This window comes from Salmo salar, chromosome 01 (assembly GCF_965601325.2).
Source record: "Salmo salar chromosome 01, fSalSal1, whole genome shotgun sequence".
Lineage (NCBI taxonomy): Eukaryota > Metazoa > Chordata > Actinopteri > Salmoniformes > Salmonidae > Salmo > Salmo salar.
In genome coordinates, this window is record NC_138291.1 from 155,122,749 (window position 1) to 155,266,927 (window position 144,179).

Consider the following 144,179-nt stretch of genomic DNA (forward strand, 5'->3'; position numbering starts at 1 on the left):
TAAAGAATGATCCACCACCCAAAGGACATCCAGCCAACTTGACAAAACTGTGGGAAGCATTGTAGTCAACATTGGCCAGCATCCTTGTGGTGTCACAGGCGTCGTAAGGATTGGACCAAGGCGCAGCGGGTAAAGTGCTGATCTTCTTAATTTATTAGAAATAACACTTAAACAAAAGAAACAAACAACGAAACAGTCCCATAAGGTGTGACTATACAGAAAATAACCACCCACAAAACACAAGTGAAACAAACCTCAACTAAATATGGCCTCCAATTAGAGACAACGACAACCGGCTGTCTCTAATTGGAGGTCCTACCAAAAACCCAACATAGAAATAGAAAACTAGATTTAAACATAGAAATAGAAAACATAGAACCCAAACCAAAAACACCAAAACACACAAAACAAACACCCCCTGCCACGCCCTGACCAAACTACAATGACAAATAACCCCTTTTACTGGTCAGGACATGACGTGTGGAATGCTTTTGACACTTTATAGAATCCATGCCCCAATAAAATGAGGCTGTTCTGAGGGCAAAAGAAGGCAATATTAGGAAGGTATTCCTAATGTTTTGTATACTCAGTGTTTATCTCAATAGAAACCCTCCCACCTCTGCAATGCCAGAAGATACTGTAGCTATCTCTTCATGTATCTGAGAAAACGAGCGACCAGCACTGTGAGGCTCTGTTGGATGACTGTCTGTCCATACAAGAAACAATGTGTCAGAACTCTGGTATGCAGCAGCAGCTGGCAGACACTTAACCTTTCTTTCGCTGACAGACCCACCAGCTTCCTCTTCCTAAGCCTACACGGCCGCCATCGTTAATGTGCAACGGCGGAAATTGAAGGTTGATCTGGACATGCCGTGCATCTTTGAAGTAATTTGTCAAAAGGCGTTCCGCAAGTCAAGCCTCAAACACCTGAACGTGTTGTTCTGTTCTCAATGAGATGGCTTTAGACAACAAGAACATAATGATACAGTTCCACAGGGAGGCCAAACACCCTCATGTACCACTGATCGCACTGATCAGCCATGCAGAATATTAATGACAAACCATTAGCATTTCGTTAGAAGGGAGTAAGCAATTGCTAGCCAATTAGTATTGGGGAAATGGAAGGGTAGTGCTGCCCTTCATGGCTCAACCTATGTGACCTTTCTCTCACAGAGAGGGTCAAATAAAATCACATATTCATTTCCAAGGATAAACCGGGTTTGTGGAGGGTCAAAATGTGAAATTGTGCACAAAGCAAATATTAATGCTTCTTGACTTTCTAATCTCTCTACAGGCTACACCTGCACAAGTAGATGGATGCGAAGGCACAGTCACTCAGACACAGACACACACCAAACAGCAGTCTGAAATGGTTATCAACAGAAGACAGACAGCTTGGCCTCATCTTCTATAATGCAGGACAGGTTATCTCCAAACAAACACAGTGGCTGTTTCCTGACATCCAGCCTCTTTCTCTGATGATGATTTCCACGCTTGCATCACATCATCTGGCCAAACTGCCCCCAAAACACACACGTCTAATGAACAAATCATGCCTGCAACTGCCCCCACCACATGTGACTGTACTTGCACCACCCCATATTTGCTGGACTGCTTGGTGAAAGAGTGGTACTGTCCACACAAGGGGGTTCAAGTACACTGATTACAATCTGCTAAATTACTCAAATGTAAATGTAAATGCTAAGGTTTTAGTGTAGGATCTTAATTTGAACCAGTTTGCTACAGCAGGAAAAGAATCCTACAGCAACAGGAAATGTTCATTATTATGTGAATTATAATTAATGGACATTTTTTGTAGGGTTGGTACATTTTTCGTAAGGGAAAATCAAGTCGGAAATTTCACAGTGGAAATTACAAACTTCTGAAGCCTTTTTAAACAACAAATACACTAAAAGTCTTCCATTTCCTGCATTGCAGGAAAGTTGTCCTGCAACAGGGGGATCAAATGAAGATCCTACATCTGTATGCACAACATTAATCTATTACCTGATGTTACCTGAGAGGTTTCTGTTGACCCATCATTCCTCAGGTGATTTTCATTAGTACAAATATCACAGAGGGTATACAGTAGTTGTCATATTTTTAGGGAGATCTCAAATGTATAACGCTCATGAAAACTAAAGATTACAAGTTTACTAGACTCTTTAACTCTGTAATGCATGGGAAAATATGAATGAATGAATAAACAGTAGTCATGCCAGAATACTTTCGAGCAAACATAGGCCTATGGAATCTTAAAGCATTAACTCATTATATCATGCATGCTCTTTTCGGATCATCACAAGGTGAAAAGCATGTTTTTTTTTGTTTAGATATATTTTTTTATGTAGTATGTAAATAGGAAAGGCCATGTATTCAATAAATGAATGCCTCTAGTCTACATCAATGTATGGGCCTACTGTAATAAAATAAGCTATTCCTTTAAATGTGTTTCCAACTGTCAAGCTGTATTTTTTATCTGTTGATCAATTGGGAGAATCAAAATAAGTTACAATGGACAAAATGAAAAAAGTATTGACCTCAAACCATTTCATTATCACCATCTATCACAGCAAAGTGGATCCTTACCTGTTAGAAGTTTGAAAACTAATACTGGGACAATTGGCAACATCCAAAAGAGAGGCAAATATAGCATCTTGGCAAGTTGGACAGTCCTGATTATCTACAGGAGCGCTCTAACAACGTACCAAGAGAACAGCGTCTGACTTGGTTCTGCTCTCAATTGACACACATCTATGGTAATTTACATTTTTTCAGTCCCCAACAAAGTAAAGAGCTGTAATGAAAATATATAACTCTATGTTAATAACAGATGCAACGGTAGATTCCTGTTCCAAGTAATAACTGAAGTGTTGTTTAGGTCCACCAGTTTGGGTATCCACATTACGCTACTTTCTACACCTTGCCTCCGTCTATTTTTTCTGCGTAAAATTGACTTTCGCTTGTGGATCGCCAAATTGTAGAACAAAGGTCCAAGTTGTGGTATTCTTTTACATTCACCGTTTATTGTGAACTCAACTAATAGCAAACTTCACTGAGTAGACTGCGGATATGTTATATCCTGTCCTGGCCTGCATATAGAATGAGTAAAAATCAGGCTGAGCGCTGTGCCCATATTTCGTCAGATTAACGACTCTCGTGCGTAATCGCCGTGGGGGAAAGGGCTGCGAGGAAATTAAACGCACGAGAGGTCAATGGGATCTAATGATTTCTCCATCCACGATTTATTAAAGGCTGTCCCATTTGGAATATGTTGCGCTACTAGTATATAGGCTACAATTCACAAAAGACCAATAAATACTTTGTAGGCCTACATGTCTATATATTTTATTTGACGTAATAACTATGCTATTTTTAATCTATTGTTATTTTGTACTTGTTTTTGTAGCCATTTGACAGTGGTGTAGTGGGGGCTATATAAAGGTAGACGCCGTATACCCACCTTTTCAGTGGGCATTGCGTATACACTCTTAGAAAAAAGGGTTCCAAAAGGGTTCTTAGCAGATGGATAGATAGGGTTCTACCAAGAACCATTTTCACCCGAAGACCCCTTTTTGGAAGATGAGGGTTCTTTGTAGGGCAAAGGGTTCTACCTAGAACCTTTTTCATTCTAAGAACCGTTTTTGGAAGAAAGTGTTCTTTGATGATTGTTTGGAAGGCAAAGGACATTCTAAAGAGAACCGTTCTGAATCTGAATAAGATGTATTTTTTTCTCATTTTTTAAAATAGTGCCTTGACCATTCGTGTTTACCTCAGTGTTTAAACTTAATCATTTAACATTTTAAAAAGATTGATGTGAGAATGTTTTAAACTGTACCTATATGAGAATATTTGTACCCAGCAAACTGTGTTACCTAGTGTTGATTTTTCAGTGTAACTTTCAGTGTAAAAAATAGGTAAATTAACACTCAGTGGTGTAAAAGTGTCATAAGCGAGTGAGTGGTGAGTGGTGAGTGGACCAAAACGCAGCGGTGAGTGGACCAAAACGCAGCGGTATATGTATGCTCATCTTCTTTTATTGAAGAAAACAAAACAAAAACACTTATACTTATACTAAACAAACAACAAAAACAGTCCTGTAATGTACACTGACAATACATGGAAACAACTACCCACAAAACCCATGGAAAAACACCCCTACTAAATAGGACCTTCAATTAGAAGCTTCGAGGAACAGCTGCCTCCAATTGAAGGTCAACCCAAGAAACTTAAACATAGAAATAGACACACTAGAACAAACATATACATATACTAACATAGAACATAAACCAAAAACCCCGAAACACATAAAACAAACACCCCCTGCCACGCTCTGACCAAACTACAATAACAAATAACCCCCTTTACTGGTCAGGACGTGACAAAAAGAACCCCGGCCAGTGCTGGTGAATAGAGGTAAGTGTGATTGTGTCATCTTTACTCTATGTAGAGTAGAACCCTCACAACCACACCCATCATTATCATATTTCCCAGAATGCTCTATAGCAGGTTGATTTTTAGAATTGATTGTTTCAATATCTGTGTTTGATTGCACTGATGCTAAACAAAGATAAATAACATCAATTTTTCTCAACTAATTGAATGTGTTAGCAGTTGGATTTATTGCACCCATAACAGAGATAGTTGTTCCAGTTTACATGGTTTAGGTATTCTCAATCATCTATCATTCCTATTCTGGCAGTCCTTTTAAATTAAGGTTGTAGGTGATTAAAAAAATTATATTTTGGGATATCCTACCTCTGTCTGGATTCCAATAGGAATTACACATTTCTTTAAACACCAACATTATCTGACTTACAGGCCTAATGTGGCTTGTAAACCAGGTGTTAGGGTATAACTCTCAAAGAAAGGCCTTAGGATATACACTGAGTGGCTAGTTTATTAGGTATACCACCCATTCACGAAAAAGGTTCAGTACTACAGACAGTGAGTCAACTGGCTGTGGCTTGCTATATAAAGCAGGCAGACAGTAGTGATGTTGATACCGGAGCTCCAAGGCATGCGTCAAAATCGCTAGGCAGCTAACTTCAAAGCAGTGTGCCGTTGCGTATTTCACTTAATCAGAAGTACGTCAACAATGACGTCCGAAGCTTCTTTTGATCACATGCTTTTTCAAACATTGACCGCTACTTGGCACTGTACTTAAAATATAGTTAGGATTTTGTATAAAACTTTCATCTGACCGGTAGCATAGCAGCAAGAGGAGGGCATTATGGAACATTCAGGGATGTGAAGGTATGAGGTCATATCCCTTTGAAGGCACACTCATTTGAAAATTGTTCTTTCTGCACTGGTTCAAATGATTTGTTTGATATAGTATACGCTTCTATCTTAAGCATCCTAAATAATGCCATTGATTCAGTTTTTGAAAAATAGTAAACTTGAAGGCAAAAGGACTGTTTTGATTCTTCGGGCTAGGGGGCAGTATTCGGAAGTTTGGATGAATGAGGTGCCCAAAGTAAACTACCTGTTTCTCAGGCCCAGAAGCTAGGATGTGCATATAATTGGTAGTATTGGATAGAACACACTCCAAAGTTTCCAAACCTGTTAAAACAATGTCTGTGAGTATAACAGAACTGATATAGTAGGTGAAAACCTGAGGAGAATCCATACGGGAATTTTTTGTTGTTGGGCTCACCACTAATTATAATGGCTGTCTATGGGAATATCTCCCAGATTGCAGTTCCTAGGGCTTCCAGTAGATGTCAACAGTCTTTAGAAAGAGTTTCAGGCTTGTCTTTTGAAAAATGAGTTAGAATTTGTAAGTGGCTCCCATTTTGGCTGTAGTGTTTGTAGCGCGCTCCGGTGAGGGCGCACACTTCGTTATTTATCTCCAGTAATGAACATACTATTCTCCGTCTTAAATTTTATAGTTTATTTACATATTAGGGTACCTGAGGATTGATTAGAAACGTTGTTTGACTTGTTTGGACGAAGTTTATTGGTAACTTTCGGGATTCATTTGTATGCATTTTGAACAAGGGAAACTGGTGGATTACTGAGTCAAGCGTGCCAACTAAACTGACCTTTTTGGGATATAAAGGACTTTATTGAACAAAAGGACCATTTGTTATGTAGCTGGGACCCTTGTGATTGCAACCAAATGAAGATCTTCAAAGGTAAGTGATTTATTTTATCGCTATTTCTGACTTTCGTGACACCTCTGGTTGGTTGGAAAATAAAAGTAATGCTTTTGTGTGCGGGGCGCTGTCCTCAGATAATCGCATGGTGTGCTTTTGCCGTAAAGCCTTTTTGAAATCTGACAAAGCGGCTGGATTAACAAGAAGTTAAGCTTTTAAACGATGTAAGACACTTGTATTTTCATGAATGTTTAATATTACGAATTTTGTATTTTGAATTCGCGCTCTGCAATTTCACCAGATGTTGTCGAGGCCGGGCGCTAGCGGTACGCCTATCCCAAAGAGGCTAGCACAGACTGGAATATGTTCAGGGATTCATCCAATGGCATTGAGGAATACACCACCTCAGTCATCGGCTTCATCAATAAGTGCATCGATGACGTCGTCCCCAGAGTGACTGTACGTACATATCCCAACCAGAAGCCATGGATTACAGGCAACATCCGCATTGAGCTAAAGGCTAGAGCTGCCGCTTTCAAGGAGTGGGAGACTAATCCGGACGCTTATAAGAAATCCCGCTATGCCCTCAGACGAACCATCAAACAAGCAAATCGTCAATACCGGATTAACATTAAATCCTACTACACCGGCTCTGACGCTTGTTGGATGTGGCAGGGCTTGAAAACTATTACGGACGACAAAGGGAAACCCAGACGCGAGCTGCCCAGTGTCGTGTCTTTGGCATCATTAAAGTGAAGACTGTTATTTTATCAAATCAATTCTCTGTAATTATTATTATGTGATTAAACTCATCATGTAAATGTAATTAACTAGGAAGTCAGGGCACAAAGGAAAATCTTCAGATTACAAAGTTATAATTTTCCTAATATAACTCTAAAGATATTTTTAATCAATTAGTCTTCTAATTAATAAATTATACTTTACGTCACGTTAGTCTCATTCCAAACGTCGTAAGTTGTTGGTTATCTGCACGAACCCAGCCTTTACTATGAATCATCCATACACCAATTGTCTTAATCATTTATTTACTAACTAACTAAATAATCACAGAAATGCATAAACATACAAACAGTAGATATGGTTACAAGGAAATAATAGGGGAGGTTACCTAGTGGACAAAGATATGACGGCTTGGTGGACAAAGGGAAGTGGGTGTGGACTGAAAAGGCGGGAAAGAACAGGAGTCACTACACTGTTGATAATTATATCCATTGAAATGCTAACCCTTTGCACATGAACGCTCACTCGTTCGGGAATAATTGCAATCAATATATATTTACGCGCAGTGTGTCGTCGTGATCTCAGAATCATCAGTCCTTCTGTTGGAGAGTTCTTCCGAGTCTCTCTCTCTCTCTGTTTCCCTGAAGATCAAGTCTTTCGTGTTTAAAATGGATAATTCAGAGTACCATTCAGAAATGTTCTCATAGAATAGATGTTTCGGCGGTTGTCGGTCTTCGCATCCCAGGTTGACATAATTTCTAGCTGCAGACTAGTAATTAGTATCTAAGATTTCCTCTTATTCTGTAGGGATCGATAGTCTCAGAGTTTAACCATTTCCAGCTGTGTTGCCAATGCTCCACGTGGTATGGTTAGGAATTCAATAACTATTCGCAATCACGGCTCACGCTGTGGGTTTGCTTAGTCTAAACTCAAACCTTTGCCCCCTCAGCTGACCGAGGTACGCGTGGTCTGAAGAGGATTTCCTCAGGAGGGGGTTTCATTCGTAACAGTAGAAAAGGGCTGTTCCATGACGCCTGATCATGTCTGTGCTCACGGGGGCGGGCTAATGACTTGGTTAAACGTTAAAGGGAATACAATTCTCTTTCAATAAAGGTTTAACATCACCTTACATCATTTCACAAATGGTTTCATCTTTACTCATTCATTTTATACAAGAATTAGATGCAAACTTCATAATTGAGAAATCTACATATTCAGAGATATAGTTACAGTTGAAGTCGGAAGTTTACATACTTTAGCCAAATACATTTAAACTCAGTTTTTCACAATTCCTGTAATTTAGTCATTGTAAAAATTCCCTGTATTAAGTCAGTTAGGATCACCACTTTATTTTAAGAATGTGAAATGTCAGAATAATAGTAGAGAGAATGATTTATTTCAGATTTTATTTCTTTCATCACATTCCCAGTGGGTCAGAAGTTTACATACACTCAATTAGTATTTGGTAGCATTGCCTTTAAATTGTTTAACTTGGGTCAAACGTTTCAGGTAGCCTTCCACAAGCTTCCCACAATAAGTTGGGTGAATTTTGGCCCATTTGTCCTGACAGAGCTGATGTAATTGAGTCAGGTGTGTAGGCCTCCTTGCTCACACACGCTTTTTCAGTTCTGCCCACAAATTTTCTATGCGATTGAGGTCAGGGCTTTGTGATGGCCACTCCAATACCTTGACTTTGTTGTCCTTAAGCCATTTTGCCACAAATTCCCTCCAGCATCTTCACAAGGTCCTTTGCTGTTGTTCTGGGATTGATTTGCACTATTCACACCAAAGTACATTGTCCATGGACCATTCCCACAAGTGGACCTTTTGTATCAAATCCCCATTTTGGGGATTTAGGAGTTTGTCATGTGAAATCCTTTATTGTCTCTGTGTCTCTTTCTGCATGGCCAGGGGGAGAGAGTCTCCTCCAGGAATTTACGACCTGAGATAACAGAACCTGGGTGTAGGAGAGAGAGAGGGGGGATGCCACGATCTATATCCAGAAAAGGCCACGTCATGACACTAGTGACGCGAGCCTACCAGATGAGCTAAATGCCTTTTATGCTCGCTTCGAGACAAGCAACACTGAAGCATGCACGAGAGCACCAGCTGTTCTGCATGACTGTGTGATAACGCTCTTGGTAGCCAATGTGAACAAAACCTTTAAACAGGTCAACATTCACAAAGCCGCTGGGCCAGACGGATTACCAGGACGTGTACTCAAAGCATGCGCGGACCAGCTGTCAAGTGTCTTCACTGACATTTTCAACCTCTCCCTGACCGAATTTGTAATACCTACATGTTTCAAGCAGACCACCATAGTCCCTGTGCCCAAGGAAGCAAAGGTAACCTGCCTAAATGATTACTGCCCCGTGGCACTCACGTCGATAGCCATGAAGTGCTTTGAAAGGCTGGTCATGGCTCACATCAACAGCAACATCCTGGACACCCTAGACCCACTCCAATTCGCATACCACCCCAACAGATCCAGAGATGACACAATCTCAATCGCACTCCACACTGGCCTTTCTCACCTGGACAAAAGGAACACCTATGTGAGAATGCTGTTCATTGACTTCATTGTATCCATCAAATCTGAGTTGAGAGAATTAGTGTAAATCAAATATACCCGGTACAGTGATGTAGGCTATAGGAAATCTCATGACTTATCATTAGCTCATACAAGTTGTTAAGACAGTAAGAACCATTATATAATTTCTGAAGCCCTGTACGTTGTTGTTATCATGGCCTCCAGGCAACCTCTAGAGAAATCTGGACCATACTCTTGAGCTGCCTATATGGACTGACTGACAATAATGCAGGTTCAGTCCAGCAGTCAGTCCTTATAGGCAGCTCAAGAATATGGTCCAGAGAGTTTGTGAGGTAGCTCTGGGAGCTCTTCAGAGCCGCAGTGATGGGAGGCATTGCCCCGTGGCTAGCCCACTGTGAACAGCACAGACAAAGATGAATGGCTGGGGCCAGGCTGAGCTTCCTTCTCTCAGTGTCACAGGATGACAAATGAAAGTGGCTCTCAGAGCATGGCCACCATACACATCACTCCGCAAGAGACTGGGATGAGTTACAGGCCAAGTGGATTTTTTTTTTGTCATTTAGCTGACGCTCTTATCCAGAGCAACTTACAGGAGCAATTAGGTTTATGTGCATTGCTCAAGGGCACATCAAGTTATTTTTTACCTAGTCAGCTCGGGGATTCGAACCAGCAACCTTTTGGGTACTGGCCCAACACTCTGAACCGCTAGAGTACGTGTCCTCCAACCGGTATCTGCTCTCACAGACTAATGAAGGGGAGGCCACAGTCCTGACTCTTGCTACATCCTGCAAGGTTGAAATGGTAAGGATGGTCTTCTATGTGATCTCACTTTTTATTTGACTATTTCCCACCTGCGCTGACTTAGGGATATGTGCTTTTTTATAGCATCACTTGTAATGACATCAACTCAGGACTCTAACACACATACGAACACACACAAACGCAAACACACGGTATATACTCAGGAGCAGGTTAATTAGGTACATTAACTGTCACCAAAATTGGAGTGGAAAAACATTGTCTGGTCCGATGAATCCCAGTTTCTATTGCGTCAAGCTGATGGCAGAGTCAGGATTTGGCGTAAGCAGCATGAGTCCATGGCCCAAACCTGCCTGGTGTCTATGTTACAGGGTGGTGGCAGGGGTGTAATGGTGTGGGGAAAGTTGTCCTGGCACATGTTAGGTCCCTCGATACCAATTGAGCAACGTTTAAATGCCCTGAAGAATTCAATGTGTTCTGAAGGCAAAGGGGAGTCTGACCGGGTACCAGATGGGTATACCTAATAAACTGGCGACTGACTATGTTGGTAAAGCTTCTTTAAACAGGAACACATTCTCAAGACAAAAGTAAGCAGTCAAAATAACTGAGGGATTTAAACACATCTACCTGATCTGTATAATCTTTATCGTTTGTAGTGATCTCTGCTGTCTGTTGAGGGGTCAGCACTATTAGGACCTGTGAAATATAATTATCTGAAAAGGCCACCCGAAGATGGATGCTTGGATGGAGAGGTCAGTCGTTGAGAATTTTAAACATCCGATGGCCCCAGGGCCCTAGGGAGCGTTACAGCTCACTCAGGATCTGGAGAAGGCGGCGGGGTGGGACCAGGATGCTGTGATGTATGAGTGTAATCTCCACTCTCTCACTTTTTCGTCTTCTGGTTCAGAACATACACAGGGCCCCTGTGCCAAATGTACTGAAGCATTGGCTCAATGAACCAAAGCAGTGAATCGCAGCAGTTCTTTCCACTCAATCAATAACTCTTTACTGTAACTAGCTACTGTATTGAACAATATTTGTATAAATGAAGGCTTGGAAATGTTTTTGCCATTTGGAGTCACTATGTAGAAATAATAATATTGATGCTTAGACAGTTGGCATCAGCAGTTGTCCTGATTAGGTTCGAACAGTGAGGCAGTATACACAATAAGTCTTCACTTGGCTTAGAAAAAAAAAAGCAATCATGGCCAGGGCTGTGAGGGAGCACTTGTGTTTTGCTGGGACTGAAAATAGTGCTATTGGGGATAAAGATCACTGCTGCCATCCTGAGAATGTAAAGTGTAATACAGTAGAACACAGGCTGATCCCTCCAGTTTCACTTAGCTTTTAAAGAATGCACTATGGCGGAGTAAAAAATAACACTGAAATATATAAATCAGAATATTTATCTAGAATCAGATAGTCCATCTGTAACAGAAAGCTTACAAAACCAAAATAGTTCAACTCTGTTAACACATTTCACACGTGGTATGCTCTTTATAATATGGCGAGACATACTTCAAAAAAGTAGGATTACATTTTACCAATGTGTACTAATGATTCACAAAACAATGCATAAAACTATATAAATATACAGAAATAATGAAAACTTGCCGGGGCAAACCCTCAAACTTGAACTACTTCAAACTTACTCAGAACAAAACACAACTAAACTACATCATCAAATGACATAGTGTATACAGGCTCAACACTTTACTTCAAGCTTCTATCATAAGGCCTACATTATACCGCATAATAACAACATAACAGGTGTCATAAACAGTTGTCAGCTGTCATGACTGTTTATGTCACCACTTTGTCATCATTATGAAGGCCTTAGGATAGAGGCTTGTAGTACAGCGCCACCTCTACATGCAGCGTCAGTAGGCTCTCCCAAAGTGCTTGTTGACTTTGGCCGTGGTGATGAAGACTACCAGATTGATCAGGAAGTACTGTCTCTGCTCTTCCAGCCACACAAGGTCCATCCTCACCTACAATAATAAAGAACTCATACATTACTGTTATTGTAAAGAAAAAAAAATCAGATGTCCACTCACTAGTTGCTGCTCCCCATATGTGATCATTTACTTACATTAAAAGTTATGGGTGATAATGTAACATGTAAATATATACAGTACAGATACAATGTTTCCACTGACATGGTCCTTGTCAAATAAACTAACCCAACAAAAAACAAGTAGGCACAGCTCTGCTCAAAGGTAATCTATCCTCTGACGTGTGAGTCATGTGGGGTTGGTTTACCTTGCCTTCTGCATCCTGGTACTTGATCAGGAAGTGCTGACCCTCGTAGTCATTGGAGGGCTCCTTATTGTTCAGCGCCATAGACACGGGTGTGCTGACACACCAGAAGGGGTTCTGGTACTCATCCATCAGGGTCAGGCTCATCATGCAGCAGTTCTACACACACACACACACACACACACACACACACACACACACACACACACACACACACACACACACACACACACACACACACACACACACACACACACACACACACAGAGACAGACAGACAGACAGACATGTTTTCAAATCAAATCCATTTTTATTCGTCACATGCTTCCAAATAACAGGTGTAGCCTAACAGTGAAACGCTTACTTACGGGCCCTTTCCGACAATGCAAAGACAAAAAACAGCTGTGATGGAAACATAAAGTTTCGAAACAATTTTATAAATGCAGACAGATAATTTGTTCGTTCGACATGGTGGGTAATCTTGGGCCTACACATACTGTATCTGTGAGCTGTTGACTAGAGCGCACATGCCAAGACCAGAGTAGGCACATTGACAAAAAACTTGTCTGCACTATGTCATCACACTCATTTTTATCCACAAGTCAGTTTGGTGGAAACCCCACTGCTGGGAAAATGCACATATTTTCTTTATGCAGATTTTACAATATTCGCATGAAAATCTGTTGCCAATTGAATGGAAAGCTAGCGAGAGAGAGAGAGAAATAGAGATAAATAGACAGAGAGAGAGGGAGCGCCAAAGTCTATATGTCAGCTGTTCTGTTATTACAATGACCCCATCATGTAGCGCTGGTGGTTCCAGTAAAGTGTAACCTAAACCAGTCGGAGTCAGTGTTCCCCTACAGTACCTCCACGGTGCCCTCTAGAGCCTCACACTTCCAGGGCAGGCTGATCCTGCCAGAGAGAGGGGTGTGCTGGGACAGGCTTCCCCTGTTGATGACATTCAGCTGGATGAAACCACCATGGACCTGACCTGGACAACCACAACACACAACCAAAGTCAACTACAGACTGCGGTATCGTACAGCGGCCCAACGTGGTTCTGAAAGAGAAACCTCCTGGGTACTGGTTTCATTACTTTTGCTACAGTAGAGTTGAGAGAAGTGGCCGGCCATGATCTGGGTCACAGTGTTGTGTAGTATAATGCGGAGCGTGTAGCCATGGAGGCCGGAGTCAGGGTCTGCGTCGTCGAAAGGAGGCTTGTTCTCTGGTATGGAATAGGGGCTGGGAATGGAGAGAGAGAGAGAGAGAGAGAGAGAGAGAGAGAGAGAGAGAGAGAATGAATGACTGAATGATTTAGTTATTTAATTGAACATGCATGCAACATCCTTTTCTGCTGAAATATACTGCTCAAAAAAATAAAGGGAACACTTAAACAACACAATGTAACTCCAAGTCAATCACACTTCTGTGAAATCAAACTGTCCACTTAGGAAGCAACACTGATTGACAATAAATTTCACATGCTGTTGTGCAAATGGAATAGACAACAGGTGGAAATTACACATCAATGCGAGTTGTGCGAGTTGCGGCAAGAAGGTTTGCTGTGTCTGTCAGTGTAGTGTCCAGAGCATGGAGGCGATACCAGGAGACAGGCCAGTACATCAGGAGACGTGGAGGAGGCCATAGGAGGGCAACAACCCAGCAGCAGGACCGCTACCTCCACCTTTGGGCAAGGAGGAGCAGGAGGAGCACTGCCAGAGCCCTGCAAAATGACATCCAGCAGGTCACAAATGTGCATGTGTCTGCTCAAACGGTCAGAAACAGACTCCATGAGGGTGGTATGAGGGCCCGATGTCCACAGGTGGGGGTTGTGCTTACAGCCCAACACCGTGCAGGACGTTTGGCATTTGCCAGAGAACACAAAGATTGGCAAATTCGCCACTGGCGCCCTGTGCTCTTCACAGATGAAAGCAGGTTCACACTGAGCACGTGACAGACGTGACAGTCTGGAGACGCCGTGGAGAACGTTCTGCTGCCTGCAACATCCTCCAGCATGACCGGTTTGGCGGTGGGTCAGTCATGGTGTGGGGTGGCATTTCTTTGGGGGGCCACACAGCCCTCCATGTGCTCGCCAGAGGTAGCCTGACTGCCATTAGGTACCGAGATGAGATCCTCAGACCCCTTGTGAGACCATATGCTGGTGCGGTTGGCCCTGGGTTCCTCCTAATGCAAGACAATGCTAGACCTCATGTGGCTGGAGTGTGTCAGCAGTTCCTGCAAGAGGAAGGCATTGATGCTATGGACTGGCCCACCCGTTCCCCAGACCTGAATAAATTGAGCACATCTGGGACATCATGTCTCGCTCCATCCACCAACGCCACGTTGCACCACAGACTGTCCAGGAGTTGGCAGATGCTTTAGTCCAGGTCTGGGAGGAGATCCCTCAGGAGACCATCCGCCACCTCATCGGGAGCATGCCCAGGCATTGTAGGGAGGTCATAGAGGCACGTGGAGGCCACACACACTACTGAGCCTCATTTTGACTTGTTTTAAGGACATTACATCAAAGTTGGATCAGCCTGTAGTGTGGTTTTCCACTTTAATTTTGTGTTTGACTCCAAATCCAGACCTCCATGGGTTGATAAATTGGATTTCCATTGATTATTTTTGTGTGATTTTGTTGTCAGCACATTCAACTATGTATAGAAAAAAGTATAAGATTATTTCATTCATTCAGATCTAGGATGTGTTATTTTAGTGTTCTCTTAATTCTTTTGAGCAGTGTATAAAAAACAGAATCCAGTCAAACCAATTTGTTCAACCCTAGCCCGTTCCGGAGTCAGGGGCGCTGCATACCACATCGAGGTGCCCAAGAGACTCCTCTCCACCAGCCTGTGGTAGTGGAAGCTGGCCATCACAAAGGCAATGGACCACCGGCCCTGTGGATTGACACAGGGAAATCCCAAACATTAAACCATTTTTATCAGGAAACAAACTAACTCATCAGCACACTGTGGGTTAGCCCATCAATTTTCTAATGATGTGATTTAGATGACATACCCTCCAGACGCCAATGACGATGCTAGGCGAAAAGAGTACCAGGGTGACTAGTTGGTCTCTACCGATGACCTGGCCACTCTTAGAGATGGTGTCCCTGTCAAACTTAGCCATCAGAGACCGCCAGCCAGGCCTGAGGGGAGAAGAGGGGAGCAGGCATTTCACTCAGAGGCAAGAAGAGACAAGAGAGAAAGAGAGGCACTCACTTATTGATGTTAGGGGAGCTGAGAGCTTGTCTTTTGACACCATCTAGCTGTAAGGTAGAGAGCTGGTGGAAGGAGGGCCAGCGGCCGCTGCTCCAGCACACCGTCACGGACGAGTCAGAGAAGTAGGCACGGCTCTGCTCAAACGTCCCCTCCAACCCCCACTTGTCAGACACTGTGATCTCCCAGGTCACACGCTGGCTCCTGAGGCAGGGGAGAGGAGAACAAAATGCATTAAAGTAACTATGTAAATATAGTTGCGGACAATTTAATTGACTCTGGCCCAGTGAGTAGGTTTTGACAATATTACAGTAGCATTGGAGCCTCTGTATGTGTGCACTTTATAAATGGTATGTTTTATACATGGGCCTGAACAACAGAGGCAGTACAACTTTAGCACTAACTGCAGAAACTGTCTAACCTGAGGATTCTTTCAGTCTGACTGGGCAAGCCTGTGAAAGGGTTGATGTCTTTCAACTCCTTCCTCCACTTGGTCTCATTGAAGCCAGCCATGGTCCTGAAGTACAGTCTTCTCCAGTAGCCCTCTGGTCTCTCCTGGACCACCACCGTACTCAGCTTATCCAGCACCTGGTGGAGGAAAACACCAATAATAATAATAATAATAATAATAATAATAATAATAATAATACAAAAAGTACTGTGCATGCAAGCACATAACGCTCATAAAAAATGTCCCTGGTGTGATAAGTAAAAAGGAGTGTTATGAAATATGAATTGCACTGAACCTCGTCCAAACGCTTGGGCCTCCACTTCATACTGTGTCCATACTCTGCAGAATACATCTTGTGCCACATTCCACTGCAAGAAAATACTGTGGGTCAAAAATGATCATGTAAAACCAGAGGAGAGGAGAACAAAATGCATTAAAGTAACTATGTAAATATAGTTGCGGACAATTGAATTGACTCTGGCCCAGTGAGTAGGTTTTGACAATATTACAGTAGCATTGGAGCCTCTGTATGCTACTGAGGGAGGAAGAATAGCCTACAATGTGACCAGTACTTCACTCCTTACTTGCTGTGGGCCATCTCATAGAATCGCTTGTTGATGAAGCCGATGGAGAAGAGAGAGAGGGCATCCAGGTACGACAGGATCTTCAGAAGGATCTCCGGTGGCATCCTAATAAAACACCAATTAGACATGATTAAAACGTTTATTGGAATGCTTGATCTTTCCCATCTAGTGCAAACACAATCGAGTAATCAGATTGCAGGACATAGAACCAATAACATATGCAACCCTTTTATCAGTGTCAAGTGGGTTCCACAGCAACCCACTTTTACCTCTCTATGTGATTCGGAGTGCACTCAGCTGGCTTGCCAGCATGTCCAATAGACTTTGTAGGTACCCTTGGCAGTGGTACAACTGGCTGACAGGGTACAGTAGCCTTTGCCGCCTTCTTTTTCCTCTTCTTCTTTTGTGGCAGTGTTTGTGGTTCCACACTTGTAGTCGAGCATAGAGAAAGACAGAGATGCAACACAATTGTGCAGTCAACAAAAGTCAGTGGCTAGCTGAAGTTAGTCAGCTACAAACCAGCTTATTGGTGCTCAGTGCACACTATGCAACAGGAGTTGATGACATCCCACAACTCATACCTTTGAGTGCCCGGGGAAAATCCTGTCATTTTCTCGCAGAGTCTGCTATTCTCTTTGCCTGTCGGTCCTCGACCCTCTGTTGGCGGGGCATTCTTCAACAAACCCTCTCTGAAACTGCGGAAAAGTTGTCCGCGGCCAATAGCCATAGCTAGCTAGCTAGCTAGTTAGTTACCTACAACAGGAGAAGCTACAGATGCTGTCAAGTTTAAGTTGTGAGAAAGCTCTGTCTAACTAGGCACACTTTGCAAACCTGTAATGACACTATTGAAACAAACCCTCTGCCTTCAAGTCTGCAAAAGCACGCAGAATTGCCATTTCTACGTTCTCCTAACACGTGAGTGTTTGTTATTGTTGTTATCAAATTTAAATGGTCCTTTTTCACGTTTGATAAGGTCTGCAAATGGTGAAGTAAAGATCACTGCTGCCATCCAGAGGATATAAAGTGTAATAGCACGGATTGAAGGAGACCCTTTCATCTGTGGTAGCAAGGCTATGCTGCAAAATCCATATTCAGTTATGTTATTATTAGTAGTAGTTTTAGTTCATGCAATATGGCTTAGAAATCATTTATTAGTCAGGTCATTGAGATATAAAAGGGAAATCACGAACATGCCTAAAAAGTCCACTGGTCCCACTCACACAGAAGTACCCTACGCCTTGACCTCTTTCTCCCCTCTCTCTTCAGATAAAATCCTGTTACTAGTGAGGTCTGGCTGCCCGACAAGCTGCCCGCTCGACCCCATCCCCTCCTCCCTTTTCCAGACCATCTCTGGAGACCTTCTCCCATTCCTCACTTCCCTTATCAACTCATCCCTGACCACTGGCTGCGTCGCTTCTGACTTTAATATGGCCAAAGTTTCTCCCCTCCTCAAGAAACCAACACTCAAACCCTCTGATGTCAAAAACTAGAAACCGGTATCTCTTCTTTCTTTTCATTCCAAAATATACTGCTCAAAAAATAAAGGGAACACTAAAATAACACATCCTAGATCTGAATGAAAGAAATAATCTTATTAAATACTTTTTTCTTTACATAGTTGAATGTGCTGACAACAAAATCACACAAAAATAATCAATGGAAATCCAATTTATCAACCCATGGAGGTCTGGATTTGGAGTCACACTCAAAATTAAAGTGGAAAACCACACTACAGGCTGATCCAACTTTGATGTAATGTCCTTAAAACAAGTCAAAATGAGGCTCAGTAGTGTGTGTGGCCTCCACGTGCCTGTATGACCTCCCTACAATGCCTGGGCATGCTCCTCATGAAGTGGCGGATGGTCTCCTGAGGGATCTCCTCCCAGACCTGGACTAAAGCATCCGCCAACTCCTGGACAGTCTGTGGTGCAACGTGGCGTTGGTGGATGGAGCGAGACATGATGTCCCAGATGTGCTCAATTGGATTCAGGTCTGGGGAACGGGCGGGCCAGTCCATAGCATCAATGCCTTCCTCTTGCAGGAACTGCTGACACACTCCAGCCACATGAGGTCTAGCATTGTCTTGCATTAGGAGGAACCCAGGGCCAACCGCACCAGCATATGGTCTCACAAGGGGTCTGAGGATCTCATCTCGGTACCTAATGGCAGTCAGGCTACCTCTGACGAGCACATGGAGGGCTGTGCGGCCCCCCAAAGAAATGCCACCCCACACCATGACTGACCCACCGCCAAACCGGTCATGCTGGAGGATGTTGCAGGCAGCAGAACGTTCTCCACGGCGTCTCCAGACTCTGTCACGTCTGTCACATGTGCTCAGTGTGAACATGCTTTCATCTGTGAAGAGCACAGGGCGCCAGTGGCGAATTTGCCAATCTTGGTGTTCTCTGGCAAATGCCAAACGTCCTGCACAGTGATGGGCTGTAAGCACAACCCCCACCTGTGGACATCGGGCCCTCATACCACCCTCATGGAGTCTGTTTCTGACCATTTGAGCAGACACATGCACATTTGTGGCCTGCTGGAGGTCATTTTGCAGGGCTCTGGCAGTGCTTCTCCTGCTCCTCCTTGCACAAAGGCGGAGGTAGCGGTCCTGCTGCTGGGTTGTTGCCCTCCTACGGCCTCCTCCACGTCTCCTGATGTACTGGCCTGTCTCCTGGTAGCGCCTCCATGCTCTGGACACTACGCTGACAGACACAGCAAACCTTCTTGCCACAGCTCGCATTGATGTGCCATCCTGGATGAGCTGCACTACCTGAGCCACTTGTGTGGGTTGTAGACTCCGTCTCATGCTGCCACTAGAGTGAAAGCACCGCCAGCATTCAAAAGTGACCAAAACATCAGCCAGGAAGCATAGGAACTGAGAAGTGGTCTGTGGTCCCCACCTGCAGAACCACTCCTTTATTGGGGGTGTCTTGCTAATTGCCTATAATTTCCACCTGTTGTCTATTCCATTTGCACAACAGCATGTGAAATTAATTGTCAATCAGTGTTGCTTCCTAAGTGGACAGTTTGATTTCACAGAAGTGTGATTGACTTGGAGTTACATTGTGTTGTTTAAGTGTTCCCTTTATTTTTTTGAGCAGTGTACTTAAATGTGCTGTCTCTGAGCAACTCTCTCGCATTCTCTCTCAGAACGATCGTCTTGACCCTAACCAGTCAGGCTTCAAGATGGGTCACTCAACTGAGACTGCTCTCCTCTGTGTCACGGAGGCTCTCCGCACTGTCATAGCTGACTCTCTCTCTTCTGTTCTCATCCTCCTTGATCTATCCGCCGCTTTTGACACGTGAACCATCAGATCCTCCTCTCTACCCTCTCAGGGCTGGGTGTCTCAGGCTCTGCACACTCTTGGATTGCATCCTACCTGGCAGGACACTCCTACTAAGTGATGTGGGCAGGATCTGTATCTGCACCATATACTGTAACTACTGGTGTCCCCCAGGGTTCAGTTCTAGACCCTCTCCTCTTCTCACTATACACCAAGTCACTCAGCTCTGTCATATCCTCACATGGTCTCTCCTGTCATTGCTATGCGGATGACACTCAATTACTTTTCTCCTTGCCCCCTTCTGACACCCAGGTGGCGACACGCATTTCTGTGTGCCTGGCAGATATCTGTGCTTGGATGTTGGCTCTCCACCTCAAGCTCAACCTCGACAAGACAGAGCTGCTCTTTCTCCACTTGGTGTTCAATCTTCCCAACTTCTCCCATGTCACCCCACTCCTCCACACACTCCACTGGCTTCCAGTCAAAGCTCAGATCCACTACAAGACCATGGTACTTGCCTATGGAGCAGCCAGAGGAACTGCCCCTCCCTACCTTCAGGCTATACTCAAACCTTATACCCCAACTCGAGTACTCCGTTCTGCCACCTCTGGTCTCTTGGCCCTCCCAACCCTGCTGGAGGGCAGCTTCCTCTCAGCCCAGTCAAAATGCCTCTTTGTCCTGGCACCCCAGTGGTGGAACCAGCTTCCCCCTGGAGCTAGGACAGCAGAGTCCCTGCCCATCTTCCGAAAACATCTTAAACCCTACCTCTTTAAACTAACACTCGCACATTACATTTTCCCCATTACTAGCACTAACTTTGCTGATAGCTACTTTATTGACTGAGATATGTGGTTGTCCCACCTGGCTATCATTTACATTTTAGTCATTTAGCAGACACTCTTATCCAGAGCAACTTACAGTAGTGAATGCATACATTTCATACAATTTCATACATTTTTTTTTCCTGTGCTGGCCCCCCGTGGGAATCAAACCCACAACCCTGGCGTTGCAAACACCATGCTCTACCAACTGAGCTACAGGGAAGGCTATCTTAAGATGAATGCACTAACTGTAAATCGCTCTGTATAAGAGCGTCTGCTAAATGACTAAAATGTAAATATACACCAAAGTAATCCAAACACAATATTCTACAAAATATCAAATTTATTTTTGATTAAAAAATGTATTTTTTTTGCACATGCACACACACACCATAAATAATGATTTATATATTTGTTTTGTATCTTTGATTCACAGAGCAAGCACATAACCGCAGACTTAAACATCTTATCTTGAGGACACCATGGAGAATGCTTGCACTGTTTACAGTAAGAATAAATCTCAATACACTAAAAAAGGCAGTCTGAAAATCAAGTATAAACATTTAGAAATGATCTATAAATGGAGGAAAGTACAAAAGAGCAACAGTATAGACACTACACCCATTTACAAATAAAGGATTTGGTATTATGACTAACATCTTTTGACAAATGGATGCATAACATAATGCATAATGTTGGACAAATAATAAAATGTGTACTATATTGCCCGCTGAACATTTCGTACATTCCTTTTTGGCAATCCATCATTTGATTTTCTCTCTTTTTTAATAAACATAAAAGAACCCTGTAATCATTATACAGCAGGGTACTACGCTTGACTCAGATATCTTAGCTGATGGGAATTAGAGGACCCTGTCAGAATAAAACACTGTCATTTTGAGTCATGGATTGACATATTGTCCATTATGATTATGTCCATCAAACTGTGGCTGTACAGCAACGGAAGTGATGTTAAACTATTACAGAATAGGATCATGGTTTATGAAAATGGGTTAATATAGGGTTCTGAAAGGTGTCAAAATACAGGACAATGTTTGTCTAAAGGCTATGACAGCCTCTCCAATCAATGGATCAGCTGGATGCATCCTAGCACTCATTTATCTCATAAGCCATATGACTACTGGTTTAGAGGTTGTAGGTACAGTATGTAGGTCATCCCTCCCTTTCCCTTGACTTCAAAAATAGGTTGTCACGAGGTCTATAAGAGTGTAAACAAGTAAACGGTGCAGAATCTTGAGCACACCTAGACATCTTTACTGAAATGGCTGAGTGGAGAAAATGGCCCTCTTCGACAGACAACAGAACTGAATATTAGTTAGCAGCACACCACTAAGATCACATGACTCAACTACTTGTCCTCTTTTAAAAAAAGGATGCACAGACATGAATGCACACTGAGCACACAAACTCACACACATAGCCTACACCCTCAACACATCCATACACACCGAGAACGACTTATTTTCGATTCATCAGACAAAACACACCTTTGTGCAATTGGAAGGCAAACACAGAAGGTTGTCTTTAACTAGGCGTTTCATGACAGTTGGACAGCAATATCAAACAAAGCTGCAGAGATGCACTAGGGGTTCTTGGCAAAGACTTGTGTAAGTCTAAAAACAACCTTGTTCAACCATAGAAAATGAGGAAAGTCATGCTAGAATTGCTTTCATAAAGGCCACTGAGATGGTTCAAATGTATTATCCAATGCAGCTCCTTCTCCTGTCTGTAATGCCCTGTGTCCAACTACCCTATAGACTTCTAGGTTCTGTGAGTGATTCAACCCTTTGTCACCATCCTGTCTGTGATATATTGCACTGAATAAAGCCTCTGTATTAGCAGCCAGCATTACTGACAGAATGCCATCAATAGTTGAGTTGTTGCTCCAGTGTTCCAGGAGTATGGTCTCTCTCCTAGTATCAACATCTCACTGTCACAACATTGATGTTTTTTGCCACGTCATGTCTGTTAGAGACCTTATAATTGCACAATTGCTATGGAAACCATCTGGAAATGTTAGATTTGTAACAAAAAAGAATAGACTACTCTGTTGTTACCCTGCTTGAAACAAATGCACACAAATGGTTTAGCAGCATCGTCCTGATCTCCATTTGATTAAAGATAACAGTGGAAATTAAAATCCATGTCATGAAAATCCTAGTTTGTACTCCTTTTTTCCCTCTACCTCAAATACATCACAGTTATACAGTATGTGTGAGCAAAGGTCTCATTGAATTTGGCACGAAGTACATGTAAGTATGTGTATTAATCATTAGAACATGTATCACTGAAAATATTAGATTAGGCTCACATATATTGTCCTGTAATACATACACACATATGTTGCAATTGTAGTTGTGTGCGTACGATCAGCTGATTTGATTGCATGTGCTGTATGTGATGTGCAGTACTGGGCCCAGTATCTGTTCTGGGCTCAGCTGGGAACAGTTTATTTAACCGGAGAGAGTCTCTTGAGCAGTTTCTTCCCCTTGGAGAGCAGTCCTTTTTTCTTTTTGTTGTCTCGGAGGTCCCTGGGGCCCCTGGTGGGGCTGATGGGCCGCATGGTGCCTGGGGGACACACGGGACGCACCATGGGGGATGCTGCTCGGACAGGCGGGGTCGTGCTCTCTGTGGTATCCGTAGTTACCTGAAGAGAGATGCCATGGAGGGTGGTGGGGGTAGGGGCAGTGCATTACAAAGAAATCAGTAGTCCACTGTGGCCTACCCTTTCTCTGTCTGAGGTAGGGCTACAATAGTACACACAGTCTACAGTCAGCATTGTGTCCCTCAACACTTTATCACCCCACTGTCACCTGAGTAGCCCTATCCATCTACAGTAAAGCTATATATCCAATGGGACTTTAAAATACGTTGTGTTAAATAGAGTGAAGGGTTGGGTATGCCAAATATTTCTACAGTCTAATTCAATTTCCAACAATATTTGAATTTGATGTTATGTGTGCTGACCTTGAGACTTCTCAGCATTAGCTGTCAATATAGACAAGTATGAAAACATAACTCTGTATAAAGTCCTAGGAAAAAGAGAACAGTGTCAATGCAGACCATTATACTTACTGTAGGTTTTCCACTAAATGTGTGTCAAATACCTATGTAACGTTTATCTTTCAAATAGGGCTGGTTTCCCGGACAAAGATTTAGCCTCAAATGCTTGCTCAATAAAAATTTGCCATTGGAATAGGTTTTTAGTTCAGGACTAGTGTCCGGGAAACAAGCCCATAATGTTTATAAAAGTGGTTCAGAATAAGGATGAGGTATTGCCTTTTGGGCTATTATTGAAATCATTCCTTAATACCTCCCTCTCCTTCTGTTGATGGGGACTGAAGACATTGGTGGGGCTGCTGAGGTTTCACACATACAAACACTGAGGAGGAAGCCATCAAACATAGAGCACGACATCGCAACACCACAGATTCTGATAGGTCCATCGATCATGAGGGACACCAACAGTAATATACAACACTCAGGGACACAACTGTAGATACCATCCCTCTTGCCTAATGTACTGGACTGGCAACCGATCAAAGTATGGTATGCTATCATACAGTTAATCTAGGACCTTTAAAATGGTCTCTCAAAGATAAAGAGGAATAATTGTTGAATCAAATGGGGATTTGCAGCTCTCATTAGTAATGGTTTTTCAACAACTACAGATATAGGGAACTTTTAAGTTAGCAAAATAGAGCACTATCTCACAGATAATTAGTAGTCCACTACTTTGCAGGCATTAAATCACTCCAATAAATTGTTACAAAAAATGTATTTGTAACAATTTTTCTAATTTATGCTGAAAATTAGCATTCTGGTTACACTAAAAAGTAAGGGGAAACACTTTCCTAATTACGTGGATTAGTATATAAAACTTTAATGTGCACGCATGAATAACCATGTTGCTATAAACTTATGACTGTGTAAGAAGAATGTTTACTGGCTACAAATGAACCATTTAACATAAGTGTAATCACAATACCCAGCATTAGATCTGTCAGTCTGGTATCTCTAGTTGCTCACATACTGTACAAGGCAGACAGAGCCATTTATGACGTGAAATGAACAATCTTCTTCTGTTTGTATTTGCCAAGCAGGTGAGGAAAAAACGTAAATCAGATGTGGTGACGTTTCATTTTCAGTACAACCCACACACGACTATGAGAACAGAAAAGAAAAACAACAAGAATACGCACATGAACACAGGTCGCAAATGAAAATTATTGCTGCTTTTATTGTTCCATTGTACCATTACAGTATGGATGTATCACTGTGGCTGTTATTTCTTCTGGTTAGATTAAACATGGCATATCTATCAACTTTCATCAGGCCTGAAAAATATATATATTTTTTGAAGTGTGTGCAGTATACAAAAAGAAACAAAGCCTCTCCCAGGAAATACAGCAGTTGGGCCAAAGTCTACTATTATATAAAAGGTATCGAGTTTGTTTTTGAAAAAGGCATGCTTTGCTATATTACCAACCCTACAGTTTACTCAAATCCTTTCTGTCCATTTGGGTACAACTGGTAGAAATCAGGAAAGTTTCAGAGGTGTTCCTAAAGCACTTATTAATAGACACAAGATCCAGAGTTGGGTTTGGTGTTTCGGTGCAAAGAGGTTACCTAATGATCCTTCTATATTCCTGTGTAGGAATGACTTTAGCCTATTTCAAATCTGCACTCCCTTATGTCACTGGTCTGTGAATATCACCCACCCCGTACGGGCACAGTTCAAGTGTTCAATCTCTCTGTCCACATCAGGCTTTGCTTCTTCCTTTCTAACTCTCAGAAAGGTTTGACTGCGTTTGTCCCTTTCGCCGGCCGGGGCTAAGGTTTGTATAGTCACCACTGTCACTGTCACACACGGACAACACACACACACACAGAACACAGACGGCAAGTGGAGGAAGCGAGGCGTAAATCAAGAGAGACGGAGGATGGATGGACAGAGGGACTAGCGCTGAGAGCGGCGATGTACCCTTTTAGCCTCGGCCCGGTTGGCATGTTCATCCTGGGCGTAGCGGGATGGAGTGTCCGTCAGGTACACCTCCACATCGTCAGGCACTTCTTCCAGAAAGTTGGAGGGGACGAGGCCACGGTGGCCATTGATTTCACCCTGCAGAGAGAGGAGAGGAGTGTGCAGTGGGGATGAGAACCATGGCTAGACCCATTGAACTCTGATGGTCAAACCTGAGGGAAAGAGCCCTCTCCTGTGCAAAAGGACATACTATGTGTATGAGCAGGCTGTTGAGCCAATGGTATTTCTTAAAAATGCATAACTAAAACATCTGACTTTTACAACCTTTGAATTGCCCTATATAATAATAATAATAATGCTACTAGTAACATCACGGAACCCAGAAAAGAGGCATACTCACATAGTAGAACCCGTCTTCATCAATCTCTCCAAATACAGCGAGTATGTCACCAGCACAGAAAGTCAACTCAGCCTATCAGGAAACAGAGATGTCATTAATACCCTTACAATGTCTGTCTATCTGGTTACATGTATGTACAGTGTGTGTGTATGTACAGGTGTGTGTGTGTGTGTGTGTGTGTGTGTGTGTGTGTGTGTGTGTGTGTGTGTGTCAATACCTCCACGTCCACGTTGGGGGAGCTCTCTCTGGGGTCATAATCATAGAGGGCCACCATCCTCCTGGTGGCCTGGTGCTGGCAGAGGCCTCGTCTGTCCTGCCCTGTGAGAGGAAACAAGAGGACACGCCAGGACAGGAGGTGATATAGTGACAGATGTATATGTGGTGTCATAGAGAGATTCGTGTGCCCTGCCCAGTATGTTACCTAGAAAAATATGAAATGGGTACAGTCAAAATGGCTACCAGTCCACCCGTTATGGAATCATTGACTTGAATGAGGATGTCTGTTCTTGTCACGCCCTGACCCGAGAGAGAGGGTTTGTTTCTCTATGTGGTTAGGTCAGGGTGTGGGGTGGGCATTCTATGTTTTGTATTTCTTTGTGTTGGGCCGATTATGGTTCCTAACCAGAGGCAGCTGTCTATCGTTGTCTCTGATTAGGAACCATACTTAGGCAGCCTTTTTTCCACCTGTGTTTGTGGGATCTTATTTTTGTATTGCTTTGTGTGCCTACAGAACGTGACGGTCGTATTTTCTTTGTTCATTACTTTTATCGTGTTCTGAGTAAATAAATCACAAGATGAACATATTCCACGCTGCACCTTGGTCGACTTCTCTTTACGAACGTTACAGTTCTACTCCTTATAGTTCTGTGGTTACCTATTCCAACTTTATCCACTGGTGTGTTGAGTGGGAGGAAGCCCTGCTTGATGAGCTGGTCCATGGTCTCCTCATCCTCAGCCCTGATCTCTGACACCATGTTGCAGGGCAGGAGCCCCATCCTGCCTCCCCTGATCTCCCCTCGGTAGAAACCATCAGTGTCCTTATCACCATATACCTGGAAAGAGAGAGCGAGAGTGAGCGAGCGAGAGAGAGAAAGCAAGGGAGAGTGAGAGGGGAGGGAGAGAGAGAAAAATGGAACAAGAGTGATTGGAAGCAAAACGAAACAAATGGCAGAAGGAAAAGTCTATTTTCAATGATGTTTCATATTGTACCTCATTGTTTTAAAACACAAGCACAATATATCTCCTCGTATGGCCTAGCCCTGTGTGTGACACCCACCCTGATGATCTGGCCCTCTTTAAAGGGCAGTTCCTCATCTGCTGCGTCCGGGTTGGGAGACATGGACAGGGGGTCGTAGTCAAACAGAGCCACAAAGATCCGGAATGATTCTTCAGGTTCTGACTCATCGTAGTTAGGAGGGGAGCGGCGTTCCCTGTCCCTGTATCCCTCTTAAACACGGGCGAGAAAGAGATCACATCCACCTGCATCTCAATATACAGTTGAAGTCGGAAGATTACATACACTTAGGTTGTAGTCATTAAAACTTGTTTTTCAACCACTCCACAAATTTCTTGTTAACAAACTATAGTTTTAGAAGGTCGGTTAGGACATCTACTTTGTGCATGACTCAAGTAATTTTTCCAACAATTGTTAACAGACAGATTATTTCACTTATAACTAACTGTATCAGAATTCCAGTGGGTCAGAAGTTTACATACACTAAGTTGACTGTGCCTTTAAACAACTTGGGAAATTCTAGAAAATGATGTCATGGCTTTAGAAGCTTCTGATGGACTAATTGACATAATTTGAGTCAATTGGAGGTGCACCTGTAGATGTATTTCAAGACCTACCTTCAAACTCAGTGCCTCCTTGCTTGACGTCATGGAAAAATCAAAAGAAATCACCAAGACCTCAGAAAAAAATGGTAGACCTCCACAAGTCTGGTTCATCCTTGGGAGCAATTTCCAAATGCCTGAAGGTACCACGTTCATCAGTACAAACAATAGTACACAAGTATAAACACTATGGGACCACGCAGCCATCATACCGCTCAGGAAGGAGACGCGTTCTGTCTCCAAGAGATGAATGTACTTTGGTGCGAAAAGTGCAAATCAATCCCAGAACAACAGCAAAGGACCTTGTGAAGATGCTGGAGGAAACAGGCACAAAAGTGTCTATATCCACAGTATAACGAGTTCTATATCGACATAACCTGAAAGGCTGCTCAGCAAGAAAGAAGCCACTGCTCCAAAACCGCCATAAAAAATCCAGATTGCGGTTTGCAACTGCACATGGGGACAAAGATCGTACTTTTTGGAGAAATGTCCTCTGGTCTGATGAAACAAAAATAGAACTGTTTGGCCATAATGACCATCTTTATGTTTGGAGGAAAAAGGGGGATGCTTGCAAGCCGAAGACTACCATCCCAACCTTGAAGCACGGGGTTGGCGACATCATGTTGTGCTCTTCACAAAATAGATGGCATCATGAGGTAGGAAAATGATGTGGATATATTGAAGCAACATCTCAAGACATCAGTCAGGAAGTTAAAGCTTGGTTGCAAATGGGTCTTTCAAATGGGCAATGACCCCAAGCATACTTCCAAAGTTGTGGCAAAATGGCTTAAGGACAACAAAGTCAAGGTATTGGAGTGGCCATCACAAAGCCCTGACCTCAAGTCTATAGAACATTTGTGGGTAGAACTGATAAAGCTTGTGCGAGCAAGAAGGCCTACAAACCTGACTCAGTTACACCAGCTCTGTCAGGAGGAATGGGCCACAATTCACCCAACTTATTGTGAGAAGCTTGTGGAAGGCTACCCGCAATGTTTGACCCAAGTGAAACAATTTAAAGGCAATGCTACCAAATACTAATTGAGTGTATGTAAACTTCTGACCCACTGGGAATGTGATGAAATAAATAAAAGCTGAAAAAAATAATTCTCTCTACTATTATTCTGACATTTCACATTCTTAAAATAAAGTGGTGATCCTAACTGACCTAAGACTATAATCTTTACTAGGATTAAATGTCAGGAATTGTGAAAAACTGTTTAAATGTATTTGGCTAAGGTGTATGTAAACTTCCGACTTCAACTATAGGTCCACTAGGATCCACTACAGTTGTAATGGGTCACAGTCTATGGCATTATGTATATAGCATGAGAGAAACAATTTTTTTGACTGAATTTGGCCACTCAGTAACACTAGTGTGTAGTTGTGAGTCATGTTGCGCATGCTATTATGCATGGACGGAAAGAAGGGAGGAGGCATATATAAACAGGTGTGTTGTTTACAAGTGATTTACAAGTGAGAGAGCCAAACCATGTAGGTGACTGTGCAGTACTACTGTATATAATGGATTGAGCTTGCTCATCAAACCAACACTTAATTTTGTACCGTGCAAGCAGAATTCTGTGGTCAATCCATCAATTGGTCCCAGTATCAGCACAGAGACAAGAGTAAATAATGTAATAATGTAATGTACATCAATTTGACACCACATATGAACTTATGGCCAGGTTACAGATGGATAGAGATTGGAGAGCAAACCAGACATGATGGGTTACACGAACATGGTTGCACACACACACACACACACACACACACACACACACACACACACACACACACACACACACACACACACACACACACAGAGTTAAACATGCATACTGCTGAACCCTGACGTAGTGGTACTGATCTGACTATTGTATTAGGCTCCACTAAAGTACAGTGGGCCAAAGAAAACTCTGTCTGTCCTTTAGTTGACTCCTTGCTTAGAAACGATAAAATAAGATCAGACCATCAGCATAGTGAACATATGAAAACCCAAACAAACTGATAAATATGTATTTATATGTAAGATGTAATAGGAACATTTTAGTAGAACTTTCTATAACAGTCATTGAGTTCTCAGCAAGGACAGCGATGCTATATAATTCTTAAAAAACCCTGACTCCTTCCAATCAGTCATGCATAGTAACCCCAGTAAAGGTGTGGTGAGTGGGGTTAAATTGAGAGGGGGAAGGGTTTAGCAGGCATCTGATGGAGTTCAGTGCAAGGGAGGGAGGGGAGAAGCATAATTTGAGCAGCAGTCATTCCAATCCGCAACAGTGGGCGGCCATCTTGGGCCCAGTGTGGCTCAGCAAGCTTCCATATTGGTGCAGTGCAGTGGATCATGCTAGGTGTTCTGAGACATATTAAGGCAGTCGTTGGCATCACTACTCTCCTCTCAACTAGGGCTGGTGGCTTTTGGCTGTGCTTTGGTGAAGGAGCGAGGGATAAACCACAGCACGTACCATTATAGGAAGGCTTGGCGCCTGTGGGGTGTCGGCTGGACGACCACGTCCTGTGCCGTGCTACACTGCCATAGTAAACATCTTCCGTGACGGGGGAGAGGTTCCCATCACTGTTACTCTCTGTGGTTATCTCTACAGGAAACACCAATCAGACGGTGGTGGTTAATAAAGTGCGCATGCTACTCATTGGTTGGTTGGTTCGGAGGTCTCTTCCTGGCATAACCTTTGATAATCCTAACATATCGCTGGCCATAAACAGAGAGCTCAAAAGCAGTTCTTAATAACTGAAATATTCAGCTACATTTGTTATGGTGAAATATGTGTCTGTGTACCTTGTCACCGTAGCAGCCAGGGAACGTTCTAGTAACTGATAATACTGTACATTGACTGTAAGTAAGCTGTCAGTACTGTGAAGGCATGAGCATGGTTCAAAGACACAGAGGTGATCTGTACACAGCGAAGCTCATGGACGATTAAAACAGGAAGCAGAACATCTACTAGGGTACAGAGAACATCAATGCACAAAAACAATACAACTCCCAGACTCCTCTCTGGGCTAATGTGACCCGACTGACCAATGGAGGGCACCATAAGAGGGTGTCTCTGGGGCTGCGGGCCGTCCCGAGGCATTCTTCTCCCCGTCTCCCGATCCAGCCGACCCCCAGAGGGGGTGTTCCCAGTCTTAAAAAGATCACACATAAAAATATCTAAATCTCCCCACAACTAGCAAAATTACTTCCAATGACTATTGCTTCAAATAAAAGGTCAACCAATCAAACAAGACAGAGGAAGTATTCTACTGTAGACACATTGCTGGACACAGGGGCCATATCATCCAACTGCGATAAAGTGGTTTGCGTACTTGATTTTTTCCATTGTACAAGTGGTAATCAGAACCAAATCAGTTTACTCGATTTTAATATTTCAATGTTAAGCTTTGATGAGAGACTACACGAGTGGTATTCCTACCTTGAGTGCATTATGGGAGTTGCGTCGTCGTCCCTCCTCCAGCTGCATTTCAGAGTAGAGCTCCTCCTCATCCTCTTCCATGATGTCAGAAAGGTCAGAGCCCCGGCTGCTATCACTGTGGTACTCCTCACTGTGGCTGTAGTGGGCCTGACACACACACACACACACACACACACACACACACACACACACACACACACACACACACACACACACACACACACACACACACACACACACACACACACACACACACACACACACACACACACACACACACACACACACACACACACACACACACACGTGTGAAATCATACTAGGATATCCAGCACCTGGACAAAACCATTGGATGTGAATATGTACCCTATTAAATTCTGTCTTTACCGGCCTGCCCAGCTCGGACCCTCTGAGGAATTCATCTACTGAGGCCCCCTGTCTCCTGCGGCCGTGACCATACCCTTCCTCATCCTCCTCTTCCTCGTCTGAGTTCTGTTGGTGGAAGGCCTGGCCCTGCTCATTGTAGACGACTCTCCTCTCCATCTAACACAATCCATAGGCAGATATATGTAACTTCAACAAACAAATTATCAGACTAGAGCTTTAACCAGGGCAACATTGATTGGCTTTATGTATGAATGACTCACTCTGCCACTCTCTGCAGCCACCCTCTGTGCTGCCTCGCGGGCGATGGCTTTGGCCATTTGGTCTGGGATGGGGGTGCCCCTGGGCTGTGGCAGGATCCTTTGGGGAGAGGGCGAGCGGTGGTTGGCAGAAAGGGGCGCCTCCAGGGTGTGCCCGTACATGGGGGCAGGAGGAGGCTGGGCGGAGGGGGAGTGGGTAGGGTCCCAGGGCTGGCTTGGGACGCCCCCATGCTGGACCACCTGCTCTTTGGCTTCCAGGTCTCTGGCACTTACTGGTCTCTGGTGGAGCTGGGGGGGTGGGTGGGGCAGCAGGGGTAGGCGGTGCTGGGAAATTGTATGGGGAGGATGAGACTGGAGGTGCAAGGGCTGTGGAGGACCACCAGGGTGAGCGGGTTGAGGCTGTCGGTGAGGCTGGGGAACAAGATGAGGGGGCAGGGGTTGGAGGTGTGGCTGGGTTTGAGGACTGTGGTTAGGGAAGGGTTGTCTGTGAGGCAGGGGTGAGGGAGGCTGGAGGTGAGGCAGGGGTAGTTGGGGGTGGTGGAGGTGAGGTGACTGGAGGTGGGGTGGGGGGGCGTGGGAGTGAGGTAGAGGGGGCACTGCGTGTGGTTGCTGAGGGGGCACAGGGGCAGGGTGAGGAGGCGGCAACAGTAGGTTGTTTGGAATGGGGGCAACGTGGGAGTCCTGGGACTCTCCCTGTGCTGATAACGTCCTGACGATGACCTCCCTGGCCTCCAGACACTGGATCCTGTTCAGCTCCACTGTCACATAGTCAGCCAGAGGGTACAACACCTCTGCTATCTGACAGGAAACAACACACACCTCGGGTTGGACACAGTTGACATTCAGTTCATTGTTGCATTCCTTTCAACTGCTTTTCAACTGATTTGCTCTTAAATTCAGAGCAACGTCCACTAGTATAGACAGTTTGCCTAATACAGACCCTGTGCAACTCTACAAAGGGAGGATGTCCATATTTAATGTTCACCAGCAGAGAGAGTGAGAGTGCTTTCTAGGGTTTTCACAGGCCCTTGTATACAGAGAATACTAGCACTGACAGTGAGAGCAGTCTAGGTAGCACTGCTGAGCACTAAAGCCAGCAGTGATGTAATGACACAATTACACACACATATCACATACTCTAACACTCGGTATTTCACTCACTCTCACATACTTCGCTGTCACTTGGGGTATACCCTTACTCACCTTCTGTCCTTTGGCACACAGTTACTGACTCACCTTTTGTCCTTTAGTGCAGACTGCGTATCCGATGACGCAGGCTCCATTGGAGGTTCCACTGGATGAGAGGATAGGGGGCTTCCAGCGCACCTGCAGGACCCCTGGTGCCTGGCCACACTGCACCTGCACCTCCTGAGGTGGTAATGGGGGGCCTGGAGGGGGGATGACACATGAGATACTATCTACATAGGTTTTACACACACAAACGGTGAGGGAGTGGAGGTGAGTGGAGCATTCATGAGTAGAGCATTCATGCTGTTACTTGTTTCATCCTATCTCTTTTTTGTTGTGAAATTACGTGATACACAAATCCCCTTTCCCTTTTCCAATGTTGGTTGCATAGACCTAAGGAATCACGATGTAAATGTTATGTAATATCCAGGCAATTTTGGGGGGATTATTTTAAGTGTGAATCCTAAATGCATCCTAAACATCTTATCTGATTAACATCCAACTCTTTAGCTTTGTAATCAGTCTAATCACACTCAAACAGATATGTATTTATCAATATAGTATTTAAAAGCAATTTGGAATGTTCTAGCAATGTATTGTATGATGAAAAAGTGAAAGTAGAAGGCTGAAAGGAACAAAGGGAGGTGTGTGTGTGTGTGTGTGTGTGTGTGTGTGTGTGTGTGTGTGTGTGTGTGTGTGTGTGTGTGTGTGTGTGTGTGTGTGTCCGTATAGTCTGTCTATGTTTGTCTGTCTGTGTGTCCGTGTGTCTGTGTGTCTCTTGTGTGTGAAAGGCGTCAGTGTGGGTTGAATGAGTACAGCCTGTTCTTTCCTGGTTCACTAGGTACACCATGCAGGACATCACAGTGATGTCACAGCTCAGGCAGAGGGAAATGCAAACAGATCCTGATGTGGTCATTTCAGTGAAGTATAGAGTGGGAGAGAGTTACTTAAGCAGATTTAGGTTGCATCCCACATAGTGCGCTATATAAGGAATATGGTGCCATTTGGGACATAACTTTAATCTATGAGGTATATTAGCATTGAGCCAAAGGGAGGGAAAAGCTGAGGAAGTTACTCATAGTTGTTTCCTAGGTTTTTAAGTGCTGTTAGCTTGTTTCCATTCGATGTGTCAGTTGCACATGCCAATCAAAAGCTACTTCCTACTTTTCCCATAACCACCATAACCCAACTGGTCTTCATTCTGACCTGATCTGGAATATGGTCCTGGACCTGGACAAAACATAACAGACATACATAGCACACGTAAGGACGTGAGTCATCTATATATCTATGGACGTTTATCCAAACTTTCTAGAAAACATAGATGACATATGAACAAATATATGTACATAAAACACTTAGACTTAAGAAAAGATCAAACCGGCCTCACCAGCAGCTTGTGTACAGAACTCCACAGCAGCCTCCTTCTTCTCCCTCTGTTCCATGAGCAGTTGCCATGGCACCTGGTGTGGCCGGGCCACCACCCTCACCTTGTATACCGTCATGGCCTTGAGGTTAACAAAGCGCAGCCTGTACCTCCCCGGCTTCACCACTGCATGCTCCGCCCCGTCCAGGAACACTGTGTGCCCATAGTTACTGTTGCTGGGCAACCATGAGAGCTCGGCTGAGTCGCGCAGGATGTCGTCCACACGCAGTCCATACGGCGCCACCACCACGTTGGCTCCCACCATCAGGGTGCAGCGCAGCGCATCCGACAGGCCCCTGTCTGTCACACTCTGCACGGACACGCGGTGCGTATACGTGTCCAGATCCAGCTTCTCCAACAACGACTTGGTCCTGTCGCCGTAGGGTATGCTGGCACGCACCTCGCCATCCACCAGCACGTTGTAGCAGCTGATTTTTCCCCATCCCAGGGGCACCATGGGGGGCTCCCAGGCCACAATGACGCTACGGGCCAACTGCTTGATCAGGGTGATCCTCCGGGGGTAAGGCACAATGTCATCGACCAGATCCTCAGGGTCCAGGGGCCCTGTGCCGTTGCTGCAGGGGCCCAGGGGGTTGCTGGAACCCAGTAGCCCATCCTGAGGGGCCCCTCCATCCACCCCCATCAGGCCAAGGGTGATATGGTCCAGAGAGCCCAGGTCCTCCTCTCCGTCCCCTAGTTGGATGGATGGTTTCTCCTTGTCTTGGACAAACTCCACAAAGTTGGACGGGACCAGCCCTCGCTGGCCGTCCAGCAGCTCACCTGGAGCACACAGAGACAGACAGAGAGAGAGAGATGCTTATTATCAACAAAATATAAACCCACAACCATCTCTCTTCTGCAAATTCCTCTACAAATCTTGTCCCCAAACACGTTATTCCAAACAATTCCATGAAAAAGGACCTTTAGAATGTATAAAGGAATTAATATTTATATGGAAATCTGGTATGTAAAGAATGGATCAAAAGAGTTGAGCAGAATATGGATATTTCTGTTGGGAGTAACATGTAGTATCACCCAGGATTTTTTGGCTGTGAAGATTTAATTCGAGCGATTATTCAGTCAGACACAGTAACACCTTCCAGGAACCCTGTTCTGTTCTGACACACAGTAGCCTGATGATAGATACCATTCACACACGGCCGTCTCAGGGGGAATCTATGGCATGCTCAAGCCTTTAATGATGCCTGCTGCAAATGTTAACATCAGCTAAAAAATAGACCATCTCATCAGTGTAAAAAGAGAAAGGAAAATAATAACGAGAGCCCTTGTGACTCTCGTGTTTTGAGCACTATTTTCCCAGGACAACATGACCCTGTGGTGCTCATCCTCAAGGTAGGGACTGTTCTCTCGGATCTGACAGAGAAGGAAGGATAGGGCTATGATGCCATCATCACTTTCTCCAAGATGTACGGTGGGTTAAAAACCTATTCCTGCACAGTGGATGGAACTAAGGGTGTGTCTGAAATGGCACCCAATTCACTATAGTGACTTAGTGACCACCAACCTCTTTCTCTCATCAGTACTGTACTTGCTTTTCAAAGAGATTGTAACGTTCATCTTATTGAGTGGACCAAAACGCAGCGGGAACGTGTATACTCATCTTCTTTATTAGAAGGAAAAAACACAAACAAAATACTTATACAAAATAAACAACGACGACGACGACGACGACGACGACGACGACGACGACGACGACAGTCCTGTAAGGCTAAACGCTATACACGGAACAGGAAACAACTACCCACAAACACAGTGACAAAAACCCCTACTTAAATATGACCTCCAATTAGAAGCAACGAAGAACAGTTGCTTCTAATTGAAGGCCAAACCAAAACTCTGAACATAGAAATAGACTAAATAGACACAGCCATAGAAATATACTAACATAGAACATTGCCCAAAAACCCCGAAACACACTAAACAAACACCCCCTGCCATGCCCTGACCAAACTACAATAACAAACAACCCCTTTTACTGGTCAGGACGTGACAGAGATCCTGACTGTCCTCTCCCTCTCTATCTCATCATTCCAGTCAGTACAGTAGTGAGGCTGGGAGGCCCTAGCTCTCCTTCTGCAGAGGGATATGTCTGTGATTAATCAGAGCCTTGCTGGATTAGCCGTCGAGCTACATGGCTCAGGCTGCATCTTGACAACAGCTTGTTCTGAGCACCAGTATCCCTGTGGTAAATACAAACCACTTCCTCCTCCATGCAGCCAGCCAGGCAGGCAGTAGCTAGGCTAAATCTAGGCATTATCACCCACCACCACCAACACCACCGCCCATGGCTGCAAGTGATGACTCACCAGAGCTGCTGATGCAGGCTGAAGTCTGGGCCAGGGATGCTAGGAGGATTAGCGTAGCCATGGATGAAAAAGCCTTCATAAGTCTTATGAGATTAGATGTGACGCGGGCCCTGTTGATACTGATGCCAATGGTGAAGTGTGTGTGTGGAATGTGTGTAGTAGTACATTTACATTTTAGCCATTTAGCAGATGCTCTTATCCAGAGCGACTTAGTCAGTGCATTCATCTTAAGATAGCTAGGTGAGACAAACATATATCACAGTTGGAGTAAGTACATTTTTCCTCAATAAAGAAGTTAGCAGCAAAGTCAAAGTAGTAGCCCTGGATTCACTCTCACCTTGGTAGAAACCGTCGTCGTCCATGGTGCCGTACACGTATAGGTACTTCCCAGCCACCAGGGGGAGCTCTGCCTCTGGGTGCTCGTTTGGCCCATCGTAAGGGTTGTAACTACACAACAAGAGAGAGGAGGGGGAGTTCAACATATTGATGTGCTCCTGACCACAAGATATACTGCAAGATTTTTATGGTGAAAAGAGTGCTTCCGATCTGCAGGTTGATGTACTTGTTAATCTAACTCTGGTCCAGGGTGTAACATGCGGCTTGCTCACACTGACATAACGCCCTGGACCAGAGTCCTATCTGATCCAGCTGTCCCAGGTGTTGTGTGACAAACTGAACAGTCCCACCTGTAGCGGGCGGTGCAGAGACGGACCGTGCCAGTGTAGCGAGGCTTGGACCGGGGCGCAGGGCTGACCTCATCCTCCATCTGCAGGAACACAGGGGCAGAGGAGCAATCATAGAGTTGCATCTAAATACTTCCACCCTTATACTCTCTAGTTCTACTTCTCTGACAGTTGTCACTGGAGAGTCATGTTTCTGTCCGGTGTTAAACCCATAGGTTATACAGCTATAGCTCAGTTGACTGCTGTCATGTGCTATTATACAGCTGTTCCAAGAATAGCCCATCTCTTGGTAAGAGCAGAGATAAAGCACCCTCATGCTTTTGCCTTGAGACTGTCTCTGAATGGGAAGAGAAGAGGGGCGGTACCCACCTCTGAGAGGGTCGCCCGTTGTGGGCTGCTGGGGCAGCTCGTTGTCACGGTGGTGGGATTGACAGATAGCAGCTCTGGCCTGTCTCTGTCTCCGATCTGCAGTGAGCGGAGGAACTTCGATATCAGTGGAGTGTTTGCCGAGCTCTCATTGCCTGGGAAACATTGATTTCCACACCAAGTAAAGAGCATCTGTCATTCCTTCTGCTTTCATTCATGGTACAGCTATTGATTTCCTGTTCAGGGGAGTACACAGCAAACACTCTACAGTATATGGCCAGGACCTGGCTGTGCTCTTTCTGCCTGATGCATCTGCAATGCATTTCCCTGATGCTTAACACTCTTGAAAGACACAGATGACAGGGACCAGGACACAGCCATCACAGAGTTCTCGTCAACACACCCCTACACAACACCAAACCTAGGTAATTTCACATTTTAAACAAAAAGATGGAATTAAAATGATTGGTGGTTGGATTTGTTTCATCACACCACCAGTTACAACCATACAGTAGCATTTTCACTGCAGTAAAGTGACAGTAGAGGATATCTAGAGCAATATCTCAGAGCCTTCTAATCTATGGTATCTGCATTGCTGATTCTGCTGTATGTATTAGCTGGCAGGTTACAGTATGTGGGGTTAGAATACTAATGTGTTGGCTCTCATTAGCAGATGTCATATATCAACCCTCTGATCAATGAGCTGTGTTATTGATCATGAATATAGCAGCATTTCGCCCATTTCCACAGTGGTCCAAATCTTCCTTGTAGCCTACCGTTGAGATGGGCTGAAGAGAGAAGCAGGACCTTACTCTGACTCACACCAGACAGTTTAGCTGCCAATTTACCTTCTCTATCTGCCACTCTCCCAACCTCACTCCAGCCGGCTTCTAGTAAAGGTCACTGTTGTGATAACTAGATTAAATTACTGTCTTGTTCCATTTTGAATAAATTAATTACCCACGCATAATGACTGACAGAGCCTCATCTGGAGCACAAACAAGATTGTATACATAGACTTTCAGAACCGTCCACTGGTTTTGATGGATGAGATACACAGTTTGAAACAAATGCCAGATATGATGCATGTACTATGACTCTCTAAGGCTAGGCTCTTTTCTGCTTCATATGTATGTCTTCTGACTGCACAATGCTCTTACAGAGGGCAGGGTTGGGAGCTCTCACCTTTCCCTGCCTGCACTGCCAGTCCGTTGAGGATTTGGGAGAGTTTATTTTCCAGGGAAAGGGGAATTTTTTGTTTGGAGAAAGGCTCAGTGCTGAAGATGTCCACAGTATCTGCCTCCAGACTGAAATCTTCCAGGCTCTTGGACAACTGGCCAAACTGTTTAGTCTGTGACCTGCATTTCTGCTCCAGGTCGCGAACCTTGGCCTTCCATGGACAAGGATTTGACATAGAGGGGAGGAGAGAGAGAGAGAGAGACAGAATCAATCAATGGAAGGAAGGTTTCTGTGTTCTTATGTAGCAAATCTTTAGAAGGGGATACACTGTATTACATTCATATTTTAGTCATTTATCAGACGCTCTTATCCAGAGCAACTTACATACATTTTCATACTGGTCCCCCGTAGGAATCAAACCCACAACCCTGGCGTTGCAAGCGCCATGCTCTACCAACTGAGCCACAAGGGATCTATTACAAAGCAATGCATGTTTTATGTTAATAACATGTACGTAATACCTCTACATGACTATGAGTTCAACTTATCAATGGCTTAAATCCTTTTCTGGTGCTGCAGATATCAAGCCAAACCAATTACGGCACGGGATCCCAAAAGAGCCATTTCATATCAAAAACACTGCCTGCCAAGTAATCAATGTACAGTATATGGAAGAAGAGGCTGTGCAACGCTGATACACTTTGATAACCAAAGCCAAGGACTGTGAAGAGTTAAGAGGCTTATAAAAGTATTTACATTAAAGACATTATCTAAGCAGCTCCGAGACGATAATTAGAGCCTTGAGTTAACAACCGTTGGGTTTTCTCTGAAAGCTAGAAGGCTCAAACCCCATGGCTTGCTGGGTAAGAGATAAGACAAGCCAGGGTCCTAGCCAAGGGGAAAGTTGGTTTTACCCAGCAATAAAACTAGATGTTTCAGAGTCAGAACACTGGGCTGCAAGATGGGCTGAGATACAATAACTGAGGATGAATGAACAGCCATCGTTTTCAAATGGAAACAAGGAAATCAAGTGTATTTTGATGTTACAGAACATCTGGGAGGTGTACCAAATGGCACCCTATTCCCTATATAGTGCACTACTACCATACAGTGCACTACCATTGACCAGAGCCCTAAAGGTCCTGGTCATAAGTAGTGCACTATATAGGGAATAGGGTGCCATTTGGGACACAATTTTGGACTACAGTACAGAGGCAGAAGAGGATCTATAGTGTGATCCAGTACCAACACAGGCTCTGTTCAACTGATATAATTCAATCTAGTTCAATATTAGCATATGTATGATTGCCTAATTACCATAACATATGCACTGATGTGAATTAGAGCCCAAGTGATTCACTGAGACTTTTTAAAGGCTATAGGAAGGAAGTGACCATGGAGATGATGAACACTGGGTAACTAGATGTTTCAGGGTGAGAAACATAATTATCTGCATTCTGTCCAAATGGTTCTGTTCAGACACAGAAGAAACATATAGAAACACACAATGACATTGAATAAAGATGAAAGAAAACAAACACCCAAATCAAACTGTTACACCGTATGCAATCAATGTATATGTAATACAGTAATCCGTGCAAAATCATGTCAATAAATTAGAAAAGAGAACCATTACAAAACAAGTAGGTACGACGAGTCCCCTATGGGGAATATCATGTACAATTAATATTCCAAAAGAAAACACCCCAAATCATAACCACGACAGTGCTGAAAACCAGAAATGAGGGAAATGAACATTATGCCTAGTTCATCTTAGAGCCATCTCATCTCTGGGTTAACTGAACATGCTGTTGGAGTTCTCTGTGCACAGTGCCAGTCCTAATGCAGCTCCTCTGCACTGTAGATATTTCATCATCTGGATGGTTTCCCCCTGAACTCCTGTTGATTTTTCTGTAAAAGAGGTTTCTCGAGAGCCATTAGTGCAGTGGCTGGGATAAGAGCTTCTGAACTTAGCCTGAGCAACGGCAGAGTTCAGCGGTCTAACTGAGTCGTAAAAGAGAGAGTTATGGGCAGGTTGAGGTTTTGCGGACCCAACTCTCTGGGTATTCCAGGCTCATCAGTGCTCAGCTCCCCACTCAACAAAAGCCTCCAAAAGCAATACAAATACAGTATAGAGTATCACCTGGGATTAACCAGGTTTACCTCAAAACTCTAGCTCTTAATGAAAGGCAATACAGATTTGGTGGATTTAAAACAAGGTATTTTTCTTATGCATCAATGTGTCTTGCATACACAAACATTTTGAAAACAGCCACGGAAGCCATCCTCACATTGCCCACCGGACCTCCATGTCCACTTACCTCTAACAGGTGGACCGCTCCCTCATGCTCTCTCTCAGCTTCAACCTGAGCCTGGAGAACACAAACACAGTTATATAGGACCTGCAGGTGACACAGTGAGCACTGCACATTCTCTCTCTGTCAGTAATACATCAAGCATACACTTGGCACAGCTCTTGGTACACTGCACACATAGAAGAGACAGTCTGAGCTGAACAACAACTCAAGAGGAACTGTCAGTGCAAGAGCAGACACATGCAGAACCCTCAGTGGTGTCAGCTCTGCACAGCATGAGCAGGAGAAATAGTCTTAAAGAGACAAGTTTACGGACTACAGTACAAAGGCAATGAATGCCTCACAGCTGTGGGGTATCTGAGGACAGGGGAGACTAGGCGAAACGGAATGGGTGCTATGACTTCCAATTTAAAAACCTGCAACTAAGGTGCATCAGAAAAGCCTCATAATATCAAGCTGTTTCATCTAGATTGGCTTTGATATCTGAAGGACGAAATGCTGTTCTACTCCAGTGATATATAATCTGTGCGATTGCTAATTAAATGGAATCGCAGCGCAATAAATTAGGTAAAGGACAAAACAGACAAAGGACGAGGCCTCAAAGGAGCACGCTGAGGCAGATGCATACAAGCACACCGATTGAAACGCAGATAGGCGTGCACACTGACAAACACACACCAATACTCAAAAGCAAACATCCTCATTCAACTCTCAATAACACACACACACACACAATCACACACTCATTCCCGTCTCCCTAAAGTGACGTGCTTGGTTAACTTTAGGCAGTGTCTCTGGGGAGTCTGATCTGTGCTGTGCTTGTGGTCTGCTCTAATTGCTATGTGTCTGTCATGGCTCCTCTCTAAACAGAACACACAGGGATTCACACAGCTCTCTAGGAGCTCAGATGACTGCTGCCAATGCAGACAGACACACAATCACAGGAGACTACTGATTATATGGCCCCTTTTACATTCCCATCATATTTCATATCCACAGTCTGAGTTGAACAACAACTCAAGAGGAACTGTTAGTGCTAGAGCAGACACACGCAGAACCCTCACTATGGTAGAATGTTGTTGTTTTTCATGAGTCATGAGTTACAGTGTTTGGGGGAACATTGCATAATAGTTGCACAATACCAGTCTCTCTAATCAATGCACACATACTTGACCACTGTTATCATGATGCATTGTCTTTAGTGACCACTGTGGTGATGGTTGGAGTCTAGGGCGGAGGCGAGGTGGGGTGTTATGGGCTTACCTTATGCAGAAGGTGGATCTTCTGCTGCTTGGTGGTGAGGGCAGCCAGGGCCTGCTCATGCTCTTCATCCAACTGCTGCCTCCTCTCAGCAGCCTCTCGCATATGCTGGGGAGACCAGGTCACAAACAACGCAGTCAATACATGTTCATATGCTGCGGAGACCAGGTCACAAACAACGCAGTCAATACATGTTCATATGCTGCGGAGACCAGGTCACAAACAACGCAGTCAATACATGTTCATATGCTGGGGAGACCAGGTCACAAACAACGCAGTCAATACATGTTCATATGCTGGGGAGACCAGGTCACAAACAACGCAGTCAATACATGTTCATATGCTGGGGAGACCAGGTCACAAACAACGCAGTCAATACATGTTCATATGCTGGGGAGACCAGGTCACAAACAACGCAGTCAATACATGTTCATATGCTGGGGAGACCAGGTCACAAACAACGCAGTCAATACATGTTCATATGCTGGGGAGACCAGGTCACAAACAACGCAGTCAACACATGTTCATATGCTGGGGAGACCAGGTCACAAACAACGCAGTCAACACATGTTCATATGCTGGGGAGACCAGGTCACAAACAACGCAGTCAACACATGTTCATATGCTGGGGAGACCAGGTCACAACATGGTCAATACATGGTCATAGTGTGGTAACTATGCCTTGAATGGTTACAACACAGTCCAAACACTTTTACAGCACCCATAATACCAGATTAATACATAAAAAGTCAAAGGCAAAAGAAACAAGAATGCTGTCATTTTCCATTCAAATGGTATGAAGTTTGTCTACCTCTGTTGACGCCATATCTAGTCCGACTCACTGATTCTTATGATCAATCACATACACTTAGTGTACAAAATATTAGGAACACCTGCATCAGGCGCATCAGTTTGAGTTTGTCAAGAACTGCAACGCTGCTGGGTTTTTCACGCTCAACAGATTCCTGTGTGTATCAAGAATGCTCCACCACCACCCAAAAGACATCCAGCCAACTTGAAACAACTGTGGGAAGCATTGGAGTCCACATGGGCCAGCATCCCTGTGGAATACTTTCGACAACTTGTAGAGTCCATGCCCAGATGAATTGAGCATATTCTGAGGGCAAAAGGTGGTGCAACTCAATATTAGGAAAATGTTCCTAACGTTTTGTACACTCAGTGTATAGTCACCCACTCCCAAATGAGTTATTATGACTGTATCTCCAGAGTTAAGAGCAGCTGCCACCGGTAGGACTTGGAGTTAGGGACATAAGATGTTTCTTGGAGCTTAAAAACATAAAGCAGCTTATAAACTCTTGACATTCATCTTTTTCTCTCTGGGAGAAGGAAAGCTCCAGAGATGCTCAGAGGTGTCCTGAGCTGGCACTGCTTTGCATAATCACAAAGGAGTCTTAAGCTCTACTGGAGACGCAGGAGACTCCAGTGACTGAGGGACTGTCACTTGGCTCACTCTGTCAGATGTGGTTGTGGTCATTCAAAGCTCCAAAATGGACTGGCCCGATAGACCTCTGGCTCTCATACACAGTGATCAGACGCTAGCCTACAGCTAACTGATTCTTATAATCGTCGTCATCGGTATCGTTATCGTCATCATCATCATCCTCATCCACAGCAACAAAGATGCAACTTCTCAGTTTGAGACTCCACTTATTCAGATTAGCCAACTTTATGGCAATATTATGTCAGTGAATATCTCTCTCTGAAATTGCTGAGGTATAGCACAATCTTGGTAACATGGTTATGCAATGGTGAAAAAGTACCAACTATTATCCCTGAAAAATTGAGCACACTGGAAACGAAGGAGAGTGCTCCACTTCAGGAAATCTCTCACTTATATTTTTTTCCTTCTCCCTTTTCAGTCTTTCTCTGCTTTCTCCATCCTCATCTCTCTCCATAATATTCTCCAACATGCAATCTCCACATCCGTACAAATCAATAGGCAATGAGAAAGTAACATGCACTTCTTTTATTTTTTAGGAGCAGGAGTCAATTTCCTCAGATGGGTACATTTCTCTCTCAAATATAGCCACTCCTTACAAACAGACAATCAATATTGAATGGAGGGAAGCAGTGATTTGTAATGAGAGCATATTTCACACTGCTATGAGACTGCTGCTGATTGCTATTGGCATACAAGAGTCTAATGAAAAAGCGTTTCCTGTAAAACAAATGACAAAACTCACACACTTTTATTGGGAAGTAAGATGTATTCTATAACTCATAGGATAGACTTTGTAGATATATGCAATTGTCCAATCGGGTTTTCAGAAAATATTGATCTAGTGATCTAGCCTTACCTTAACCTAACCCAATCAGATTGCAAAGGTCTTATAGAACCCTGTCTCTGAAGTTTAATCCATATCTCATGATTGGCTGACAGAGCTTACTGTTGAGTTGAAAAAACAGTAGCAGTGAATGTAGGAGAGCTAGGACTGATGGATGGATGGACGGACGGATGAATTCTCACCTTGAGGACCTGCTCGAGGTTCTCCAGTTTGCCTTGGAGCCGTTTCCTCTCCTGTTGGGCTGTCTCTCTCCTAACTCACAGCACTGTAGGTGTGTCTGAGCTGCTCATAGTCTGACCTTACCTAGAGAAAAATAAAATAAAGACAGAAATCAAGTTAGGGGAAGAGTGAGTCAGGGTGAAGAAATATACACTACAAGGCCAAAAGTATGTGGACACCCCATCAAATTAGTGGATTCAGCTATTTAAAATTGAGCACACAGCCATGAAATCTCCATAGGAAAACATTGGCAGTAGAATGGCCCGTACTGAAGCGCTCAGTGACTATCAACTTGGCACTGTCATAGAAGTTTGAGTTTGTGATGCTGAAATGTCTAGGAGCAACAACGGCTCGTAAAAACACTCACTACCGAGTTCCAAACTGCTTCTGGAAGCAACGTCAGCACAGGAACTGTTCGTCGAGAGCTTCATGAAATGGGTTTGCATGGCCACGCAGCCGCACACAAGCCCAAGATCACCATGTGCAATGCCAAGAGTCGGCTGGAGGGGTGTAAATCTCGTTGCCATAGGACTCTGGAGCAGTGGAAACGCGTTCTTTGGAGTGATGAATCACACTTCACCAGTTGGCAGTCCGACGGACATATCTGGGTTTGGCGGATGCCAGGATAACGCTACCAGCCCTAATGCTTAGTGCCAACTGTAAAGTTTGGTGGAGGAGAAATAATGGTCTGGAGCTGTTTTTCATGGTTCGTGGTAAAGGCTTCTTAGATCCAGTGAAGGGAAATATCAACACTACAGCATACAATAACATGCTAAATGTCATTAACATGTTAGATATTGCTGTACTTTCGGAACTAGAAGAACAAACATTTTGCTACACTCGCATTAACATCTGCTAACCATGTGTTTGTGACAAATAAAATTTGATTTAGATGATTCTGTGCTTCCAACTTTGTGGCTCTTGAGGGCTCTGTGCAGGCCAGTCAAGTTCCTTTCCTGTTTCAGCACGACAATGCCCCTGTGCACAATGCGAGGTCCATACAGAAATGGTTTGTCGAGATCGATGTGGAAGAACTTGACAGGCTTGCACAGAGCCCTGACCTCAACCCCATTGAACACCTTTGGGATGAAGTGTAACACGGACTGCGAACCAGGCCTAATCGCCCAACATCAGTGCCTGACCTCACTAATGCTCTTGTGGCTGAATGGAATCAAGCCCCGCAGCAATGTTCCATCTAGTGGAATGCCTTCCCAGAAGAGTGGAGACTGTTATAGCAGCAAACGTGTGACCAACTACATATTAATGACCATGATGTTGGAATGAGATGTTCGACTAGCAGGTGTCCACATACTTTTGGCCATGAAGTATATATGGAGTGAGTGAGAAGAGAAAAAATATAATTTTGTTCTTCCATCAATTTACCTGTCCTTTTTAATTTACATTGCCTTCAGAAAGTATTCAGACCCCTTGACTTTTTCCACATCTTGTTACATTACAAATTGATTGAATAAAAGAAACTCCTCAGCAATCTACACACAATACCCCATAATGACAAAGATAAAACATGTTTTTAGAAATGTTTGCAAATGTATTAAAAATAAAAAACAGAAATATCTTACTTACATAGTAGGTATTCAGACCCTTTGCTATGAGACTTGAAATTGAGCTCAGATGCATTCTGTTTCCATTGTTCATCCTTGAGATGTTTCTACAACTTAATTGGAGTCCACTTGTGGTAAATTCAATTGATTGGACATTATTTGGAAAGGCACACACCTGTCTGTATAAGGTCGAGGCACAGATCTGGGGAAGGGTACCAAAACATTTCAGCAGAATTGGCCACAGTGGCCTCCATCATTCTTAATTTCTTAATGCTTGGGGCGGCAGGTAGCCTAGTGGTTAGAGCGTTGGACTTGTAACTGAAAGGTTGCAAGATCAAATCCCAGAGCTGACAAGGTAAACATTTGTCGTTCTGCCCCTGAACAAGACAGTTAACCCACTGTTCCTAGGCCTTCATTGAAAATAAGAATTTGTTCTTAACTGACTTGCCTAGTTAAAAAAAATGGAAGAAGTTGGGAACCACCAAGACTCTTCCTAGAGCTGGCCACCAAGCCAAACTCAGCAATTGAGGGAGAAGGGCCTTGGTCAGGGAGGTGACCAATAACCTGATAGTCATTCTGATAGAGCTCTAGAGTTCCTCTGTGGAGATGGGAGAACCTTCCAGAAGGACAACCATCTCTGCAGCTCTCCACCAATCAGGCATTTATGGTAGAGTGGCCAGACAGAAGCCAATCCTTAGTAAAAGGCAAATGACAGCCCGCTTGGAGTTTGCCTAAAGACTCTCAGACCATGAGAAACAAGATTGTCTTGTCTGATGAAAGCAAGATTGAACTGTTTGGCCTGAATGCCAATAGTCACGTCTGGAGGAAACATGGCAAAAGCATGGTGGTGGCAGAATCATGCTGTGGGGATGTTTTTTAGCGGCAGGGACTAGGAGAGGCAAAGATGAACGGAGCAAAGTACAGAGAGATCTTTGATGAAAACTTGCTCCAGAGTGCTCAGGAACTCAGACTGGGGCGAAGGTTCACCTTCCAACCGCTTAAGTCTCTAATTAATTAATATAATTAGATCAGCTCGTTCAAGGTAACTTGTGGACCCCATGAAATCGTACCGCACCAGTTATTCACAATGTTGTACTTGTTTGCTGAAACAAATTATTTCAGCCATACCCTCAACTGAAATAATCCATGATAATTTTGGGTTGTGGGTAAAGATTGTGACAAGATCCTCTGTTCTGATATGAAATTTAATCTATTATATATCTCCACATAATTCCAGTATTCTGACAACTGCACCTAGATGTGATAAAATCCTTTCTCTACACAGGGGTCAGTTACTGTTCATCTGGGGATCATGAGGGGATCGACCATGAAGAGAAAATGATAACGACAAACACCAGACTGATTGGCTTAAATCACCCACAGCAACGAGTCCCTCGCCTTCCCTCCCATCAACCAGACAGCCCTGGCACATTCCTCTCAGCACTCATTCACTCCCCCCTCTCCTCTTGTCTATATGCCCCCCCCCCCCCCCGCCTCTGATATTGGAAGGCCGCTCTGCTCGCATCTCCCATCGATCTTACGTCATCTGCTTTGAGAAATCGTCCCTCTGATGCGAGGGGTAGACAGAGGCGCCTTTCTCTCTCCCATGTTATTTACTGAGTCTCCACAATCTCATTCACACCCAGAAAGTGAGAGGCAAGCACCTCGGCTAGAGCCCGGCGCTACGCTAACTCTTCCTTTGATCACTGCCTCTGATGCTAACGCTAACCATGTCCTCTCAGGTAGTAGCGTCAAACCCAGGCTCAGGTACCTGGGCACCGCACTACTCTGCCCCCCCCCTCCCCTCTTTCATTTCAAAGGCTGACAGATGGCTCCTTTCTGTTGGCCATGGCATGCGGGCGGCATGCGTGAGGAGCCGGATAGGGGATTAGGATGGAGCAAAGTGCCGAGCTGTTCTGTTCTCTGGACACGTGTCAAAGCTGGCCCCGGGAAAGTGACACCATTAGCGGTAGCCGCCCCCCTGCTGCAGACGGTCGCTCACTCACACTCCCAGTCTGTGTGTGTGTTTATGTGTGCGCGCGTCCGTCTGTGTCTGTGGGGCCTGCTGGATAGGGATAGGGATGAGATAGAGATAGATTTACACACAGAGGCTGGGAAGTGATGCTGTGATGTTTGTGCCATTCTGGTGTGTTGGTTTTGTTTCCCAGATAACAGTGTTTAGAGAATAGTAAAGCCTTTAGTGTGGGCATTGACATTATGACTGGCCTATGTGCTATGAGCATGGCCTCTCCACCTCCATCGGGAATGCACTTCAACTCCAAAACTCTACAACGTCCATATGGTAGCCTGTCTGTTATCACTGTCCAGCACATTCTGTTACAGCTAACAAATGTCCCAGCATCCATGATACACAATACACTCCTCATCTAATGTATACAATTCCACTTAACCACAACAAGCATCATCTCCTTATGGAGACAGAGTGAAATTGTGCAAGGGGCTTTCAGTAGCTATCGATCTATCAGAGATGGATCACAGATTCCATCAGTTAGTGTAATGTAGAGCCTCCTCTGTGAGAGACACCCCTGGGGCCATGACAGGCCAATATGATATCTGCCCATTGATCAAGTGATATAAGCACAGTACTGGGCTGAGCTATATGATGAGGTTGAGGCTAGGTCCCAAATGGTACCCTATTCTCTACACAGTAGTACACTGTGTAGGGAATAGGGTGCTATTTGGGATGCAGACTGGGTCTTTTACCTACCTGGTCATATTTGGATGCCTTCAGGTTGTTGCTGGACAACTCAAGGATCAGGCGATCTTTCTCCTGCAACGCATCCAAAGGCTGAGTCTTCTGTGGAGGGAAAGAGAGGATGGGGGCAGAATAGATGCAGGAGAGAGACACAGAGACACAGAGAGAGAGAAAGAGAGAGAGAGACAGATAGATAGACAGAAAGAGGGGGGGAATAGATAATTAGTCTCAATGTGACAGTACATTCATTGAATGGTGATATTGGTGCATTGTAATAGTGTGTACAGGACAGCAATAGGCTGCAATGAGCTACAATGCACGTTGTACAGTAACTCCACCTGCAAATATGTAGTTATACAACAGAGAGACATTCGTCTCAGGTTGTCGTACCTTGTGTGGGCCGAAGTGGTTCACCAGCACACAAACCCCCCCCCCCCCTTATATACATCAGTGGTTCTCAATCCTGGAGACCCAAGGGGGTGCACATTATTATTTTAGCCCTAGCACTACACCGCTGACAAAAAAGCAGGCTTTGATGGTTTGAATCAGGTGTGTAGAGCTAGGGCAAAAAGTAAAATGTGTCCCCGGGACCAGGATTGAGAACCACTGATCTAGAAGGCAGAATACACAGCTGCACGTTGCCACCCTCTATTTAGTGAGGCCAACACCATTAACAGTGCCGCCTTGAGTTCTCCAATGATCCAGGAGATTAATCAGCATATGATAGAGTAGTCAACCTCATGTTGATGATCAACTCTGCTCAATGTGTGCATCCCAAATGACTCTATGGCCCTGGTCAAAATTAGTGCACTACATTGGGAATGGGGTGCCATTTGTCAAAAAGGAGTTGAGAGGCGGTCTTCCCTCTGCCAGATCTGGGGAGGATAATGCCAAATCTCACACAGTGAAAGAGGTGTGAAGTGACTCATGCTTTAATACAATTATGTAACAGGCTTAAGTCCTGAACAGAGATACAGCGAGAGAGAGGAGAGAGAGACAGTGAGAGAGGAAGACAGAGAGAGAGAGAGAGACTGAGAGTGTGAGAGAGAGACGAAGAGACAGAGAGTGCCGTGAGGGTGGATGCCAGCTCTTGACCCAGGGTGGATGGAGGGTTTGTGGGGAGGGTAAAGCCTCAGCAGGCTCCCTATCATCAAATAAACAATAGACTGCCACTGTGAGTGCGTAAGCGTGTGTGTGCGCGCGCCGGAGTGTTTTTGTAGATGTTAAGGTGCCGGCTTAGAGCGGTGTGTATGAGGGGTGCATTTATAATCTGATTGTGTAACACATTCTCCCCATCCCTTCCTCTCTCCCTACATTGTAATCTACTGTACTGTACCACACACTGGCTGTGGAGATACCTCTCCTACGTAGCTAATCCTGATGTTAGCGCACTTCAGGTGACAGATCCACTTTGAGGACTGAACACGGCCTCTGTGTCAACACCACTGTTTGTCACACACTAATCCTGATGTTAGCGCACTTCAGGTGACAGATCCACTTTGAGGACTGAACACGGCCTCTGTGTCAACACCACTGTTTGTCACACACAGACAGAATTTAGGGGGGAGAGACTAGAGAAGAGAGGGAGGGAGGGGAGAGTGATAGAAATATATATACAGTTGAAGTCGGAAGTTTACATACACTTAGGTTGGAGTCATTAAAATAAATCTTGTTTGGGATAGGGTCTAGTTTCCTGAATTTCTGCCTGACTGACGTGCCCAAAGTAAACTGCCTGTTACTCAGGACCAGAAACCAAGATATGCATATAAGTGGTAGCATTGGATAGAAAACACTTTGAAGTTTCTAAAACTGTTAAACTAATGTCTGAGACTATAACAGATTTGATATGGCAGGTGAAAATCCGAAGAAAAACCAAACATAATTTTTTTTTTTTAGGTCCCAGGCTCTTATAATGGAAACCTATTGTTGTTATGTAATTCCGTCTCCCAGATTGCAATTCCGATGGTTTCCACTAGATGTCAACAGTCTTTATTAAAGGTTTCCGGCTTGTTTTTTGAAAAATGTTGAGTTTTGGTTAGGAGAGCACCGGAACAATATCAGTCTTTCATAGAGTGAGAGAGAGGGCGCTCGCTAACTAATTTAGCTTTCCTATTGAACGTACTACTTTCCGTCTGAAATATTATAGTTTATGTACATTTTAGAGTACCTGAGGATTAAATAGAAACATCGTTTGACTTGTTTGGAGGAAGTTTAGAGGTAGCTTTTTGGACTCCTTTGTCTGCATGTTGAACGAGTGGATTACTGAAATCGATGGCGCCAACTAAACTGACTTTTTGGGATATAAATATATATAAATATGGGATATAAGGATTTTATCTAACAAAACAACCATTCATGTTGTAGCTGGGACCATTAGGATTGCAAACAGAGGAAGATCTTCAAAAGTAAGTGATTTATTTAATCGCTATTTGTGATTTTATGAAGCCTGTGCTGGTTGAAAAACATGTTGATTTGGGGCGCCGTCCTCAAACAATCGCATGTTATGCTTTCGCCGTAAAGCCTATTGTAAACCAGACAACGCAGTTAGATTAACAAGAATTTAAGCTTTTAAATGATATAAGATACTTGTATGTTCATGAATGTTTAATGTTACGATTATTTATTTGAATTTCAATGGATGTTGTCGGCTGGTGTCCCATTAGCGGGACGCCTATCCCTAAGATTATTAAAACTCGTTTTTCAACCACTCCACAAATTGATCAAACTATAGTTTTGGCAAGTCGGTTAGGACATCTACTTTGTGCATGACACAAGTAATTTTTCCAACAATTGTTTAGACAGATTATTTCACTGTATCACAATTCCAGTGGGTCAAATGTTTACATACAGTAAGTTGACTATGCCTTTAAACAGCTTGGAAAATTCCAGAAAATTATGTAATGGCTTTAGAAGCTTCTGATATGCTAATTGACATTATTTGAGTCAATTGGAGGTGTACCTGTGGATGTATTTCAAGGCCTACCTTCAAACTCAGTGCCTCTTTGCTTGACATCATGGGAAAATCAAAAGAAATCAGCCAAGACCTCAGAAAAAAATTGTAGACCTCCACAAGTCTGGTTCATCCTTGGGAGCAATTTCCAAATGCCTGAAGGTACCACGTTCATCTGTACAAACAATAGTACACAAGTATAAACACTATGGGACCACGCAGCCGTCATACCGCTCAGGAAGGAGACGCGTTCTGTCTCCTAGAGATGAATGTACTTGTCACGGCTGTTTGAAGGATCGGACCAAAATTCTGCGTGTTTGTAGTTCCACATCTTTATTTATTTGTGAAACGTAATGCAATACATTAAATACTTGAACTAACAAAAACAACAAACCGTGACGCAGAGGAGAAAACACACTACTCAAAATATAATCACCCACAAAAACAGGTGGAACAAACATCAACTTAAATATCATCTCCAATTAGAGACAACGAAGACCAGCTGCCTCTAATTGGAGATCATACCAAACAAAACCAACATAGAAATACAAAACTAGAAACTGAACATAGAAATACAAAACATAGACAAACACCCCCTGTCATGCCCTGACCTACTCTACCATAGAAAATAACCACTTACTATGGTCAGGACGTGACCATACCCCCCCAAAGGTGCAGAATCCGACCGCACCTAAAAAAATAAAAATAACCCCCCCCAACAACAACCCCCCCCACACAACAAACCCCCCAACAACAAAACACAAAGGGAGAGTAGGGTGGGCGACTAATGTCTATGGCGGCTCATATGCAGTACCCAGAACCTTCTTATCCAGCGGCTCGGGTTCGGGGCGTAACCCCCACTCCACCCACTGATCCCTCTGCTTCTTTACTACCTGACCGTGGATCATCGTCGAAAGAACCGGACTGTAGATCATTGCTAGAGGTTCTGGGCTGTAGGCCGCCACTGGAGGCTCTGGGCTGCAGGCCGCCGCTGAAGGTTCTGGGCTGCAGACCGCCGCTGAAGGCTCCGGGCTGCGGTCCGCTGCTGAAGGCTCCGGACTCGGGAGCGCTGCTGAAGGCTCTGGACTGGGGAGGCGTCGCTGGAGGCTCCGGACTGGGAGGCGTCGCTGGAGGCTCCGGACTGGGGAGGCGTCGCTGGAGGCTCCGGACTGGGGAGGCGTCGCTGGAGGCTCCGGACTGGGAGGCGTCGCTGGAGGCTCCGGACTAGGGAGCGTCGCTGGAGGCTCCGGACTGGGAGGCGTCGCTGGAGGCTCTGGACTAGGGAGCGTCGCTGGAGGTTCCGGGCTAAGATCCTTCTCAATAGGTTCCGGACTGTAGGCCGTCTCAGTATGTTCCGGACTGTAGGCCGTCTCATTAGGTTCCGGACTGTAGGCCGTCTCAGTAGGTTCCGGACTGTAGGCCGTCTCAGTAGGTTCCGGACTGTAGGACTGTGGTCCCGTGTGGCTCAGTTGGTAGAGCATGGTGTTTGCAACGGCAGGGTTGTGGGTTCGATTCCCACGGGGGACCAGTACAGAAAAAAATGTATCTATGCATTCACTACTGTAAGTCGCTCTGGATAAGAGTGTCTGCTAAATGACTAAAATGTCATGTAAAATGTAGGCCGTCTCAGTAGGTTCCGGACTGTAGGCCGTCTCAGAAGGTTCCGGACTGTAGGCCGTCTCAGAAGGTTCCGGACTGTAGGCTGTCTCAGAAGGTTCCGGACTGTAGGCTGTCTCAGAAGGTTCCGGACTGTAGGCTGTCTCAGTAGGTTCCGGACTGAAAAACATCGCCGGAAGCTCTGGACTGGGAACTGTTGCCGGAAGCTCTGGACGGGGAACTGTCGCCAGAAGCTCTGGACGGGGAACTGTCGCCAGAAGCTCTGGACGGGGAACTGTCGCCAGAAGCTCTGGACGGGGAACTGTCGCCAGAAGCTCTGGACGGGGAACTGTTGCCGGAAGCTCTGGACTGGGAATGTGCACTGGAATCCTGATGCGTGGTATTGGCATGGGTGGTGCCAGACTAGTAACCCCCACCTCAGGACGAGTGCAGGGAGCAGGAACAGGACACTCCGGACTGGGCATGCGCACTGGAGGTCTGATGCCTAGGACTGGCCTAGGTGGCGCCAGACTGGTAACACGCACCTCAGGGCAAGTGTGGGAAGGAGGCTCAGGACGTACCGGACTATGGAGGCGAACTGGAGACCAGGCATGCTGAGCAGGCCTACTCCTTCCTGGCTGAATGACCATCTTCGCCCAACACCGGTGAGGAGCTTGCACCGACCGCACCGGGCTGTGAGTGCGTATGGGCGATATAGTGCGCATCACACCATAACCCATTGCTGGTTCATCCACTCTCTCCTCAGCACGCCCGCTCCTCAGTGCTCTCGATGCCAGTACCTCTCTCCGGAATCTTGCGTCGAGCTCCATGCTTGACTCCTTGACTGCCTCCGGTTCCCTCCACAGCTCTCTCCAATAAGCACGGGAAGTTAGATCAGGTCTCCCCCCTGACATCGCCAAACTCCCCGTGTGCCCCCCCCCAAAACATTTTTTTGGGGCTGCCTCTCAGCCTTGCCTCTCGGTGCATATAGAGCCTCGTAGTATCGTCGCTCCCTTTTTGCTGCTTCGATTTCCTCCCTCGGGCGACGATACTCCCCAGCCTGCCTCCAGGGTCCTTTACCATCCAAAATCTCCTCCGAAGTCCATTCCTCCAGATACTCCTTAACATGCTGCTTGATCCTTTTTTGGTGGGTGACACTACTCAAAATATAATCACCCACAAAAACAGGTGGGACAAACATCAACTTAAATATGACCTCCAATTAGAGACAACGACGACCAGCTGCCTCTAATTGGAGATCATACCAAACAAAACCAACATAGAAATACAAAACTAGAAACTGAACATAGAAATACAAAACATAGACAAACACCCCCTGTCACGCCCTGACCTACTCTACCATAGAAAATAACCACTTACTATGGTCAGGACGTGACAGTACTTTGGTGCGAAAAGTGAAAATCAATCCCAGAACAGCAAAGGACCTTGTGAAGATGCTGGAGGAAACAGGTGCAAAAGTATCTACAGAGGGGCAAAAAAGTATTTAGTCAGCCACCAATTGTGCAAGTTCTCCCACTTAAAAAGATGAGAGAAGCCTGTAATTTTCATCATAGGTACACTTCAACTATTACAGACAAAATGAGGAAAAAAAATCCAGAAAATCACATTGTAGGATTTTTAATGAATTTATTAGCAAATTATGGTGGAAAATAAGTATTTGGTCAAGAACAAAAGTTTATCTCAATACTTTGTTATATACCCTTTGTTGGCAATGACACAGGTCAAACATTTTCTATAAGTCTTCACAAGGTTTTCACACACTGTTGCTGGTATTTCGGCCCATTCCTCCATGCAGATCTCCTCTAGAGCAGTGATGTTTTGGGGCTGTTGCTGGGCAACACGGACTTTCAACTCCCTCCAAAGATTTTCTATGGGGTTGAGATCTGGAGACTGGCTAGGCCACTCCAGGACCTTGAAATGCTTCTTACGAAGCCACTCCTTCATTGCCCGGGCGGTGTGTTTGGGATCATTGTCATGCTGAAAGACCCAGCCACGTTTCATCTTCAATGCCCTTGCTGATGGAAGGAGGTTTTCACTCAAAATCTCACGATACATGGCCCCATTCATTCTTTCCTTTACACGGATCAGTCGTCCTGGTCCCTTTGCAGAAAAACAGCCCCAAAGCATGATGTTTCCACCCCCATGCTTCACAGTAGGTATGGTGTTCTTTGGATGCAACTCAGCATTCTTTGTTCTCCAAACACGACGAGTTGAGTTTTTACCAAAAAGTTATATTTTGGTTTCATCTGACCATATGACATTCTCCCAATCCTCTTCTGGATCATCCAAATGCTCTCTAGCAAACTTCCGATGGGCCTGGACATGTACTGGCTTAAGCAGGGGGACACGTCTGGCACTGCAGGATTTGAGTCCCTGGTGGCGTAGTGTGTTACTGATAGTAGGCTTTGTTACTTTGGTCCCAGCTCTCTGCAGGTCATTCACTAGGTCCCCCGTGTGGTTCTGGGATTTTTACTCACCGTTCTTGTGATCATTTTGACCCCACGGGGTGAGAGAATTGCGTGGAGCCCCAGATCGAGGGAGATTATCAGTGGTCTTGTATGTCTTCCATTTCCTAATAATTGCTCCCACAGTTGATTTCTTCAAACCAAGCTGCTTACCTATTGCAGATTCAGTCTTCCCAGCCTGGTGCAGGTCTACAATTTTGTTTCTGGTGTCCTTTGACAGCTCTTTGGTCTTGGCCATAGTGGAGTTTGGAGTGTGACTGTTTGAGGTTGTTGACAGGTGTCTTTTATACTGATAACAAGTTCAAACAGGTGCCATTAATACAGGTAACGAGTGGAGGACAGAGGAGCCTCTTAAAGAAGAAGTTACAGGTCTGTGAGAGCCAGAAATCTTACTTGTTTGTAGGTGACCAAATACTTATTTTCCACCATAATTTGCAAATAAATTCATAAAAAATCCTACAATGTGATTTTCTGGATTTTTTTCTCATTTTGTCTGTCATAGTTGACGTGTACCTATGATGAAAATTACAGGCCTCTCTCATCTTTTTAAGTGGGAGAACTTGCACAATTGGTGGCTGACTAAATACTTTTTTGGCCCACTGTATATCCACAGTAAAACGAGTCCTATATCAACATAACCTGAAAGGCCGCTCAGTAAGGAAGAAGCCACTGCTCCAAAACCGCCATATATAGGTTTGCAACTGCACATGGGGACAAAGATCGTACTTTTTGGAGAAATGTCCTCTGGTCTGATGAAACAAAAATAGAACTGCTTGGCCATAATGACCATCGTTATGTTTGGAGGAAAAATGGGGAGGATTGCAAGCCGAAGAACACCATCCCAACCGTGGAGCACGGGGGTGGCAGCATCATGTTGTGGGGGTGCTTTGCTGCAGGAGGGACTGGTGCACTTCACAAAATAGATGGCATCATGAGGTAGAAAAAGGATGGGGATATATTGAAGCAACATCCCAAGACATCAGTCAGGAAGTTAAAGCTTGGTTGCAAATGGACAATGACCCCAAGCAGACTTCCAAAGTTGTGGCAAAATGGCTTAAGGACAACAAAGTCAAGGTATTGGAGTGGCCATCACAAAGCCCTGACCTCAACCCTATAGAAAATGTGTGGGCAGAACTGAAAAAGCATGTGCGAGCAAGGAGGCCTACAAACTTGATTCAGTTATACCAGCTCTGACAGGAGGAATGGGCCAAAATTCACCCAACTTATTGTGGGAAGCTTGTGGAAGGCTACCCGAAACGTTTGACCCAAGTTAAACAATTTAAAGGCAATGCTACCAAATACTAATTGAGTGTATGTAAACTTCTGACCCACTGGGAATGTGATGAAAGAAATAAAACCTGAAATAAATCATTCTCTCTACTATTATTCTGGCATTTCATATTCTTAAAAATAAAGTGGTGATCCTAACTGACCTAAGACAGGGAATTTTTACTAGGATTAAATGTCAGGAATTGTGAAAAACTGAGTTTAAATGTTTTTGTCTAAGGTGTATGTACACTTCCGACTTCAACTGTATTTATGTACAGTGGCTTGAAAGTATTCACCCCTCTTGGCATTTGTCCTATTTTGTTGCCTTACAACCTGGAATTAAAATGGATTCATGGGGGGGTTGTATCATTTGATTCACACAACATGCCTACCTCTTTGAAGATGCAAAATATGTTTTAATGTGAAACAAACAAGAAATAAGACAAAAAAACAGAAAATTTTAGCATGCATAACTATTCATCCCCCCAAAGACATTACTTTGTATAGCCACTGTCGTGTCTTTGGGGGTACCATTAAACTGAAGATATGTTTATCAATTAGCTCCCTGTAATTATTATCACGCGATTAAACTGATTAATCGTTTAATTGTAATTAACTAGGAGGTCGGGGCACCAAGGAGAATATTCAGATTACAAAGCTATAATTTTCCTAATATAACTTTCCTTTACTATAATATTCTATTCTATTATAGTATAGGTCGATTATCTTCTAAGTTTAAATGGTGTATTTACCTCTAGTCCAGTCTCATTCCAAAACGTCGTAAATTGTTGTATCTGCACGAACCCAGTCTTTACTAAAATCATCCATACATCAATTGTCTTAAAATCATTTATTTACTACACTAAGTAATTAACAGAAAAACATACAAACAGTAATTATCGTCAACAAAGGATTGGTATCGGAATGTGCCCTTGTGGGCTAAACAGCCTGGTCGGCCTGTTGAACAATGGGTCATAAATGGTCAGCTGAGAAGTTTACACAGAGTTCATTAACAATTGACAATTGAAGGCTCACTCATTCGGGAACAATTGCAATCAATATATATATTTACGCTCAGTGTGTCGTTCTGATTCTTGTTGGAGAGTAGTTCTGTTGGGGAGTTTTGTCCGCGTTCTCTCTCTCTCTCTCTCTCGGTTAGAATGAATCTTTCAGAGCGACATTCATTAATGTCGTCATAGAATGGTGGTTTCGTTGGTCTTCGCGTTCGATGATATAATTTACTTAGCTGCAGACTAATAATTAATATCAAAGACTTGTTCTTATTCTGTCGGTATCAATAGTCTAAAAGTTAACCACGTGGTATGGTTCACTTTCAGTAGAGGAATTGGAAGGTAGAACCTATGTGCCAACGGAGTGTAGGCCTGGTCTGGAGAAATGTAAATCAGGGAGTGTTTTATAGTGCCCATCGAACAGGCTGGTCAAATGACGCCTGGTCCTGTATATGTCCCTGGGGCGTGCCTATGACTGAGTTAGATTTGGTTACAGAAATACAATTCTATCACATTACATCAGTACATAGCATCTCAATGTCTTACAAAAGCTTTATCCTTATCAATACATTCCATACACCCATATGAGGCAAGTCTTAAACTGAGTCTATTATATAAACAGTTTTATGGTAATATGGCTATATTGTCTCTTCTGAGTATCACAAAATTGTACCAAGCGGATGAGTTCGTAGCTGGATTCTTCAATTCTATGAGTTAGAAGAATTTCCTTTGTCTCTCTATGAAACATGGGGTAGGAGATTCTCCTCAGAGGGTTTTTTACAACCCTGGGTTGGGGGGAAGGTAGGTTGGGTGATGGTACGAAGGGGACGGGGTCAACTGTCCTTCCTGTACCCAAAGAGGCCAACGTCATGACACCACCTTTTGCAGAAATTACAGCTGCAAGTCTCTTGGGGTTTGTCTCTATAAGCTTAGCACATCTATCCACTGGGATTTTTGCCCATTCTTCAAGGCAAAACTGCTCCAACTCCTTCAAGTTGGATGGGTTCCTGCTGGTGTACAGCAAACTTTAAGTCATACCACAGATTCTTAATTGGATTGAGGTCTGGGCTTTTGACTAGGCCATTCCAAGACATTTAAATGTTTCCCCTTAAACCACTCAAGTGTTGCTTCAGCAGTATGCTTACAGTCATTGTCCTGCTGGAAGTTGAACCTCCGTCCCAGTCTCAATTCTCTGGAAGACTGAAACAGGCTTCCCTCAAGAATTTCCCTGTACTTAGCACAATCCATCATTCCTTCCATTCTGAACAGTTTCCCAGTCCCTGATGCTGCCACCACCATGCTTCACTGTGGGGATGGTGTCCTCGGGGTGATGAGAGGTGTTGGGTTTGCGCCAGACATAGCATTTTCCTTGATGGCCAAAAAGCTAAATTTGAGTCTCATCTGAGCAGAGTACCTTCTTCCATATGTTTGGGGAGTCTCCCACGTGTCATTTGGCGAACACCAAAAGTGTTTGTTTCTTTTTTCTTTAAGCAATAGCTTTTTCTGGCCACTCTTCCGTAAAGCCCAGCTCTGTGGAGTGTACAGCTTAAAGTGGTCCTATAGACAGATACTCCAATCTCCGCTGTGGAGCTTTGCAGCTCCTTCAGGGTTATCTTTGGCCTCTTTGTTGCCTCTCTGATTAATGCCCTCCTTGCCTGATCCGTGAGTTTTGGTGGGCGGCCCTCTCTTGGCAGGTTTGTTGTAGTGGCATATTCTTTCAATTTTTTATAATGGATTTAATGGTGCTCCTTGGGATGTTCAAAGTTTCGGATATTTTTTATAACCCAACCCTGATCTGTACTTCTCCACAACTTTGTCCGTGACCTGTTTGGAGAGCTCCTTGGTCTTCATGGTGCCGCTTGCTTGGTGGTGCACCTTGCTTAGTGGTGTTGCAGACTCTGGGGACTTTCAGAACAGGTGTATATATACTGAGATCATGTGACACTTAGATTGCACACAGGTGGACTTTATTTACGTAATTGTGTGACTTCTGAAGGTAATTGGTTTCACCAGATCTTATTTAGGGGCTTCATATCAAAGGGGGTGAATACATATGCATGCACCACTTTCCTGTTTTGAATTTTTTTTAAACAAGTAATATTTTTCATTTCACTTCACCAATTTGGACTATTTATGTCCATTACATGAAATTGAAATAAAAATCAATTTAAATTACAGGTGGTGATGCAACCAAATAGGAAAAATGCGAAGGGGGATGAATACTTTGCAAGGCACTGTATATTATTTTACTGTTCTTTGACAAAAATGTCTCTCTTTCAGATTTGGCGATTTCTTCTTCATCTGAAGATGATGCATCATGCTCTGGGTTGTATTCTTTCCCATCTTCTTCTTCAGATACCTCCTCCTCTTCTAAATCACTGTTCTCTTGTTCCTCCTGGACATCTGAAAAAATCTGATCTACGACCTGTTGGGCACTGAAACGTGCACTCATAGCTTCAGCAAAGAGAGAACTGGGGGGACTGTCATCTGCAGCACCTTTATAGCCTCTGACTGCATTCCGCATTTGTAAACAATGCTTTCAAGAAATGTTTATTTTGTCTGAAATTTGGTTTATTTTGTCTGAAATGCTGTTTATTTTGTCTGTGAAGTTGAGTCATATGTGGGGTAGTGGAGGGGAGATGCTGCACATGCACAAGAAAGTTTTAGTTTTGTCTGAGTTCAATCAGTAGCACACATAATCTAAATGTCTCATTGTGTGTGTGTGTGTGTGTGTGTGTGTGTGTGTGTGTGTGTGTGTGTGTGTGTGTGTGTGTGTGTGTGTGTGTGTCTTTGTGGTTTTTGTGGTGTGTAAATAATTTTATATCTGCAGGGTCAAAAATGACCCTAAGACAATCTTTGTACCCTGGTAGTGTACAGCTTTCATGGAAATATGAACAAAGGCGATGTTTAACTTTTTCTAATGTTGGGGTCACTCTAGGAAAAGTCCAAATTTCAAGTCGAAAAAATATAATTTAGGAGGTTTTCTTTGCTGTTAAACATAGTGGCAGGTAATTTTTGACCCTTAAGACAACACAAGGGTTAAATTTACTGCAGGCCTAAAAATCTATGGGTTTAACCTTCTGAATGATGATCATATTGAAGATAGAAGCCGCCTTTTAATGAGTTCCAAGAGCCGATCCGTTACACAACAAAATAATATCAATTTATTTAGCCTAAATGTTTTTATGACTACAGACGGTAGGCTATTATTCCTAAAAAAAATTCTATTAAATTACCACAATGTAAATCTAAGTACACTAAGGTTTTACATTTCTAACTCAGTATCACAGACCAGATTTTCCCTAACAAAAAATGCATCAACCCCTGCAAATATATTAATTTATTATTAACCCTGCATTATAATTGTGTAAAAGCCCCTTAGATATTAATTTAGAATTCTCAAATCCTCTAGATTTAATTAGATCTACAAGGACATTTTATTGATCTGCCAGTATTTTCATATAGTAGCCGCCTCTTAACGAGTTCCGAGAGCCGATTGGTTACCCAACAAAAGAATATACATTTATTTAGCCTAATTGTTTTAATGACTACATACAGTAGGCTATTATCCCTCTTTTCCTCCATGCATCAATTAATTTGTCTGCATATCTATTCAACATTTGGCTGAAAAGGAACCATGCCATCAATTAAGAATAGGTACTGTATATATTTTTCTCTCTAAGGTTTCTAACTCAATATCACAGACCAGACTTGCCCTAACCAAAAATACATCAAACCCTAAAAACATATACATGTATTATTAACCCTGCTTAATAATTGTATAAAAGCCCCTTAGATATTAATTTATATCATTTTATTGATCTGCCACTATGTTAATTTAGAGATTCCAGTAAAGTCTTTGATGTTTCCTTTTATGTGTCATAACAATTATTATTGGATTATTCACCATGGCAACCACTTGTTAGTATAAAAACTAAACTTATTTCTCAGTTCGGTATGCTTTAGTGGAGATCAGACTGTTTTCATTTGCAGGGATATTTGTGCATTCTTGACCAAATGTAAGTCAAAACTGTTCTACTATTCCAAGGATGTGTAACCGAAGAGAGATACCATGAGTGGACACAGAATACCAACTGGGATGGATCCCGAGGCAAATGTAGCTTTCTTTTTTTGAATTCAATAATATATTTGTACCACTGCAGATGCCGTGTTTTTATTTACAGTAGTGATGGACAGCTGGAGGCATTTTGAAAACATGTTTTCAAACACTTGTTCATCACAAATGTAGCAGGTTTCGAACTCTGCAAATAATGTTTCAATGATGGGCTATTAGGAGGAAAATAGACTCTTCATACCTCCATTAACCTCATAAATATAATGGCAAAATGTAGATTTCCAACCTAAACCAACATACCCAAAAGTAACTGCTATTCATGTGTAATTGCATGTTTCGGACATGCAAAAACGTGGTATATTTGGAAAGAAGACATCTGGGAGATTGTGAGGAAATGATCAGAAGAGAGATAGGAGTTACATAGTTCAATATGCCCAAGATCAAGAACACACAAAATAACTGTTTTCATCTTTCATTGACAAGCTATAAGTTAATTATTGATGATTAGAGCTGGAAACACATCAGATGGATTCCACAACATGTGAACAATATCAGAAAAAATTATATAGGATTGATAGACCTAACAACTAGACATGGGAAGATGTTTTAGTAAGTGCTGTCAGGTGTGGTCACAGGACGTTTCCAAGTCTCTGAGCCATGTAGCAATCGTTCGCATTACACATATAAGATTCTAGGCCATGCTTTGTCCCACCCAGATCAACTGCATATCCCTGGAAAGCTTATCCCATTGTCTACAAGACTATAGTAGCCAATCCCCTGTGTAATGGATGCCTACAGCGCGTAAGCAGGCAACATCATATTTTTGATGCGCAAAGATATAGTCGGTGGACATTCGATGTTGCCATTAAGTCATATATCATCAGATAACAGTGGCAATAGGCAATATTTGTTCCTACCAACGTAAAGATTAATTTCATACCACCCAGTGTAGCTATAGCTCAAACACAGACCACATCGAAGCTTACCTTGTAAGATGTTTGCAGTTTGTGAAAACGTGTAAATAATTTCATTAAAAATCCTACAATGTGATTTTCTGGATTTTTTTTCTCATTTTGTCTGTCATAGTTGAAGTGTACCTATGATGAAAATTACAGGCCTCTCTCATCTTTTTAAGTGGGAGAACTTGCACAATTGGTGGCTGACTAAATACTTTTTTGCCCCACTGTATTTGAACCCTAAAGTTTTAAATGTCTAACTCCAAAACTCATGCGACCGCAAAATGTTGGATAAAGCATACAGTATTTCTTCATCAACATCTTTATGCTTTCATTAATAAAATAATGAAAAAAATACGTTCAAAATGTAGATGTTTATTTCACCTACTGTACATCTCAGCTACATTTTAGTTGCACTTACACCCAGCACCACAACCACGGGTAAAATCTTGCTGAGATGATCAATGCATTTGCTGCGTTGTTGTATCGTCAGTTTCTAAAGCCAAAACATCTTAATGGCCTTCACCATTTCATCTTTGCTTGTAGGCTTGGCAGAGTTACACAATATCCCACAATGACAAAGATAAAACAGGTTTAGACATTTTAGCAAATGTATTAAAAATTAAAAACTGAAATACCTTACTTACATAAGTATTCAGAACCTTTGCTATGAGACTCGATATTGAGCGCAGTTGCATCCTGTTTCCATTGATCATCCTTAAAACCTGTTAGGGCTAGGGGGCAGTATTGACACGGCTGGATAAAAAACATACCCGATTTAATCTGGTTACCACTCCTACCCAGTAACTAGAATATGCATATACTTATTACATATGGATAGAAAACACCCTAAATTTTCTAAAACTGTTTGAATGGTGTCTGTGAGTATAACAGAACTCAAATGGCAGGTCAAAACCTGAGAGATTCCTTTACAGGAAGTGGCCTGTCTGACCATTTCTTGAACTTCTTTTCCATCTCTATCATTTACTAAGGATCTCTGCTCTAACGTGACACTTCCCACGTCGTCCATAGGCGCTCAGAGCCCGGGAAAAAACAGAATGTCGTCATTCCAGCCCCAGGCTGAAACACATTATCGCCTTTCTCAAGTGGCCGATCAAGGGACACTGGGCTTATGCGCGTGACCCCGACCGCCCCCGCCTTTGGGATTTTTTCCTCTGTTTGCCGAAAAGGAGATTCCCTGTCGGAATATTATCGCTTTTCTACGAGAAAAATGTCGTAAAAATGGATTTTAAACAGCGGTTGACATGTACGGTAATGTTCGAAGTACGGTAATGGAATATTTAGAATTTTATTGTCACGAATTGCGCCATGCGCGCGACACTTCTTTACTATTTCGGATAGTGTCTGGAACGCACGAACAAAACGCCGCTATTCGGATATAACGATGGATTATTTTGGACCAAACCAACATTTGTTATTGAAGTAGCAGTCCTGGGTGTGCATTCTGACGAAGACAACAAAAGGTAATCAAACTTTTATAATAGTAAATATGATTATGGTGAGTGCTAAACTTGCCGGGTGTCTAAATAGCGAGCCCGTGATGCCTGGGCTATGTACTTAGAATATTGCAAAATGTGCTTTCACCAAAAAGCTATTTTAAAATCGGACATATCGAGTGCATAGAGGAGGTCTGTATCTATAATTCTTAAAATAATTGTTATGCTTTTTGTGAACGTTTATCGTGAGTAATTTAGTAAAATGTTAGCGAATTCCCCGGAAGTTTGCGGGGGGTATGCTAGTTCTGAACGTCACATGCTAATGTAAAAAGCTGGTTTTTGATATAAATATGAACTTGATTGAACAAAACATGCATGTATTGTATAACATAATGTCCTAGGGTTGTCATCTGATGAAGATCATCAAAGGTGAGTGCTGCATTTAGCTGTCTTCTGGGTTTTGGTGACATTATATGCTGGCTTGAAAAATGGGTGTCTGATTATTTCTGGCTTGGTACTCTGCTGACATAATCTAATGTTTTGCTTTCGTTGTAAAGCCTTTTTGAAATCGGACAGTGTGGTTAGATTAACGAGAGTCTTGTCTTTAAATGGCTGTAAAATAGTCATATGTTTGAGAAATTGAAGTAATAGGATTTTTAAGGTTTTGAAAATCGCGCCACAGGCTGGCAGTGGCTGTTACGTAGGTGGGACGCAAGCGTCCCACCTAGCCCATAGAGGTTAAGATGTTTCTACAACTTGATCGGAGTCCACCTGTGGTAAATTGAATTGATTGGACATGATTTGGAAAGGCATGTCAGAGCAAAAACCAAGCCATGAGACAGAAGGAATTATCCGTAGAGCTCCGAGACAGGATTGTGTCGAGGCACAGATCTGGGGAAGGGTGTCAAAAAATGTCTGCAGCGTTGAAGTTCCCCAAGAACACAGTGGCCTCCATCATTCTTAAATGGAAGAAGTTTAGAACCATTCTTCCTATAGCTGGCCGCTGGCCAAACTGAGCATGCAGGGGAGAAGGGCCTTGGTCAGGGAGGTGACCAAGAACCTGATGGTCACTCTGACAGAGCTCCAGAGGTCCTCTGTGGAGATGGGAGAACCTTCAAGCGTCACGTCTGGAGGAAACCCGGCACCATCCCTACGGTGAAGCATGGTGGTGACAGCATCATACTGTGGGGATGTTTTTCAGTGGCAGGGAATGGGAGACTAGTCAGAATTAAAGGAAACATGAACAGAGCAAAGTACAGAGAGATCCTTGATGAAAACCTGCTCCAGAGCGGTCAGGACCTCAGACTGGGGTGAAGGACAACGACCCTAAGCACACAGCTAAGACAACGCATGAGTGGCTTCAGGACACGTCTCTGAATGTCCTTCAGTGGCCCAGTCAGAGCCCGGACTTGAACCCGATCGAACATCTCTGGAGAGACCTGAAAATAGCTGTACAGCGACGCTCCCCATCCAACCTGACAGAGCTTGATAGGATCTGCAGAGAAGAATGGGAAAAACTCCCCAAATACAGGTGTGTCAATCTTGTAGCGTCATGCCCAAGAGGACTTGAGGCTGTAATTGCTGCCAAAGGTGCTTCATCAAAGTACTGACTAAAGGGTCTGAATACTTTTGTAAATGTGATATTTCTGTTTTTCATATTTAATACATTTTGCTAAAATTTGTAAAGTTTTTGCTTTGTCATTATGGGGCATTGTGTGTAGATTGATGAGGGAAAGAATTATTTAATGCATTTTAGAATATGGCTGTAACGTAACAAAATGTGGAAAAAGTCAATGGGTCTGAATATTTTCAGAATGCACTGAATGCACTATGCAGAAAAGGACCCCATACCAACTGTCAAATATGGTTGTGGATCTTTGATGTTCTGGGGCTATTTTGCTTCCACTTTCCTGGGGACTTTGTTAATTAAGGTTAACGGCATCGTGAAATGTATCCAGTACAAAGACATTTTAGGCAATAACCTGGTTGCCTCTGCCAGGAGGCTGAAGCTTGGCCCCAAGTCAGATCTTCCAGCAAGACAAAAACCCCAAGCACCAGTGATTTATTTATTTATTTATTTCACCTTTATTTAACCAGGTAGGCAAATTGAGAACAAGTTCTCATTTACAATTGCGACCTGGCCAAGATAAAGCAAAGCAGTTCGACACATAAAACAACACAGAGTTACACATGGAGTAAAACAAACTTAGGCAAAGTCAATAAAATAGTAGAAAAATAAGTCTATATACAATGTGAGCAAATGAGGTGAGATAAGGGAGGTAAAGGCAAAAAAGGCCATGGTGGCAAAGTAAATACAATATAGCAAGTCAAACACTGGAATGGTAGATTTGTAGTGGAAGAAAGTGCAAAGTAGAAATAGAAGTAATGGGGTGCAAAGGAGCAAAATAAATAAATAAATAAATACAGTAGGGGAAGGGGTAGTTGTATGGGCTAAATTATAGAAGGGCTATGTACAGGTGCAGTGATCTGTGAGCTGCTCTGACAGCTGGTGCTTAAAGTTAGTGAGGGAGATAAGTGTTTCGAGTTTCAGAGATTTTTGTAGTTCGTTCCAGTCATTGGCAGCAGAGAACTGGAAGGAGAAACGGCCAAAGGAGGAATTGGCTTTGGGGGTGACCAGAGAGATATACCTGCTGGAGCACGTGCTACAGGTTGGTGCTGCTATGGTGACCAGTGAGCTGAGATAAGGGGGGACTTTACCTAGCAGGGTCTTGTAGATGACCTGGAGCCAGTGGGTTTGGTGACGAGTATGTTGCCATGTAGCGGTGTAGCTAACTACCGGAACTACCCTATACTTTTCTTTGCAAAAAGAACAGAAAATATGGGTAAAGTAGGCAAGATTTCCGTTCTTTTTCAGCATCAGACCTGCCTAATTCTCACTTGAAACATAGTTTTTGTGTTTAATAGTCTAAATTACACATTATGTTAAAATTTTACTCCTGAGTTATCTGTTCTTGCAATTTGTAGTCTATGACATTTCAGATTTAGATCAAATAATTTTGACCACTATCTTTTGGATAATATTTTTTTTTAAACTTTATCTAAGCAATTGTTCTGTACCTGACTGTATATGGGACTATCCAAATAAAGTATAACCAGTCTCTCTTTGAAGTCCTTAGTCAATGTGTAAATCACAAGTAGAGAAGCACATCTATACATGTCCTCAGCACTGTCTCTCTCTCTCTCTCTCTCTCATCTCTCGCTCTCTCTTTCCTTGTTTTTGTGTTCTTTTCACCAGGTGGTTGCTATGACAGCGTTTCCCCTTGCCTGCAGCCACAGAATGCAGAGTATCATAATCCCTTCAGCCTCTCAGGGTAACATCAGTGCTTTGGCAGCTGCAGTGATGATGTCATCATCCTATGCTTGGTGTGTGATGCTGTGCACCTGTCAGAACAATGTATGGATAAGTTCAGTCTTCTGACATGGCATCATTCCTGTGCCATGCTAATGTTACCTGATATTAAAGACAATGACTAGGCATCCAATCATTCCATACAATGACAAAAACAAAGCATACTGAATATCTCCTAGGCCTATAAATGCCAGTCTACCAATCCCATCTTATTTCGTCAGTAGCGATGTCTTGGTGAGGGTGCAGTGTAAATGTATTCAGCTATTTTCCTAAATGTCTTAGACATGCACTAAGGAGTGTCTGTGTGTGTGTTTCTTCAGACTAAATCAATTTATCTCGAGCCCGTGGCTTCCCGCTGGTCCCTTTAACGTCCGGGGGGATATCCTACGTTAATGAGACGTCATGTGGGAGCAGCTTTGTTCCTGGGAACAGTAGGGAGAGACTGGATGCCTCTATTAAGGTGTCTCTATACTGTATCTGATGGGATTACTGGCAGGCAGGTCACACTGAGATACACCGCTGCAGTGGTGGAGCTATACCATAGCACAACATTATATCATCAGGGGCATCAGAGTCCATGTGTCATGACTTTGGCCGAAGTTGATGCCTCTCCTTGTTCGGGTGGTGTTCGGCGGTCGACGTCACCGGTCATCTAGCCATCGCCGATCCATTTGTCATTTTCCATTTGTTTTGTCTCGTTTTCCCACACACCTGGTTTTCATTTCTCAGTTACTGGTCATGTATTTAACCCTCTGTTTCCCCCATGTCTTTGTGTGTGATTGTTATTTGTTCAGGTCGGTATGTTCCGGCTGGTTTGTACCGGGTGCTGTTTATCCCCCATGCTTTGTGGCAACCGTTCTTTTTACACTTTGTAAATTGTTTACTTTGTGCTGTCGAGTAAAGTGCGTTATTTTCACTCATCTCTGCTCTCCTACGCCTGACTTTATACACCAGCTACACCCACCAACCTGACACCATGTAAAACAAATGTAGAAGATATCCTTATAGAGAGCCTTGCAGTATTTTCTGAAGCATGTTAAACGTGTCAATACGTTCAGTTTAGATTAAATGTCAACACCAGTCTAGCACACAACTTACAATGAAGCAATGTATTGGGCATGCACTTTAAGTCATACGCTAGGGTGGATGTTGGAACATAGCCCATCTTTTGTAACTCTGACCCCCATTCCCTCCAGCCACACTACCACTTTGTGCTAGTCCAGTGTGGTGTAGGTGATGTAGGACAGCGAAAGGGCAAAGGGAACATGACATGGCCCATAACCTAAATGTAAAGATCAGCTGTCTCTTCAGCACCATCTGAGGTCTGGAAGAGTCACTCCCAGCCAGCTCCCAGCAACAGAGATGGAGGCCATGTGCCTTCAGTCGTACTATGATAGGGCTTTCAGCTGATTCTATTTAACAATGTTCCTCGCACCTCTCTCTGTTTGTGCTCTACAGGTAGCTCATTCATGAAACACAAGTGAGTGGGGCTAATACAGTTTTTGTGTGTTTGTGTGTGCTTGCGAGCATGCATGACTGCGTGCCATGAGTGTATGAACTCTGTGTTTGTAAGTGTGTGTGTATGTGGGTGGTTGCAGGCCTGTGGGGCATCTCTAAAACAATGCCAGGTTGAAAAAAGGACTCTGCTGCCAGGACACAGCTGGCTCAGTGCATAACCAGCAGCTTTAGGGAGGGGCTGCCCCTAAGCTCTGGTCCAGGAACAGTCTCTACAACCGTAGTCTTAACCTATTTAAACAATAAGACAAACAATATGACCCAGTCTTGTGGTGAAGGGCAACTTCTATCTCAACCAACATCAGCCATGAAATCTCTATCGATACATCCTGAATGGCATCTTATTCCCTACATAGTTCACTACTTTTGACCATGGGCCCTGGTCAAAAGTAACACAGTATAAAGGGAATGGGTGTCAGGTGGGACACAACCTCTATGCTACAGCAGTCTTTTGCCTCTGACATGTCTAGGGTGTGTACTATGTATTCATCTCGCTCCTGCACTGTGTGAGGTGTGCGAGAGAAGAAAAAAAATGTATTAATGGACCTTTGCTATAAAAAAATACATGCTACGCATCATTGTCATCTTTGCTATTTGACCAAATGACAAAATCAGCATGAGCCTCTAAATCACCAACATAACACAGGCCAGACTTTAGAGTTTGTCCTTGTCCTGTCCAAATGGAGGAGGCTGGTTTGACGGGGTAAAGTGATCATGCCCAGCTCCTGAATTGTTAATATATTTTACTGGAGATGTATGAGCGGAGAAACAACATGTAAAAGGGGTGGCCAGAGAGACTGCTTTTAGGGGACACATTCTCAGAGAGGTTTGTGGTGTTAGTTTTGTTTTACGCCCAATTAGAAATGAACAACTCCTCCTAGCCTCTATATATATATATATATGAGGCGGTGAGAGGATCGGACACATGTAAGCAACATAGTTTGGGGATTGGGATGGTACTGTGTGCGGTGTATCTATATATTTCTGCAGATTGCCAGCCTCTCAACCAGACAGTCTAAGGAACAAACCTTGCGTCTAAGGTTGTTACTCCTGAGCTGGCTGCTTGTGGAAGGCACAGGGAAAGACCCCCATCACCTGCCTCCACAAAGCAGGACGAGTCTCAGCCAGGCTTTCACTAAGGAGACAGGGCAGAGCACTGCCAAGAGAAAGGCCAGCCCTAGTCAAGAAGAATTAACTTCTCCACTGTATAATACACCTCCTCCACATCCTCCTCTCCCGTGCATAACCTCCCTAGGTTGTGTTGTGTGTGTATTTTTGTGTGTATAATGGAAGGGATCCAGCTGGGGCCAGGGTGAAATGCGTTGGCCCCTCGAGAACAAACGGGCCCCGGGGCTGTGAGGGAAGTGGGCTGTTCCACTCTGGCAAAGAGGGGTCAGGGGAGAGCAGAGCACGCATCAGATGACGTGACTAAAAGAGCTTCCAGTCAAACAGATGACATATCACATTTGACATCACTGGGACCTATTGTTCCTATTCGTCACACTGGAGAATATCAAAAGGAAAAAATACAAATAAATCCCTCCCAAGGTTTTTATATCACTTAGGTGGATAAGAGCTTTAAGGTGACTAAGAATCCCCATGGCAGGGACTTACACATGTCTGACTAGGACTCCCCCCACAACACAACACACAATATGTCACGGCTGTTGAAAGGATCGGACCAAAGTGCAGCGCGTGTTTCGTTCCACATATTTATTTAATCCGTGAAAACTATGCAATACATCAAATAACTGAAATCTACAAAATAACAAACCGTGACGCAGAGGAGAAACAAACACTACTCACAAATAATCACCCACAAAAACAATTAGAGACAACGACGACCAGCTGCCTCTAATTGGAGATCATACCAAACAAAACCAACTTAGAAATACAAAATTAGAAACTGAACATAGAAATACAAAACATAGACAAACACCCCCTGTCACGCCCTGACCTACTCTACCATAGAAAATAACCACTTACTATGGTCAGGACGTGACACAATATCCAAATCTCTAGCAAAACATATGACTGAAGAACAGCTAAATAATTCAAGGTGACCCAATTGCACAGTTAAAATGCATGCTAGAAATACACTGAACGGCACAGCCTCAACCTTCATCCCTGCCACGTTGCTTAGCCCACTGTTTCCATGGTGATGGTACTGTAATGCACATAAAAGAGGATCCCACTAGGTCCTGTAGGCCTATATGTTTGACTCTACAGTACAGTCAGTTGGGCTTGTGGACCATCCTCCTCTAGAGAGCCTGGCTTGGTGGCACATGTGACTGGATCAGCCCTATGTAGAAGTGGCTGTCATGTTGGCTGTGTTTGAACAGGACCATAAACAGTCTCCCTGCTGTCCACATGGCCTGCTCTCCTCAGCCTCAGGCTTTAGTCCTGCTGTGGCTCAGTCCTCCACTGACTAATGATTCATGGGAGATAAGAGTGAGTGAGAGGATGGATGAGGGGAAGAGAGGGGGGGATGGGTAGATACTGAAAAGACAGCAGGTAAAACATCAAATAAAAAGCCCAGGCTCAAGTCAAAGCAACCAAAAGACTACAAATGATCAAAAAACTACAAACAAACCTAGACTAAGAAGCTACTGTAGCTTTCTACTATAAAATGCAACTGCTCAATACCTGTAGTACTACTACCATGCATGGGGCTGAAACTCTCCCCACTCTCTTCAGCCCCACTGGCTTAATGACACTAACGCTTATGGTGCGTTTGCGACCAGTCAATGCGGCACACACACATGCTCACACACATATGTGAGGTGGGGGAGGGGGTCTGTGGGGTTGCTATAGAAACCCTCTATTCCAGGTAAAATACTAACCTCATTTGCACCATATTACACTGTCAGCGTTATCAAATCCCAGGAGGTCAGATGTGTATTCTAAACCAGCAGAACAGTAGTGTAAGCAAAGGCTCCTTACTTAATCTGTTATTCAAACAGGCAGGCAGAATTAAATTAGCAAATGAATCCATCAAAGACGCACAGTCTACATGGGAACATTGAGTCACCTGGTCTGACCCACCTGCAAACACTGATACAGATACACACTACAGGGTCTGAGGGAAGAGACGAGATGTTTTCTTGTGCTTATGTAACCGATGTGAAATGGCTAGTTAGTTAGCGGTGGTGCGCGCTAATAGCGTTTCAATCGGTGACGTCACCCGCTCTGAGACTTGAAGTAGGGTTGCCCCTTGCGTTGCTAGGGCCATGGATCTTGTGGCGCGATGGGTAACGATGCTTCGGTGGGTGTCAGTTGTTGATGCGTGCAAGGGTCCCTGGTTCGAGCCCGGGTTGGGGTGAAGAGAGGGACGGAACCTACACTGTTACATTGATGCTGTTGACCCGGATTGTTGGTTGCTGCGGAAAAGGAGGAGGTCAAAGGGGGGGTGAGTGTAACCGATGTGAAATGGCTAGTTAGTTAGCGGTGGTGCGCGCTAATAGTGTTTCAATCGGTGACGTCACCCGCTCTGAGACTTGAAGTAGGGTTGCCCCTTGCGTTGCAAGGGCCGTGGCTTTTGTGGCGCGATGGGTAACGATGCTTCGTGGGGTGTCAGTTGTTGATGTGTGCAAGGGTCCCTGGTTCGAGCCCGGGTTGGGGCGAAGAGAGGGACGGAATCTACACTGTTACACTTACACCTCACTTACACACTGTACTGTACTGTGGCCACACACTGCATGTGTGCGCACACAAAAACACATGTACATGCTCCGCTGACACGCAAATGCATCATGGATGGGATTCAGGTGTGTGTGTGTGTGTGTGTGTGTGTGTGTGTGTGTGTGTGTATGTATGTGAATCTGTGTGTGTACGTGTATGTATGTGACTCTGTATGTGTATGTGTTTGCACATGTAAGTGAATGCAAACATGCATGTTTTGTGCGCATGTATGTGACTACTCTGAGCCTTCCCCCTGGCTCTATGTCCTCAGGAACATTGAGATTAGTTAAGGCTGTCTTATTCCATCGCTAATCTCAAGGCAAGAGGAGGTAAATCAGCCAGACAGGGGATTCAAAATAGAAGTTTGGTACCCCCTCCCCACTCCTCTCTCCCTCCATCCCTCCTGTCTCCCCTCTCATCCCCTGGCATCCGGCTGAGCTCAGCTGGTACTGGCTGCCAGTCTGCGCAGAGAATAGAGGGAGTAGGAAGAGAGGGAGTAAGCACATAATGAGGAAGAGGAGGCGAGGGGTGCCCATGAGCCACTCCTGTCACTGCTGCAGCTTCTTCTACTGTTTGAGGTTTCACACCCACAGAATTAGAAAGAGAGAAAGACAGACAGACAGACAGACAGACAGACAGACAGACAGACAGACAGACAGACAGACAGAGAAGCATGCCTGTCGAAATACTGCAGAGTGGGAGTTTAGGCTGTATACCCCTCCCTCCCTCCTTTCCCATCTACACTCTCGTCTTCCCTTGCTCCCTTTCACACACCCACACAAACCACACATAGGCATATATATGTACAGGGTACACTCAGGCCTGAAGACACACACAGTTGCACACGCATTCTTTATCAATATAATTGTAACTAGAGTATAAAAATCAGTGGATCTAAGTGATTTAGTTTCAGCTTTGTTTCTAGAACCTAACTTCACCATGAGAAGAGAGCAGTAGTCGAGACCCATATCAATGCAGCTATGATGTAGTAAGTGGAGCTAGGCTATTTCCAAAAAGCCTCCTCCCTATCACCAAAAATAGACTTACACAGGGCTGCACAGATTTCTTCTTCCTCTACAAGGAATTCAATCAGTCTATGTTGTAGAAGCGGAATCTACACCCTGTAGCTAAATCTATGACACAGTACTAGGATCAAAGAGCACATTTCTGCTGAGGAGATTCCCATCATCTCCAACCCATCAGCCAGGAAAAGGGAGAGGTTCATGTCACACAACCAACCTCCAAAATCAGGAAAAGACACCATTGTCTCTATAGTACTTTCTCATTTGCATTTCCCCCCACCCAATCTCCCCTCCTCTGCTCCCCTCCTTGCTTATCTACCTCACTTGCTTTGGCAATGTTTCACATTAACATATGTTTCCCATGCCAACAAAGCCCCTTGAATTGAACTGAATTGAGTGTAGGTGACATCAGGCCTAAATGACCACACAGACCATACACAGCTATGAGAAACAGGTGGCAGCGTACAGTGAGGCAGAGCTGACAATGCTGGAGTGCCCAGCGTCTCTAATGTACGATTGCACTCCATCTCCCAGCTCTCCTCCGGCACAGTACACGGGAGAAGCTTCCCTCAGCCAGCCACAGAGCTGCATGCGCCACATTAAAACCACAAACCATGCAGCCTACACACATGGCTGCCATACAGGCATAGCCACACACACATGCACCAAACACAGGCAGACACCCAGAGGATAGAGAGAGGGAGGGAAGGAGATGAGAAGATGAGAAGAGAGAGAAAGATAGATACTATGCAGTTGTTGGGGGAGGCCAAGTGGTGATAAGGAGCAGTATTTACCGTGTCTGCTGGCTAGCTACAGTAGCATTGTAGCAATGTGACTGAGATGTTGCCAGTGTTCCTTCCTTCCTATTGTCTTGGGTGGCTAAATGTCAGGTGGCTGCAATAGCAGCGGTGCCTGGGCCTACGTCTCTCCACCCTTCTTCCTCCTCTCTCATTCCTCCACCCCCTGACTCTCTGTCCCCCTTTTTCTCCTGTCTTTCTATCTCTCTGCCTTCCTCTCTCTTCTCTCTGTCTGTCTTTCTCTCTCTGCCTCCTCTCTCTCTCAGCTTCTCTGGTTGTGCAACTAGCTCCAGAATCCTATTTGCTGAATTAATCTCCTACCAGCAGCAGTAGAGTTCCAGAGGGCTGTACTGCAACATCGGGAGTAGTCCTACGAGGAGGAAGCTGCCCTGCTTGCCAGTCTGCTGGGGCTGGGCTTCCAGTGGGCTGCCTGACTGACTGCCTCACTACCTGACTGACTGCCTCACTACCTGACTGACTGTCTGAAAGCTGGAGATAGTTGCTGAGGGGTTTGTCTGAGGGTGGATAGACCCCTCCTCCGATCCCCTCCTCCCCTCCTCCGCTCCCTGTGGAGCAGAATAGTGTATGGGGTGGGGCTAATTGATGCTGCTCTCTCTGTCACACACACAAGCAAGCAAGCACACAATGCTAACTGCTAGAATGCTAAAAGTGTATGCTGTCGGTGACTGCAGAATGGGCTGTTTGATTGTAGACACATACTGCAGTTCTCTGTCTGTCAGGGCTCTGACGCTGGGGTCTGTGTGTATGCAGATTACGTTCCTCTGCATACACGGGGGGGGGGTGTGTGTGTGTGTGTGTGTGTGTGTGTGTGTGTGTGTGTGTGTGTGTGTGTGTGTGTGCGCGCAAGACAAACTACTTTTTTTGAAATGTGAAAAATGCTGATAACACACACCTGAACATTGAGCCAGATCCTGAGGGGCAAAGGAGGAGAACGATGGAATGAGAGGAAGAAAATAAGAAAGAATATGAAGTCATAAGAGAGTATGATATAAGAACCAATGGCTATGATGCACCCCGAACCTAAAACATACTGGATCAGTTGAGTAATTTGCTGTGCTTTTTGATGCTTGCTGATGGCAAATTGAATTAGTAATCTTCTCAGTTTTAACACAAATTGAATTGGAGCAAAAACACACACACACACACACACACACACACACACACACACACACACACACACACACACCTTCTTCTTCTCATAATTCTATGCCTTAATCAGTGTGCGTGTGTGCCCAGTGCTGTTGGGTCCAAAACGACTTAATCTGGTTAGTCAGATTTGAAATAATCCAGGAAGGCCCTACATTTCAATGGTGTCATATTTTATTTTGCACATATTGCTCCTTGCTTTAGATCTGGCTTATAAGATTCATATAGCTGAGATTCTATAGAAAATAGACAAGACATTTGTATTACTGAATTTGACTGAAAGAACAGGTGGTATTACTGAAATGGGTCTGCTTTTCTAGCTCTCTCACTTCGAGGGGTCATTTCAGTCATTAATAGCTCAACACTTCCTAAGTTGTGTTGATTTGTGGGCCGTGTAACACAGCTATTTGGACAAGCAGTAGTAAAGGCTTTCTAAATTCGGATAGCCCCTTCATTTGGCTAGCTGTGGCCTTTGAACCTTCTATGGACGTCATCATCCATGTGGGTATACTGACTAGTCACCCTTGCATTGCTACTGGGCAAAATCTGTGACTTCTTGTTTTGAGAATGTTATTTCGCTCTCATTGACTTAGACACTGAGTAATATATACAGTGTTGCATAGGCCTACAGTATTTTACCCTTTCACTTCTCAATAACAACAAGACTCCACAATAAGAAAATTACAGTATATCCGTTTGGAAATGAAAGATCTACAGTTTTCCAGATCATTTTGCTTCATAATGATAAACAACTCTCAGCACGTGCATTGTCTTTTGATTTATTTAAACCTCAACAGAGAAGGATTATTTGACTATCATAAGTAATACACTGAAAAGCATAACGACCCCCCCCCCAACCCTCAATTTTCTCTGCTTTATCAAGCTAGGGATATTTACCACTTCTTTGCTAAAAAGCCAGGTTTTTTTCTGGATCAAAAAGGGCTTAGGTGGTGGGCATGGCAGGGGGTGTGGCGATGTGTGCGGTTGGCCCGTCGGCGTGGCTAAACTTTAGAGAACAATGTAGATGCCCCTATCTTAGTGGTGTAGAGAAATGTTAGCATTTTTAAGCCAATTCCCGGCACATTTCTCTATGTAGCAGAAATACATTTGAGCAGTTTTAAAGCTAATTTCCTGCTATTCTACACATTTTGCCATGTAGTTAAGAGCACGTTTCAGTTTGAAAGCTAATTTCCTATAATTCTTTGCATTTTGCCATGGCTAATACTGTTCTTTTGCTCAAACATAATAATAACATAATTACTGCTAAATTCATTGTTTTGGGAATGTTCTACTCTCCCTGGCTTTATTTTGGTGATTGTTAGTTCCCAAAGGTTATATTAATTTAAAATCTATCGGTCAAATATCGGTCAAATATCTACATACTTTTTGTACATACTATATATCTGGTTTTAGTATTTTAAGTTTGCACTGAAAGCATTTTTCCATCCCCAAAGTTTTGGAGGAACACTAAACGATCTTGTCCAAATCAGTTACATTATTAAAAGCTGTCTTCATTCAAAAAGCCTAGAAACTACTTCAATATGTTGGTTAAACCATTTTACAAATGGAAGATAAAACACTTATATGGAAAAGACAGGCTTTACAGTGGAAACCCGGGAAAGCTATTGGACAGGTGCAGGTGAATCGGGACAACATTTTTATCAGATATAAATCAATTATTTCAAAATAGTATTAATTACAGGAACACGCACATGTGCACGCACGCACACACAAACATTCACACACACACAAACACACACAAGTAGGTCGGTACAGTAAGTAGGTGGTTATATATTTCAACTGACCTTTCAATTACTTAGCCTATGTGTCAGCAATGAGCTCTCTGCTCTGCCTCTGATTTGATTATGGGCTGGCTCAGCCCGTTCAGATCTGGATCAAGTCCGCTTTGATTAATGCCAACACAAACCATGCATCTAGCTGAACTCAGTGCCCAGGCTGGCTACACCCAGACTGCATAGGACTTGGTAGAAGAGTGGTGGGCCTTCGGAGGCACTCAATCCATTGCTTAAATATCCCAATAATTCATGGGTTACCCCCTTTTCTGTTCCTTTCTGTCACGATACAGCTACTGTATATCTCATTGTGGAATAGAGGAATCGTGTTGGTCCTATACATTTTTTCCTCTATGAAAATGGTGCTGTGCTTTTAGCAGTCTCCTGGAGAGGATAATGGCGTTATGAAGGCAGCCTGAGAGAGAGAGAGAGAGAGAGCGAGAGAGAGAGAGAGAGAGAGAGAGAGAGAGAGAGCTAAAAGAGCTCTGCTCTGTCTGGGTCAAATTCAATTAGGGAGGATGGAGACCTCAGCCAATGCAGACCCTACCGAAATCACTTTAGGAAGCATTCACCAAAACAATGTTAATTTCCTGGGGCGATTGGATTCAATAGAATTGCAATATAAGGTTTTTTATTGGGATATGTTAAACCAGTGATTATGTCTTTATGCATATGAATAACACACATTATTGACACTAATTATGACCCTGGCACTACACTGTTATAAGACTTTATTATTAATTTGCAGTTTTTCCAGTAAGCATCCATATTATTATTATCATCATGAGGACCATCATTGAGGGGGCTGTGCCGGGGCTCGCACAGAAGAGGGGTTGGCATGGGGACTGTGTCTGGGAGACAGCTGTAGCCTTCTAGCGGGAGTGAGACCCTCCTTAAAGACACACAGGTCATTCCTCATGCAGGGTCTCTTCCTGCTATGCCCTGTCCGTCGCGACAGACAGACAGACAGACAGACAGACAGACAGACAGACAGACAGACAGACAGACAGACAGACAGACAGACAGACAGACAGACAGACAGACAGACAGACAGACAGACAGACAGACAGACAGACAGACAGACAGATATACTGTATATCACGCCTTACCTCTCTACTGTGTTAGCTGATGTGTGGTGAGCGTTCTGGCACAAAATGGTCGCTGTGCATCACCCAAGTGAGTGCCACATATTGGTGGATGAGGTGAGTTTGCCCCTTACTATGTAAAGTACTTTGAGTCTGTTAGTAGGTAGTGTCACGTCCTGACCAGTAATAGGGGTTATTTGTTATTATAGTTTGGTCAGGACGTGGCAGGGGGTATTTGTTTTATGTGGTTCAGGGTGTGTTTGTCTATGTATTTAGGTAGAGGGGTATTTGATTTATTAGTCCAGGGTTTTGGTTATTGTTCTATGTTAGTTTTTCTATGTTCTTTCTAGGTGTTTGTATTTCTATGTTTTGGTAATGGGGATTGGGGCCTTCAATTGGAGGCAGCTGTCTATCGTTGCCTCTGATTGAAGGTCCTATATTTAGGAGTGTTTTTGTCATGGGATTTTGTGGGAGATTGTTGCTGTATATAGCTTTGTGCCTTACCGGCCTGTTCTTTGTCGTCGTGTTTTTTGTATACGTCTTTGTTTTGCTTTTTCATTCTTTGTCCTTTAACCTCTATGGGCTAGGTGGGACGCAAGCGTCCCACCCGTGGTGCACTCCATCAACAGCAGGTGCATTTCAAGAGCGACAAATTTGAATCCAAATAAATGGCAAAATTCAAATTTTTCAAACATACAACTATTTTACACCCTTTGAAAGATAAACATCTCCTTAATAAAAGAAGATGAGTATACATTTTCCCGCTGCGTCTTGGTCTAAACTCTATGACACCCGTGACAGGTAAAAAGTTGCTATATAAATTCAATCCATATACAGTGTGGTCCGACATTGCCACCTTTGATAAAGAAGAGCAATAATGACTGTATAAAATAAATAATTAAAATACTGAACTACAGTGAGCTCCAAAAGTATTGGGACAGTAATCTGTACTCCAACACTTTGTATTTGAAAATATACAATGACTATGAGGTTAAAGTGCAGACTGTCAGCTTTAATTTGAGAGTATTTTCATCTATATCTAATGAACAGTTTAGAAATTACTGCACTTTTTGTACATAGTCCCTACATTTTAGGGGACCTAAAGTATTGGGACAAATTCACTTATATGTGTATTAAAGTAGTCAAACGTTTAGTATTTGGTCCCATATTCTTGGCATGCAATAATTACATCAAGCTTGTGACTCTGCAAACTTATTGTATGCATTTGCTGTTTGGTTGTGTTTCAGATTAGTTTGTGCTGAATAGAAATGAATGGTAAATAATGTATTGTGTCATTTTAGAGTCACTCTCATTGTAAATAAGAATAGAATGTTTCTAAACACTTCGACATTAATGTGGATGCTACCATGCTTACGGATAATCCTGAATGAATATTGAATAATGGTGAGTGAGAAAGTTAGAGGCATAAATATCACCCCCCCCCCCCCCCCCAATAACATGCTAACCTTCCGTTATTATAATGATGAGAGGTTAGCATATCTTGGGGGTATGATATTTGTGCGTCTAACTTTCTCACACACCATTATTCACAATTACATACACTGAGTGTACAAAACCTTAAGGACACTTCTTTTTCCAAAAATATTTAAGTGCCTTTGAACAGGGTATAGTAGCAGGTGCCAGGCACACCGGTTTGTGTCAAGAAGTGCACCGCTGCTGGGTTTTTCACGCTCAACAGTTTCCTGTGTGTATCAAGAATTGTCCACTCCCCAAAGGACATCCAGCCAACTTGACACAACTGTGGGAGTCAACATGGGCCAGCATCCCTGTGGAACGCTTTGAAGCATTGTAGAGTCCACGACCCGACGAATTGAAGCCGTTCCGAGGACAAAAAAAGGGGGGGTGCAACCCAATATTAGGAAGGTGTTCTTAATGTTTGTACACTGAGTGTTTGTATATATACAAAAGTATGTGGACACCCCTTCAAATTTGTGGATTTGGCTATTTCAGCCACACCCGTTGCTAACAGGTGTATAAATCAAGCACACATCCATGCAATCTCCATAGACAAACATTGTCAGTAGAATGGCCTTACTAAAGAGTTCAGTGACTTTCAACATGGCACCGTCATTGGATGCCACCGTTCCAACAAGTCAGTTGGTCAAATCTTATTGTGAAGTGTAAATGTCTAGGAGCAACAACGGCTCAGTCGTGAAGTAGTAGGCCCCACAAGCTCACAGAACGGGACCGGCGAGATCTGAAGCTCTTGGCGTGTAAAAATCGTCTGTCCTCACCTCAATATCGAGTTCCAAACTGCCTCTGGAAGCAACGTCAGCACAAGAACTGTTCGTCGGGAGCTTAATGAAATGGGTTTCCATGGCCGAGCAGCTGCACACAAGCCTAAGATTACCATGCGCAATCCCAAGCGTCAGCTGGAGTGGTGCATAGCTCGCCACCATTGGACTCTGGGGCAGTGGAAATGCGTTTTCTGGAGTGATGAATCACCTTTCACCATCTGGCCGTCCGATGGACGAATCTGGGTTAGGCGGATGCCAGGAGAATGCTACCAGCCCCAATGGATGGTGCCAACTGTAAAGTTTGGTGGATGAGGAATAATGGTCTGGGGCTGTTTTTCATGGTTTGGGCTAGGCCCCTTAGTTCCAGTGAAGGGAAATCTTAAGTTTGGGGAAGGCCCTTTCCTGTTTCAGCATGACAATGCCCCAGTGCACAAAGCAAGATCCATACAGAAATGCTTTGTCGAGATCGGTGTGGAAGAACTTGACTGGGCTGCACAGAGCCCTGACCTCAACCCCATCGAACACCTTTGGGATGAATTGTAACACCAATTGCGAGCCAGGCCTAATCGCCAAACATGAGTGCCCGACCTCACTAATGCTCTTGTGGCTGAATGGAATGAATGAAAATATATATTCCAGCATCCCCAATCTAGAAAACCCGTCACTATAACACAGTCCCACTCTGGCAACCCAGCCTCTGGTGGCTCATGTGGCATGTCCATTCTATTTCACAAAGCTGGAATGAGCAAGAATTCCTCCTGCACAAGGACCATGGAGTTATGAAATGAACTGTTGTGTAACCATTACACAACAATGTGGATGTAATAACAGGTTTATGCGCATACACACACACACACACACAAACACTATTCACTCTGCTAGCATAATAGTTTTCCCTGTAAATTATTTATACTACATTTACATATTTCATAATTGTTCCATGAGTTGATTTGTGAATATGGAGAGCATGTCAGTGGAGTGGTCATTACCATAAGAGCGTTAAGATACTGGATGGACATAACAGCTGACCAGCAAGTCACATGGATGCCAGGAAGCATGTTCCAGGCTTTAGGCATATGCGTGTTGGCCAATGACAAGCCATTAGCGTGTGTACAGTAAGGTGCTCTGCACATCTCTGCCATCTCCGTCTTACATCTCCATTGGGTGAAATTGATTTGGAACAAGTGAGGCTTGCAACAGCAAGAAGCCATTATGGTCTGTCAGTTTCCCTTTACGAATCTGTCCCTATCTTGCTAGTGGGCCTGTTGCCAGGACAACGGCTCCAGCACCTTCCCTCCCTGGACCAGGAGGAGCCCCAGAGGACTTCCACCCCTTCCCCCGTTTTCCTTTCCTTACTTTTTCTTTGCTCTTCACTTCACCTCCACACACTCTCCTGACTGCACAATCCAAAGTGCCACAGCTCACCAGACCCACACATCTGCTATGCATGAGAGCTTGCCATAAAGACCTATATGCCATAAAGGAACAAGACATACACTCGCTAATCTATACAATATACATTCTCTGAGGACATAGATTGTGATCAAGATAAATGCAGGAAAGAGTATGATAAAATATGATTAGGACTTAACCAATGGCTTGAAGGGCCAAACCGCTGGTTATCGGGAAACCTAACTGATCAAAAGCAGATATGGTGCAATATGCTGAACTCCGGAGAAAAGATGGCATTTTGTGTGTTCTAGATTTAGAGGGCCACTAGTAGGACACAGTGACAAACTCCTCCATCTGGTCTAAGGAGACCCCACTGCCCAGGGGCACTGCAAAAGGTGCCATCCCTTAAACCAAGGAAGATATAAATGCAATCCATTATTATTTGAAGGAGATGAAGGGGTGAAAACAGGAAAATACAGTACAGTTCAAAAGTTTGGGGTCACTTAGAAATGTCCTTGCTTTTGAAAGAAAAAGCCATTTTTTTGTCTGTTAAAATAGCATCAAATTGATCAGAAATACAGTGTAGACATTGTTAATGTTGTATGGAATGGAATATCTACATAGGCCCATTATCAGCAACCATCACTCCTGTGTTCCAATGGCACATTGTGTTAGTTAATTCAAGTTTAGCATTTTAAAAGACTAATTGATCATTAGAAAACCCTAATGCGATTTAGTTAGCAAAGCTGAAAACTGTTGCTCTGATTAAAGAAGCAATAAAACTGGCCTTCTTTAGACTAGTTGGGTATCTGGAGCATCAGCATTTGTGGATTCGATTGCACGCTCAAAATGGCCAGAAACAAATAACTTTCTTCTGACACTCGTCAGTCGATTCTTGTTCTGAGAAATGAAGGTTATTCCATGCGAGAAATTGCCAAGAAACTGAAGATCTGGTACAACACTGTGTACTACTCCCTTCACAGAACAGCGCAAACTGGCTCTAACCAGAATAGAAAGAGGAGTGGGAGGCCCTGGTGCACAACTGAGCAAGAGGACAAGTACATTGGAGTGTCTAGTTTGAGAAACAGATGCCTCACAAGTCCTCAACTGGCAGCTTCATTAAATAGTACACACAAAACACCAGTCTCAACGTCAACAGTGAAGAGGCGACTCCGGCATCTGTTTCTCAAACTAGACACTGTAATGTACTATGAAATGTCTAAGTGACCCCAAACTTTTGAACGGTATTGTATATGTTTTCAATACCCCAAATGAAAGTTTTTTTTTTTGCATCTACCAGGGATACAGAGCAAACGACTTTTCTAAGACGACAGTACAGGAGGACATAGGAAACACAATGTCATAACTGCCAGTCTCACATAATGACGTGTGTCCAGGCATAGCCTCCTCCCCAGGGCCTCTCATACAGTAAAGATGGGATGGGGCTGTGACTGTGGCTGCGACTGCATGGAGCTAGGGATCCAGGGCAGAGTTAGGCCAGTCTGAAGTGACAGCTGACTCAAGGGAACACTGATGCTGCCTCTGTCCCTGCCTGCTGAAATTAGCCACCCTCCAGTGGACACGTCTCCTCATGACTCCCTCTAAACACTCCATCCCCTCAGGGAGGTGTGTGTGTGTGTGTGTGTGTGTGTGTGTGTGTGTGTGTGTGTGTGTGTGTGTGTGTGTGTGTGTGTGTGTGTGTGTGTGTGTGTGTGTTAATGGGAGTTGATGAGAAAACACAGATACACTTCTCAGACCTGCTCACACTACACACAGCTCTGTGGAAGGAAACAGAACGAGAGATGGCTGGCCGACGAGCCGATGTGACGTCCAGGCGTCTCACAAAGCATTATGGGGGAATGATATAGGGCTGGAGGTTGGGAAGCTACCGTTTGAATTCCCTAGTGGGGTGTAGTGGTCCTGTTGAGCGCCTAAGCGAGGCACTTACCCCGCCCAGGCACTCCAATATCTAGAGATATAAAAAGCAACATATCCACCTAGACAAAAGCAACCTGTAGTGCTTTAAAATTGCTTTAAAAGGATGCCTGAACTCAATGTACTGTCTCCCTCTTCCTGTACTGTCTCCCTCTCCCTGTTCTGTCTCCCTCTCCCTCTTCATGTTCTGTCTCCCTCTCCCGCTTCCTGTTCTGTCTAGCTCCCACTCTTCTGTGATACAGCTTTCTCTCTGAAATGTTTCATTATCATAGTGTATAATGAGGAAAATGTTTCTGAATGACAAGCTTGTCAGAACATCAATTTACAGTCTCTCTAAAAGCTTTTCAGACAAAATGGCTTTGGCCCTTGAGTGACCTCTGATTGGAGGGTCTTTAAACTACACGCCACAATAACACCAAAAGCCAAGAACATAAGTGTTTGTTTTATCTATGCTATTACTATTATTTTACTCCTGAACTATGAATTTGTTTGGGGTATTAAACTGAACCTTCCAGGGGAGGATTTCCTAATCCTGACATACACACACACACCGCTGTGCAAATCACTTTCACTTACCATTGGAAGACTGTCTGTCAACCATCCAGCTGGCACACACACACAGCAGCCCCCCCGACAGACAGACCAACAGCCAGAGAATCAGCCACAAGCAGCCATGCCACCAACCAGGCAGGAAGCGAGCCAGACAAACCTGCCAGCCTGTGGATCAGTCAACCAGACAGACAGATATCCAACCAGACAACCAACCAGCTCATATAGCAGGAAAAGAGACAGATGGACAGATAGATACTGTAGGTGAGACATGTAATTCAACATTACTTCTTCGGGATCGGTGTCCCTTCCATGGGACGGTTGCGTTGTGCTAACGTAGACTAACGCGATTAGCATGAGGTTGTAAGTAACAAGAACATTTCCCAGGACATAGACATATCGGATATTTGCAGAAAGCTTAAATTCTTGTTAATCTAACTGCACTGTCCAATGTACAGTAGCTATTACAGTGCAAGAATGCCATGCTATTGATTGAGGAGAGTGCACAATTTTCAACATGAAAAGTTATTAATAAACAAATTAGGCACATTTGGGCAGTTTTGATACAACATTTTGAACAGAAATGCAACGGTTCATTGGATCAGTCTAAAACTTTACACATACACTGATCGAAATTGAAAATTGCACCTGGGCTGGAATAATACATTATGGCCTTTCCCTTGCGTTACAAAGATGATGGTACAAAAAAATCCAAAAGAACGGTTGGTTTTTTCTTTATATTATCTTTTACCAGATCTATTGTGCCATATTCTGCTACAATCCTTTCACAACTCCATAAACGTCCAAGTGTTTCCTTTCAAATGGTGCCAAGAATATGCATATCCTTGCTTCAGGGCCTGAGCTACAGGCAGTTAGGGTATGTCATTTGGGTATGTCATTTTAGGAGAAAATTGAAAAAAGGAGCGGATCCTTAAGAGGTTTAAGACCAGAGAATCAGACATCCAACCAGCCAACAAACCATCACATTTATCTACAAAAAGACAAACAGGGGGCCTCCTGAGTGGCGCAGCGGTCTAAGGCACTGCATCGCAATGCTAGAGGCGTCACAACAGACCCGGGCGCCTGCAGGCTGACCTCAGTCGTCAGTTGAATGGTGCTTCCTCCGACACATTGGTGTGGCTGGCTTCTGGGTTAAGCGGGCGGGTGTTAAGAAGCGTGGTTAGGCGGGTCATGTTTTGGAGGACGCATGACTCCACCTTCGCCTCCCGAGCCCGTTTGGGCATTGCAGCGATGAGACAAGATCGAAATTGAGGAGAAGAAGGGGGTAAAACACAAAAATGTAAAAAAATTTACAATCAGGACAACATTCTACCTAGAGGATTCAGTCCTAGAGGAATAAAACCAGCCAGCCAATTGTACACCCAATCAGAAAACCAGCCAGTCGGGCTGTAAGAAACCGGCTTCAAGAACTGTTACAGAATCCCCCTGCCGAGGGCGCTGTGGGACTAATTTCCAGCGTGTGTGCTGTTTACGTTTGGCTGGCGCAGCCTTATCTAACTCTCCCACTCATGTGACAGATATCGATCACCTCCAGCTCGTGGTTTCAGCCAATCAAACAGTCCCGATGCACTCCACACTCTGCCAATACATTGATGCATCCTGTGATAGGTCAGATGCTCCAAGCTAACCCAGCACTGGCCAGTCGGGTCCATTGCATGCTCTCTCAAGTGTAAAGTATTAGCTGGGCCTGAACTGTGTTTTCTCCAGTGTCAGAGCGTGGATGGACATACTATATGTGCATGGGATGTGAAAACAAAGTAAGTTGTTGTCGCTGTTGTTATCATTGCAGTATGTGCTAGAGTAATAGTATTCTATGTAAGTTTTCATTCCTGTTATTATTATGTTACTACTGATATTGTGTGCGATGATTAGTCACTCTTTACTACTTCCTATTTCCTAAATATTTAAATACAGTCCTTGCTGTTGTCTGTTTCTTTGCAAAAATATAATATACAGATAGTAGGCTATTGCAAAGAAACACAACAGCAATAATATACAGTCCTTGCTGTTATACTTACTGTGCTATTGACATGCTAGTCATTCATGTAGTGTTACTATGTAATATGTGGTTATTAGGTCATTATTAGATACAGTCCTTGTTGTTCTATCCCAAAAGCTTATTTCTCTCAGATTTTGTTTACGAATTTGATTACATCCCTGTTAGTGAGCATTTCTCCTTTGCCAAGATAATCCATCCACCTGACAGGTGTGGCATATCAACAAGCTGATTAAACAGCATGATCATTACGTGCAATATTGTCACACAACACAATACCACAGATGTCTCAAGTTTTGAGGGAACGTGCAATTGGCATGCTGAATGCAGGAATGTCCACCAGAGATGTTGCCAGAGAATTGAAAGTTCATTTCTATTCCATAAGCCGCCTCTAACATCGTTTTAGAGAAGTATGTCCAACAGTCATCACAACAGCAGAGCACGTGTAACCACACCAGCCCAGGACCGCCACATCCGGCTTCTTCACCTGCTGGATCATCTGTGGGAGGGGGACACACTATTTCCTATATAGTGCACTACTTTTGACCCGAACCCAAGTAGTGCACTATATAGGTAATAGGGTGCCATTTGGGACACAGCCCGTGATGGTTGTGATAAAGTGAAACCCAGTGAAAGCCTTCCTCATTGCAGATGGACTGGAATAGAGTGAGAGTAGGAAAAAGCCTGAGGTCTGTTAGCTGCAACATCCAATGTGCCAAATGTCAACCTCAGTAACACCACCTTTACCACCCGCTGTGGCCTTGAGACACTACTATACCAACACAGCCTGTGGGGTGCTCTCTCTCTCCATTTGTTTCATCATGTCACCCTTTCTCTTTTTTTATATGTATTTTTTGCTTACGGAACCTGGTATTCTCAGGCGGTGTCCTGTCCCAGTACCAACCAGGCCCGACCCTGAACAGGTGTGTTCAGGGTGGTATGGCCACAAGCCTATTTTTTTTTACCCCGTTTTCTCCCTGAATTTGGTCCCTTGGCTCATCTCTGTAATTCCTCAATAGGCTCAGGAGAGGCGAAGGTCGAGTCATGTATTCTCTGAAACATGACCCACCTGGCCACATACTTCTTATCACACTGCTCTCTAAACTGGATGTCAGTCGCACCAACGTGTCGGAGGAAAAACCTTTCAATAGACGATCGGAGTTAGCTTACAGGTTCCTGGCCCTGTCACAAGGAGTCTCTAGAGCACGATGAGCCAAGGAAAGCCCCACCTGCCAAACCCTCCCCTACCACAGATGGCGCTGGGCCAATTGTGCACCGTCCTATGGGGCTCCTGGTCAAGGCCAGTTGTCACCCTACACGTGTCATTGTAAAAGGCAGCTTGATTTTGAATGTAATACCAGCTCATCACATAAAACCACCCACACACAGAGAATCCCTCTTAGTCATCCACTATAAGAAAATTTAGCCTGGTCCTGGTCATATCTTCTCAGGTATATTCAACCCTGCAATTACCTACCCAGCCTACCTCCCTAGTCATGAGGTAGCCTCACCCAGCCTATCCTCTCCCCTCCCTCCACAGCCGTGCCAGGCCCTGCTGGCACTAGCCAGTCGGGGCCAAGTGGTATATGGCCCTGCCAAATCGCACACAGCACTGCCTTGCCATGCCTAGCCCCATTTAGCCCTATACAGAAGCACAAAAGCCTGCATGGTGTCGTATAGACTGTAGACCCATGTAGCCAAGCTCTCCACAGGCCTTCCCAGCTCCATCTAGCCATGGTCCTGCCTAATGTAGCTACTCAGTCTGGCCCAGCCTAACCCAGAGTGTTTCAGAGCTGCAGTCACAGCCATAGCAGTCTCTCTCAAAGCAGCAGAGCAGAGTAGAGCTGAGGAGGAGCACACAGCAGACAGACACTTCTCTCTCTCTGCAACACAGCAGCATCGCCCACGCAACCAAGTCCATGGGCACAAATCACAAACATGCATGTAAGTGTGCAAGCAAACACACACACACACACACACACACACACACACACACACACACACACACACACACACACACACACACACACACACACACACACACACACACCCCCACACCACACACACACCACACACACACACACACCTGGTTAGTCATGATATATTCCTCTTCAGTGGATTGAAGAGGAGTGTCATGGCTAACATCTACTGTAGTTTCTGAGTGTGTGTGTGTTTAGTGTAAACCGAGCCAATACCATACAAGTTTATTTACTGAGATGTTCTTTTCACCATTATTCCAATACTGATCTATCCGAGTCTGTGGTGAGAGCGTTACACATGCATGTATGTGCACATGCTTTTGCAGAAATGTGTATGCTATATTTTACAGAAGGTTATGGCAGTAACAATTCCCACTGAGACAGTGGCACAACACTAGTGGTGCATAGGGTAAAAAAGCTCCCTACCTCAAAGGCAGTTCCCCCTTTGTCTCAAAACGACTGAATCCTCCCTCTCATCACCGGCCGGCAGGGGTGACGCGGCAGTGGCGTGTGCCTACGTGTATGTGCGCCGTGAGCGTTCCAAAGGCTTAATGGTTGGTCCAGTCTACAGCTCCGAGAGTCAGACGCACTAAGGCTCTCTTTCACACACACACACCATCTCTCAGTTACTCGCTTGTGTTCCCGCTCTCTCTCGCGCTCTCTCCTCCTTAGTAGTGCTCGCAGGTTCTCTATCACGACAAACTCCCTCCCTCCCCTACCTCTCAGCCTTTCTCTCTATCTCCCTTCCCTGTCTCTCACAGATGCACGCGCATGCTCTGTGCAGTCCGCATCCCTCCTCTTCATCCCACTCATAAAAATTCACACACAAACCCACTGAAGGTTGTCAGCATTCATATCATTGGCCTGTGTAAATCTCAGCTCATTGATATGTAAATGATTGCATCATGGATGAACGTTTCCTCTTCACGCATCTCCTCCCTGCAGTCGTCCCTGAGCAGCCCTCACACCCATGTCTCGCTGTCTCCATCTCTCTCGCTCTCCTCTCTCTTTTTTAGAATAGAGAAAGGCATGATCTGAGTATACTGGGTCGATGTATTCCTGCCCTGGATCACTTAACTCTGCTCCTTTTTCCATCCTCTTAGCCATGATTCATCATTCCTTTCTTCCCCCCATTCAAACACTGACATACGTCCCTCTCTCTTTTCTTTCTATTCCTTCATGCATTTATTTTTTAACTGCTATGTCACCTGTCCTCATCCTAGGTTTGGTATAGTGAGATGTGTGCTTCCTGGCTCTACTTGGACTCCTAAAAGACCCTTACCTTAAAGTACTGGAGGACATGGGCCAATGGAAAAACCAAAAATAACCAGGACAGACCAATCAAAACTCACCTTCACCTTGAGTCACCAATAAGCAACAGTGCCATCTCAGCCCTCCCCAATCCCAGATCATACCTCTAAAAGCAGAGTGGTGTTTTTAGGGAAATTACAATATCACAGCAGCAGGTATTGGTTAGTCATAAGCAGCTCTCTATTTTACAGGGCTGGAGAGAGGGAGAGAAAAAACCTCTCCCCTCCACTCTGTTGCCTAGCAACGCCCGCTGCTCTGAGAGTACACACCCCCTCCCTCTCTCTCAGTCCTTAGATACGGTTCTTTATAAACCAGTTGGTTTTCAGGCACAATGCAAAACCCTGTAAGGCTCTAGTTGGGATTGGACAGGCAAATGAGTCTGAGGAGGCAAGGTGTCATTTGACAAGACCTTTTAACCACACCCACTGAAGATGCTAATAACACGTCATCATGGATTTCACCCTGTTTCTTCCTCTGATTGGTGAATCCAGACATTGCTTTTTACCATTGGGGCATTGGTGCTTTCAGTGAGATATGCTGTCCTCTCCTGGACATATCGACAACTGACTTACAGTGCAACATATAAACAGCACATTTAACAAGGATATGCATAACATTTGGGTTATGTTTAAAAGGTAACATAAAAGGTCAAGGCAAAGTCAGAAGAAGGCCACAGGTGAGCTCACATGGGCTAAGCCTTACCTTCCCTTTGGCCTGCAGGTGATGGGAGTTCCTGGAAGCGATAATTGAAAGCTGTCTCTGGATCCACAGCAGCTCTGCCTGAGACTGTCTCAGTAGCCCCTCAATGTCACTTGACCTGTGACCTCACATGATGTCCTGGCAGTCTGGCACACACATTGTATATCACAAAGACACACACAGTCAGTATGCTGTAAACACACACATTCACAAATATAGACTCTGTATAATCAAAAACACAGACTCGTGCTCACACACATATACACTGTACTCATAATACAAAACACAATACAGCTTCATCCCTAGATCAGGTTTAAATTCAATGACCTGCTGTCAATAGTTTAACAGTGCTGCTGCCACACATCAAGAGCTCTCTGGCTTTCCCCACAGACTGACTGGCAGAGTATCAATTCAAATCAAATCAAAGTTTACTTGTCACGTGCGCCGAATAAAACAGGTGCAGACCTTACAGTTACCAGAAGTCCCCACAAGAATAGTAAAAGAACAAAATTCTGACCTACTGGGGGACATTTTGTTAGTCCCCACAAGGGCAAATGCTATTTCTAGGGTGTTTAGGGTTAAGGTTAGAATTAGTGTTAGGGAGAGAGAGAGCAGGGAGATTATTGTACACAGCACTACAATGACAGGAGGAGCCGCTGGACCCAGGTCAGCTTTTATCAGCCAATACTAAGTACCCCTCTCCATCCCTCCGCTCTGCTGCTGTCCTACTTCCAGCCACTCAAATCAAATCAAAAATCACTCACCATCATTAGTCATCACAAACACCCCTGGATGATGATTGACATGGTTAAGGGGGTTAATTATACAGATTAGACTACAAAGACCACAGCATACATCATGATATGGAAGTCTTTCACAAAGGTTTGATATCATCTTTTATCAGTACTCAGATGCTCCTTGGCTTAATCTGAATATAATGGTTCCTTTTCTTGTTGTAGAGAGTTGGACATGGGGTATGGGTCCTTACAATAGCTGTTTGAAATTAGAAATGAAATGTGTCTGCCTTAACTGCTACAGCACTGTATGTACTGTAGTCAGCACTTTTTCACGACCACAAAGTCAACACTAGATGGAAACATGGTCTCACAATTTCTGGGAATTTTCATTCTGGGTCCTAACTTTGATTGATTGAAATGTTGAAATGCTACTCTCATTCATTCATACACACCCATCCACCCACCCACACACACATCATGGGTCTGTGTGACACACAGTTGGCTGTGACCCATTGTCACGTCCTGACCATAGAAAGATGTTATTTTCTATGGTAGAGTAGGTCAGGGCGTGACAGTTTTTTTCTTCTATGTTTTCTATTTCTATGTTCAGGTTCTAGTTTTGTATTTCTATGTTGGGGTTTTTGTTTGGGATGATCTCCAATTAGAGGCAGCTGGTCCTCGTTGTCTCTAATTGGAGATCATACTTAAATAGGGTTTTTTTCCACCTGGGTTTGTGGGAGATTGTTTTTGAGTCAGTGAATGATTCACCTCTGCGTCACGGTTTGTTGTTTTTGTCATTCAGTTTATTTATGTATTGCATAGTTTCACAGTGTAAATAAAATGTGCAACGACACACACGCTGCACTTTGGTCCGCTCCTCATTTCGACAACCGTGACAGAATCTCCCACCACCAAAGAACCAAGAAGCGTGCCCAGGAGAAACAGGAATGGACTTGGGAGGAAATTCTGGATGGGAAAGGACCCTGGAGTCAGGCTGAAGGAGGAAATTGCGGCAGCTAAAGCGGAGCGGCAATATTACGGGGCACTATACCAGCCACGAGGCAAGTGCGAGAGGCAGCCCCCAAAAAATATTTTTTGAGGGGGCACACGGGGAGATTGGCAGAGTCAAGTTGGAGACCTGAGCCAACTCCCCGTGCTTACCAGGGGGAGCGAGTAATGTAGCAAGCACCATGTTATGCGGTGATGCGCACTGTATCGCCAGGGTGCATTCACAGGCCGGTGCGATCTGTGCCTGCGCCCCGCATTTGTCGAGCTAGGTTGAGCATCCAGCCGGGGCGGGTTGTGCCAGCTCTACGCTCGAGATCTCCAGTGCGCCTCCACAGCCCAGTATATCCTGTGCCTGCCCCACATACCCGGCCTCAATTGAGTCTATTCAGCCTGGTACGCCCTGTGCCTGTTCCTTGCACTTGCCCTGAGGTGCGTATTACCAGTCTGGCGCCACCTGTGCCAGCCCCACGCATCAGGCCTCCAGTGCACCTGCCCAGTCCGGGGTGTCCTGTTCCTGCTCCCCGCACTCGCCCTGAGGTGCGTGTTACTAGTCTGGCGCCATCTGTGCCAGCCCCACGCATCAGGCCTCCAGTGCGCCTGCCTTGTCCGTGGTGTCCTGTTCCTGCTCCTCGCACTTGCCCTGAGGTGTGTGTTACTAGTCTGGCGCCACCTGTGCCAGCCCCACGCATCAGGCCTCCAGTGCACCTGCCCAGTCCGGGGTGTCCTGTTCCTGCTCCCCGCACTCGCCCTGACGTGCGTGTTACTAGTCTGGCACCATCTGTGCCCCATGCATCAGGCCTCCAGTGCGCATTCCCAGTCCAGAGCTTCCGGTGACAGTTCCCAGTCCAGAGCTTCAGGCGACAGTTCCCAGTCCGGACCCTCCTACGACAGTTCCCAGTCCGGACCGTCCTGCGACAGCCCGCAGTCCAGGCCCCCCGGCGACGGCCCGCAGTCTGGGCCCTCCTGCGACGGCCCGCAGTCCGGGCCCTCCGGCGACGGCCCGAAATCCGGAACCTCTGGCGACGGCCCGCAGTCCGGAACCTCCGGCGACGGCCCGCAGTCCGGAACCTCCGGCGACGGCCCGCAGTCCGGAACCTCTGTTGTTGTCGGTGCGTTCGGAGTCCGCACCTTTGGGGGGGGTACAGTCACGTCCTGACCATAGAAAGATGTTATTTTCTATGGTAGAGTAGATCAGGGCATGACGGTTTTTTTCTATGTTTTCTATTTCTATGTTCAGGTTCTAGTTTTGTATTTCTATGTTGGGGTTTTTGTTTGGGATGATATCCAATTAGAGGCAGCTGGTCCTCGTTGTCTCTAATTTGAGATCATACTTAAGTAGGGTTTTTTTCCACCTTGGTTTGTGGGAGATTTTTGAGTACGTGTATGTTATGTTGTTTTTGTTATTCAGTTTATTTTATATGTATTGCATAGTTTCACAGTGTAAATAAAATGTGGAATGACACACATGCTGCACTTTGGTCCACTCCTTCCTATGACAACCGTGTCACCCATCAGCCTAACATGGCTCTTATCTTGAGGATGATCGTATCTCCAGGCTCAGATGGGAGAATATAAGGGTTCCTTATAGCAAGGTTTTACCTATTGTACCTGGTGAGAGAGCAAACATCAATCTATACATTCACCCTATTAGTGACCTGGAACATTTCCATGTTCTACTTTCTAACTGAATAATGCCATTATATCATGTGACTCTTTAGCCCAGAATAGAATTACAGTTGAGCAATGTGAAATACACTGCTCAAAAAAATGAAGGGAACACTTAAACAACACAATGTAACTCCAAGTCAATCACACTTCTGTGAAATTCAACTGTCCACTTAGGAAGCAACACTGATTGACAATAAATTTCACATGCTGTTGTGCAAATGGAATAGACAACAGGTGGAAATTATAGACAATAAACAAGACACCCCCAATAAAGGAGTGGTTCAGCAGGTGGTGACCACAGACCACTTCTCAGTTCCTATGCTTCCCTGCTGATGTTTTGGTCACTTTTGAATGCTGGCGGTGCTTTCACTCTAGTGGTAGCATGAGACGGAGTCTACAACCCACACAAGTGGCTCAGGTAGTGCAGCTCATCCAGGATGGCACATCAATGCGAGCTGTGGCAAGAAGGTTTGCTGTGTCTGTCAGCATAGTGTCCAGAGCATGGAGGTGCTACCAGGAGACAGGCCAGTACATCAGGAGACGTGGAGGAGGTCGTAGGAGGGCAACAACCCAGCAGCAGGACCGCTACCTCCGCCTTTGTGCAAGGAGGAGCAGGAGAAGCACTGCCAGAGCCCTGCAAAATGACCTCCAGCAGGCCACAAATGTGCATGTGTCTGCTCAAACGGTCAGAAACAGACTCCATGAGGGTGGTATGAGGGCCCGACGTCCACAGGTGGGGGTTGTGCTTACAGCCCAACACCGTGCAGGACGTTTGGCATTTGCCAGAGAACACCAAGATTGGCAAATTCGCCACTGGCGCCCTGTGCTCTTCACAGATGAAAGCAGGTTCACACTGAGCACGTGACAGACGTGACAGAGTCTGGAGATGCCGTGGAGAACGTTCTGCTGCCTGCAACATCCTCCAGCATGACCGGTTTGGAGGTGGGTCTGTCATGGTGTGGGGTGGCATTTCTTTGGGGGGCCGCACAGTCCTCCATGTGCTCGCCAGAGGTAGCCTGACTGCCATTAGATACCGAGATGAGATCCTCAGACCCCTTGTGAGACCATATGCTGGTGCGGTTGGCCCTGGGTTCCTCCTAATGCAAGACAATGCTAGACCTCATGTGGCTTGAGTGTGTCAGCAGTTCCTGCAAGAGGAAGGCATTGATGCTATGGACTGGCCCGCCCGTTCCCCAGACCTGAATCCAATTGAGCACATCTGGGACATCATGTCTCGCTCCATCCACCAACGCCACGTTGCACCACAGACTGTCCAGGAGTTGGCGGATGCTTTAGTCCAGGTCTGGGAGGAGATCCCTCAGGAGACCATCCGCCACCTCATCAGGAGCATGCCCAGGCGTTGTAGGGAGGTCATACAGGCATGTGGAGGCCACACACACTACTGAGCCTCATTTTGACTTGTTTTAAGGACATTACATCAAAGTTGGATCAGCCTGTAGTGTGGTTTTCCACTTTAATTTTGAGTATGACTCCAAATCCAGACCTCCATGGGTTGATAAATTGGATTTCCATTGATTATTTTTGTGTGATTTTGTTGTCAGCACATTCAACTATGTAAAGAAAAAAGTATTTAATAAGATTATTTCTTTCATTCAGATCTAGGATGTGTTGTTTAAGTGTTCCCTTAATTTTTTTGAGCAGTGTATAATCCTATTTTAAACTATTACCAATATTTTTGGGTTAGGGTTAGAGCTGTGCTGAGCTGAACTGTCCTGTTACCCCAAGCCAAAGGAGAGGGCCTTCCCTTTAAGCCTTACACACACGCAAAACCAAATTTGGACACACCTCACAGCTTCTTAATGACTCACCTTGGAGAGCTTCTGTCTTGCTGCAGGGAGAAAGGGAAACAGAGCACGGTGTCCCTTTCAAAAGGCAGGAAATGGAGTAGTACCTCATTCTGTTGAAAATTATTTCCAATGTCATGCCTGCTGAACACGACCATGGTGTATTGTTGTAGGCATGAATGTCCCCACAACAACCCGTCCCTTGTCCCCTCACAGCCCACCATGACCTCAAGCATAACTGCCCCAAATTTGCTGAGAGCAGTGACGTCGTGAATCTTCATCCACCAGCCCGAAAGCTACAGTCACTGTCAGGAAGAAAGGAGAGGAGATGAGAGAGCAGTTTACCTCTGTACCTCTCCACTGCATGTGACCACAGGCTTACACAAATGCGCAACATGCACTCAACCAGAAAACATTGTGTCTCATCTCATGCTTGAGCATGATATGAGTCAGTGGTTACCAGGACAACATGAATTAGCACTTGTGTTGTTATTTTCACTCTCTGATCAAGCTTATGGGCAGTATTTCGACAAAAAAGAAAATATTATAATGAAACCTACCCCTGATTGATGGAATTTTTTATTCTGCATTTTTCTACATTTAAGTAATAACAATTGAAAGGCAATGTGCACACATACATGACTGTTCTCCAACCGTGTACAGTACAGTTGGTATGTTCTAACAGTTCAGACGTACAATTATGATCTTCGAGGAGGGATTCCCATGCGTTTTCAAATTGTCTTACCTCTGACTGTGGCAACCATCAACTCTTTTTCAATATACTCTCTCCTCCCTTCTTTTCGGCTGCACGTGACTCGACATTCCTTGGCAGTGTATTCTTCTGATATCAGTTGGCCTGGTCCTCCTCAGTCATGTAATAAAGGCCGCTGTATGACAGAAACACAAAGGTAAGAACATGTAGTATGCAGATCCTTGCTTGTATCCAGCCAAATACCAAAGGTGTGTGAATGCATTTGTGAATGTGTCGTGACTCCAGAGATAGAGCAGCAGGTTCAGTAGTTTCCATGGTTTCTATTGTGTGTGTTGGTACGTGTTAATGCAGGAGATTCTCTTCATTAGATCTGCATCCTTGAAACACAGCACAATGTGTTGTCTTTCTCCTCCTAGCATTCTTGTACCCGGAGCTGCTTGCTGTGTGGCCATATAGCACACATACAGCAGGAGCAGAAGAGGGATCAGGGGAGAGAAAGAAGAAAAGAAAAACTGTGATTCTAGAAGGGACATAAGTTGTTATATATGTACCTACGTTATTTGTGAAAAGCTTCCTATTGGTTGATTCTGATACTTTCCAAGTGGGAAACTCATTTTAAAGACATCTCGGAAACACACCAAACGGTCAGTGAAGAAACTGACTACATGCCGCATCACCATGGTACTTCCTGTCATAGTCAAGGATTTATACCGTGTTCAAGGCAGCTGAGAAACTTGGAACCTCCGAGTTAAAATGTATGTAAGTTATTTGCGAAGAGCTTCATATTGGTTGATTCTGATACTTTCCAAGTGGGAAAATCGTACCTCATCTTTCTACAATAAGTTTCGAAGTCGGAAATGTCCAAACTGTCTTGAACGCGGCAACAGTCACCATGATCCCTACTGACATCTTCTACATACTGTTAACAACATTATAAACATGGGCTGTAACAACATACAGTACAACACCCTGGAACAAGTGGCACCTCAGCTATTGTTCATAACATAACATTAACATAACATTTCCTATTGAATGCCAAAAAGGTTCTTACCTTAAAATTACAAGGATAAGGAGGCCAGGTCTGACGAGGAGCTGTGATCTATAAACACAGTCACTAGACTTGGCAGTGCAGGTCCTGGCTGTGTCCATCTATCCTGGTCAAGACTGTGACATTATAAATACCCTCACTCCTCCTGTTAGTGTGTTCGGATGCTGGGCTGGAGCTGCTAATAGCCTTGTTAGACAGACAGACAGACAGACAGACAGACAGACAGACAGACAGACAGACAGACAGACAGACAGACAGACAGACAGACAGACAGACAGACAGACAGACAGACAGACAGACAGACAGACAGACAGACAGACAGACAGACAGACAGACAGACAGACAGACAGACAGACAGACAGACAGACAGACAGGGTTGGAGATAGGGTAGAAGGACAGGAGCGTGGATGGATAATTGAAAAGCGTCAGAGGAGCTGAACATAGAGGCACAAGGAGTTGTTCCAGTTACACAGGAATGAGTAGCCGTAGCAATCTCACTGCTCTAAACATGTTCAAATTAAAATATTTGATTTAAATGGAAAAGAGGAATTCACATGAACCTTCCAAGAAAGCTTTTTTTATACAATGCTTTATTTCTGCTATATTTTTTTGGCCTAAAAAAGTAACATTTGAAGTGAAACAGAACATTTAAAGAGACACTGTACATGAGACATCAATCAGATGGATCAAGTTTAGACAGGTGATTTCATCTCGAGAGTTACAGACTGCACTGTTAAGGCACTTGAACAAAACCACAGTCCAAAGGCATAATCTAATATCCGTGTCCAGTCACCTTTTCAACCCTCCTGTATTAATTCAGCCAATTGCAATACTTGGCTAAATTAAACCCGTTGTGCTCAATTGCCAGTGTGAGCTTAGTGTTCTGTGTATTTTATAAACAGAATAAAAACAGGAGGTTTATGCAGTAGTACAATATTATCATGATGTTTGTCTCAACTCCACGAGTACGCAGTCAGCAATGTCATTTCATTGTCAAGCTTATTATCACAGGGTGTGTGTGTGTGTGTGTGTGTGTGTGTGTGTGTGTGTGTGTGTGTGTGTGTGTGTGTGTGTGTGTGTGTGTGTGTGAACCTGTATCTGTCAAAAGTGCATTCTGTATAGAGGCTACTGTATGTCTGCTTGAAAAGGTTTATGAGTGAATTAGGAGAGTTTCAGCACAACCCTCCGGTTGATACTGCAGGTGCCCAGAGGTATCTTCTTCCTCCATGAAATGTACAGCAGAAACTCCTCATTGGAAACCTTAAAAGAGGTCCTGAGTTCACTCACTCCATGAGAGATGAGTCACTTCACCCAGTAAGGCAGTAGTGGGTCATGGTAGATATTTCAGCTGGAAGAACCTTCAAGGTTGATCATACATTGCATTTAAAACATTTTTTTTTTTAATTGTGGGGGGAGGGCAATCAATCAATCAAATGTATTTATAAAGCCCTTTTTACATCAGCAGATGTCACAAAGTTCTATACAGAAACCCAGGATAAAACCCCAAACGGCAAGCAATGCAGATGTAGAAGCACGGTGGCTAGGAAAAACTCCCTAGAAAGGCAATAACCTAGGAAGAAACCTATAGAGGAACCAGGCTCTGAGGGGTGGCCAGTCTTCTTCTGGCTGTGCCAGGTGAAGATTACAATGGCCATTTAAAGCCAGATTGTTCTTCAAGACGTTCAAACGTTCATAGATGATAATAATCACTGTGGTTGTAGAGGATGCAACAGGTCAATACCTCAAGAGAAAATGTCAGTTTTCTTTTCATAGCCGATCATTCAGAGTTAGAGACAGCAGGTGCGGTAGAGAGAGAGAGAGTCGAAAACAGCAGGTCCGGGACAAGGTAGCACATCCGGTGAACAGGTCAGGATTCCCTAGACGCAGTCAGACCACTTGAAACTGGAGCAGAAGCACAACAAGGTGGACTGGGGACAGCCAGGAGTCATAAGGCAAGGTTGTACTGAGGCATGATCCTAGGGCTCAGGTCCTCTGGGAGGGGAGGGAGAGAGAGAATTAGAGGGAGCATACTTAAATTCACACAGGACACCAGATAAGACAGGAGAATTACACCAGATATAACAGACTCACCCAAGCCCCCTGGCAAATAGACTATTGCAGCATAGATACTGAAGACTGAGACAGGGGTGGTTCGGCTGACACTGTGGCCCCGTCCGGCGATACCCCCGGACAGGGCCAACCAGGCAGGATATAACCCCACCCACTTTGCCAAAGCACAGCCTCTACACTACTAGAAGGATATCAACAGACCACCAACTTACTACCCTGAGACAAGGCTGAGTGTAGCCCAGGAAGATCTCCTCCACCGCACGAGCCTGAGGGGGCGCAAAACCGGACAGGAAGATCACACCTGTGACTCAACCCACTCAAGAGACACACTCTTCCTAGTAACGGCATGGAAGAGCACTAGTAAGCCAGTGACTCAGCCCCCGTAATATGGTCAGAAGCAGAGAATCCCAGTGGAGAGAGGCAGAGACAGCAAGGGCAGTTCGTCGCTCCAGTGCCTTTCCGTTCACCTTCGCACCCCTGGGCCAGACTACACTCAATCATAGGACCTACTGAAGAGATGAGTCTTCAGTGAAGACTTGAAGGTCGAGACCGAGTCTCTCACATGGATAGGCAGATCATTCCATAAAAATTGAGCTCTATAGGAGAAAGCCCTGCCTCCAGCTGTTTGCTTAGAAATTCTAGGGACAATAAGGAGGCCTGCGTCTTGTGACCATAGCATATGTGTAGGTCTGTACGGCAGGACCAAATCAGAGAGATAGGTAGGAGCAAGCCCATGTAATGCTTTGTAGGTTAGCAGTAAAACCTTGATATCAGCCCTAGTCTTTACAGGAAGCCAGTGTAGAGAGGCTAGCACTGGAATAATATGATCAAATTTGTTGGTTCTAGTCAGGATTCTAGAAGCTGTGTTTAGCACTAACTTGAGCTTATTTAGTGCTTTATCCGGATAGCTGGAGAGTAGAGCATTGCAGTAGTCTAATCTAGAGGTGACAAAAGAATAGATTAGCTTTTCTGCATCATTTTTGCAATGTTATGAAGATTGAAAAAAGCTGTCCTTGAAATATGCTTGACGGGTTAGTCAAAAGAGAGACACGGTCTCAATGGAGATAGCTGAGCTGACTACACTGACTGTGCTAGTGGCAGACTCCAGTAAGCTGGCAACCTGCTGCCTGGCCTGCACCCTATCTCATTGTGGAGCTAGAGGAGTTAGAGCCCTGTCTATGTTCATATATCAGATGAGAGTACCTCTCCTGCTAGGATGGAGTCCGTCACTCCTCAGCAGGCCAGGCTTGGTCCTGTTTGTGGGTGAGTCCCAGAAAGAGGGCCAATTATCTACAAATTCTATCTTTTGGGAGTGGCAGAAAACAGTTTTCAACCAGCGATTGAGTTGTGAGACTCATCACTCCCCCTAACTGGGAGGGGGCCAGAGACAATTACTCAATGCTGACAATTACTTGATGACTGGGGTTGAACAATAACTATGAGACAGTCAACCCCACAATAATGGCTTAAACAATGACACCAACAACCACACCGACAGCAAGATAAAGCGTTTTCTGTGAAAAAGAAGAACGGACTAGGAAAAGAGTGGGAAACAAAAAGAAAAAAGGGAAATTGAATCAGCCCATTGCCCAAAACCATACTGTATGGTCTTTCATAAAGTCATGAATTAAGAACATGAAAAATGATTTTAAAAATTACTTTTTTTTCCTGGCTAGGAAAAATCCAGGGCCCTACCTACAGCCCACAGGCCAGGGGTGGACAGTCTCCTAAGTGTAGGCCTTCATTGTAAATAAGAATTTGTTCTTAACTGACTTGACTAGTTAAATAAAAGTTAAATAAATAAATAAAATAAATGAATGAATAAGTTCTCCTCTCACCCCATAGTGAGAAACCTGTCAGTATTTGCTTTTTGCTTCAGTTGGCTAAAGGGACTTTATTTAGAGAGTTAAATGCAAACTGCTATAGGATATGACAGTATTTGTCTGGGTGTGTGTTTGACGATGACAGACAGTCTTTGTCTATGTAGAGCAGTAGTAATTACCTAAGGCCGTGAGGTTGTGGGCAGTTTTAGACCCAGACACAAACCAACAATAAGTGCAATAACAGCAAGCAGGATCAGCACGGCTATGGCAATCATGGCATACTTCTGCCAGAACAAACAACAAACAGCACAATGTTAGGGTTGATTTGGAGGCAAACGGATGGTAAATACAAAATAGTCTAGTGCACTAGGCCAAACATGCATTACTAAAACATATTCAAATCATGTTCTATTTTAATTGCAAGTAATATTTATTTCCAACGCTCTTAACATGTGAACAGATAGCTAGGTCCGTTCGGCCGGCCAGATAGCTGAGTCCGGCCGACCGGCTAGATAGCTAGGTCTGGCCGGCAAGCCAGATAATTAGGTCCGCCTAGACAGCCAGACAGCTGAGTCCGTCCGGCTGGCCAGATACCTAGGTCCGGCCAGACGGACAGATAGCTAAGTTACCTGGCCGTAAAAGGAACCGGCCGGCTGACCAGTCACAGTAATCTGTTACACTTGTTTTGTCCTTCCTCTTGTGTTAGTAGTGTGGAAAGACACAGAAAGAAGTGTGTGTGGGTGTTTTCCTGTGACGGCAAGCTAGCTGCTGGTAAGAGGGAGTGGTGTATTAAGGGAGAAAACTAAACTTCTGAAATTTCATTCATGGTCTTATGCTTCCATCTATTTGAATTATTTAGCAATTGCTGTTATACATTTATTTAAACAATGTGTTGATCAGATCAAAAAAGTTTCTATACCCAAGGTCACTGAATAAAGTATTTATCCTTACTGAGGTATTAATCACTCAGAATTACAAAATATAACATATATGCTAGTTCATTTTATCACTTACAACCATAAAATAACCATTTATAGCATAATAATGAAACTGACGGGCAATACGCATAACATTATCTGCCAAAGTAACACCCCCTTAATATACAAACATACACACTGGACAGAGACAATGAAAACATGCTTTTTAAATATATCTGGAAGCTCTCAAAAGAGCCTTTGCTTTGCTGAGCAGTTCGTTTTCAAGAGAGTGCTGCCTGCCTGCCTGTCATCAGAGTCTGCCTGCCTGCCATATCATTAGAGAAATAGATCTGTGAATAAAGAAAAGTTAATAAGTTATTGCCACGCTTTCACATAGAGGCCTAGTCCAAACCACAATTTGAAAAACAAAAGGCCAATGGTAAATACAGTGCCTTATGGAATTATTCAGACCCCTTCACTTTTTTACCTTACAACCTTATTCAACAATGTATTACACTGTTGTTTTTTTCCTCATCAATCTACACACAATACCCCATAATTACAAAGTAAAAACAGGTCTCTATAAATGTATGCTAATTTATTACAAATAAAAAACTGAAATAACACAATTACATAAGTATTCAGACCCTTTACTCAGTACTTTGTTAAAGCACCTTTGGCAGCTATTACAGCATTGAGTCTTCTTTGGTATACAGTGAGGGAAAAAAGTATTTGATCCCCTGCTGATTTTGTACGTTTGCCCACTGACAAAGAAATGATCAGTCTATAATTTTAATGGTAGGTTTATTTGAATAGTGAGAGACAGAATAACAACAAAAAAATCCAGAAAAACGCATGTCAATGGCCTAAATAGCCTACTCCTGTCTATACAGAAATAAATAAAATAATTCTAAATAGGCTACAAAAGCATGATTTGGCCACAGAGGACAGGCCTACTTAGCTTTTTTTTATATAAGTTGTGGATTGTTGTAAATCACATTGCCTATAGTCGGAAGGAAAGGCAGGGCGTGCAATTTGGGCAAATTATTGTTGAGCTTCGACTGTCTGTGAAAAGTAGAGAGGCCAAGCCAGGCATATCGCAAAATATTTCAAAATACAATTGCGGGAAAACATAGTTTGGAAAGCAAATGGTTAATGCTGTAAAGAGAAGACTATGAAAGGACTAATCTGTGTTTGAGTTATCAACTTAATCGAGCAAAAAACAGTATAGCCCATCTTATTGACACCAGTGGAGAGCATCGGAAATATCCCCTGTGAGCGCACACTGCGCATACTCAGTATTTATCATTGCTAGTTCAGTGTTACTTAAAAGTTAGTTTTTTTATTATAATTTCCACCTCCAGGTTAAATGTACTTCATATTATATTTGTATCTCCCCTTCTCTCATGCCTATTATATGGACAACGTCGTTTTTATTTATCTTTTTGTCACTGTCAGCAGAGTAGGCTAGGCTACCCTTTCATTTGTCCTATCATTAAAAAAGATTCATAAATATAATGTAGTAGAATTGCATGAAATGTGTTTATAAAAGGGTACATTCTTTCCATGCAAAGAAAGAAGAAACGTATCTGATATAGGCGACCTGTCATTTTGAGCTCCACATTTTTGGTGGGGATTTGCCTGTTTTGCGTATTATTTTGGCATTAATACGTGTCACATATCAGTTTGCAAATAATGTAAATATATATATATATATATATGTATACACTGCTCAAAAAAATAAAGGGAACACTTAAACAACACAATGTAACTCCAAGTCAATCACACTTCTGCGAAATCAAACTTTCCACTTAGGAAGCAACACTGATTGACAATAAATTTCACATGCTGTTGTGCAAATGGAATAGACAACAGGAGGAAATTATAGGCAATTAGCAAGACACCCCCAATAAAGAAGTGGTTCTCCAGGTGGGGACCACAGACCACTTCTCATTTCCTATGCTTCCCTGCTGATGTTTTGGTCACTTTTGAATGCTGGCGGTGCTTTCACTCTAGTGGTAGCATGAGACGGAGTCTACAACCCTCACAAGTGGCTCAGGTAGTGCAGCTCATCCAGGATGGCACATCAATGCGAGCTGTGGCAAGAAGGTTTGCTGTGTCTGTCAGCGTAGTGTCCAGAGCATGGAGGCGCTACCAGGAGACAGGCCAGTACATCAGGAGACGTGGAGGAGGCCGTAGGAGGGCAACAACCCAGCAGCAGTACCGCTACCTCTGCCTTTGTGCAAGGAGGAGCAGGAGAAGCACTGCCAGAGCCCTGCAAAATGACCTCCAGCAGGCCACAAATGTGCATGTGTCTGCTCAAACGGTCAGAAACAGACTCCATTAGGGTGGTATGCGGGCCCAACGTCCACAGGTGGGGGTTGTGCTTACAGCCCAACACCGTGCAGGACGTTTGACATTTGCCAGAGAACAGCAAGATTGGCAAATTCGCCACTGGCGCCCTGTGCTCTTCACAGATGAAAGCAGGTTCACACTGAGCACGTGACAGATGTGACAGAGTCTGGAGACGCAGTGGAGAACGTTCTGCTGCCTGCAACATCCTCCAGCATGACCGGTTTGGCGGTGGGTCAGTCATGGTGTAGGGTGGCATTTCTTTGGGGGGCCGCACAGCCCTCCATGTGCTCGCCAGAGGTAGCCTGACTGCCATTAGGTACCGAGATGAGATCCTCAGACCCCTTGTGAGACCATATGCTGGTGCGGTTGGCCCTGGGTTCCTCCTAATGCAAGACAATGCTAGACCTCATGTGGCTGGAGTGTGTCAGCAGTTCCTGCAAGAGGAAGGCATTGATGCTATGGACTGGCCCGCCCGTTCCCCAGACCTGAATCCAATTGAGCACATCTGGGACATCATGTCTCGCTCCATCCACCAACGCCACGTTGCACCACAGACTGTCCAGGAGTTGGCGGATGCTTTAGTCCAGGTCTGGGAGGAGATCCCTCAGGAGACCATTTGCCACCTCATCAGGAGCATGCCCAGGCGTTGTAGGGAGGTCATACAGGCACATGGAGGCCACACACACTACTGAGCCTCATTTTGACTTGTTTTAAGGACATTACATCAAAGTTGGATCAGCCTGTAGTGTGGTTTTCCACTTTAATTTTGAGTGTGACTCCAAATCCAGACCTCCATGGGTTGATTAATTGGATTTCCATTGATTATTTTTGTGTGATTTTGTTGTCATCACATTCAACTATGTAAAGAAAAAAGTATTTAATAAGATTATTACTTTCATTCAGATCTAGGATGTGTTGTTTAAGTGTTCCCTTTATTTTTTTGAGCAGTATATATATATCATTGAGTTAATGAAGCCGCAAAAAGCCAGCAGAAAATATGTAGTGTTGCGCCATGATCGGCTCAGTGTTCTATCACTCATGGGGACACTACGTCATCGCAAAGTCTAATGGTAGAGCTCAACAATTCAAGCGCCTTGTGTGCTGACATAGAGTTACATTACAAGGCTCAAGGTCATTGGCAACAGATATAATGATGTCAAATCACATTATATCTACAGTAGCTTTGATTGGACTGATCATGTCAACATCATATCTTCAAAATCTTAGCTCGCAGTCATCATCATGCATCAACTCCGACAATCTACTGGCAAATGCTTTTTAATCCTTGTTATATGAAGAGAAATAATGAAGAGAAATTATAGATAAAACGTATCGGTGCTCATTGGCCATTGGACATAAACATTACACAGCAAGTTGGAAATCGCAAATTCAACAATTTGTGGTTTGGAAGTAATCAGTGGCTAACTGCAAGCATTGCAAAACAATCATTAGCCTGCTATTCAGTGGAGTGGCTGTGTGGTCCCAAGTCTGAGATAAACATTCAACATTGGCCATGCTGTTAATGAAGAATGATTTGTGCCGTGCTTAAAACAACTGCTAACTTGGAACTGCAAAATCTGACTTTAGCGAGTTCAAGACAACTGGGAACTCTGGAAAAACGACTGGTAAAATACGTTTAGAATTTTCATCCAACTCGGAATTGTAAATCGGGAACTCGGGCCGCTTTCTAGAGCTACGACCTGAAAATTACTGACGTCATCATGATTCGAAAGCACCATAAATCCAGAGAATGACAAACTTTGATGACAAATTTTGCCCACAAAGGACCGCCACACCAACTTCCTCTTCAAGTTAGCACAGCACAACAAGGTGAGTGCAAAAATGTCTTGAATGCTGCAGCATAATATGCCAGGGAGATATGTATACTGTAGCTAAGAAAGTAATACTAAGCTTATGTTGTGCAGTAAGCTGTTAGTAGCCCATGTACCTCACCCTAATAATTTGGTCTATTTTCAACTCTTAAAATAATCAGATAAGTGTAATTAACTAGGAAGTGGGGCACGAAGGAAAATCTTCAGATTACAAAGTTGTAATCTCCCGAATATAACTCTTCAGAAATGTTCATATCTGACAAATTAGTCTTCTATTAATTAATTATTCTTTACCTCACGTCAGTCTCATTCCAAACGTCGTAATTGGTTGGTTATCTGCAAAAACCCAGCCTTTACTATAAATCATCCATAGACCAATTGGCTTAATCATTTATTTACTAACTAACTAAATAATCACAGAAATGCATAAACAAACAGTAGATATGTTACTAACAAATGATAGGGAAGATTACCTAGTGGGCTAAGCTGATATGATGGCTTGGTGGACAAAGGGAAGTGGGTGTGGACTGAGAGAGAGCGGGAAAGACAAACGGATCACTATACACGGTTGATAATTATATTAATTGAAATGCTAATCCTTTGCACATGAACGCTCACTCATTCGGGAATAATTGCAATCAATATATATTTACGCCCATGTGTTCTCGTGATCTCTGTTGGAATCGTCAGTCCGTCTGCTGGAGAGTTCATCCGAGTCTCTCTCTCTCTCTTTCTGTTTCCCTGAAAATCAGTCTTTCGTGGTTAGAATGGTTACTTCAGAGTACCATTCAGAAATGTTCTCATTGAATAGATGTTTCAGTGGTTGTCGGTCTTCACATCTCAGGTTTACATAATTTCTAGTTGCAGACTAGTAATTAGTATCTAAGATTTGCTCTTATTCTGTAGGGATCGATAGTCTCAGAGTTCAACCATTTCCAGCCGTGTAGCCAATGCTCGACGTGGTATGGTTAGGAATTCAATAACTATTCGCAATGACAGCTCACACTGTGGGTTTGCTTAGTCTTGGTACTCAAACCTGTGCCACCTCAGTTTACAACGAGGTACGCATGGTCTGATGAGGATTTCCTCAGGAGGGGGTTTTATGCGTAACAGTAGAAAAGGCGGTTCTATGACGCCTGATCATGTCTGTGCTCACGGGGGCAGGCCAACGACTTAGTTCAACTTTAAAGGGAATACAATTCTCTCACGTTATAAGTTTATCATCACATTACATCATTTCACAAATAGTTTCATCTTTACTCATTCATTTTATACAAGAATTAGATGCAAACCCCACAATTGAGAAATGTACACATTCAGAGATATAGTTATGTGTGTTTCCTGTCCTCTCTGAGGTCACCAAATGAAACACACTCGTCATACCCGTCCCTTAAGTGTCCACGGACCATTCCCACCTTCTCACAAGTGGACATTTTGTTTCATTGTCCCATTTTGGGGATTTAGGAGTTCGGCCACGTAAAATCCTTTGATCTCTCGGTGTCTTTCTCTCTGCATGACCAGGGGGAGTGAGTCTCCGCCAGGAATATATGGCCTGAGATAACAGAACCTGGGTGTAGGAGAGAGTGTCAGTGCGGCTGTCAGTCGAGGATGCCTGGTCATTTTTTGAAAGTAATTTCCTCACCATCTTAAATAAGCATGCCCCGTTCAAAAAATGCAGGACTAAGAACAGATATAGCCCTTGGTTCACTCCAGACCTGACTGCCCTTGACCAGCACAAAAACATCCTGTGGTGGACTGCAATGGCATCGAAAAGTGCCCGCGATATGCAACTGTTCAGGGAAGTCAGGAACCAATACACGCAGTCAGTCAGGAAAGCAAAGGCTAGCTTTTTCAAGCAGAAATTTGCATCCTCTAGCTCTAACTCCAAAAAGTTTTGGGACACTGTAATGGGCCATTGGAGGACAAGAGCACCTCCTCCCAGCTGCCCACTGCACTGAGGCTAGGTAACACGGTCAACACCGATAAAGCCATGATAATCGAAAATTTCAATAAGCATTTCTCAACGGCTGGCCATGCCTTCCTCCTGGCTACTCCAACCCCAGCCAACAGCTCCGCCCCCCTGCAGCTACTCGCCCAAGCCTCCCCAGCTTCTCCTTCACCCAAATCCAGATAGCAGATGTTCTGAAAGAGCTGCAAAACCTGGACCCGTACAAATCAGCTGGGCTAGACAATCTGGACCTTCTCTTTCTAAAACTATCCGCCGCCATTGTTGCAACCCCTATTACCAGCCTGTTCAACCTCTCTTTCGTTTTGTCCGAGATCTCTAAAGATTGGAAAGCTGCCACGGTCATCCCCCTCTTCAAAGGGGGTGACACCCTAGACCCAAACTTTTACAGACCTATTTCCATCCTGCCCTGCCTATCTAAAGTCTTCGAAAGCCAAGTTAATAAACAGATCACTGACCATTTCGAATCCCACCGTACCTTCTCCGCTGTGCAATCCGGTTTCCGAGCCGGTCACGGGTGCACCTCAGCCACGCTCAAGGTATTAAACGATATCATAACCGCCATCGATAAAAGACAGTACTGTGCAGCCGTCGTCATCGACCTGGCCAAGGCTTCCGACTCTGTCAATCACCGTATTCTTATCGGCAGACTCAATAGCCTTGGTTTTTCTAATGACTGCCTCGCCTGGTTCAACAACTACTTTGCAGACAGAGTTCAGTGTGTCAAATCGGAGGGCATGTTGTCCGGACCTCTGGCAGTCTCTATGGGGGTACCACAGGGTTCAATTCTCGGGCCGACTCTTTTCTCTGTATATATCAATGATTTCGCTCTTGCTGCGGGCGATTCCCTGATCCACCTCTAAGCAGACGACACCATTCTGTATACTTCTGGCCCTTCCTTGGACACTGTGCTAACTAACCTCCAAACGAGCTTCAATGCCATACAACACTCCTTCCGTGGCCTCCAACTGCTCTTAAATGCTAGTAAAAACCAAATGCATGCTTTTCAACCATTCGCTGCCCGCACCTGCCCGCCCGACTAGCATCACCACCCTGGACGGTTCCGACCTAGAATATGTGGACAACTATAAATACCCAGGTGTCTGGTTAGACTGTAAACTCTCCTTCCAGACTCATATTAAACATCTCCAATCCAAAATCAAATCTAGAATCGGCTTTCTATTTTGCAACAAAGCCTCCTTCACTCACGCTGCCAAACATACCCTAGTAAAACCGACTATCCTACCGATCCTCGACTTCGGTGATGTCATCTACAAAATAGCTTCCATTTCTCTACTCAGCAAACTGGATGCAGTCTATCACAGTGCCATCAGTTTTGTCACCAAATCACCTTATACCACCCACCACTGCGACCTGTATGCTCTAGTCGGCTGGCCCTCGCTACATATTCGTCGCCAGACCCACTGGCTCCAGGTCATCTATAAGTCTATGCTAGGTAAAGCTCCGCCTTATCTCAGTTCACTGGTCACGATAACAACACCCACCCGTAGTACACGTTCCAGCAGGTAACCGATCACTGCAGCTGTACATAGTCCATCTGTAAATTGCCCACCCAATCTTCCTACCTCATCCCCATACTGTTTTTACTCTATTTACTTTTCTGCTCTTTTGCACACAGTATTTCTACTTGCACATCATCATATGCTCATTTATCACTTCAGTGTTGATCTGCTAAATTGTAATTATGCTTTTTGCACACACTGTATATAGACTTTCTTTTTTCTGCTGTGTCATTGACTTGTTTATTGTGTTATTGGCTTGTTTATTGTTTACTCCATGTGTAACTCTGTGTTGTTGTCTGTGTCACACTGCTTTGCTTTATCTTGGCCAGGTCGCAGTTGTAAATGAGAACTTGTTCTCAACTAGCCTACCTGGTTAAATAAAGGTGAAATAAAAAAATTTAAACTGAGAGAGAGAGAGGGGGAAGCCAAAATCTATACCCAGAAAGGGTCACATCATGACAAGTTTGGTACTGTAGGCTACTAATGACCATTAACAGCATCAGAGTGCAGTTTTGGAAAAGCCTAGTTACCGTGATTAAACAGTCACGTGGAATTTGACTGTGGCCATGACTTGTGACCGCTGGTCACCGTAACAGCCGTAGTCTTTAGTAAAGATTGAAAAAAGTTAGGGGCCTAGATAGAATCAGTCATTCCCCAGGACAGCTATCTGGATTATGTTGGAGAAGCTTCCATTAAAGAACACCCTCTGTGTTTTGTTAGACAGGTATCTCTTTATCCACAATACAGCAGGGGGTGTAAAGCCATAACACAAGTTTTTCCAGTAGCAGACTATGATCGATAATGTCAAAAGCCGCACTGAAGTCTAACAAAACAGCTCCCACAATCTTTTTATCATCAATTTCTCTCAGCCAATCATCAGTCATTTGTGTTAGTGCCGTGCTTGTTTAACGTCCTTCCCTATAAGCGTGCTGAAAGTCTGTTATCAATTTGTTTACTGTAAAATAGCATTGTATCTGGTCAAAAAAAACATTTTCTCCAAAAGTTTACTAAGGGTTGGTAACAGGCTGATTGGTCGGCTATTTAAGCCAGTAAAGGGGGCTTTACTATTCTTGGTAACCGGAATGATTTTTGCTTCCCTCCAGGCCTGAGGGCACATCATTTCTTGTAGGCTTAGATTGAAGATATGGCAAATAGGAGTGGCAAAATTGTCTGCTATTATCCTCAGTAATTTTCCATCCAAGTTGTCAGACCCAGGTGGCTTGTCATTGTTGATAAACAACAATCATTTTTCACCTCTTCCAGACTCTCTTTACGGAATTCAGAATCACAATGCTTGTCTTTCATAATTTGGTCAATAATACTTGTAGTGTCTGCGTTTGTTGCTGGCATGTCATTCCTAAATATGGTTCAATGAATGATGGAGCTGATTTTGCCTCTTTTCCCAAATTCTTTATATATTTTATCTTTGTTTCATAGTATAGTTTCTTTTTCTTTTTATTCAATTTAGCCACATGATTTCTCAAATTGCAGTACATTACCAGTCAAAAGTTTGGACACACCTACTCATTCAAGGGTTTTGCTTTATTTGTCATATTTTCTACAGTGTACAATAATAGTGAAGACATCAACACTATGAAATAACACATGGAATCATGTAGTAACCAAAAAAGTGTTAAACAAATCAAAATATTTTATATTCGAGAGTCTTCAAAGTAACCACTCTTTGCCTTGATGACAGCTATGCACGCTCTTGGCATTCCTTCAACCAGCTTCACCTGGAATGCTTTTCCAACAGTCTTGAAGGAGTCTCCACATATGCTGAGCACGTGTTGGCTGTTTTTCCTTCACTCTGCGGTCCAACTCATCCCAAACCATCTTAACTGGGTTGAGGCCGGGTGATTGTGGAGGCCAGGTCATCTGATGCAGCACTCCATCACTCTCCTTCTTGGTCAAATAGCCCAACACAGCCTGGAGGTGTGTTGGGTCATTGTCCTGTTGAAAAATGAATTATAGTCCCATTAAGCCCAAACCAGATGGAATGGCACATCGCTGCAGAATGCTGTGGTAGCCATAATGGTTAAGTGTGCCTTGAATTGTAAATAAATCACCAACAGTGTCACCAGCAAAACACCCCCACACAATCACACCTCCACGCTTCACGGTAGGAACCACACATGCGGAGATCATCTGTTCACCTACTGTGCGTCTCACAAAGACACGATGGTTGGAACCAAAAATATAAAATTTGGACTCATCACTCAGATTTACACCCGTCTCATGTCCATTGCTTGTGTTTCTTGGCCAAAGCAAGTCTCTTCTTCTTATTGGTGTCCTTTAGTAGTGGTTTCTTTGCAGCAATTTGACCATGAAGTCCTGAAACACACAGTCTCCTCTGAACAGTTGATGTTGAGATGTGTCTGTTGCTTGACCTCTGTGAAGCATTTATTTGGGATGCAATTTATGAGGCTGAGAACTCTAATGGACTTATCCTCTGCAGCAGAGGTAATACTGGGTATTCTTTTTCTGTGGCTGTCCTCATGAGAGCACGTTTCATCATTGCGCATAATGGTTTTTGCGACTGCACTTTAAGAAAGTTCTTGAAATCTTCTGGATTGACTGACGTTCATATCTTAAAGTAATGATGAACTGTCGTTTCTCTTTGCTTATTTGAGCTGTTGTTGCCATAATATGGTGTTGATCTTTTAACAAATAGGTATATCTTCTGTATACCACCCCTATTTGTCACAACACAACTGATTGGCTCAAATGCATTAAGAAGGAAAGAAATTCAAACGATGATGCAAAGCTGTCATACATTTTTTTTTAACCTTTATTTAACAGTTAAGAACAAATTTTAGTTTACATTGACAGCCTAGGAACAGTGGTTTAATAACTACCTTATTCAGGGGCACAATGACAGATTTTTTTACCTTGTCAGCTTTGGGATTTGATATAGCAACCTTTCGGTTACTGGTCCAATGTTCTAACCACTAGGCTACAAGGCAAAGGGTGGCTACTTTTAAGATTCTCAAAAATAAAATATATTTTGATTTGTTTAACACATTTTTGGTTACTGCATGATTCCATATGTGTTATTTCATGGTTTTGATGTCTTCACTATTATTCTACAATGTAGAAAACAGTAAAAAAAAATTAAGAAAACTCCTTGAATGAGTAGGTTTGTCCAAACTTTTGACTGGTACTGTACGTTTGCAAATCGATTGTGCAGCTAGACTTTATTTGCCATTTATTTTGCCTCATCCCTCTCAACCATAACATTTTTCAATTCCTCTTCAATCCACAGGGATTTAACAGTTTTACAGTAATTTTCTTAATGCATGCTTATTAGTAACTGGAATAAACAATTTCATAAATATGTCAAGTGCAACGTCTGGTTGCTCCTCAGTACACACCACAGACCAGCAAATATTCTTCACATCATCAACATACTGTAGGAATAACTACAAAACGTAATGTATTACCTCATACATTATATTAGGCCCAGTCTTCGTAACTTCGGTTTTCGTAGATATGGCTACTATATTCTGATCACTGTGACGTCTGCTTCCAACTCACACTCTCAAACACGTAGATCCCCTGAACGCAGCTCACTTTCCAGCCCACACTCTTAAACACATAGATCCCCTGAATGCAGCTCACTCTCCAAATCCCAATCACCTGAATTCTGATCACCTGTTCACACACCTGTATGTCATTATCACACACTATTTAGTTCAGTTCTTTGCACCCCATCATTGCAAGGTATTGTTTGTTTTGTGGCACACTAGCCTGTGTATGATAGTTTTTGCCTGCCTCACTAATGATGCCTTTTACCTATTCCTTGCCTGTACTTTAACCTATCGGATTTCCTGTTATCAACCTATTGCCTGATCTCCCGGACGACGTTACTAGCCTTTTCACTGCCTGTACTGTTGCCTTTTTGGAACCCATGTGTATGACCTTCTGCCTGCCCCTGGACCCAGCTACCTGCCTCCTCCTGTGGTCCTTTACAATAAACCCCTGCTGCGCCCTGCGCTTCAAACCAGCTCTCTGTCTCCCATAGTATTCATTACTGTCTCTACATCCAATGGATTTGGATACTGCTATAAAGCAGATTTCTGCAGCGTTAGTAAAGATGTGATCACTACATGTTGATGATGTCATTTCTGTGCTGTTTGTAAATACCCTGTTAGGTTGAATGATAACCTGAACCAGGTTGCAGGCGCTGGTTACAGTTTGAAGGTTTTTCTTGAGTGGGCAGCTTGATGAAAGCCAGTCAATATTAAGGTCATCCAGAAAATATACCTCTTTGTTGATATCACATACATTATCAAGCATTTCACATATGTTATGCAGATACCGACAGTTAGCACTTGGTCTATAGCAGCTTCCCACAGTATTTAACTGAGATCTGAATATAGACTGTAACACTGCCACCATTGGCATGTCTGTCTTTTTTTGTAGATGTTATAACCATGTATTGCAACCACTGTATCATCAAAAGTACAATATTGTCTAAGTGAGTTTCAGAGATGATATGAATGTCATCTGTTACTAACAAGTTATTAATTTCATGAACATTGTTTCTTAGGCTACATATACTAATGTGGGCCATCTTTAGCACTTTTCTGGGATGCTTGATTGTTTTTATTGCTTTTCTGGGAAATTAGACACAGCCTTTTTATTCATGTTTTGAGTTGATAGTGCAGGGTGAGCTACACATAGTGGACTTCCTACTAGCCCTTTCATGCGTGAGTTCCGAATATCTCCAAGGGTCGCCCCATTGTGAGTTTTTTTTATGCACGTGATGTTAGAACGTTCTCTCCATTCCAGAATGTGATTGTTACGCAACAGTGCATTTAATCCGCGCTGCCCTCAAACCAAGGCACGCAGCCTGTTTTTATTTATAGGCTGTTTTCAACTTGTCAATTTCAAATTAGTTTCTAACAAGTTTTTTATTTTCTAAGAACAGTTTGAATTGAGGTGTGTTCCACCTCATTCATTCACATTGGAGTAGTCATTTTTAATTTTGTAGACCAATTCATTTTTTTGACATTTCTGACCCGGACAAAATTGCCCAAACACTTCCCAATTGTTTGTGCAGTTCAAGTCTGCAGATTTTTGCTCATCTCCTGTCCTGCACACACGTGTTCACATTTTCCGTCTGTTGTTTTCGTTACCAATAATAACTTTGGAAATGTGTGCGTTTCTATCAAAGTAAGTGCCTTATTACGTTATAATAGTTTCTGCACTTCGTGTTACGTCGTTTCTACTGTAGCATAATATTTTTGTGTATATTCCTGATACCCGCGCACACGCGAGGTAACGTTACTCATTTCATAACCTTTATGGTGTTATATTCAATCGTGCTTAGGTAGCTAGCTACATTCTTCTATTAGCTCTGGAAAACAATGCTAATGCGTCAGAGAAGTATTAGCATGTATTGCATTTTGAAGCTACCCTGGCCTTATGACTCCCAAGTGGCGCAGCTGTCTAAGGCACAGCGTCTAAGTGCTACAGGCGTCACTACAAACACCCAGGCTCAAATCCAATCTGCATTTCTATCAAAGTAAGTGCCTTATTACGTTATAATAGTTTCTGTATGTCGTGTTATACCATTTCTACTGTAGCTCACTGTGAATGGAGCATAATATATTTGTGTATATTTCTTATAACCGCGGACACGCGAGATAACGTTACTAATTTCATAACCTTTATGGTGTTATATTCAATCGTGCTTATGTAGCTAGCTACATTCTTCTATTAGCTCTGTAAAACAATGCTAATTGCATCAGAAGTATTGGCTTGTTGTAATTTGAAGCTACCCTGGAAAAATACATTCTTGTACCAATTGGTCGTTTTCTGAGTGCATTCCACAAAGTTGTTTATCATGTCCGCCTTATCCACTGCCCCCATTTTGAGGTTATAGTCAGGTTTGATTTTTCTCTCTCCCGTCAGGTGGTCCACCTTCCCTGTGGCCGACATGGTTGCTGTATGGGCAGTGGAGAGTACATGGATGTCTAGTTTGTCATACCACTTTACTGCCAGCTGTTGACATTTCTTATTTTGTATAAGGGGTCATTTAGGATGGCAGTAGTATTGTTGATGAAATGCAGTCATCGCAGGAGAATTAGGAAGCGGTCTTGGGAAAAGAGGGTGGCAAAGAAGGGATTTGCAAACATAGGATCTGTGCTCCAGTATTATTTTAGGGAGTTCTTCTTTACTATCCCAATGAGGACTGTCACCAGGAAGGTATACATTTCACTAATTGTGGTTGTCCCCCCTACTCCTGGCTCTCTTCTCCTGTAGCTCCAAGGCATAGCGATTGGTATCTACTATGTCTCCCAGCGGCTCCTCTGTCAGAAACAACTTGAAGCACTCTGCCTCAGATGGAAATGGGGAGGGGCGTTGCACTCCAGACTGGGACTCATCAAAGCAAATGGCAGGACTAGGAGGGGTAAAATGGCTGGCAGCCTTCCAGCTACCACAGAACTCCTGTACTTCATCCATTGTCGGTCTGCCTCCATCCCCACCAGCATCTTCAAATGGAACTGGGACTTTGTCAGTGGACAAGGGGGTCCTCAGATTGAGGGTTCTCAATGGCGGTGGGGCAGCTTCTCACTGTCACTGTCAGAATCTGATTCCTGACTTTCATACTCAGACTCATTGTCAGAATTTAAAAAAATATCCAGAATTTCCGCGTTTGTGAGTTGTCTCCTTTTTGAAAGACATTGCTAATGCTACAGCTTAGCTCACTAGCTACATACATAAACAACACTGAATGGCTCAGAGTGGGAGTGAGAGGTTATGTGATTGACTGCCGGCACGCACCATTTATATCAATAAATCACTATCAGAAAATGTTGTGTGGTAATTATTGATATATTTATTCACATTTTAAACTAACGGTGATAAATCATGCATTCCGATTCTTGCATAGATTGTAATGGGAACATATTATGTATGTAAAATTATGTTTTGAAGGTTGTACTGATTAGGATGAGCTAAGCTAATTCCAGCTATGTGTGTGGAGCCATGTTTGTTGACATACAATGCATTCTGGGTTTCATGTAATCGACTGTCTGACCAAAGGGGCTATAACAAAATGAGGTGAGTAAGGGTTCACTCCTTTTTTGAGAACTTCAGGAAGTGAATGGTGGGATGTGAACGATGGTAGACAACACACCCCTTCAAAATGCATACTATAAATAGACCAAACTCATCTTGTCTTCTCTTATCTTTGGTTTCTGTGAGAAAAAAAGCATGGCAGCACGCTGAAACTAATCGTCGTATTACTTTCGATTTCTAGAAAGTGTTTTACTCAATTATTTCGATCAATGATGAGCTCACCCATGATGTGACTATCTCTGTGGATGGTTTGTCCTCTGACAAATCAACTGTAAATGTCAGTGTTCCTCAAGGTTCCGTTTTAGGACCACTATTGTTTTCACTATATATTTTACCTCTTGGTGATGTCATTCGGGAAACATAATGTTAACTTTCACTGCTATGCGGATGACACACCGCTGTACATTTTGATGAAACATGGTGAAGCCCCAAAATTGCCCTCCCTGGAAGCCTGTGTTTCAGATATAAGGAAGTGGATGGCTGCAAATGTTCTACTTTTAAACTCGGACAAAACAGAGATGCTTGTTCTAGGTCCCAAGAAACAAAGAGATCTTCTGTTGAGTCTGACAATTAATCTGGATGGTTGTACAGTCGTCTCAAATAAAACTGTGAAGGACCTCGGCGTTACTCTGGACCCTGATCTCTCTTTTGACGAACATATCAAGACTGTTTCATGGACAGCTTTTTTTCCATCTACGTAACATTGCAAAAATCAGAAACTTTCTGTCCAAAAATAATGCAGAAAATTGAATCCATGCTTTTGTTACTTCTATGCTACACCACTTCAATGCTCTCCGGATAAAGCATTAAATAAACTCCAGTTAGTGCTAAACACGGCTGCTAGAATCCTGACTAGAACCAAAATATTTGATCATATTACTCCAGTGCTAGCCTCTCTACACTGGCTTCCTGTTAAGGCAAGGGCTGATTTCAAGGTTTAACTGCTAACCTACAAAGCATTACATGGGCTTGCTCCTACCTATCTTTCCAATTTGGTCCTGCCGTACATACCTACATGTACGCTACAGTCACAAGATGCATGCCTCCTTACTGTCCGTAGAATTTCTAAGCAAACAGCTGGAGGCAGGGCTTTTTCCTACAGGGCTTAATTTTTATGGAATGGTCTGCCTATCCATGTGAGAGACGCAGACTCAGTCTCATCTCTTCAGTAGGTCCTATGATTGAGTGTAGTCTGGCCCATGAGTGTGAAGGTGAACGTAAATGCACTGGAGCAAAGAACTGCCCTTGCTGTCTCTGCCGGGCCGGTTCCCCTCTCTCCACTGGGATTCTCTGCCTCTAACCCTATTACAGTGGCTGAGTCACTAGCTTACTGGTGCTCTTCCATGCCGTCCCTGGGGGGGTGCGTCACTTGAGTGGGTTGAGTCACTGACGTGATCTTCCTGTCCGGGTTGGCACCCCCCCTTGGGTTGTGCCGTGGTGGAGATCTTTGTGGTCTATACTCAGCCTTGTCTCAGGATGGTAAGTTGGTGGTTGGTGTGGGGGCTGTGCTTTGGTAAAGTGGGTGGGGTTATATCCTGCCTGTTTGGCCTTGTCCAGGAGTATCGTCGGATGGGGCCACGGTGTCTCCCGACCCCTCCAGTATTTATGCTGCAGTAGTTTATGTGTCGGGGGGCTAGGGTCAGTCTGTTATATCTGGAGTATTTCTTCTGTCTTATCCGGTGTCCTGTCTGAATTTAAGTATGCGCTCTCTCTTTCTCTCTGTCTCTCTTTCTTTCTTTCTCTCTCTCAGAGGACCTGAGCCCTAGGACCATGCCTCAGGACTACCTGGCCTGATGACTCCTTGCAGTCCCCATTCCACCTGGCCGTGCTGCTGCTCCAGTTTCAACTGTTCTGCCTGCGGCTATGGAACCCTGACCTGTTCACCGGATGTGCTACCGGTCCCAGACCTGCTGTTTTGAACTCTCTAGAGGCAGCAGGAGCATTAGAGATACTCTGAAGGATTGGCTATGAGGTGCTGACCTGTCGCGCCCTTGACCACCACTGTGATTATTATTATTTGACCCTGCTGGTCATCTATGAACATTTGAACATCTTGGCCATGTTCTGTTATAATCTCCACCCGGCACAGCCAGAAGAGGACTGGCCACCCCTCATAGCCTGGTTCCTCTCTAGGTTAAATCCTAGGTTCTGGTCTTTCTATGGAGTTTTTCCTAGCCAACGTGCTTCTACACCTGCATTGCTTGCTGTTTGGGGTTTTTGGCTGGGTTTCTGTACAGCACTTTATGACATCAGCTGATGTAAAAGGGCTTTATAAATACATTTGATTGAAATTTGATTTATTCATTATAAATCGTAATAGCTATTAACTAATTCATATTTTAGTTTGTCAGCCGAGAGGTATATAAATATGACCGCTTGTGTTGCGTCAATCTTTCCTCAGTTAGCGCTAGGACAAATGTAGCCTACATTTTTCCGGTTTGGATGATTGTGTTATGCTATAGACCTCATTTGACTCATATGACCTCATGGCTTGTTTTTTGAGCACACATACATTGTCAATGTGGCACCGTGTTAAGATACAACTGTCCAACAAATCAGTTTGTCAAATTTCTGCCCTGCTGAAGCTGCCCAAGTCAACTGTAAATGCTATTATTATGAAGTGGAAAAATTTCGGAGCAACAACGGCTCAGCTGCGAAGTCGTAGGCTACACAAGCTCAGGGAACAGGACCGCTGAGTGCTGAAGCACGTAGCGCATATAAATCATCTGTCCTCGGTTGCAACACTCACTACCCAGTTCCAAACTGCTTTTGGAAGCAATGTCAGCACAAGAACTGTTAGTCGGGAGCTTCATGAAGTGGGTTTCCAAGGCTGAGCAGCCAAACATAAGTCTAAGATCACCCATGCCAAATGTCGGCTGGAGTGGTGTAAAGCTCACCGCCATTGGAGTCTGGAGCAGTGGAAATGCGTTCTCTGGAGTGATGAATCACTCTTCACCATCTGGCAGTCCGAATCTGGGTTTGGTGAATGGCAGGAGAATTCTTCCTGCCCCAATGCATAGTGCCAACTGTAAAGTTTGGTGGAGGAGGAATAATAGTCTGGGGCTGTTTTTCATGGTTCGGGCTAGGCCCCTTAATTCCAGTGAAGGGAAATCTTAACGTTACAGTATACAATGGCATTCTAGATGATTCTGTGCTTCCAACTTTGTGTTTCAGCATGACAATGCCCCCTTGCAAACTACCTGCCCTCCAGGACACTTATAGCACCCAATGTCACAGGAAGGCCAAAAAGATCATCAAGAACAACAACCACCTGAGCCACTGCCTGTTCACCCCGTTACCAACCAGAAGGCAAGGTCACTACAGGTGCATCAAAGCTGTGACCGAGAGACTGAAAAACAACCTCTATCTCAGGGCCATCAGACTGTTAAACAGCCATCACTAACACAGAGAGGCTGCTGCCTACATACAGACTTGAAATCATTAGCTACTTTAATAAATGGATCACTAGTCACTTTAATAATGCCACTTTAATAATATTTACATATCTTGCATTACTCATCTCATATGTATTGTATATACTGTATTTTATGTCATCAATTGCATCTTGCCTATGCCGCTCTGCCATTGCTCATCCATATAATTATATGTATACAGTAGGAAGTTTACATACACTTAGGTTGGATTCATTAAAACTCGTTTTTCAACCACTCCATAACATTTCTTGTCAACAAACTATAGTTTTGGCAAGTCGGTTAGGACATCTACTTTGTGCATGACACAAGTAATTTGTTTACAGACAGATTATTTCACTCATAATTCACTGTATCACATGTCCAGTGGGTCAGAGGTTTACATACACTAAGTTGACTGTGCCTTTAAACAGCTTCGGAAAATTCCAGAAAATGATGCCATGGCTTTAGAAGATTCTAATTGACATAATCTGAGTCAATTGGAGGTGTACCTGTGGATGTATTTCAAGGCCTACCTTCAAACTCAGTGCCTCTTTGCTTGACATCATGGGAAATTCAAAAGAAATTAACCAAGACCTCAGAAACAAAATTGTAGACCTCCACAAGTCTGGTTCATCCTTGGGAGCAGTTTTCAAATGCCTGAAGGTACCACATTCATCTGTACAAACAATAGTACGCAAGTATACGCACCATGGGACCACGCAGCCATCATACCGCTCAGGAAGGAGATGCGTTCTGTCTCATAGAAATGAACATACTTTGGTGCGAAAAGTGAAAATCAATCCCAGAACAACAGCAAAGAACCTTGTAAAGTTGCTGGAGGAAACAGGTACAAAAGCATCTATATCCACAGTAAAACGAGTCCTACATCGACATAACCTGAAAGGCCGCTCAGCAAGGAAGAAGCCACTGCTCCAAAACTGCCATAGAAAAGCCAGGCTACGGTTTCAACTGCACATGGGGACAAAGATCGTATTTTTTGGAGAAATGTGCTCTGGTCTGATGAAACAAAAATTGAACTGTTTGGCCATAATGACCATCGTTATGTTTGGAGGAAAAATGGGGAGGCTTGCAAGCCGAAGAACACCATCCCAACCGTGGTGCTTGCTGCAGGAGGGACTGGTGCACTTCACAAAATAGATGGCTTCATGAGGATGGAAAACTATGTGGAAATATTGAAGCAACATCTCAAGACATCAGTCAGAAAGTAAAGCTTGGTCACAAATATGTCTTCCAAATGGACAATGACCCCAAGCATACTTCCAAAGTCAAGGTATTGGAGTGGCCATCACAAAGCCCTGACCTCAATCCCATAGAAAATATGTGGGCAGAACTGAAAAAGCAAGGACGCCTACAAACCTGACTGAGTTAAACCAGCTCTGTCAGGAGGAATGGGCCAAAATTCACCCAACTGATTGTGGGAAGCTTGTGTAAGGCTACACGAAATGCTATACCCAAGTTAAACAATTTAAAGGCGATGCAACCAAATACTAATTGAGTGTATGTAAACTTCTGACCCACTTGGAATGTGATGAAAGAAATAAAACCTGAAATAAATCATTCTCTCTACTATTATTCTGACATTTCACTTTATTTCTTAAAATAAAGTGGTGATCCTAACTGACCTAAGACAGGGAATTTTTACTAGGATTAAATGACAGGAATTGTGAAAAACTGAGTTCAAATGTATTTGGCTAAGGTGTATGTAAACTTCTGACTTCAACTGTATATTCTTATTCCATTCCTTTACATAGATTTGTGTGTATTTGGTAGTAGTTGTGGATGTTAGATATTTCTGCACTGTAGGAACTAGAAGCACAAGCATTTTGCTACACTCTCAATAACATCTGCTAACCATGTGTTTGTGACCAATGCAATTTGATTTGATTTGCGAGGTCTATACAGAAGTAATTTGTCAAGATCAGTGTGGAAGAACTGGACTGGCCTGTACAGAACCCTGACCTCAAGCTGATCGAACACCTTTGGGATGAATTGGAACGCGAATGCGAGCCAGGCTGAATGGAAGCATGTTGCGAGGCTGATTGAGGGAAGTAATCTTAACCCTTGTGTAGTCTTAACATTATTTATACTCCCCTTGTCCTAAGGATAAAAAATGACCCGCCTTTACTAAACCCCTAAAATAAATCAGCTTAATTGAATTTTAAACCCCAAATCTATTATGCATGAAGAAACAACCTGTCATTCATCACAAACTTCGTGAAGATTTGGGTTTTCCCTCATCACAAAGCAGAAAGATTGCATTTAATCAGTGGACACCACTCGTTTTTATTACAACACACCTGTCATAATTGTTTACTTTACTAAAGTAGAGGTTTATTATTATCATTATTATTGATAAAGGTACTGAATAGGTGTCAACATAATTTTTTAGCAAGAGATTGTATTGCATAAGAAAGTAGCAGAACTGTGCAGAAAGTAGTTTTGAATGCATTTTATTGAAGGGAAACAATAACAGTCTTGAACTTTTTTGGCAACTTAGTGATACATTCTTATATACTGTACAATGAGGAATTCAACTACAAAATACTAGTCTTCTCCCATTTTTTTAACCATTGCCCCCACCCACAAGGTGTATAAACAACAACAATAAATAAGAATAAAATAATAGATACAAAACAAAAACATGAAAGACATAAATCAATCAACTCTTAGCACATGCAGGACAGTATGCAAGTATGTGTGCATGGACTTTGCAGATGTATTTCTCACCTGTGCAGCACATAGTATTTGTTTTACAGTCCTTCTTTGGGGGGCAGAATTTGCCTGCCCCAGCTGCAGCCTCAGCTGGATCAGGACAAGATTCAGCCCCGTGAACAGCTTTAACAAGCGCTGCAGAGGCTGCTGTGCGGGGGAGGTGCTCACTTCTTTGAATGTTTGGGGTTACAAGTGCCTTTCCCAGCTGCTCCAGGAACACCCTCCTCTTGTTCCGCTTATCAGCCATCTAGGTAGGGTTGATCTTGTTCCATATCACGAAGGCATTGTATGAGGATACATCAATGATGTTATGGAAGAAGACCAGCGGCCAGCGGGCAGTCATCCTCCTGCAGCTGTAAATTCCAATCACCTTGTCCAGGTTGTCCACGCCTCCTTTGTTGTGGTTATAGTCCAGGAGGATGGCTGGCTTCCTGTCCTCACTATCACTGATCTCAGACGTTTTGTGTAGTGTGCTCAGGAGGACCACATTCTTGTTCCTCATTGCGAGGTAAGAAACTAAAGTGGTGGTGGGGTGAAGGCAAACTTTGATGAGAAGGCCTCTCCTCTTGTTGCGAGGAGTGCAGAGGGGAGCTCAGGCTTGTTCTTTCCAACTGTGCCAACCATGGTGATCTTCCTCTTCAGGTGCTGCTGGCTGAGTTCAATCAGTAGCACACATAATCTCAATTTCTATTTTTTTTTAATGTTTTTATTTTTTATTTCACCTTTATTTAACCAGGTAGGCTAGTTGAGAACAAGTTCTCATTTACAACTGCGACCTGGCCAAGATAAAGCAAAGCAGTGCGACACAAACAATAACATGAGTTGCACATTGAATAAACAAGCGTACAGTCAATAACACAATATAAAAAACAAAGTCTATATACAGTGTGTGCAAATGGTGTGAGGAGGTAAGGCAATAAATAGGCCATAGTAGCAAGTAATTACAATTTAGCAAATTAACAGTGGAGTAATAGATTTGCAGATGATGATGTGCAAGTAGAAATAATGGTGTGCAAAAGAGCAGAAAAGTAAATAAAAACAATATGGGTATGAGGTAGGTAGATTGGAGGGGCTATTTACAGATGGGCTATGTACAGCTGCAGCGATCAGTTAGCTGCTTGGATAGCTGATGTTTAAAGTTAGTGATGGAAATATAAGTCTCTAGCTTCAGCAATTTTTGCAATTCGTTCCAGTCATTGGCAGCAGAGAACTGGAAGGAAAGGCAGCCAAAGCAGGTGGTGCTTTGGGGATGACCAGTGAGATATATCTGCTGGAGCGCGTGCTATGGGTGGGTGTTGTTATCGTGACCAGTGAGTGGAGATAAGAGAGCTTTACCTAGCAAAGACTTATAGATGACCTGGAGCCAGTGGGTCTGGCGATGAATATTTAGCGAGGGCCAGCCGATTAGAGCATACAGGTCACAGTGGTGGGTGGTATATGGGGCTTTGGTGACAAAACGGATGGCACTGTGATAGACTGCATCCAATTTGCCGAGTAAAGTGTTAGAGGCTATTTTGTAAATCAAATCAAATCAAATTTATTTATATAGCCCTTCGTACATCAGCTGATATCTCAAAGTGCTGTACAGAAACCCAGCCTAAAACCCCAAACAGCAAGCAATGCATGTGAAAGAAGCACGGTGGCTAGGAAATACTCCCTAGGAAAAACTCCCTAGAAAGGCCAAAAACCTAGGAAGAAACCTAGAGAGGAACCAGGCTATGAGGGGTGGCCAGTCCCCTTCTGGCTGTGCAGGGTGGATATTATAACAGAACATGGTCAAGATGTTAAAATGTTCATAAATGACCAGCATGGTCAAATAATAATAATCATAGTAGTTGTCGAGGGTGCAACAAGCACATCCGGTGAACAGGTCAGGGTTCCATAGCCGCAGGCAGAACAGTTGAAACTGGAGCAGCAGCACGGCCAGGTGGACTGGGGACAGCAAGGAGTCATCATACCAGGTAGTCCTGAGGCATGGTCCTAGGGCTCAGGTTCTCCAAGAGAAAGACAGAATGAGAGAAAGAGAGAATTAGAGAGAGCATATTTAAATTCACACAGGACACAGGATAAGACAAGAGAAATACTCCAGATGTAACAGACTGACCCTAGCCCCCCGACACATAAACTACTGCAGCATAAATACTGGAGGCTGAGACAGGAGGGATCAGAAGAGACTGTGGCCCCATCCGATGATACCCCCGGACAGGGCCAAACAGGCAGGATATAACCCCACCCACTTTGCCAAAGCACAGCCCCCACACCACTAGAGGGATGTCTCCAACCACCAACTTACCATCCTAAGACAAGGCCGAGTATAGCCCACAACGATCTCCGCCATGGCACAACCCAAGGGGGGGCGCCAACCCAGACAGGAAGACCACGTCAGTGACTCAACCCACTCAAGTGACGCACCCCTCCCATGGACGGCATGGAAGAACACCAGTAAGCCAGTGACTCAGCCCCTGTAAAAGGGTTAGAGGCAGAGAATCCCAGTGGAAAGAGGGGAACCGGCAAGGCAGAGACAGCAAGGGCGGTTCGTTGCTCCAGCCTTTCCGTTCACCTTCACACTCCTGGGCCAGACTATACTTAATCATAGGACCTACTGAAGAGATAAGTCTTCAGTAAAGACTTAAAGGTTGAGACTGAGTCTGCGTCTCTCACATTGGTAGGCAGACCATTTCATAAAAATGGAGCTCTATAGGAGAAAGCCCTACCTCCAGCCGTTTGCTTAGAAATTCTAGGGACAATTAGGAGGCCTGCGTCTTGTGACCGTAGCGTACGTGTAGGTATGTACGGCAGGACCAAATCGGAAAGATAGGTAGGAGCAAGCCCATGTAATGCTTTGTAGGTTAGCAGTAAAACCTTGAAATCAGCCCTTGCCTTAACAGGAAGCCAGTGTAGAGAGGCTAGCACTGGAGTAATATGATCAAATTTTTTGGTTCTAGTCAGGATTCTAGCAGCCGTATTTAGCACTAACTGAAGTTTGTTTAGTGCTTTATCCGGGTAGCCGGAAAGTAGAGCATTGCAGTAGTCCAGCCTAGAAGTAACAAAAGCATGGATTAATTTTTCTGCGTCATTTTTGGACAGAAAGTTTCTGATTTTTGCAACGTTACGTAGATGGAAAAAAGCTGTCCTTGAAACAGTGTTGATATGTTCTTCAAAAGAGAGATCAGGGTCCAGAGTAACGCCGAGGTCCTTCACAGTTTTATTTGAGACGACTGTACAACCATCCAGATTAATTGTCAGATTCAACAGAAGATCTCTTTGTTTCTTGGGACCTAGAACAAGCATCTCTGTTTTGTCCGAGTTTAAAAGTAGAAAGTTTGCAGCCATCCACTTCTTTATGTCTGAAACACAGGCTTCTAGCGAGGGCAATTTTGGGGCTTCACCATGTTTCATTGAAATGTACAGCTGTGTGTCGTCCGCATAGCAGTGAAATGTAACATTATGTTTTCGAATGACATCCCCAAGAGGTAAAATATATAGTGAAAACAATAGTGGTCCTAAAACGGAACCTTGAGGAACACCGAAATTATACAATCGATTTGTCAGAGGACATCGCCGAAGCCAAATGACATCGCCGAAGTCAAGGATCGGTAGGACAGTCAGTTTTACTAGGGTATGTTTGACGGCGTGAGTGAAGGAGGCTTTGTTGCGGATTAGAAAGCCGATTCTAGATTTAATTTTGGATTGGAGACATCTAATATGAGTCTGGAAGGAGAGTTTACAGTCTAGCCAGACATCTAGGTATTTGTAGTTGTCCACATATTCTAAGTCAGAACCGTCCAGAGTAGTGATGCTAGTCGGGCGGGCGGGTGCGGGTAGCGAACGGTTGAAAAGCATGCATTTAGTTTTACTAGCGTTTAAGAGCAGTTGGAGGCCACGGAAGGAGTGTTGTATGGCATTGAAGCTCATATGTAAATTATTTCATAACTGCCGGGTCAAAAATGAACCTAAGAAAATCTTTGTACCCTGGTGGTGTACGGCTTTCATGGAAATATGAACAAAGGCAATGTTTCACTTTTTCAAATTTTGGGGTCACTAATTTTGGGGAAAAGTGACCAAATTTCAAGTTGAAAAAATGTCATTTAGGGGGTTTTCTCTGCTGTTAATCATAGTGGAGGGTCATTTTTGACCCTTAAGACAACACAAGGGTTAATATATAGGGGCACCTGTATTCTCATAGGCAGAAGTTGCATGCATAATTCATTTTCTCAGATGAAGCGGCCCCAGCAGCAGGGTAAACCAATAGGAGCGAAGCCCCCCTATGGGGCGGAGATCCACTCATATAACTGAAGTTACAATACCCAGTACCTATCAATAATTAAAATACCTATCCAGGCGTTGCAAGATCTGGCATTCGTCAGACCTTCCTGATCCCTTGGAGGGCATTTTGAAATATATTGAAACCTCCTTCATTATCCAATCCGTAAACCCCTATTAAGGAAGGGGCCGAAACCATATAGAATCCATGGATTATATTTCTATGACCGAAACGTGTTGGCACCAACTTCCACTGTCTGCAAAAGTTGCTGAATTTCCTCTTCACTTAATTTTCTTCTCAAATCCTGCACCTTGGTTGGAGAGCGTATCGGCAGCATTCCCTTCCAATTGCAAGTCCAAAAATCATCCACTTTACAAACAGTTAGGCTGCGTTTTGTTGGTCAATTTCTTTAACAGATGATCAGGTCTATATAATTATCAAACATACATTAGTAATGGAAAGGAAGACTCTTTGTTTAAGTATTAAAATTCTCCTTTAGTAATACAATTGTAGGCAGAAGTTGGTACAGAGTACAGTATATGATAGCTCTCCCCAGGTTCTGAAAAATGTCTAAGACATCCTGTAACTCATATAGCCTCCCCAGTCCTCCTTGCGTGACTTTCCCTGGCAACAACATTTTAATAAATCTAACCTCCCCATGACAGCAGAAACCATCTTGTCAGCAATTAAAAGCTCAGAAGTGGGTTTGACTGAAACTTGACCTTTCATCACAAGTATAAGTTCATAACAAGGTGAACGAGTCTAAGCATCTTCTGACAGTTGGCTGTTTTCATCAGGCCTGCGGCAGCCTGGTGTTCTGAGAAAACCAGTCGTATTCTCAGAACCTTAGATAGCCAGGTGGGGCCCGGACAGGAGGAGTCTGAGCGTAGGCGGTTTCCGCCTTCTGATAGTGTCTGAAGGGCACAACACTCAAAACAGGTGTTAACACACACACAGAGGACTCCTAGAGAGGAGACCTTACAGTTTCTCATAACACAATTTATTAACCCTTTAAAAGGGATGATGACTTGGTTTAACCCCTTCAGTTTAAACAATTCTGATATTCTTTTCACAAATGGGCCTTTTCATTCAGAAAATATCTGATGTGATTGGTCAAAAGACCAATTAGTGGAAGAAATATCAGAATTTGTCTGAATCTCTAAATGCAGCCTAATATGAATGTGTTAGTCCTTTGGAACATGCTCAAATAATTGTATCCTCAACTGCTCTCTGAGAACTGAGGAAAAAGCTGCCTTCTTTCCATAAGGCCGATAAAAGACTAACATCTGTCTACAAAATATTGTAATAAAAAACAAACAACGTCATGAGAAACATTCATAGTCATCTAATATTTGTTTTTACTAAGGAATCTTTCACATAAACAACGGCGGTGCCTGCTGCTATTCCAGAGCACTCAACTCTTTGACTCAACCATGAAAACATTTGCGTTTACACCACACCACGCCTCCCCTGTAAGCTCAGTTGGTAGAGCATGGTGTTTGCAATGCCAGGGTTGTGGGTTCGATTCCCACGGGGGGCCAGCACAGAAAAAAAGAAATGTATGAAATTGTATGAAATGTATGGATTTACTATTGTAAGTCGCTCTGGATAAGAGTGTCTGCTAAATTACTAAAATGTAAAAAATATACCTGCCCTCCAGTCCAGGAGTGTTTACTGTAAATGCTGAGGATTTGTTCCTACTCATCTTCCTTAGTCCATCCCCTCAGGGCTCAGCTAATAAAGGGAGTTATTGATTAAATACAAAGGAAGACTGTGTTCACCATGCACTTACTCTAGCCAAGGTACCCCTGGTGCCTGTAAGAACTTCAAAGGAAAGGTTTAATGCTCATCAGATACCATTGTTCATTCAGAGCTCTTATTCAGAGCCCTTATAAACTTCATGTTAACCTTGAAGACATAATAAATAGACATAATATGACTTGTATTGTGAATACAAGGAATATAAGGCATCTGTGCAGGCACACACACACAATGGCACAGCACAGTCAAGGACAAAGTTGGCTGAGATTTATGATGGATTTAATGAGGCTGATTTGAAGGGACAAAGTCGACAGGATTGTTGAGCTGTGCTGCCATGGAAAAAGCCAGGACTAATGAAATAACACAGAGAAACAAACACAAAGCATCACGTATACAAGGTCAGTGTGTAGTGTTCTAAAACTGCTGAATATACCCTTTCCATGCTCAAATCAAATTGCATTTACTTCTTCTTTGACTTCTTGAACACTTTTTCATGCATGCTTTCTTTCCTAACAGAAAGTGGTGGCTGAGCTGGAGGGGATGTAGTCACGAATGAAGTGATGCCTTCCATTGTGTAGGCATAGCCACGCAAAGCTTAACTGTCACGAATGTTGAATATAATTATGTTTGAATTTACTCTGCCGATTGTCTGTGGGGTTGGTCATTCAGCTGCTTGAAATTTGAGACAATATCCACAAGTATTATTTACCCAACTTTTAGGGTGCCGGTAGAGCCATTGACATTTCTATCACCTGGCACATTAAAACCATGTAAACACACTGCCAGGCTTTGGTTAGCCTCATGACCTAAGGCACATACTTCCGTGCATGTGCCTTAGGTCATGAGAAAAAACATCTTGTTTGCCACACACAGAGGTTAAATTATACTTTCCTGTGTATATTTTGTCTCAGATTTTGACCAGCTGAAAGACCAACCCCACATACATTTCTCAGAGTAAGTTCAAACGTAATTTTATTCAAAAAAAAATATTCTGAATCTATTTAACATTCGTGACAAGAGAAGATGAGTCTCTCATGGGAGTGCAAGATGTGGCCAAAAACAGACTGGCAGATTGGTAGAAGATTGTTGCAGCCTTATTTCCCACCTCGGATGAAGAAGATTAAGTAAATCGTTCATTTCCTAACTCCACAGCTGTAATACTCTGACACTCTGAACAACCATATTGTAGACATTCTATTTCGAAATTAACAACCTAAAGAATGTTGAGCTCTCCCCAGTGATACTTGTTAGTACCTGCACTGTTTGCATGTGTAATTCTATAGTTTTTGGACTACACAGTTTACCTACCCATGGGAGGGTATCCAGTCCAGGCATTAATCAGTCAGCTAATTACTAATTGCAAAGCCCCCACCCACCGGCGGAGCGAGAGACAGACTGAACAGGAGCCAGGAGCCAGTCATGCTAATGATAAACTTGCTAATTACATTGGGGTTGTAAATTTGGATCCGCTGGTGGGCCAAATTGAGCTGGGCCAGTGATGTTGTCGCAGCATTTGACTTCCCACCTCTGAGGGAATTGGGGGGGGGTGTAGATGATGATGATCATAATTTCAATTTAATTTCTCAATGAGGGTATTCTTACTTCTGGGTAAATCAATAATGCATGTTAAATTGGCAGGTCTGACAGTCCCCAACGGTGGATTAGCAGACTGGCAGAATGGCAGACTCAGAAGTAGTCAGACACATAACCTGTCTAATTGGACAGAGATATAATTAGGTGGTGCCTTACACTACTGAAGGTGAGGAAACGTGGGAGAGTGACCGTGTGGGTGGGTTTAGAAAACAGAAACGCATACAAGTTTAGCACCTACTACATAATCACTAAGTCATATAGCTCTGGGTGAGGAACTGAATGAAAACAAGTTAAAAGTCCCACAACCATACCATACTGTCTCACCATTTATGTGAAGGGCAAGATAGAAGGGAAATAATATTGAGTCGGGAGATGATGTATCCATTAAATACAGTGAAATACATCCTCAATGTTTGTATCCTTGAGCCAGTAAGGTAGCACAGAGCACTGGATGAGTGCTCTGGTGGTTAATGGCCTATTAGAACAGGCCTGGGCCGTAACAGACATTTTATCTTCCCCCAAGAGTTGTTCCTTTTGTTATGGCAAAATTTACACTCACAACCGTAATTACAGCATGTAGTAAAACACTGTTGGTCAGGCGTTGTGTCTGATTACAATCCCTTTGCTACACTTCGCACCCTACTTACCCCCCTTCCCAAACGCTGACGGTATAAATGAACAGTTTTAACAATCTATTAATTAAAGAACCATTATCAGAAACGGAGAGTGTGGTTGCGCCTGGTATTAGTGCGTTCAATAGTAAATGTACTGTAGGCCCACACGCATGGCACACCTCATTAACCCAGCCAGTGGCTATGTACAGTCTTGCATGGTCACTGCCAGGGGATGGAAGTTTGTTCTCTGTGCCCACTGCCCAAGCTAATGCCATGGGAGACTTACATTTCCCTCACTAACTTTAAACATCAGCTATCTGAGCAGCTAACCGATCGCTGCAGCTGTACATAGTCCATCTGTAAATAGCCCACCCAATCTACCTACCTCATCCCCATATTGTTTTTATTTACTTTGCTGCTCTTTTGCACACCAGTATCACTACTTACACACCATCATCTGCCAATCATCATCTGCTCATCTATCACTCCAGTGTTAATCTGCTAAATTGTAATTACTTTGCTACTATGGCCTATTTATTGCTATACATCCTCATGCCATTTGCACACACTGTATATACAAATTCTTTTTTTTCTATTGTGTTATTGACTGTACGCTTGTTTATTCCATGTAACTCTGTGTTGTTGTTTCTGTCGCACTGCTTTGCTTTTGTCACGACTCCGCGAAGTCGGTCCCTCTCCTTGTTCGGGCGGCGTTCGGCGGTTGACGTCACCGGTATTCTAGCCACTCCACCTTTCATTTTCCATTTGTTTTGTCTTGTTTTCCTGCACACCTGGTTTACATCTCCTCATAATTACTATGTGTATTTAGCCCTCTACTCCCTCCATGTCTGTGTGGGGTATTGTTTATTGTCAAGGTTGGCACTCTTCCGGGCTGGTTTGCGCCGGGTTTTGTTTTGTACCCGCACTTTGTGGCAGCCGGTACTTTCTACTTGGTTGTTGTACTTTGTGCTGCCTCACTTGTTCTTTGGGCATTTGTTTTTGAGACACGGTTGCATGTGTTCTAATAATTGCCTCAGTAAAGTGCTTTGTCCACTCATCTCTGCTCTCCTGCGCCTGACTCCCATGCACCAGCTACACCCACCGTTTGACAGCTTTATCTTGGCCAGGTCGCAGTTGTAAATGAGAACTTGTTTTCAACTAGCTTACCTGGATAAATAAAGGTGAAATATATATATATATATATTTTTTAAATGGGTTTTAATAACATTTTGTCACGTCCTGACCAGCAGAGGGAGTAATTGTATTAGTTTTGGTCAGGATGTGGCAGAGGGTTTGTGTTGTGTGTAGGTTCCAGGTAGGTTTTCTATGTGTAGGTTGGGTGCTGGACTCTCAATTGGAGGCAGGTGTTTCTAGTTGCCTCTGATTGGGAGTCCTATAAACAGGTGTGTGTTTTTCTTTGTGGTTGTGGGTAGTTGTTTGTGAGCACTGCTTTTGTTTAGCCTGCCACACTGGTCTTGTCGTGAGTATTGTTTTTTTCCTGTGGATGCTTTACTCGTGTTTTATTAAAAAGATGAGTATCCACATTCCCGCTGCGTATTGGTCCTCCCTTCAACACAACGACATTATCTGTGACACACTTTGAATGATTTCTGTCCAAGCCTCTAGTCTGGAAAGAAGTAGAGGGCACTCAACAAACATGAGCCGATGTGCAAAAATGTGCTAATCATTGAAAAAGAACAGGCACAACGCTCGCTCACCATTACTTCCTCATTGTTTATTCAAGTTAAAAGATTAATGTTTAAGGGCCTCCCACTAGCGGTCTAGTGGCACAGCAGTCACTGCAGATCCGGGTTCGATCACTAGTTTTCCAATGCCTCGCAAAGAAGGGCACCTATTAGTATTTGGGTAAAAGTACAAAAAACAGACATTGAATATCCCTTTGAGCTATTAATTACACTTTGGATGTTGTATCAATACACCCAGTCACTACAAAGATACAGGCGTCCTTCCTAACTCAGTTGCCGGAGAGGAAGGAAACCACTGAGGGATTCCAGCATGAGGCCAATGGTGACTTTAAAACAGTTACAGAGTTTAACCTCTTACATCTAGACGTTCCGCTAGCGGAACACCTGCTCCAATATCCAATGATAGGCGTGGCGCGAATGACAAATTCCTCAAAAATACAAAAACTTCAATTTTTCAAACATATGACTATTTCACAGCATTTTAAAGACAATACTCTCCTTTATCTAACCACACTGTCCGATTTCAAAAAGACTTTACAGCGAAAGCAAAACATTAGATTATGTCAGCAGAGTACCAAGCCAGAAATAATCAGACACCCATTTTTCAAGCTAGCATATAATGTCACAAAAACCCAGAAGACAGCTAAATGCAGCACTAACCTTTGATGATCTTCATCAGATGACACACCTAGGACATTATGTTATACAATACATGCATGTTTTGTTCAATCAAGTTCATATTTATATCAAAAAACAGCTTTTTACATTAGCATGTGACGTTCAGAACTAGCAAACTTCCGGGGAATTTACTAACAATTTACTAAATTACTCACGATAAACGTTCACAAAAAGCATAACAATTATTTTAAGAATTATAGATACAGAACTCCTCTATGCACTCAATATGTCCGATTTTAAAATAGCTTTTTGGTGAAAGCACATTTTGCAATATTCTAAGTACATAGCCCGGCATCACAGGGCTAGCTATTTAGACACCCGGCAAGTTTAGCCTTCACCAAAATCAGATTTACTATTACAAAAGTTTGATTACCTTTTGTTGTCTTCGTCAGAATGCACTCCCAGGACTGCTACTTCAATAACAAATGTTGGTTTGGTCCAAAATAATCCATCGTTATATCCGAATAGCGGCGTTTTGTTCGTGCGTTCCAGACACTATCCGAAATGGTAAATCAGGGTCGCGCGCATTGCGCATTTCGTGACAAAAAAATTCTAAATATTCCATTACCGTACTTCGAAGCATGTCAACCGCTGTTTAAAATCAATTTTTATGCAATTTATCTCGTAAAAAACCGATAATATTCCGACCGGGAATCTCCTTTTCGGCAAACAGAGGAAAAAACACAAAGACGGGGGAGACCAGTGCACGCGCCTAAGCCCACAGTCCCTTGATTGGCCACTTGAGAAAGGCGATAATGTGTTTCAGCCTGGGGCTGAAATGACGACATTCAGGTTTTTCCCGGGCTCTGAGAGCCTATTGGAGCCGTGGGAAGTGTCACGTTACCGCAGCGATCCTTTGTAATTGAATGAGATGTCAAAGAAAGACAATAAATGGTCAGACAGGCCACTTCCTGTAAAGGAATCTCTCAGGTTTTGACCTGCCATTTGAGTTCTGTTATACTCACAGACACCATTCAAACAGTTTTAGAAACTTTGGAGTGTTTTCTATCCAAAGCCAATAAGTATATGCATATTCTAGTTACTGGGCAGGAGTAGTAACCAGATTAAATCGGGTACGTTTTTTATCCAGCCGTGAAAATACTGCCCCCTAGCCATAACAGGTTAATGACTGTGATCGGAGAAAACTGAGGATGGATCAAGAACATTGTAGCTACTCCACAATACTAACCGAATTGACAGTTAAAAGAAAGAAGCCTGTACATAATAAAAATATTCCAAAACATATATCCTTTTTCAACAAGGCACTAAAGTAATGCTGCAATTAACTTTTTGTCCTGAATACAAAGTGTTATGTTTGGGGAAAATCCAATACAACACTCAGTACCACTCTCCATATTTTCAAGCATAGCGGTGGCTGAATCACATTATGTGTATGCTTGTAATTGTTAAGGACAGGTTTTTTTTAGGGTTAAAAAGAAAGAGAATGGAATTAAGCACAGGCAAAATCCTAGAGGAAAACCTGGTTCAGTCTGCTTTCCACCAGACACTGGGAGATTAATGAATCTTTCAGCAGGACAATAACCTAAAACACAAGACCATATACACTGGAGTTGCTTACCAAGTGGCCTAGTTACAGTTTTGAATTAAATTGGCTTGAAAATCTATGGCAAGACATTAAAATGGCTGTCTAGCAATGATCAACAACCAATTTGACAGAGCTTGACGAATGTTAAAAAGAATAATGTGCAAATATTGTACAATCCAGGTGTGCAAAGCTCCTAGACTCTGAGAGCTGTAATCGCTGCCAAAGGTAATTCTAACATGATTCCCACGGGGGGCCAGTACGGGGAAAAACATTTTTTTTAATGAAATTAACTGAAATGTATGTAATGTATGCATTCACTACTGTAAGTCGCTCTGGATAAGAGCGTCTGCTAAATGACTCAAATGTAAAATGTAAAAATGTATTGACTGAGGGGTGTGAATACTTATGTAAATTTAGATTTTTCTGTATTTAAACGCTAAAACGTAGCAAAAATATCTAAAAACATGTTTTCACTTTGTCATTATGGGGTATTGTGTGTAGATGGGGGAGGGAAAAAATCTATTTAATCCATTTTGAATTCAGGCTGTAACAACAAAATGTGGAATAAGTCAAGGGCTATGAATACTTTCTAAAGGCACTGTATGTAATCACTAGACTGCTGACCTTAGACTGGAGTCGGCTTATGGTAATGAATGTAGGTTCTGTCATTAGAGAACTGGTAATGTTGTGTCTGTCATCTGACTCGAAGATGAACATTGTATTCCCTCAACAGTCTGAAATCTCTCCCCCCCCATTTTTTTTTGTTGCCTTAAGTGTTGTGCTTTTTTAAAAATTGTATTTATTATTGGCCCATCCACCACCCCTCTTCGGAGGACGAAAATAACTTTGTTTTTACAGCTTTTTATTTTTTGTTACTTGTACATTCTACATACATGGCATTTATTTTTACACCGTAGTTACATAGCAAAATAGTTTTTTGATATACAATACATCTGGATAGATAGCACTTAAACACATTTGGTATACATTATATTCGGCCATCAGATTTGCCACCAATGCTCCTTATAGGACACATCACTGCACTCTATACTCCTCTGTAAACTGGTCATCTCTTTATACCCGTCGCAAGACCCACTGGTTGATGCTTATTTATAAAATCCTCTTAGGCCTCACTCCCCCCGATCTGAGGTATCTACTGCAGCCATCATCCTCCACATACAACCCCTGTTCTGCCAGTCACATTCTGTTAAAGGTCCCCAAAGTACACACATCCATGGGGCGCTCGTCTTTTCAGTTTGTTGCAGCTAGCGACTGGAACGAGCTGCAACAAACACTCAAACTGGATAGTTTTATCTCAATCTCTTTATTCAAAGACTCAATCATGGACACTCTTATTGACAGTTGTGGCTGCTTTGCGTGATGTATTGTTGTCTACAACTTCTTGCCCTTTGTGCTGTTGTCTGTGCCCAATAATGTTTGTACCATGTGTTGTGCTGCTACCATGTTGTGTTGCTACCATGTTGTTGTCATGTTGTGTTGCTATAATGCTGTGTTGTCATGTGTTGCTGCCTTGCTATGTTGTTGTCTTAGGTCTCTCTTTATGTAGTGTTGTGTTGTCTCTCTTGTCATGATGTGTGTTTTGTCCTATATTTATATATATTTTTGTTATCCCAGTCCCCGTCCCGCAGGAGGCCTTTTGTAAATAAGAATTTGTTCTTAACTGACTTGTCTAGTTAAATAAAGATTAAATAAATTAAAATAAAATATATATATCGTTTTTTCAGTCATAACTACTATATATTATGGGCTTTTACACCCACCCCTCAGCTGCTCTCAGCCCATCCCACCTACAGTATCTCCGTTAACCACCCTCTTATGATTTCCATGTGCCATACATTTTTCAACTGTACTGTAATGTTTCTCATGCAGTCTGAACCTTTCTAATTGCATAGTATCTACAGATTGTAAATTAAATATGTATATTTTTGACTAAGAGTGTTACATTGTTAGGAGTTTATCATATATGCACAGTCACTTTAACTATACATTCATGTACATATGTACATACTTCCTCAATTGGCCCGACCAACCAGTGCTCCCACACGTTGGCTAACCGGGCTATCTGCATTGTGTCCCGCCACCCACCAACCCCTCTTTACGCTACTGCTGAACAGTTGCATATCACGGGGACTATTCGATGCTATTGCAGTCCGCCACAGGATGTTTTTGTGCTGGTCAAGGGCAGTCAGGTCTGGAGTGAACCAAGGGCTATATCTGTTCTTAGTTCTACATTTTTTGAAAGGGGCATGCTTATTTAAGATGGTGAGGAAATTACTTTTAAAGAACGACCAGGCATCCTCGACTGACGGGATGAGGTCAATATCCTTCCAGGAAACCTGGGCCAGGTCGATTAGAAAGGCCTGCTCGCAGAAGTGTTTTAGGGAGTGTTTGACAGTGATGAGGGGTGGTCGTTTGACCGCGGACCCATAGCGGATGCAGGCAATGAGGCAGTGATCGCTGAGATCCTGATTGAAAACAGCAGAGGTGTATTTGGAGGGCAAGTTGGTCAGGATAATATCTATGAGGGTGCCCATGTTTACGGATTTAGGGTTGTACCTGGTGGTTTCCTTGATAATTTGTGTGAGATTGAGGGCATCTAGCTTAGATTGTAGTACTGCTGGGGTGTTAAGCATATCCCAGTTTAGGTCACCTAACAGAACAAACTCTGTAGATAGATGGGGGGGCAATCAATTCACATATGGTGTCCAGGGCACAGCTGGGAGCTGAGGGGGAGAGATTAATTTAAAAAAAAAAAATCTGGAGAGATTAATAAAAAAAATTACAAAAAATTAGAAGCTCGAACTGTTTGGGTATAGACCTGAAAAGTATGACAGAACTTTGCATGCTATCTCTGCAGTAGATTGCAACTCCTCCCCCTTTGGCAGTTCTATCTTGACGGAAAATTTTGTAGTTGGGTATGGAAATCTCAGAATTTTTGGTGGCCTTCCTAGGCCATGATTCAGACACGGCAAGGACATCGGGGTTGGCAGAGTGTGCTAAAGCAGTCAGTAAAACAAACTTAGGGAGGAGGCTTCTGATGTTAACATGCATGACACCAAGGCTTTTTCGATTACAAATGACAGTGCCTGGGGACACGCAGGGTGTGGGTTAGCCTCCACATCACCCGAGGAACAGGAGGAGTAGGATGAGGGTACGGCTAAAGGCTAGCAAAACTGGTCGTCTGGTGTGTTGGGGACAGAGAATATAAGGAGAGGATTTCTGGGCGTGGTAGAATAGATTCAGGGCATAATGTGCAGACAGGGGTATGGTGGGGTGCGGGTACAGTGGAGGTAAACCCAGGCACTGAGTGATGATAAGAGAGGTTGCATCTCTGGACATGCTGGTTATACTGGGTGAGGTCACCGCATGTGTGGGAGGTGGGACAAAGGAGGTATCTAAGGCATGTACAGTGGGAGTAGGGGCTCCGCAGTAAACTAAAACAATGATAATTATCCTAAACAACAGTATACAAGGCATATTGACATTTGAGAGAGACATAAAGCGAGGCATAAAGCAATCACAGGTGTTGATTGGGAGAGCTAGCTAAGACAACAACGGGTAAGACAACAACAGCTAATCCGCTAAGTCAACAACAACAGGTAAAATGGCGATGAATGGGCAGAGAGGGTCGGTTAACTACACACAGGGCCTGAGTTCGGGGCTAGGGCCGACAGATGAACAAAGGTAAACAAAGTGGAGTACCGTGATAAATGAATAGTCCAGCAGGCATCAGCTATGCAGCCAAGTGATCATAGGATCCAGTGTACAGCAATTGATGAAACAGGGAAGCAGCTAGGTAGTCGTTACTACGCTAGCACGTAGGAGACACGGCGTTTAAAGTTAGCAGTCCGGGGTAAGTAGAAGCGTCTGCTCCATCATCCGGCAAAGGCCGGTTGAAGGCACAGCTGATGGAATTACATCTGCGGACCATTCGTGGTGGTACGGTGGGGCGCCATGTCGACGAAGGGACCGTGCCAGATGGCGAAAGAGGTATTGTAGTTGTGGGAATTTCGGCTAGCTTCGGGGCTGGGTCACTCAGTTGAAGATAGCTAGCTGTGATGATCAATGGTCGGCAGGAATCTGGCGTTGTAATGGAGAAAAACAGTCCGAGGCTGGCAGGTATTATCCAGGCTAAAAAAACGGCTGGTGCCTGAGCAGAGGTTAAAGGCTGCTAGCAGTGGCTAACAATGACTAAATGGCTAGTAACTTAGCTAATTAGCTGGCTACCTTCTGATGAAAGTTTTGGCTATAGGGTCTAAAAGAATAGCGGATCCGTGTCACTTTGAGTGAGGCGGGTTACCGGAAGGTATATTTAATTTAAAAATGGAAAAAGAGATTGAAAATTAAATTGGAATATATACAAAAAATACAAAAAGTAAACGAGAGGACAACAAACCACGTCTGCACTGCTACGCCATCTTGATTGACTATGGCTTTCCAAATCTCCCAACAGTGCTATTTGTAGGATTAGTTGCAGGTAAATGTTGTGATTTTTCAGCCACCCCTGAAGCTGTGACCAGAAACATAGGGTTAATACCAGAATAAGTGATCTAATGATTCTGTCTCTTCACAGCCAATTCTGCAAAGCAGAGATGGTTGTATGCCCCATATTCATAACATTCTGTTGGTGGCAATAATCATTTGAATTGAAAAACGTTGAGTTTTGAATCAAGCTTTGTTTTGTGTATTAGTTAATAAACCATGTGCCATGGAATCGGAAACATCGAAATTCTCTTCCGAGCTATTTTGCAACCTTTATGGCGCCGCTGTGTAATGCAGTTGGTTGTAATTTTGGATAGAGCAAATATTTCCATATATTTTTGTTAACTGCACATGTGACATAACTATACCATTCCTATTCATAATATCATTATCAAATATTTAAAAAAAATATCCATAAAGAATGTTTTCTTATCAATCTGTATATTTGAGTTTAACCATAATATTTGTTGTACTATTTGTTCTGTCTTTTCTGAGCGATGAAACTGGAATTGCAGCCAGTTTTAATGGCTTGTTTCAGAAAGGGTGATACTTAGAACAAGGTTTCATTTTAAATTAACCAAAAGTGAGAGGTTGTAATCTGGATAAAGGCATGAGGGACAATTTTTAACAAGGAGTGAGACATTTTTTCTAATCTACTAGAGAACAGGTTAAGTATACCTTTTGTGTGACTGAAGCTTTTAGTGAGAGGTTTAATGCTTTAACATTTAATCATTTTTGCCACCCAAACTCGTATTTCATTATATAAATATGCATGTTTAATTTTGTCTGGCTTACCGTTCAAAATAAAGTGAAATATCTTTGTTCATATAATTTGAAAAATTATTTGTCTGGAGTAGGCAGCTCTATAAGTAAATAAGTAATGTTAAACAGTGGTATGACTAAAGAGTTAATCAGTGTGATTATTCCATAAAGAGACAGTTATTTACCTCTCCATTATTGCAAGATCTTTCTATTGAAATATATTGTTTATTTATTTTTGGAGGGATAGGAATACCAAGTATGTCTACTTCATTATCAGACAAATGTATTGGTAAACTACAGGGTAATGTAAAAGTTGTGTATTTTAATGATCCAATACCTAATATGGCACCATCCCTACAGTGAAACATGGTGGCGGCAGCATCATGCTGTGGGGATGTTTTTCAGGGCAGGGACTGGGAGACTAGCCAGGATCGAGGAAAAGATGAATGGAGCAAAGTACAGAGAGATCCTTGATGAAAACCTGCTCCAGAGCGCTCAGGACCTCAGACTGGAATGAATGTTCACCTTACAACAGGACAACGACCCTAAGCACACAGCCAAGATAACGCAAGAGTGGCTTCGGGACAAGTCTCCGAATGTCCTTGAGTGGCCCAGCCAGAGCCCGGACTTGAACTCGATCGAACATCTCTGAAGAGATGTTTTTGCTTTGTCATTATGGGGTATTGTTTGTAGATTGACGAGGGGAAAAAAACAATAATACATTTTAGAATAAGGCTGTAATGTAAGTCAAGGGGTCTGAATACTGTATATATAAATTCTAGACATACTTTATCAAAGGCCTTTCAAAATCTGCTATGAAGACCAGGCCTGGTTTCTTCATTGTTTCATAGTGTTCTATTTTTTCAAGTTATTATCTTTACTGTTTCAGTAATAGTGAAATCAGACCTTCTTGCTGTGTATCTGATGGTCTATCATTTTTATAGGGGTAGTTAAAATATGCTAATAGTGGATCTTTGAGAAAATCAAAATAGGTTTGAAATAACTCAATTGATATGCCATCAAGCCCTGAAGTTTTTCCGGACCGAAAGGAATGAATGAATCTCTTCTCTTCCCTCCCTGACCAGAACCTCCCTCGCTTCCAGGAGCTGATCTTTGAGGACTTATCCCTGTACATTCTGGTGGAGAACGCTTTTGAGGAGGTGGTGCTGCAGTCTGTCACCAAGGACATCATGATGGGTGAGTGGTGGACACGCATGAGGACACTGGCCTGGCATAGACTAGACCAGGGATGGGTAACATTGATGGGGGTGGGGGCCACAAACATTTTTAAGTGATCATAAGGGGCCACATATGCTCGAGGGGTCTGCGTATCCACATCCATACCCCACACATGCAGTCAGTGCTGGCTCTAGACTATTTGGGACCCTAAGTGCAATGTTGTTTATTTATAGGGGGAAATTGATCTGCGGGCCTACAAAAGGACTAGACTAAAGAACTGGGCCTATAGTCATAAAGCGCCTCAGGGTTAGAGCTCTGCAACTCGACCCAAACCCTACGGGCCCCAACATTATACAGTACATCAGGTTAGGGTCTGGAAGGGACTGTTTTTTTAATCAATAACTAGGTTACGGACTCGGTTATCACTAAATTGATCACTAACATTTTGAAGCTGAGGCATTTGCTCATGCTCTGCTGTGCAGTACAGTCATATCTTACCAAGATCATAACATAGTGTCAGAAGGGTTTCAACCTTGTCAAATATAAGACAGGAGAGATTATTTCACAGAACATAATAATGTTCCTTGAGTTTTGTCTGAGTTTATGGTGATGAAACAGCTAACTGCTCTCTCATGTCTCTGCAATGAGCAAAAGAGCCCAAGTGTAGCCGTTGCTATGGATACTCACAGACTCAGAACCACCATGAGCAGAGCGCATGCAGAGCGAGCTGCGCGCAGGGAGCGAGAGACAGACAGAGAGAAGCAGCTAATGGATATACTAATGGAAGAAGTTATTTTTGATCCCGGGTTTCAGGCAGGGCCTTAAATTTGGCAGAAGCAATCGGCCTGGGCAGGGTAAGGCCTG

The 144,179-nt window shown here is 43.6% G+C and overlaps 2 protein-coding genes and 1 long non-coding RNA gene across 5 annotated transcripts; 1 reads left to right on the forward strand and 2 right to left on the reverse strand.

The window, feature by feature from the left end:
* Window positions 1-11,233: 11,233 nt before the first annotated feature.
* LOC106567169 (F-box only protein 15) lies at window positions 11,234-17,640 on the reverse strand. Its single transcript, XM_014136172.3, has 12 exons — window positions 17,249-17,640; window positions 16,937-17,095; window positions 16,668-16,772; window positions 16,379-16,451; window positions 16,054-16,220; window positions 15,636-15,836; window positions 15,433-15,562; window positions 15,229-15,311; window positions 13,508-13,653; window positions 13,278-13,402; window positions 12,415-12,570; window positions 11,234-12,143 (listed from the first exon to the last, which is right to left on the reverse strand). The coding sequence occupies exons 1-12, from the start codon at window positions 17,392-17,394 to the stop codon at window positions 12,033-12,035; spliced, it is 1,602 nt and encodes a 533-aa protein (XP_013991647.1). The 5' UTR covers window positions 17,395-17,640; the 3' UTR covers window positions 11,234-12,032.
* Window positions 17,641-21,100: 3,460 nt separating this feature from the next.
* Window positions 21,101-90,806, reverse strand: LOC106566370 (RIMS-binding protein 2). Of its 2 annotated transcripts, XM_082955392.1 has the most exons (22): window positions 90,427-90,806; window positions 49,654-49,743; window positions 45,327-45,447; window positions 42,842-42,946; window positions 41,585-41,635; window positions 39,270-39,474; window positions 38,088-38,239; window positions 37,722-37,801; window positions 37,373-37,482; window positions 34,673-35,488; window positions 34,489-34,512; window positions 33,331-33,482; window positions 32,098-32,892; window positions 31,838-31,993; window positions 31,451-31,597; window positions 31,057-31,162; window positions 27,457-27,626; window positions 27,055-27,232; window positions 26,398-26,498; window positions 26,181-26,252; window positions 25,781-25,918; window positions 21,101-23,443 (listed from the first exon to the last, which is right to left on the reverse strand). In XM_082955392.1, exons 4-22 carry the CDS (start codon window positions 42,941-42,943, stop codon window positions 23,246-23,248), a joined length of 3,753 nt encoding a protein of 1,250 aa, XP_082811518.1. In that variant the 5' UTR covers window positions 42,944-42,946; window positions 45,327-45,447; window positions 49,654-49,743; window positions 90,427-90,806; the 3' UTR covers window positions 21,101-23,245. The 2 variants fall into 2 exon arrangements, with proteins under 2 accessions (XP_082811518.1, XP_082811519.1); XM_082955393.1 differs by lacking the exon at window positions 34,489-34,512 and having other exon boundaries at window positions 90,427-90,804.
* Window positions 90,807-116,283: 25,477 nt separating this feature from the next.
* Window positions 116,284-118,296, forward strand: LOC106567165 (uncharacterized). 2 transcript variants are annotated; one of them, XR_001320008.3, is made up of 2 exons: window positions 116,284-117,004; window positions 117,394-118,296. It is a non-coding gene; the product is annotated as an uncharacterized LOC106567165 (long non-coding RNA). The 2 variants fall into 2 exon arrangements; XR_001320007.3 differs by having other exon boundaries at window positions 117,745-118,296.
* Window positions 118,297-144,179: the final 25,883 nt, after the last annotated feature.

Bases quoted from the DNA above. Each gene is read 5' to 3' on its own strand.
- LOC106566370 (XM_082955392.1), bottom strand. From the start codon at position 42,943: ATGCGAGAGGCTGCTGAGAGGAGGCAGCAGTTGGATGAAGAGCATGAG. The intron at 39,475-41,584 runs GTAAGTGGACAT...TGTCCATGGAAG, and splicing joins GAGCGGTCCACCTGTTAGAG to GCCAAGGTTCGCGACCTGGA. The intron at 33,483-34,488 runs GTCAGAATGAAG...TCCCCCCTCCAG, and splicing joins AGGACCATATTCCAGATCAG to GCCCCCCATTACCACCTCAG.
- LOC106567169 (XM_014136172.3), bottom strand. From the start codon at position 17,394: ATGGCTATTGGCCGCGGACAACTTTTCCGCAGTTTCAGAGAGGGTTTG. The intron at 16,773-16,936 runs GTAAAAGTGGGT...GTGTTTTATTAG, and splicing joins ACTCCGAATCACATAGAGAG to GATGCCACCGGAGATCCTTC. The intron at 13,403-13,507 runs GTAATGAAACCA...GTGGTTGTCCAG, and splicing joins TCAACTCTACTGTAGCAAAA to GTCAGGTCCATGGTGGTTTC.